General features: G+C 35.2%; 8 protein-coding genes and 1 long non-coding RNA gene across 10 annotated transcripts; 6 read left to right on the forward strand and 3 right to left on the reverse strand.

Annotated features, from left to right (window-relative positions):
- Positions 1-1,308: 1,308 nt before the first annotated feature.
- LOC128557414 (C-type lectin mannose-binding isoform-like) lies at positions 1,309-6,626 on the forward strand. The gene is made up of 5 exons (XM_053544783.1): positions 1,309-1,360; positions 1,604-1,651; positions 2,482-2,664; positions 5,987-6,099; positions 6,534-6,626. The coding sequence occupies exons 1-5, from the start codon at positions 1,309-1,311 to the stop codon at positions 6,624-6,626; spliced, it is 489 nt and encodes a 162-aa protein (XP_053400758.1).
- An 11,068-nt stretch (positions 6,627-17,694) lies between these two features.
- On the forward strand, positions 17,695-18,136 carry LOC128557519 (uncharacterized). The gene is made up of 2 exons (XR_008371205.1): positions 17,695-17,840; positions 17,876-18,136. It is a non-coding gene; the product is annotated as an uncharacterized LOC128557519 (long non-coding RNA).
- Positions 18,137-19,756: 1,620 nt separating this feature from the next.
- On the forward strand, positions 19,757-50,335 carry LOC128557415 (uncharacterized). Its single transcript, XM_053544784.1, has 9 exons — positions 19,757-19,760; positions 20,510-20,632; positions 23,857-24,246; positions 25,701-25,833; positions 26,370-27,528; positions 27,768-27,984; positions 44,509-44,643; positions 44,934-44,991; positions 45,716-50,335. Exons 1-9 carry the CDS (start codon positions 19,757-19,759, stop codon positions 45,960-45,962), a joined length of 2,466 nt encoding a protein of 821 aa, XP_053400759.1. The 3' UTR covers positions 45,963-50,335.
- Positions 31,829-41,196, reverse strand: LOC128557223 (uncharacterized). 2 transcript variants are annotated; one of them, XM_053544366.1, is made up of 3 exons: positions 40,728-41,196; positions 33,128-39,931; positions 31,829-32,332 (listed from the first exon to the last, which is right to left on the reverse strand). In XM_053544366.1, exon 2 carries the CDS (start codon positions 38,504-38,506, stop codon positions 33,752-33,754), a length of 4,755 nt encoding a protein of 1,584 aa, XP_053400341.1. In that variant the 5' UTR covers positions 38,507-39,931; positions 40,728-41,196; the 3' UTR covers positions 31,829-32,332; positions 33,128-33,751. The 2 variants fall into 2 exon arrangements, with proteins under 2 accessions (XP_053400341.1, XP_053400342.1); XM_053544367.1 differs by lacking the exon at positions 40,728-41,196 and having other exon boundaries at positions 33,128-38,352; positions 38,395-40,393.
- Positions 50,336-60,674: 10,339 nt separating the features above from the next.
- LOC128557416 (uncharacterized) lies at positions 60,675-62,375 on the reverse strand. The gene has a single exon (XM_053544785.1). It carries the CDS (start codon positions 62,373-62,375, stop codon positions 60,675-60,677), a length of 1,701 nt encoding a protein of 566 aa, XP_053400760.1.
- Positions 62,375-65,173, reverse strand: LOC123526830 (uncharacterized). The gene has a single exon (XM_045306080.2). The coding sequence runs from the start codon at positions 65,171-65,173 to the stop codon at positions 62,375-62,377; it is 2,799 nt and encodes a 932-aa protein (XP_045162015.2).
- Positions 65,174-75,580: 10,407 nt separating this feature from the next.
- On the forward strand, positions 75,581-85,120 carry LOC123557991 (C-type lectin-like). Its single transcript, XM_053544786.1, has 3 exons — positions 75,581-75,686; positions 76,344-76,523; positions 84,999-85,120. The coding sequence occupies exons 1-3, from the start codon at positions 75,581-75,583 to the stop codon at positions 85,118-85,120; spliced, it is 408 nt and encodes a 135-aa protein (XP_053400761.1).
- A 7,753-nt stretch (positions 85,121-92,873) lies between these two features.
- On the forward strand, positions 92,874-103,185 carry LOC123557989 (uncharacterized). Its single transcript, XM_053544787.1, has 8 exons — positions 92,874-92,992; positions 95,052-95,441; positions 97,121-97,253; positions 97,766-98,924; positions 99,429-99,660; positions 101,126-102,094; positions 102,310-103,100; positions 103,180-103,185. Exons 2-8 carry the CDS (start codon positions 95,054-95,056, stop codon positions 103,183-103,185), a joined length of 3,678 nt encoding a protein of 1,225 aa, XP_053400762.1. The 5' UTR covers positions 92,874-92,992; positions 95,052-95,053.
- Positions 103,171-119,129, forward strand: LOC123557990 (uncharacterized). The gene is made up of 13 exons (XM_053544368.1): positions 103,171-103,664; positions 104,389-104,577; positions 104,839-105,358; positions 105,525-105,641; positions 105,990-106,312; positions 106,781-106,888; positions 107,341-107,497; positions 108,407-108,590; positions 111,544-113,177; positions 114,511-115,442; positions 116,168-116,508; positions 116,848-117,384; positions 117,705-119,129. Exons 1-11 carry the CDS (start codon positions 103,212-103,214, stop codon positions 116,300-116,302), a joined length of 4,752 nt encoding a protein of 1,583 aa, XP_053400343.1. The 5' UTR covers positions 103,171-103,211; the 3' UTR covers positions 116,303-116,508; positions 116,848-117,384; positions 117,705-119,129.
- The last annotated feature ends 25,050 nt before the right edge of the window (positions 119,130-144,179 follow it).

A 144,179-nucleotide genomic window follows, 5' to 3' on the forward strand; every position in this document is an offset into this window, starting at 1 on the left:
TGGTGGTCCATCAAAGATCCTAAAACAAAATAATAATAGCCATTCCGCTTATCCCAGTTAAGAGAACGTGTGTGTGTGTTCGGGTTTAACGTCTTTTTCAACAATTTTTCAGTCATATAAACGACGGTGTCTACTTGTAGCAATGAGCACGATGCCCAACTTTATAGTGCTGCCTCACTGGAATATCACGCCGTAGACACGTGACATGATACCCCACCCAGTCACATTATACTGACACCGGGCTGACCAGTCCTAGCACTACCCTCTTAATGCTGAGCGCCAAGCGAGGAAGCTACTAGTACCATTTTTTACGTCTTTGGTATGACGCGGCCGGGGATCGAACCCAAGACCTCCCGCAATCGAAGCGGACGCTCTACCACTACGCTACCGAGGCGGTAGTTAAGAGAACGTAGTTCCACGGATTGCGAGGTCGTGAGTTTGATCCCCGGGCTAGGCTAAGTTCTACGTTACGATTTGATTAAAAACATTGAGTCTGAATTCAGTCGTCTTCCATCTCTTTTTTATGTGGAGGTTAGCATTTACTTGCGGAAAACGGGTTTGTTTTAGTACAGGACCCAGGAACACTGGTTAGGTTAAACGCTCGCCGTTACATAACAATACAGCGTTAAATATTCTGTACACTTTAGTTTTTCATTATAAGATTTTAAAACAAAATCTGCGAAATAGATCTAGTTTAATGTTAGATCATGGGAAATAAAACCGTAGAGTGATTATAATAAGAAGAATAAATGCCGATCAATTTCATGGTTCGCAAGAATAACCTTTATCGTGGTCATCTTAAAATTATATCCGGGGGAAATTCAAATATTAAATAATTTCATATGCTATGCATGAGATATCATAGAGAGATAGACAGATTTTACAAAGAAAAAACTTACAAACCTGGCCCCGTGTTCACAAAACATTTTCCGGTCTCAGCTTTAATATCAATTTCACTAAAACATCAAGGTTAAATTCCAAATGAGACTGACCATCAATACCGAATAGTCACTTTAATTTAGATATTAACATAAAATTTAGTTTTAAACATGTAGTTTATATATAAATGACAAATAAAGTTTCATTATCAAACTAAGCTGATATTGAAAATGTTTTCTGAACATAGGGCCTGATCCAAGACATGAAACGTTAATCTGTTTAATAAAGAAAAATATGTCGCTATTTTTTACCATTAATAATTTAAAAAATATTATTAATCGTATTATATAACTCAAAACATGTTTTCCTTTATAATTCAAGGCTCAATCATAAATGAAATAGAAAAGAAAGGCTTCGAGTAAGGGCATCATGTGGTGTTCATTGGTTCTGTTTGGAGTTATAATCGGGACCGTTTGTACTGGTAAGTGCTATATATATATATGTTTGGAGTTATAATTGGGACCGTTTGTACAGGTAAGTGCTATATATATATATATATATATATATATATATATATATATATATATATATATATGATCCAAGGTGACAATGGCTGATGAAAATACTGGGAATAATAAATGTTTTCTGTTACGGTCCGAATCCGGTCTACTCAAAATTTATGCAACTTGAATTTTAATTCATCGAGTTTATAAATTTATTTCAGCTGACAGTATTAACACGCTGTTTCTCCATGATTTACCTGATGTAGGACGTACAGACAGACGAAACTATTCTCCTTTTAAAGCTAGTGTCTCTAAGGCCATTGAATAAAAATCCATAACTTCTCGTAATTTTTGCGGGTGTAGTTGCTGGAGATGTTGGAGTTTACTACATTCTGTCTTTGATTTTCTAAAATGATTATTTTTGTCTTGTTTATGTTTGTACGAATTATTTTAGGTGCAATACAAGTTGTTTCGCGGTCGAATTTTAATCGACCAGAAATTTGTAGAAATCGCTAGGGCAAATGCATGGACGATTTACCAACAGCAATGGCGGAGACCTTGAGTTCAAGCAATTCTAAACATATTTCCTGCAAATCCAGCATCGCATGATATATAATGGCCAGTATATGTATATATCAATAAGCCGACCTGCTTAAGAGCATATGAAAGAATTGAGCGTTATGTTTTTATCCCTTTTCTTCATGAGAGATGTGAATAATACGAGAGTTCTCGAGACTGTAAATGTTTCATTCTGTACCAGAAAGCTTATACATTTTTGTATTATCTCGCTAGTTCTTGTAAAATGCACTAATGGAAGTTTTGTTGATGCGAGTTATGGGATCATTGATTTCAACTCATTTAGTATTTGAAGATTGAATACTGCTTAAGCCGGTGCTAGGGGGCGTGGGCAGTGTTGCATTTTCCATTACTGCTCATGAACAGACTCAATCAAACCGAGTCTGCAGTTTTCACTGTTTGCCTTGTTTTCGGTGCTTCCGAGGGATCTACTTTTCAGATTTTATTTATGATTAATTACCAACAAGAGCATGAGAAATTAACCTTTTATTTAAAATATAGCTTATTTGTATTATGTATTCAGGTGCAATTTGTCCACCTTGGTATTCTTCTAATAACGGACGATGTTATCGATACTTCTCTACAAAACGTTCCTGGAACAATGCAAGAGCTTATTGCAGGTCAATGAACAGTGGGGACTTGCTTAGTATCCATACATATTCTCTGAAATATAATGTATGGAGACACACTGAGCAGACTGAAGACGGTAAGCTAGACCAAATTGTACGTTCTAAATAATTTTTGCATGATTATTATTCTAATATCTATATGATACCCGAGAGTATTGGTAGTATGTCCAAACCCTGTATGTTAGTCCATCTCACACACCAATCTTATCCTGTATTTGTAAAAGGTATAGATATTTTACTATTTAGGTACAGAAATAGAAACCAAAATGGAGATTATTCACGTCTGTGTCAAATAGTCACTGGGACCTTCTGAATGAAACATGTTATCTCGGAAAATGTGTGTTGTATGATAATGAGAGACCTTTTTTAAGATTTCATTCATATTTTTGTATTTAAATAGTGTAAAATAAGCTTCCTGCCGATTTCCATACTGTTAGTTAAAAACAACTTCTTTAGTTATATAAATATTGGTGGACAGGTTATTTGTACGCACTTACTATATAAATGAATCGTACTAATAAACCTGGATAATATGGCAGTTGACCTGAATACAATCGACACTGTTTATTGTCCAATACAGGTAAATCCAATAATTGCTTTGCAATAGATCTATGACGGATTATCTTTAAACACCCCTGGACTTATTGGACTCAACTGCCACATTATCTATGAATGGCATTACATCACGCTTTTTTGTTGTCAAGTAACTTCTACGTTTATGAACGAAACTTTCTATGAGTAATTATTCAGATTTCTCCGTACAAATATTCTCGATGAAAATGTTTAGTAAATTCAAATTCCAGAAAATGTAATCTTTGAAATATATGTTTACAAATGCCTGCGTAGTTTTAAACACAATGAATTGTTTTACTTTAATATGCCCGAGAAGCGCTTGCATTCTATATTTTTCTCAGTTACTTATTGTTAAGACTTTCATAAAGAGATCATCAGTCGTAATAAAGAAATTAACACAAGATTTTGAAAAGGCTATAATGCAGCTTGTTCAGTTCTTGGTATGAGATTATAGACATGGAGAAACTGAACAAAATACCTAACATGATCCGAGCCCAAAAACGTCCTTAAATACTTTTATTTGGCATTATTCATTATTCTTGCATAAAAACTATATTTTTCACTGGATCCGCCCATGTATTGACGGGAGAAAAATCGTGTGCAAACAAGGCAGTTCACGTGCTGTTAATACTTGATTTTTGGTTGCGGGTTTATCCCGCTACCAAAGTTAAGTGTATTTCTGACAATCATATAGCATCTTTATTTGATTCCAAATTACATCCAAAGGATGTTCATGTGCATCACAAAGTAGTCCCATTTCATGAACAATGCGGATGAATTATCAATGAACAAGCAGTTCTTATTCAACCTCTATCCATTCACACTGACCATTTAGATTATACTAGATCTATCAAAGATAAGATATTCCAGCCCATCGTTACATCACTGACTTCCAGCTGTCAATTTAGATTAGTTCATGTAAGGTCAGGCAGAGTTAATCTTAGACATTAGGCACATTTGTATTTGATTCTTATACATGTATATTTATAGATTGGCATTTAAACAGAAAATAAATCTAGCAAAACCCGCAACCATCAGACATCTCAAGGCTTTGATTATTTTTGAAATGCTTTCCCAGGGACGTATATGTATTTCTGCGCAGATTGACATCTGGTATCTGCGTCTAGTTTCTTTCATAAAAACCTCTTCTATAAGCATTAAAGATGCAATCTAAACCATAGAATGTTTTACTGTATCAGTACCTAACGCCCCCACAATGTTCGTACTCTTTTCTTACCTTGTTTACTCCCCTTTTAGAACTCTGCGTCAATTCAGATTTTGTAGACAACCGTGAATGTTAAAGAATCGCGTGTTTACCTGTGCGATTCTTTGTTTTTAGGAATCATATTTATGATTTTGGTAAGTATCAGTCAGTATGATTTTATCTAATTTCTCGAAGAATTTATATAACAGCTTGGAAGCTTGACACTACGTTCGTACTACGTTCATCCGTACTCCAACTGTGTCCGTACTCAATATAACTCGAATGTAAAGTTATTATTCTTGAAATTGTGATCGAGTCCACCAAAATGTGAAATGTTTTGAACAGTTATTGGTAATTTTATGTTTGTAATAACGAGAGATAAAAAAATCGCTAAAAAACCTTCAGGATGTGCTTTTGATAGTGTTGTTTATTTCTGGGCCCTGGATACGGATATTTAAAACATGTTTACCGTTTCCAAGAACAACAGGAATGGTTAATAAAAATGTACCGGAATCGTCAAGTCATCACATATGAAAACAATACATAAAGTCGCCGTGTAATGTTTTATGCAAGAATAGCGACAATATACGTTTGTTTTGTGTATTAACATCTGCACACAAAAAAAAAATCACACACAAAAAACGTGTATTATTCCCACACAATAGTTCAGTAAAGTAAATACAGTATCAAAAACACCACTTTACATGAATACTTCGAAAAGTTTATAAAATTAACGAATCTAAAAACATATTGTTCTTTTCCGTGCCATTAATTACATGTTCATTAATAATTGCTGCGGATCGAGGATCTGGGGATTCTATTTGTAAATTTTCCTTAACCAATTGCCTCGTATGATTTATCGTATTTCGTCGCACGCTTCATATTCTTAAAGACAGGAGAAGCTTAAAGTGATGCTTTTTCAATTTTCGGACATGTCTAATTGCCATAGTAACAATTTATATCAATACCTTCCTATTTAGGCTAACAGGCACGACAATTTTATACCCCTGGTGTAATAATTGTTCTTGGTGTCAGAAACCTACGAGGCATGAACGTTTGAACTGTCCGTCCGTTATTCCTGATTATTTATTCTGGAGATATGGCCCTTTTAAGAACCATTACCTCTATTACAACAATATCAGAACGTTTTGTACTGAATTCCTCCCACAGAATCTAGCTTATTCAAACGAAACCTGGTATACATCATAAAATTGAAGTGGACATGCGTGTATATGCAGGACATTCGTCCCCTTTCATTTTTTAGCCTATTGAAATATTACAACTACAGCAAAACATTGTGCACACAATTGTATAGTTTCCATCCAGTTGAAATAAAACATTATATGCATTATAAACATGAAGTGGACATGCGCATATCATCAAGATATTTATTTAATGTCTGATCAGTTTTCTGGAAAAAACAGCAATATTGTGGACTTTATTCACTATTTCATCAAGTACATTAGGTACAATGATGATTTCATTCTTGTTTCTTAAAAAAATGATAATCAAACATCAAAGCGGAAGAGAATAAATTCTTCAGGAAACGTGTTTGAATAATTTATGACATAAAAATAATTAAAAACTAATATGTTAATGGACTGAAATGTTATTTTATCTAGGAGAGTTATGGGTTGGGGCGTATAGCGGATACACATGGTTGGACGGAACAGGAATACCATGGGGCTGGTATTTAGAGGGTGAACCGAATTCTGACAAGGAAAATTGTGTAGAGGTAGGTTAATAGATATAAACAAGAAGCAATGATTGTCTGGTTCAAAGTAACACAATATCGATTTGACTTGTCTGACATTTGAAATTACTTACGCATGTGATGTTTTTCTTTTTTTTTTTTGTTAATTCACCTTTAGTTAACTATTTCTATAAGAAATATTGTTTGTTTATTGTGCTCCCCAGGATGTTCTGCGTTCTGCAAAGTCTTAAAGAGCACGTATTGAATAAAGAACAGGAGATAATAATGTTTACACTCTTGCCGAAAGAGATTTTTGCCCACTCAATAATAGGGATTTTCCCACACATAAATAAATATATGAAAGAATGTGCTTCTGTTTAAAATGTAAGTCATTAGTCTTATCCAGCATTTCTACACTGACGACAATAATGAATTAAATTAATCACAACTCTGGAAATTGACACTGTTCTTCGCAGGTATGGGCTTCTGGAGGTAGCCGTGGAACAGGTCTTAATGACGAAGAGTGTAAATATGAACAGGAGTTTGCGTGTCAGGCCGACGGTCAGTAACAAAGTGTCTGTTATAAAAGTTAGCTTTATCAGAAATGGTGCGAAGTTAATTGGCTTTACATTTTAAAAATCATGTTTAAATGATCTCTCTAAGCATTTTATACAAAATAGTTGTATACTGTACCTTAAATTGGCTAATCATAACGATGGAGTGTGTGCTTGACCATGAGATCACTAAAATGCCGCTTCATAGAGATAACGTAACGCAAGAGGAGATTGTCTAGCGACAATAAAATGAAAATCAACAGCTTTAAACAAAATTGTTCTGGAAGAACAATATCTAGCATTTTGCATATCTCTGAATGACCTCAAAATGTGCGTTTATCGTTTGCATTTCTAGGATGTATCTGTACATAGCTGAAGAAATCTTTATTTATACAGAATGTTTTTCGATTGCAAACTGCATTGTGGGCAGTAGATGTAGTTGGCAAAGTTCTTACTTTAGCAGGGACATATGCGATATATGTGACACAGGATATTATAGTGATGGTCAAGGAAATGGATGTAGAGGTACGTAGCTTAACCTAACTTATAGGACAATTAATCTTCATTGAAATGTTAAACTACAACTTATGTTATTATGCTGTATTCTATTTCGGATAGGAAATATATTGATAGGAATAAATCTAAAATAAGCACTTGTAAATATATCGGAGGATGACTGTTTGTTCGCATCGTTCGCATCGTCTGAAAAAAAAATGTATACAAAGTCTTGCAGTTATGAGTTAGAGAAAAATCCGTTGTTTTTATAAATCTGGTAAATAATTATTGGATAAATAATTATTGGAGCATCGTCTTTTTTTGTTTATGTTAAACTTGGTCTTGTTCATTTTATTTCCGATGCACCTCTGATTAGTCATTATACACCGTTTCAATAATATCCGCCTCGATAGCCTGCCTAGTGGTTAAGCGTCCGCTTCCAGTGCGGGAGGTCGTGGGTCTGATTACCAGCCGCGTCATACCAAAGACGTGAAAAAGTGTTATCAGTAGCTCCCTTGCTTGGCGCTCAGCATTAAAGGGGGACTGCTTCTCTTCTCTCATACCCTCAAGGCGATGTATTCTATCGGCAATGAAGTGTTAAGTGTGGTTTATATAAATTGTAGAACTTGCTTTACAATCGCTTTAAAATAAATATAAACGAATACCAAACAAGTGTATCTAAGTAAAATTGTTTGCAATATTTCTCTTATATTTTCTTTTGTACTGAAAATATACCCCCTTGAATGTTTTCACTTACTATATATTACTTTTATTAATAATCTTTTTCCTGTGGATTTTATTGAGAGTGTGTGCAATGAATTCTTTCTGTTTCTCATAACTCCCTGTGCCACAACAATTTTGAAAATTGTTTTCTCTTTCTGTGTGGGAAATGTTTGTGTGGCATATGGGTTTTACACACAGCTCCACAACCCCTCTTCAGAATTTTACTTCATTTCATTTTCCCAATTGTGGTAACATAGTTTTCTTTCAACTTTTATTACTTTTAATGGTAATTTGTTTCAATGAATTTTCATCACATTTGTGCTTATGTGATTTTCGAGGTCAATCATTTTTATCGTGTTCATTAGGTGAAGAATATGAATTTGCTGGACTGGTTTCAATGTCATTAAATTGTTCCTAAATAATTATTGTAAATGTATTTTCTGCATATAGTACACTTATTACACCAACTATTTAAAAAAAGAATATTTTTTTTTTAAATGCAAAAAGTAAGCTATGTGCACTTCTTTTTTTATGTGTCTATTTTTTGCATTAACAACTTTCAATAACAATATCAAGAAATAAAAGTAAAAACTATACTATGTACACTTAGTACAGTTTTTGCACTTATCAAAATGGTATATGTAGTTAGCGATTTTTCTTATTTTCAAAAAGAATACTTTAAGACGTGAAATTTATGACAAAACTTATTTAGAATAATGAAATGGGATATTTATTAGTCAAAATTGCCAAAAGGTCAATTTTGATAAAAATGTCAGTTAGGTGACTTTTTGCGCCAAGCAGACGACTTGTCTCTGTTAAAACACTCTTACGCTAGAATGACGTCACGTTAACGTGCGGTGACGTCAAAGTTTTTGTTGCGACCAAGAAAGAGTGCTCCTATATTTTATCTACTGTTTTAGATTAAGGTAATATTAGAATCGAAACAATTTATAGCAAAAGAGTGTTTTAACACTATACACTCGGGCGGTAATACGTCATACAAATAATTTCACTCGGACTGCGCCCTCGTGCAGTTATTACGCCCGACGTATAACCGCCCATCGTGCATAAATAGTGTTAAAGCACTCTTTTGCTATAAATTATTTCTTAATTAATTAGCTCAGAGGGTAGAGAGTAGGACTGCCGTTAGGGAAGAAGGAAGTTCGGATACGGAAATAGGAAGTTTTCTTTTTAACAACTTTTATTGGTCCTATATTATGTACGACTATTTTGTCATTCTTTGATATTCAACGGAGTTTTAAATACCTATAAAAAGAAAACTTTTAAATACGATATACATAACATCTTTATTATCCAAATTGAAACAGTGTGAGTTTTGGGTACTTTTTATTAGGTCACCTGAGCCAAAGGCTGCTTGATGTCTGTCCGTCCATCAAAAATTTCTAAAGAAGTCTTCTTCAAAATTACCGTATAGCGGGTTATTTCTGCGGTCAAAATATTCTGCGTTTTGGTCCCAAAAATTGTGAAAGAAATTTCTGCGTGTTTAATTTTTGCGTTTTCACATAAGAGGAAGTGGAATTTCTGCGTTAACGATACCAAGGAGGAAGTAGTTCCCTACATGATTGGACGTCGTGAAAATGATAGCGTATGAAAACAATAAACAAAATGACCGGTAACTGCTGTTATGTAGCTTTGCTTTTAATGAATGCAGTGTAGGATAATGATAACATGTGAATTAAACAAATATAAGTCCAACAGCAATTGTACAAACTATAACTGCAAACAACGGTATATCGGCATAACGGTATAAAGGTTACTAAGGTATAATCGGGAGATGTTCATAAGGGATTTATAAGAACAACTCAAGTGAAACGCAGAAAAACTCCCCCCGTAGAAATAACCCGCTATACGTAACTGGGCAAATTTACATCAAACTTCACAGGCATAATCCTTGGGTGGCCCGTGTTCAGAATTGCGCAAAAATTTAAATCCATTAAAGAACGGTGGCTGCCATGGCAACCGAAAGGAAAATCTTCTTTTCAGAAACTGTTAGCCGGATTTCAAATATATTTTGTAGAAATGATTTCTTGGTGACCCTCTATCAAAATTGCTTAAGCCGTTCAATTTCGGTAAAATACCTGGCTGCCAGGGGCGGGGCTTCTTTTCTCTCAATGGTTATATTGTAATTTTTAAAAGTCTTCTTCAAAACTGCTGGGCAGATTTAATCTAAACTTCACAGAAGTAATTTTTTGGTGGCGCCATTTCAAAATTGCCAAAATAACTAAAATCCATTTAGAACTGTTGTTGCCATGGCTACCGAAAGGAAAATCTTTAAAAATCTCAGAAACTGTTAGTCGGATTTCTAAAATATTCGGTAGAAATGATCTCTAGGTGACATTACTTAAAAACAAGGCAAAATATCAAACAGAGAAAGCCATGTTCCAAAAACGCAGCCTCTCCAAAACGAAACTCACAACACGCAGATGTTTGCACACAAACACACACACGCACGCACGCACGCACGCATACAGAGCAAACACACAAGTATTAAGTCATTCTATTTCGTTAAAACTCCTGGCCGCCAGGGACGGGGCTTATTTTCCCTTTATGAATATATTGTAAATTTCAAAAATCTCTGAAACCTGAAGATATAGAACCTAGATAGATTGATATATGGCATTGTTTAGTGGACCTTTACTAAGGTTTTTCAAGTTATGATCCCAGGGACAACATTGGTCCCGTCCCATGGTCCTTTGCATTTACCTAGAGTTCTATGGAAATAAGTTCTTCTCTGAAAGCAAGGGGCACAGAGCTTAGATAGTTTACATGTGGCGTTGTCTAGCGGTCCTTTACTAAGATTGTTCTAATTACGACCCAGGGTTCATTTAAAGCTCCGCTCCGGGGTCATTTAGTTATATAGGAAAAATACTTAAAGAATTATCTGATCATATTCCCTAGACTGTTTAATTATAATTACCTGATGACCCCAAGTAATTGGTTTCACTTGACTGTGACCTTGACCTACTGACCTACCTTGTTATTTTTAAGCTACAGCCTTGACATTGGATGACATATACAGGTTTGCATACTTAAAACTGACTTTCAGTGACCATTCATGTGACCTACTGACCTACTTCCTTAATATTTTAGCATTAGTTTGACATTTAAAACATGTAGTTCATATTATTTAGGTGGGCGATCCAGAGTCATCATGACCCTCTTGTTTACAGTATACATGTACACGAAGAGTTTTTTTTAAATGCTTTTAATATTTTTACTCACGTCCGTGAATCAAACCTGGTTGGCTATTCATAATATGTTTTGTTTCGATGATATTTTTATAGATTTGATAGAAAAATATCTTTGAAAATACATTTTGAATGCAGCAAAAAACACAGCATATGCTGATTGGTAAAAATACGCCCAACACGGTTTTTTTTATATTATAGATTGTCATTCCGTCTGCTCTGCCCACTGCACTAATCAGTAGTTAATGTAAGCTATTTGTTATGATTCTAATACCATAACTCCATAAATAAAATTTGCTGTGTTTCGTATATGTATATTAAACTAACAATGGCTGTGTTTTGTAGACAACTCGTAAATGGTGCATTAAATGCAGGGGACAAACATGCATTTTATTACTTTTTGTCCATAAATATATTTTTCGGGATAAATGGTACACTAAATTTTTCGTATGATTGTTAAAAGTTTTTTTTGCAGTTATCGTTACTTTGTATACATATTTTCGCTATGTTGTTTTTCGCTGTCTTCCAGAAGGAAACTACTGATAAGAATTTGTTGAGTAATAAGGCAAAAGACAGTGGATGCTATAAAAAACGAAATCAAATAAAAACATCCGTACACGTAAGGAAAATTAATTCCTATGCATAGAAAATATATTGAACGTTTATCCTGCGCACTGACCAATACGTCTATCTACATGTATATTCATTGTTTTCTTCAGATTTGCCTTATTGCGCATATTCTAAAACCTTATTTATAATCATTATTACTTAATACTTTAATTATAATACATAAAAGGTCTTAATGCTTTTGTACCCGCCCACTTAGCCCAATAGGGAGAGCGTCGATCCACGGATCGCGGGGTCATGAGTTCGATCCTTAGATGTTCTCTGTGACGATTTGATAAAAGACATTGTGTCTGAAATCATTCTTTCTCCACCTGATACATATCGGTAAGTTGGCCGTTACACTACTGAAATACTGTTGAAAGACAATGTTTAAACAAACACAAACAAACAGGTAATGCCTTCGTTGAAAATTGGCTGTCTGCCATATTTCTTTTTATTAATTTACAACAAATAATATTCTTGTTATTATCTCATATAATTGCCACACGTTTGAATATTTGGTTAATATAGTAGGAAATATAATTGAATTCATTGTTTTGATTGCCTCCCTTTACGGTTCGGACAATGTGGGTACATTTTTCTAACAGTCCAATTATATGAATTCCCTATTCGTACAGGTACTTTTCCTGTTTAACATAAACTTAAAAGCCTTCTGGCACTTTAAAAAATAGTGTGCTATAAAAGTATGTTTTGTTTTAACGTTAAAACTGCCGAAACGATAATAAAATTATTATTCTTTAATTTTTATGAAAATAGTTTAGATTTAAACTTACGTAAATCGCATTGAAATTACGTATATTTAAGAATGCCTTTCCCATCCGTAGACTAGCGGTTTAGCAGAGTAGTAAGGTCACCCGATTTCGTTAATCTTATGATTTGCAATTACCTAACTGTACATGCATGCAAGTAAATGATCATATTTTAAATTGTCCGGAAAAACGGATGTTGTATTTGATTTCGCGTACGTGCGTCAGTCTGTCCGTCCGACATATTTCGTGTCCGGGGCATAACTAAATAACCATTCAAGGTATTGACTTTAAACTTAACATACAGGTATATGATGTAAAGGATGCATAAACCTGGTCGAAAGGTTTAAATTCAAGGAAAGGAATGAAGCTCAAAGCTCAAATATAATTTAATTACTGCACAAGGTATTGACTTCATTTAGATGTAAACTTACATACATCGCATTTAAATGATTAAATAGGTATCTTTATTATGCAATATTTATATATTTAAACCATTTTGCCATCCATCCGCTAACAAGCGATTTACATGGTCGCCAGATTTATTTACAGTACCCGAAATATACATGCATGCAAGCAGGTGTTGTGATTATTAACTGTTTTAAATCATAATATATGATAGCTATATAATCCAGCACATAACATTGGTTTCGTTTTAATTAATCATCGGATGCGTTACCTTAAATACTAACATAATTTACAGGAAAATATATATCTTTGAAAGTCATCATGATGTAGTTTAATTCAAACATTATAATCTTGAAATTTGTTATTTATGATGTACTCGAGTGACATCAATATTTAAAGTGCCATAATATAAATTATTGGACATGCGATCATAACAAATAAATTCCATTTATTTAAGGTGAATATTTAAACTAAAAAAACTGGTATATTGTACCACATCCACGTCCGCTTATGTCAGTAGGGATACCGCATATCTACGGCTCGCGGAGACGTGAGTACGATCAACGAGCTAGGCGTCTGTTCCCTGTGACGAGTTAACAAAAGACAGTGAGTCTGAAATCATTCGCTCCCCCACCTCTGATTCATGTGGGGAAGTTGGCATTACTTGCGAAGAACAGGTTTGTACTGGTACGGCGTTTCTTTTGTTTAAGCTTATGTACTAGGCTTAAACCGACTAACCTACACATCGTGATGTGAGATTTTAAAAACTCAAACGTTTCCTATATTCACTTTTATGTCGCATGTTTGATGTTCTAACAATGTATTTTCATCGAATTCTGTTGAAAATCGTTGATTCCTAATAAATTTAAAATAAAATCATTCGCCTACTATTTCTGTAAAGGGTTTCCCGGTTAATAAAAAAACAGAATTCCTAATATTATCTATAATGCTGATATAAACACTTACAGTCATCACTATAATTAGTTAAAATCACCTGTTTGAATAAATTCAAACATATTTATTATAAAAAAATAATTTGCTTCCAACACAAGTAATAAAAGAAGTTGTCTCCCCTTAATACAAATTTGCTATTAAGCAGAAGAATGCATTTATGTGAGCAAGACACATGTTTCATTTTGTCATTAGTTTTCGAGACTCAGAGTTTTGTTAGCATTGCTGTGTTCATTAAAATCTATTTAAACTAAAAGAATTGGTGATAATTAGAAATTATATAATTATGTTAGTGCGATGGAGCATGTGACTGCTACATCGTACATGTGAGCGTCCACCCGTCAGACAATATTTCATTGGGAAGAAAAGTCATTGCCGTTTGATCACTCTTATCCGTGCATCTTGTCCGGGCTGTAACTCTGCCATCCATTAAGAGATTTTGAATAACTTGGTATAAATGTTCACCATAATGATAAGACGTGTCATGCGCAAGCCCCAGACCCCTAGCTCCAAGGTCAAGGTCACACTAAGAGGTCAGAGGTTAACAGGGTCTGTTTCGTGTGCGGTCTATCACTGCCATCCATGAAGGGATTTATAAATAACTTGGCATAAATGTTAACCATAATGAGACGATGTGTTATGCGCAAGACCCAGACCCCTAGATCAAAGGTCACCACCCTTATCAAATATACATGTGTATGTTCCTGTAATATTCTCTTTTTTATGCTCTCGAAATTGGGCATATTAATATCGCTCTGTCCGTCCGTGCGCGCGTCCGTGCGTCCGGGTAAATTCTTGTTCGGGCTGTTGCTCTGCTATCCATAAAGGGATTTTAAAATAACTTGGCATAAATGTTTACCAAAATAAGACGATGGACCATGCGCAAAACCTAAACTCTCATCAAGGAATTTTGAAATTGAGACAATTATGGGAACAAGTGTCATGCGCAAGATTCAGAACCCTAGCTCTAAGGTCAAGGACATGGTCTGTTTCTTGTCCGCTTCATAACTCTGCCGTCAATGAAGGGATTTTTAAAATACTTGGCATAAATGTTCCCTATATTCACATGACCTGTCATGCGCAAAACCCAGACCCCTAGCTCCAAGGTCACGGTCATACTTAGAAGTCAAATGTTAACAGGGTCTGTTTCGTATCCGGTTCATAACTCTGCCATTCATCAAGGCATTTTAAAATTACTTGGCATAAATGTTTCCCTAAAATACCACAAAATGCCATGCTCAAGATCTAGACCCCTAGCTCTAAGGTCAAGGTCACACTTAGAGGTCAAAATTTAACATGGTCTGTTATTGTCTGGTCCATAACTCTGCTATCGATAAAGGGATTTTAAAATTACTTGGCATAAATGTTCCCTATATTGACATGGCGTGTCATGCGCAAGATCCAGACCCCTAGCTCTAAGGTCAATGTCACACTTAGAAGTCAAAGGTTAATATGGTCTGTTTCGTGTCCGGCTCATAACTCTACCATTCATCAAGGGACTTGGCATAAATGCTTCCCATAATAAGACAAAGTGTCCTGTGCAAGATCCAGACCCCTAGCTCTAAGGTTAATGTCACACTTAGAGGGTAAAAGTTAATATGGTCTGTTTCTTGTCCGGTCCATAACTCTGCCATCAATAAAGGGATTTCAAAATTACTTCAAGTTGGCATAAATGTTCCCTATATTAACATAACGTGTCATGCTTAAGATAGACCCCTAGCTCCAAGGTCAAGGTCACTCTTAGAAGATATAGGCTAACAGGGCCTGTTCCTTGTCCGGTCAATAACTCTGCCATTCATCAAGGGATCTTAAAATTACTTGGCACAAATGTTCCCTATAATGAGTTGATGGGTCATACACAAGACCCAAGGTCAGAGTTAATTTTGGAGAATATGTTTTGTGTCTGGTCACAAAATGATTCATACCTAAACTATTCTGGCATATTTTGCACAGACAACTGAAGCATTCTTTTGCACATTTCGGGGGCATTTGTCACTAATAGCTACAGCTCTTGTTGTCAAATTAAATCTAATTGTCAGTACAGTCAGCAAGTTTAAAGCAGAATCCATTAGTTCTACCAAGAAACGTGCTCTAATATCTATTTCTGGACATTTTTGCTGAAATAAAAAAAAATATGATAGATAAGGCCATATTTAATGTGAGTACTTAAGCTACAGTTTTCAGACCATGAACATTATATATTTACTATTTGTAAGGCTATGTCACTACCAATAAAGCGGTCCAATGTAAGTATGATGCTGTCCTGTCAATCAAAACTAACCAGTACAACTCGTGATTACCGGTGAATCAAGTTTTTAAATGCAATTTCTACACCTTTCTACAAACAAATAAAAACTGTTCATATAACAATAGTCGAGCTGCTTTTATTTCTGTGGTACTGATTAAATTGGACACTGATCTGTGATAAATCGTTCTATATCGAGGAGAGCTTTAATTTTCAAAATATGTTTGAACCTCGTTCTTTTCGGACGTCTGAAATGCGAGCCGTCAAGGATACTGCGGTACCTCTAATGCCACTGAAAAACTGTTTGTTTTCTTTAAGTTATAGTCCCTACTTAAAACCTTATGCATCCAAGCTTTTGTCTCTGTTCTTGATTCATAACAAAAGATGTATTAAAGACCTCTTATCAACACTGTTTATCGGGCAATGACAGACAATATGTTACATTTATAATTTGACTTTTTTGAAATAACACTTACATTTCACATAAATATTCACCCGATGTAAAAAACAAATAAGTGGCAAGTAATGTTTTAGCGATATACAATATAGGAGATATGTGGGGACTAGCAATTTTCATTTGTCCAAAGAAAATACTATTTTGATATATCAACTAAATTACCCTTTCTACATATAACAGTTTCATCGATTTTTGATGAAATGTGAAGACATGAGAGCACTTTTCCGGGTATTTATTGAACACCCCACACGTTGGCTCATTCATTTTTGACAATTTATGATCAGCACGGTATTGTACATGAAGCGTCAGACAAACAGATTTCAAGCTTGTAATGTTAGCAGAGCCTTTGATGCACATCAAGTGACGGCTTGTTGTATGATTGTATTAAAGCAACATGCATTTGTTGTCAAGGTTTGCACTTTATTATATTTGTGGCAGTTAGGAAAGAATGCAATTTCCCTATGTTTCTGTTTTGATCTGTCATTCTTATATTTGAAGTCAGTATTTTTGGTTTTTATGAAAGCTTTGGGCGAGGCTTTGCCTTCACAGGTTGTGACAAAACATGGGCTTTTTATGCGAGAGGCAAAAAATCAGTTTCGGAAACTTTGACCAGTTTCTTTGATTTCACAGCATCATTCTCAGTTTTTGTTTTTTCGCCTAAAGTTGAGCCTAACTTAGATCATATTGCTACAATAAAGTCTTTCGATTCTTTTCTTTACAACAAAACCTGTCAAGTAGCTGATGTCAATGAGGCTCACATCGCAAAGAGTAGGTCTATATTGTGCATTCCTGCATCGTGTGCTACACCTCTTCAACATACTAAAAAGATTGCAGATCAGGTCTATCTCTTTCCTAAGATTCCAAGTCACGATAATTTAGGCTGACCAGAGGTATCTTTGATAAACTGGAACCTTTCTGGTAGTTCTTGCCCCAAGCACCAGTCTCATGCCTATAGCTTCTCAAGTGCACGTGCAACCTAGAAAACGGCTGCCGAGGAAGATGTTATCTGTTAAAAGTGCTAAAATGCTCTGTACTTCCTTATGCAAGTTAACTTATGGTGTCTACCATCTCGTACTTGTGTGTAATGACACGTGTATCTCACGTACCTTGTTTCAGATACCAGCTCACTTTATTGAGTGATATATATGACAGAATAGTTACAATGTGCTGACCATAAATTTCAAGCAAAATGAATATCTTCAGCCTTAGTCTTCTTTGTTGATCGCGGCCATCATTTTGAATAGGACAAGTATATGTGCGCTGGGAAAAATATTTCATGATGGACCAGTGAATTCTTTACTTGTGGGTGAAACAGGTCTCATAAGCGTAAATACGACTAGCTTCTACTGATTATAAAACATACCGTACGTTTTGTTGTGAATTAACTGTTGTTGTACTTTTAGTAGTTCAACCGCCACCCTTGTTTAAGAGCAACATTTAAAAATCACGTTTTTTTCATCCTCAAGTAATAAGTAAGTAGACTCGCCCAGTTTAATCAATCCAGACGCATACATAGAGCGCTTACTTCACCCGATTTACATTCGGAACATTTTCACGCGTTTCGGGCTTTATCGTATGTTTAACATGGGATTTTTGAACCGTCCAAAGATGTTGGAAATGTTTGTCTCATTGTTTATTTTTTTTAATAAAAATGTTACTGCTTTCATTTTCTACCACTTTTTTCCACCCTTGCCTGAAAAAACAGTAATGAGTTTGTACACTGTTCAGACAATTGTGCTCTGTTGAAATTTAACCAAACACAAGTTTACCTGCATAAACAGAAAGCATGATATGTCACAATGCGCGGATCCAGAATGGGGGGGGGGGGGGGGGGGGGGGGGGGGGGGACCGGGGGTCCGGACCCCCTCTGGAAAATCTTTATAAAAGGAAAGACGACAAGAAGGAAAGAAAATGTTTTTCGAAAAAGGCAACATTAGGACCGCATGTAAAGTATATGCGGCTGCTGCTACATACAACCCCGACATAATTCATATGATTTATCTAAAAGAAACTAAGAATTTTACCTTCAAGAAAGCTTGATTATAAATTATCATTTTTCCCAAATTTAACAGGTTAGTCCATAAAACTGTCCCAGAATGCAAAAAATGAAGTGCTAAATTTCAAAATTTCCAGGGTGGGGGCGGGCAGGGGATCGGACCCCCTCTGAGAAAATTGGCTGTGTCCGTGCATGGTCACTATACCTGTCCAGTACTGGACATTATGGTAAACGCTTCTTTCCTGCACAAATGACAATTTCGCAACTTCTGTCCGGTTTGTACAAATTTCTGGCCGCGATAAACCATTTGACTTGTTACACAGTTAGTATTACATAATCAATAATTATCTGAAGATATTCTGACTGTGTGTGCATAGTTATGAACGTTGTTTTATTTGATCCAACTTATCCGTCCTAATAATCTATTCTTGCATTTCTAAGTCCCAAACCGAAAGGGGCAGTTGTCATATTAGGTGTCGTAGAAACCACAAGTTTATATAGAAACTTAGTTAAAGGACCTGCATATTCTCCAAATAACCTACCAAGGTTACAAGAAGAAGTCTTTGAAATTTGTACTTTTGAAAAAGTTATAGAAGAATCCACCAATTGTGAATGATGGACGAACATACACACGGATGAACAGATGTACAAACGGAGAAATTAGAGTAACATGCATGTTCTCATTTTTTTCCTTCTGTCTGTGTACAATGTTTTTTTCAAGAAACAACCTCTCTTAGTTACAAACTACATATAGTAAAACAAAAAGAAAAAGAAACACTTTAAAATATAAGCAAAAACAAAGGTTTTGCTTTGATAATTTTAAACAGGGTTTTAAAGGCTATATTATAGCCGTTACCACAGAAACAGAAAGTAATTAACAGCATTTGAATTGTTATTCTGTACTTCTGATTCAAATTTAAGATTTATTTTATCCTATTCATTTATATTTTGGTTCATTTTGTGGACGAATGTAAATATAATTACCTTTCAGTATATTGAGCTTTTAAAAATGGCCGTCGTCGTATCGGCCATTTTGACAGATATCAGATGGGTCCCATAAAAATGTATCTTATGATTTGATAAAAATCTGTACCAAATCTGGTGCATGTCCCATTTTCTGAAATATTTTGGTATTAATTTTCCTTTTACGAATTGATTGGACTATAGGTACAGTATTATGGCGTTTTTAAATGTAAGCAAACAAAACCATCACATAAAAAGAAGTTAGTACACTACGTGTACGATGCATTTATTTATTTTTTTTGGTTTAACGGCGAACCAACACAGTATGGGTTATATAGCGCCAAACAGGACTACAAATTTTGATTCCACATCTCATTAACATCGAAATAAAAACATAAGGTATGGAATCAAAATTTACATAACTGCTGGAATCACAGAGTTACTTCAAAACCAAGTGTTAAGACCCTATTAGTCGCCTCTAACGATCATGCAAGGGTAAGACTAGCATGTATAATTCTGTAATTGCAAGGAACTACATTCACGAAGAGTTTTGAAAATACATACGCGAAAAAAGCAACAAAAAGTGTAAAAAGTGTAATAAACAATTAAATAATAGGATATTACTGGGGACGAACTCTGTGTTCTATACAAATGTCGTAGTGTTAACACAAGTTGTCTAATCTGTTTTTGAATTCATAACGTTGTCACTCTGTTTGACATCATAAACACATTGATCAACCTCTATTTATCTTATATTGCAAATGCCAGATTATTCAAGGGACCTACTCCTAAATATAAAACATCGCATGATCATATACGGGCCTGAAACGGATCTCATGACTATTTACTTACAAAACGAAGTTTGAATAAATGTGTTATTTCAGAAAGAAATAATTAACTTTTACAATACAAAGAGAAAATGTTAGTAGTAAGCTTGATATATGCCGCTCAACAGCTTTAACCTTTGGTGCTTAGTGTAGGTTCATCATAAATGCATTGTGCATTGTAAGAAGAATTATTAAGCCGTGGCATTTAAATTGAACAGAAGCAAATGTAGAAACTGTATGTGTCATTGCAGTATGCACAGCTATTGCAAACTGTGCAGAAGAAAATTGTACAAGTCCAACAGATCAGACCTGCATCACATGTGTCAACAATAATGTGTACTTCAAGTTGACGAATAATGCCAGAAGTTGCAACCGTACGTATTTACATATATCACCATGTTTATGGAATAGAAAACTTCACAGGTCGCCCAACACGACAAAAACGAAAATGTTGCAGGCTCGGTTTGATTGAGCCTGTTCATGGACGGTAGTGGAAATGCATGAATTTTGTATGTTGGTTAATTATGGTAAAATGTCGTATAACCGGTCATAACTGTCATTTAGGATACAGTTGGAGATAGGTGTAAGCAGACCATTGGGATGCGTAGAACGCAGATAAACTATATAATATCAGACTCTGTTCAAGAAAGGTAATGGGTGTACAATCCGTATATGTGTGGGTGTACAATCCGTATATGTATGGGTGTACAATCCGTATATGTGTGGGTGTACAATCCGTATATGTATGGGTGTACAATCCGTATATGTGTGGGTGTACAATCCGTATATGTATGGGTGTACAATCCGTATATGTGTGGGTGTACAATCCATATATGTGTGGGTGAACAATCCGTGTATGTGTTTAAGGGATAGCACTTCCAGATTTATTGTACTGGTGAGGTCTTACAACCTTATATTTCATTTTATCATGTTGACATAAAATACAAGTTCAGAGTTTTAAGGCAAACCATAGGTCTTTTCATAGGCGAAAATATTAAATCGTCATTGTGTTTTTCTCGTATACCTTCTAGAAAATTCAAACTTTCAAATAATGGGGTAGCTATAACTATCGAAAAATATCGAGATTACAGATCAGTTATTATTGTAAAGATTTTGTTTTGAGTTCACTTTTTCTAATATTTTCCCTGTTTTGAGATGCATGAATACACCAATATACCCTAGCAACTGTCGTGCCTATAACTTATAATAGTTTCATATATTTTGAAGAAAATAAGACTACACACGTTTCCCTCGATAAAGCTAAACTAAAACTTATCTTTAACATTTAATGAATATTAAATACCGAAATTATTTTCTACATTTACTTATAGATTACAATTGCTATTTTAGGTTATTCGTATTTCCTATGCAAACCTCCATATAACAAATGGTGGTATATGTATTTATGCAAAGATACTACTATTTATTTCTATTGCTCTATTCCTAGTAAAATACTATGTCCCGTTGGTAGTTGCTACTGTCAAAGAAACGGGCTTGCACGCTTATGAATGCAAAATAGCTCTGTAACGATGCACATGTGGAATGGTGTTAGCTGATTTTGACTGAAGGAATTTAATTAAACGGTTGAATTAGCGAAATAAGCTTCCTTCTAAACCTGGTCCAATATCAATTTTCATTGAGTGGGCCAGTAATATTGTCAACATTTCGAGAAATAGTGTCAGCCTCAACGGATCTTCCCATTCATAGCGATGTGGTATTTATTTTGAGTTATACATGCAATAAAAGGTATATAGTATGAGAGGGTTCCTATAACTGTGTTAAGAAGTGCAATGTTTTGTTTGCAGAATTTAAATTAAAAAATCAAATCTGAAATATATGATTAGCATGTGAAATTATAAAACCAAAACATTAACTGTGTCAAAGATTTGTAAGATTTCATTTTAACACGAAAATGTTCAGAAAGACCACACTAAGCCCTTCTGTTTTTCTCTCATAAATGTTAATAAAAAAACAGAGATTTCAACCCAGATTTCAAAAGTAAATACTTCAAACATTTAAAATCTTAATGCTTTATGACTGTCGTGAATAGCAAAATTTTGTGTCAGTTCAAATTTATTTTATCAATACAATTTGATTTAGATTAAGTGAGTGAGTGAGTTACATTTTACGCCAACCGACACAAAAAGGCTATATAGCCGAAAACAAGCGCTTTGAAAACGTAAATTGTAAAGCATCTAAAAAAAAACAATTATGTAAAAATGTATAAACGTATAAAATGTAAAGTAAATAGTAAAGCACGTCTAAAAACATTTATGCAAAAACGTATATAAATGGTTAAAATATTAGTGGCAAACAACAATATTTCAGGGTTTTTAACTTCATATATTAACAGAAAGAACGTCAGTCACATGAGTCATTACAAGTTCATCTGTAAATTTTGAAGAATTGTAACAAATATGTCATTGGGATGTAAATCAAAATGTCTATGTGAAGCATACCTAATAAATATAGACCTTATAAGTAAAATGCGATATTGAGGACTTTGGATATGGTGCCTGCTTTATAATTTTGTCTTTTGACAGTTCCTGTGATACGCAGGCTCCATAACCCCAGATCCCCTTCCTAAATTCCAGTTTGTTTAGTTTTGCCCATTGTTTTCTCGTTTAGGGCAAACCCATTATTTTATCTGGGGACCAAACGCCGCTCTTCGTGGAATTACACGCCTCAACACGTGTATCATTGAAGGTTCCATGTCCACCGCCGTTTGAATACATCTGCGGATTTAGCATGTGTAAATGTTGAGTTTTGCTCAACCCGGGGATAGAGGGCGTGGACGGTAACATGCATTTCCACTACCGTCCATGAACAGGCTCAATCAAACCGAGCCTGCAACATTTTCGTTTCTGTCGTGTTGAGCGACCTGTGAAGTTTCCACTTTTCTCTGTTTTGTTATAGTGCCGTCTCGTCTCCCGCAATCAACACGCATGAGGACATGATTTTACGTATGTGTTGGTACATCTTACATGTGTCTCAAGTATTTGAACATACTCAGTCAAATGAAGTCTGCTTATATTTTGACTTGGTTACGTAATATGCGTCAAAAATCTTAATATAGATTTTATGTTTCAAGTTGCGCCCTGAACTGAAGTTAGAGACCAACATGTGGCAAACTTCATACGCTTGGCATTCAAGTAGTAATTCAATGCAATAGATGCTAGATATCTTGTCGGAATTTTACGATGATAAATGTCAGCTATGAAAACCTAGTTAACAACAAACAACATGTACATTGTATATAGTACAATGACATAAAACATATTTGAACTTAAATAAATTTCTAAGTCGATATAACCAGGAGTCATATGATAGAATGAGCGAATTTTGGAACAGGAGGTAAAAAAGAAATAGTCTTTTATTTGTTATCTTACGAATGATTGAATGTCAATAATAAAACGTTTAGAAACTGTAGATGTTTTGAGGTGGGGATAAATTTCTTATTAAAGGCGTTATCGCTTGTTTCTAATATCATTAATATTTTAGATAGATTGTAATATCTAAACGGTATTGTAATAACCAATCATTGTAGACTGAAAACATTAAATGAAGTTGATGATAGCCTTATGTTACATATTTATAGGCACATGTTCGTCTGATAACCATTATTGCTGGCCTGGGTCGTGCAGTGAAAGTTTAGCGTCAAATTGTGAATGCAGCGCAGGATTTAGAAAGCACTCCACGACAATAAAGACATTGTGCCAGCCGGAAACCAAACCAGAGATTCATAGCTGTCAAACAGTATTCACTGGACCCAATGGAGAGAAAAAAGGGTTAGCCAGTAGTAGGCAGTCTTCGCATTGCCAGTATTTGCAGGACAATTATGGGAATTTTCAGCCGACAACAATCACATTCAATATGTCATCCGAATTTACGATAGATATTTCGGCACTGCCTCGGCCACAATACATCCAAACAGATCTGTTTGGAGTAACAGACACAGCAGTTCTTATATTAAAGCAATCAACCTCAGGTTTGTATACCGAGACGCTATAGAAATGTTACTCTAAGGGATTTTTTTCCGAAATAATACTGATTCGCAAAATACGTGCAAAACGTTGTGATTTTGTTAAGGTGGTGCTCTGACATGTAGAATGACAAATAAAGTCATCGACTTTCTCAGGAGTGACAACACATATTGACCATGAAAGTGCAAGGTTTCATTAGCGTCTCAGTGTGTATGAAACATACAAAGTCATGAGACCACCAGCTTAGCTCAGTAGGGAGAGCGCATATCTACATATCTCGGGGTTGTGAGTTCGAAACCCGGTCGAAGCGTATATTCTCCGAGACGATTATTAAAAGACATTGTTTGTGAAATCATTTGTCTCCCACCATTGATTTAGCCCGCCCGCTTAGCTCAGTAGGTAGAGCGTTGATCTACGGATTGCGGGTCGTGAGCTCGATCCTCGGGCTGGGCGTATGCAAATGTATGACTATTTGATAACCGGCATTGTGTTTGAAATCATTTGTCATCCACCTCTGATTATTATGGGGAAGTTAGCACTTGTGGAGAACAGATTTATACTGGCACAGAATCCAGGAACCCTGGTTAGGTTAACTGCCCGCCGTTACATGACAGAAATACTGCTGAAAAAGGTGTTAAACCCAAAACAAACAAATCATGTAGGGAAGTTGGCAGTTACTTGTGGAGAAAATGTTTATAATGGTACAGAAGCTAGGAACAAGTAAGGTTAACTGACCGCCATAACATAACTGAAATACTGTTTTAAAACGGCTTTAAACCTAAAACCAAACAAGCAAAATAATAATTTAGAATGATTTTCCCTCTTCTTGTTTTTACTGTGATTAACATTTTTATAGGCTTTAATCAGTGACATGTATAGTTGACGAAATATTACAACCAACATTTAGAATGGAAGTAACACTGTTGTTCAGATTTCCTGTAGATTTACACATTGAAACTATGATAGACGATTTGGAGCCAATATATAACTGGCAATTGACTGTTTTGTTGTATTGACAATTGATGATTGTTCCTACTTGATTGTTAAATATAACAAAATGTTTGCTTCTTTTTGTCAGGTGACACCGACACAGTATTGGTTATATGTCGGATTTCCAGCTTTAATGGTGGAGGAAGACCTCAAGGGCCCTCTGTGCATTATTAATCACGAGCGGGCACCTTGGTAGAACCACCAACCTTCCGTATGCCAGCAGGATGGCTTCTTCACATGAAGAATTCAACGGCCCTAGTGAAGCTCGAGCCCACATCGGCGAGGGGCAAGTGATTTGACTGCAGCGACCTTAACCACTCGGCCACGGAGCCCTCACCCCCCACCCACCGTATAACAAAATTGTCATGGACATGTATTTAAAAGCATAACACATTTTAATATATTTACATTTTTCAGTATCATAGTATTATACCATTGATTTGTTAATGTATATTGGTTTCTCTTGAAGGTCAGGAGACTGATATCAGTTCACACGAGATGAAGACTGACACCACATCTAGCAGAAATGCAGAAAGATTGGTTCAAAACGATGGAGTAATATTAGTTAATGACTCAAAATACAATTTGATAAACGGAGATGCGTACGTTTACATGATTATACTTAAAAAGTATTTAATGATAGTCAGTGAGGTATTTACCTCAACCGTTGCTTCATGTCACACCAGCATTTCAGGATATATTGTGACGTGAAGACTTTAAATAACGCTGTAAGCAATGATAAAAATTATCAGATAGGATTGGTGAAAATTCAGTTTTGTACATTAAAATTTATTTTCCGTTCATACACTGTAGGGTCCACATCTTGAATTACATTTCATTGAATATAGTGGTTAAGTTTTACACGTTTAGTACAACAGATGAAGATACATTAACTTTACATGGCATTTTAACATAGGGAAGTTCAAAAATAATTATAGATAGAACCAACCTCCTTTATTTATTTTTCGTAAGAATTATATGGTTTTACAAGGACCGGTAAACAAAATAAACCACTTAAGAAAAAAAAACTGACTGTGTTTTACAAATCTGTGAGTTTCTTGTAGTTATTAGTATATGTATTCAGGACACCAGTTTTCCTTTTATTCCTGTGAATACATTTGTATAGTTCTTTTTTCAGTCTCTGTGTTGAATACAAAGCAAAAGGAGGAGGTTACTTCGAAAGCAAAAATCAGAACAATTCACAAATTGAAATAGTTACATATGATAAAACGGTAACTACGGAAACGAAATGCTACAAATTTGATAATTCTCTTCCTGAACATTGTTCAGAAGGTAATTTCTGCCACAATGAACCATTGCAAATTGAGAGAAAGGTTACACGATCCGGCATTGTCGATATTGCTTTCCAAGGATGGACTGATCCAATACCAAATCAGAGCTTCCCATCTGGGGCATCTGGCATTGAACATTTTGATGTGAGAGTAAGCGAGGTTATCCCAGTGGGTGATCAGTTGAAAGTTGACACTAGTATTTATTACGAAGAAAAGGTGCCTACTTCTTCGACAAAAGACGTCACACTTAATCTAACTACTTATGAGCCTAGACTGTTTTCTGTGCTTTTAGAGGTTAAAGATACAGCTGACAACATACGACAAGCTCGAAGATTTGTCTTATCCGATAGCACATCGATTTTAAAGGTAAGGGAAGATTATCCGTGTATCATTAATTCAGCCTCAAGGGTGACGGGGTATACTTGGCAAACCAACTTCGACAAAGTATGTTTGACATGGAAAGAACATTTCTACAACGACTTTTATTTGCACAACCCCTTACTCAGTCCGATAGAACCGGATCCACACGGATTTATTACAGGCGTATATGAGCATACAGAAGGAATATTATCAATTCATGGTACACCCAATGTCTATGGCATTATAAAATATTTAGTATCATGGAGGCTGGATGATGGTTCAGTTACTAAGGAAACTGAAGTGGTAAATTTTCTCCACCAAAACTATTGTCGGGAGTTTGATCTTAAGGACGGACAGACGTACACGTTTTTCATCAGTCCAGTAGATATTGTTCAAAATACTCTAACTGAAAAAAGAACTGTTCATATTGATACCTCTCCACCTCATATTGATGGAATCGGTCTAATAAAAAACGGTTTCAAGGGGTTTACTGTAAACGACGGAAGAGAGTTGTCGAAAAAGGAAATTTACTTCGAAGCTGTAGATCAACATAGTGGAATCCGTAATGTGGAATGGTGGTTTGGGACGGAGGACACGGGACAGAATATCGTTAGTGGGGTGCTAGGTGTTCAACATATTGAAGGGGTTTGTAAAACTCAAATTATTGAATCGTTTTATAATAATTTTGAGTATGTATTTAACTGAAAACGCATACACTTTATTATATCAATTTAATTACAGAGCTACAATGATATGTATTTTCCCTCATGTTTCAACAGGACACAGGAAGCAAACAGTGTCGTAAAACTTGCATCTTATTATACCATTATTGATAAAATAATAATACATTTCAAAGGAATATATGACAGTTAAACGCATTTCAGGATTGCGAAGACAATACACGGGCATGTTACTGCCCACATATTGGAAAATGTGAAATTCATGCTTACACCATACCACTGAATAAGTTAGTAGCAGCACAAAAGCACTTCGGTGATCACAATCGGAACTACTCTTTCCAGTTAAGGGCAACAAACAACGCACACATTTCGGCGACTGAATGTGTTACAATACTGATAGATTACCCACCATCGGAAGCCGGTAGGTACAAAGAAGTATCACTAAAATGTAAAACATAGTTTTTCTATGGTTGCCTTGGTGAACCTCTCTGGCATTTTGTCGATATTGTTAATTTTTTTGTGAAAAAACAAAGACAAATATCAAACAGGGAATGCCACGCACCAAAAACGCAGCCTCCTCAAAACGAAACCCACAGCACGCAGACGCGTGCACCACACACACACACACACACACACACACACACATACACACACACACACACACACACACACACAAAGCCAACACATAAGGACAAAACGAACAAACAAAGGAACACAGTGGGGCACCGCCTTGGAACGGTCAGTGGCATAAACACCACTGGGGAGCTTAAACCGATTTATGGTGCGCACCCAACCTCACTCTTACCCCCACCATGTTCCAAAGACACGGGACAGTGTAAATAAAAGTAATCCCCTCCATGTGAATCTCTTACACACGTAATGGAAACAAAAAGTTGTTGTTAATTAACGACAAAGCTTTACAAATCCATTCGCTATTACCAAATCCTATCCGTGAAATGCATTATTGTTTGTACTCTAAACATGACGAAGAATCCTGAAGGATATCTTTGTTTCTAGATATTCTTTTCTGAATAACAGATTGGTAGAGTAAATTCTAATTGACTGCAACTATCTTATGAAATAAAACAGTGGAAACTCCACAGGTCACTCATAACAACAAAAACGAAAATGTTGCAGGCTCGGTTTGATTGAGCCTGTTCATGGATGGAGTGGCCTCCGTGGCCGAGTGGTTAAGGTCGCTGACTTCAAATCACTTGCCCCTCATTGATGTGGGTTCGAGCCTCACTCGGGGCGTTGAATTCTTCATGTGAGGAAGCCATCCAGATGGCTTCAGGAAGGCCGGTGGTTCTACCCAGGTGGCCACTCGTGATCAAATAATGCACGGAGGGGCACCTGGGTCTTCCTCCACCATTAAAGCTGGAAAGTCGCCATAAGACCGATTATGTGTCGGTGCGACGTTAAGTAAAAAAAAATGTTCATGGATGGTAGTTGAAATGCATGCTACCGTGCACGCCCTATAGCCACGGGTTTTGAGGAGGCTGCGCTTTTGGTGCGTGGCATTCCCTGTTTGATATTTTTCTTTGTTTTTTTGAGCAGAATTCAACATTTACACAAGTTAAAAGTACAAACAAAAATCAATTAAGAGGTTTGTAATTCCATGACAAACGGCGTATGGTCCCCAGTTATAATAATGGGTTTGCCCTAAATGAGAAACTATGGACAGAACTAAACAAACTGGAATTTAAAAAGGGAATTTGGGGTAATGAAGCCTGCATGTTACATCAGTCGTCATTCGTAAGTATTTTTCTAAGTAGGTGCTTAGATTTTCATTCGACGAGTCGTTGTGTTGAAATATATTGACGGCATAAAAGCACGCCTGATAGTAAAGATAAATCCCTGTAATTTAATTTTATCCGTCCGTCCGGTCATACGAACCAGATTTATATTGTTTCGCCTACAGCCAACATTAATGTCCAGTTTAAGTTCACACTACGATTGGACCTATATAAATGACATTGACTTTCAAAAGACCTTCATCTTTGATATTTAAACCTTAGTAAGCAACATATTAAATCCTTCTGCCGAAATAAACGACCCTGTATAGGTCACACTCAACTCGTTTCTACAACCCCAAACTCAGCAAGACCTACGATTGGACCTATATAAATGACATTGACTTTCATAAGACCTTCGTCTGTAATCTTTAAACCTTAGTAAGCAAAATGTTAAGCCCTTCTGCCGAAGTTAACGACCCTGTATAGTTCACACTCAACTGCTACATCCACAAACTGTCCTATGTAATGCCCTTGACCCTTATATGACCTTCACCTTCAAACCTGAAACCTAGATAAACATCTATAGTCTTACAGTTAACATAAATGACCCAAAATAGTTCATACTCAAGTTCAACAAGCCTTGAGGTTAGACCTACAAACTGTATAAATATTAGGGATGGGAACGAATGTTCGAATATTCGAATATTCGAAAATCTGTCGAATATTCGAATATGAAAATCAAATTCGAATATTCCTAAAATTATTGCATTTTTTTTTTCAAAATAAGTTTCATTGATTTTGGGCAATATGAACAAGACATACAGAATAAAACCATGTCATGTTAGTTTATCACGTATCAAAAGATGTCCAAGAAAATAGCAATGCATAATTGGCAGGGGCCATCGTTACTTATTAACAGTTTGCAACAGGCGTCAATGTGTCAGATGCATGTCAAAAGATGTCCAATTAACAAGAAAATTGAATGCATAATTACCTGGGGTCATCGCTACGGATTAACAGTTTGTATAAGCCGTAAATGTGATATCTTTTTATCTTTTGTTCATTTTTATTGGCGCCTGTTTTATGTAACAAGTTGTATTTTTTTTTTTCGAAAACAATACCAAACTTGTAGATATTGTCGATCTTTTCACAATATTTTGTACGAGGTTTCAGACCATCCGCAGAATCGGTTTTCATCCGCAATCGGCCGTATTCGAATTAAATTTTGAAGTAGTTAATAATAAAATCAAGAAAAACGTATGATTGATGCACAAGTTTATGTTGAAGGCGGTTTAAGTCTGCCTTATTTGCATTTTACACGACGATTTTTACACGCCGATTGAAATTTTTTAAAATGGCGGCGGTAATACAACAGCGCGTCACGTGTTTAAATGGGACGACCTGCTATTTTTAGATAAAATTGCGACGGTCTAAATTATAATCGTTTTGATTTTTTGTATCATTTTGAAGCTAAAACACTGAATTAGTTAAATATGTTCATGATTATACTGACAGAATCGTGAAATAAAACGCTAGGATCGGCGGGTTTCGCTATGTAGGATCGGGTTACCCGAAATAAACATTTTTTTGGCCTTATTTACGATGATCCACGCTTTAAACAAATGAATACGTTGTGTAAATGCCAGTCACTTAATAAGAATTTAAAGCTTCCATTAAAACTAACCGAATATTCGAATATATTCGAATATGGCAAACCGAACATTCGAATATTGATTTCAGTATTCGTTCCCATCCCTAATAAATATAAATAAAAATACAGTGTAAGAATATTTCGAGGAATTGCAGAGTATATTGTATAGGGTACAGTGTCACGTTTCTTATCTGTTGAGGTTTAGTCTTATTCTAAAGCAAAATACCTTTAGTATGACAGTGATAGCAAGTAGGAGACAGTTAAGTCGTAAAAGTATTTCATCAAATTATAACAATAAACGATATTATTAATCATATACATTGTGTTAAAATAAATTATTTTTTAGCCGAGGATTGGGTTAGCAATTACTTTAGATAAACATAGTTCTAGGAATATTTAGAAATTACCAACGAATAGTATAAAATTACAGACTAAAATGTTGTTGAATTTGCTAGATGTATTATTACTTGTTTGTTGCCATAGTTTAGGTAGTTTGTATAAAATATTTGAAAAACAATCACTGCCTTCTAACGTTATGATGCTATACGTATTAATTTTTGTGAGTTTTGATCGGCTTGACTCCTCCCCAGTTTTCATTTGCTAAATTTTCCTTTCTGAGTATTTTTATTTCCACTCAAATACAGGGACTGAATTCATTTTAGGGGAGGGCGCAATGTTAGGCTGTCCGATTGATCTAAACACGATTAGTCGCGTCTGAAATTTGTACATTTATTATTTGATCACATAGAACCAGAAGTTATATGAACGATTTCGACGCGTATAGTTATGCCAGACCTACCTGCTCCAAACTCGAAACTGGCTGAGTGAAATCGCAAGTAGCGACTTCACATGTTATACATATAACAGTCTTCTTATTGTGACAGGAAAGGCCGTACCGGCGACAGTAACCATCAGAACAAATCAACACCCTTTACAATATTTACAAATTTATTTACATAAGATGATTATTAACAATGAATAGATATGAAAAGAAAAAAAAACTGATTAGAAGAAAGAAAAAAAAAGAAAGTTCAGTATCTCTAGATACAAAAGTTCTTATAGTCCATTCTAATCTGACGTGACACAGGTCTTTAATGTAATTGTGAACTTTAAGTAGCACAAACAAAACATATCTCAAAATCCAGTCCCTTTAAACCGTGAATACGTTGATTCCGTATTGGCTCCCTATGGTGGTAGGTGATTGCATCCCTGAGCTGACTTCAGAGGATAACAAAAATCATCGTCTTTGCGGTTTACGGCACAACCATGGGACGAAAGCTCTGCGCTGGGAATATCACATCCAGGCGAGTGAAGACAAGTGAACCTCGGGCATTGTACTTCCGGGTTATGACATCACCAGGAAAATCGTCTGGCGGAAGAAGCTAAAATATATAACATATGGTAAGCACCATAGCAAAACAAATAAGTCAGGGCATAAAACTGCTCCTTTGGGTATACCATACCTCCGTAGGCTCCCATAAATAATACGTGCTACTTATACAAAATATATGTGCTACTAAGTTCAAACGTCACATGATTAAAATACGTCACTTATTACTTCCATTATTACAAAGATTACTTACTTAAAAGACTAAAGTTAAAGTATGAAATGATATGAAAAGTATATGAGGAAACATTATAGATACGGACATGATAAACTGCAGCCATTATTTACAACTACAAATTAACAAAATTCAATGTAAATCAAACGTTATATGATAGTTGGCATCCATATAATATCTAATGCCATACACTAAAACGGACATTGTATGTGTATGCAATAGACTGTCACACAATTTCATATTACAATAATATATTACAAACATGGCACTAGACTTGCCATATAGATTTATACATAACCATACAATGCAGTAATGGCGTTCCATAATTAACAAAATGTTTGACATAAGTTTTTGAAACAAAGTACTTTATAAATATCATGTTACAAATTTCAGTACAAATTTTACATCTTATATAAATGAAACATTTTAGATTCCTCTTTCGAAATAATTTACAAAAGTCTGAAAAATTTAATAAATCATCCTGACATACCGAAACTAGCAAAAATCATATGCCGAAAAGTAAATGTTACAGAATTCTGTAGAATGAACAAAAATTTATCCAAAAAAAATCGTAATGCAAAAAACATACAAAAATCTAACAAATAAATTTCTTACCTCGATCGAGCATAAATTTCTAGCAAGAAAATAATTCAGACATAGATTCGTCTATAATGTCGGAAGGTGGTGTGCGCAAGGCATATCTAGTCCAGTCTATTTAAAGGATAATGTCCCGCCAAATACTAAATTTCATGGGATTCACGGCTAAGCCGTGAGCTATGACTATTGTCATTTTCACGGGATTCACGATATAGCCGGGAAATCTAACTACTTTGGCGCGAATTTAAATTGACAATTTGAGGCCCATTATAGTGGTTTTGGGGATAAAAACATAAATTACTGAAGTTTATAAAATATCAACTTTCTTATTACTGAACAGAATTTAATGAAATTTACATGGAAATTTATGTTATGAAATACAGAAAAATATAAGAGGTATTTCATGCGTGAAATCTGACATTTACCTCAATAACTCAAAAATTTACAAAAAGATGATGCAATACCTGCATTTACAATACAGATAAAATAAGGCCCGTATGTCAATTTGTGACACACGTCCCCCCTTTAAAAGAAAATTTATAATTTTCTTAATTGAAAGCAAAATGACATACTGAAAATAGCAAACACAAAAAGAAAACACACACTGTCACTATCTGTACACCATATAATATAGCCACCTGTCTACACTCTACTCAAATAATCTGCGCCTACATTTTCTCTACCAGGAATTGCTCTAATACTGATCCTATATGGCTGCAATGCCAATGCCCATCTCATCAGCCTGGAGTTGCTAAGTTTCGCTTTATTCAAATAAGTGAGCGGCTGATGATCTGTCTCTAATACAAAGTCTTTACCGAACAAATACCGGTGAAACTTAGCTACTGCCCATACTATCGCTAAACACTCCTTCTCTATCACTGAGTACTTTTGCTCCCTAGGTAGCAATTTTCTACTAGCATACGCTACAGGTAATTTCTCTCCATCACTTTCCTGAAGCAATACTGAGCCTAAACCTAAATCTGAAGCATCTACTCTCAATATAAAAGTCTGATCTAAATCTGGCAACTTCAAAATAGGCGGACCCATTAAGCTAGCCTTCAAAGTCTGAAAAGCCTTTTCTTGACTTTCACCCCACTCTACAAGATTTGGCTGACCCTTTTTCGTCAAATCTGTGAGCGGAACTGCAATGGCGGCAAAATTGGGGATAAACTTTCTGTAAAATCCGACTACACCTAAGAACGAACGTATTGCCTTCTTGGTTTTCGGTCTCTCGGCATCTTGTATAGCCTGTACTTTATTTGGAACTGGTTCAAGGGTCTGAACATCTCCTATCATGTGCCCTAAACATTCTAACTTCTGAAAACCTATAAAACACTTAGTCGGTTTTGCTGTTAACTTAGCCTCTCTTAGTCTGGTTAACAACTCAGTAAGGGCTACTACATGTTCTGGCCATGTGATTGTATACACCAGGATATCATCTATGAAGCTATCTGAGTGCCCTAGGTCCTTCAAAACCTTCCGCATCAGTCTACAAAACGTTGCTGGTGCGTTAACTAATCCAAAGGGCATCTTACGGAACTGGAACAAACCTTTCGGGGTTTCAAAAGCAGTCATGGGTTTTGCCTTTTCAGACAAAGGAACCTGCCAGTAACCTTTGCTCAAGTCTAGTTTAGAAAAATATCTATACTTAGATAGCTTTGAAAACATTTCCTCCATGTTTGGCATAGGTTCAGCATCGAAAACCGTCAGTTTGTTGACCTGACGAAAATCTATACAGAACCTTATACTGTTATCTTTTTTCCTTATGAGGACGATAGGGGAGGAAAATGGAGCATTGGATGGTTCGATTACTCCCAACTCCAACATTTTATCTACTTCCTCTTTCACTACTGGCTGCGAATGAAAAGGAATAGGATAACCCTTTACTCTTATCGGATCTGTAGTTGACAACTGAATATCATGTTCAACTAAGTTAGTATTTCCAGGAATATCTGTCAGTACATCTGAGAAATTTTCTAACAAATCTACTACTTCCTGCTTACATTCTACTGGTAACTCTGGATTTACCTCTACATCTTTGTACGTTTCTGTACCCTGCTTTATAGGACACAAAACTATATCCTTTTCTACTCTACTCAAAAACTCATCACTACTTTCATTCGGATCTAATCGGTCATAATCTCTCTGATCCTCCTCTACAATAGCTGCTCCAACCTTACTTAAAATACCCTTATCTGGTATAGACTTACTATCATCCTTCCTTTCACAGTACTGTTTCAGCATGTTTGCTTGAAACGTTTTCAACTTTCCGTCTACATCTATCCTGTAATCTAGTCTATTTACTACCTCTACTACTACGTAAGGACCCTTCCAATGTAACAACAACTTATTATGTTTCGTAGGTAACAATACAAGTACCTTACTACCTGCCTTAAACCTCCTATCTCTAGCCTTCCTATTGTAATACTTCTTGTATCTAGCACTACTTTTTGCTAACTGTTGCTGAGCTATCTTACACGTATCCTCCAACTTTTCTTGCAAATCCATAACATACTGGTAAGTGGTTTTAACCTCATCATTCTCCGTCTTACCAGCCCATAACTCTCTTAGCACAGTTATCGGTCCACGGATTGTTCTGCCGTAAAGTAACTCAAAGGGAGAAAATCCCAAACTTTCTTGCGGAACTTCACGGTAAGCAAACAACATAGCATTCAAATACCTATCCCAATCTCTAGGTCTCTCACTACACATACGCTTCAACATCTGCTTTAAACTACCGTTAAACTTCTCTACTAAACCATTACACATAGGGTGATACGGTGTTGTAGTTAACTGCCTTAATGACAATAACCTACTAACTTCTGCCATAAGGTCTGACGTAAACTGCGATCCACAATCGGTAAGCATTTCCTCTGGCACTCCTAATCTACTGTACATATCTACTAATGCCTCTGCTACTCTCTCAGTTTCAATACTAGGTAGTGCTATAGCTTCTGGATATCTAGTAGCATAATCTACCATAGTCAAGATGTACCTGTTTTTCCTATCAGTCATAGGTTCGATCGGACCAACGATATCGACGGCAACTCTCTTAAACGGAGTATCAATCAAAGGCATTTTTCCTAACGGAACTTTACTTACTCTACCCTTAGCTATAGTACGTTGACAAATACTACATGACTGACAGTACCTCCTAACCTCTGCCATTACTCCTGGCCAGTAAAATTCGCCTAATACCCTATCACTAGTTTTCCTTATACCTAAATGGCCTGACAGTAACGAATCATGTGCAACTTTCATCACAGTTTCTCTAAGACATTTAGGTACAATCAACTGTCTACTTTTGTCTAAATTCTGGGCGGTATACTCTCTATATAACAATCTATTCCTTATCTCAAACCTAACTGAACCTTTACCTCTACACTGCTTAATCGTACCTTCCTCAGCCTTCTTTCTACACAGATCTAACGTGCTATCTTTCTGTTGCTTTTCTAAGAATTCCTCTCTAGATACATCTAAAATCTGAGACGGAACTTTAAGCTTTACTTGCTTCTTAACTTTGGCTTGCGCCCTAGTTTCTACTGCTGACGCTAAACTACTAAACTGAGGTTCTACAGCTCCCTCTACATTACCAATTATAACATCATTGGTAGGATTATCTACAACCAACGCCTCTACTGTACCCTTGAAATACGGACAATCAATATCTATTCTAGCTACATCTAGCCTATGTTCACTCCCATCTATGTACTTACATCTACGGGTTTTCTCTAAAAACTGACTTGCTTCTACTAAGTCCCGTTTCACTATCACACATGTACAACCTGTATCCCGCATAGCGATTACATCCCTACCATTACAAGTACCGGGTTTTGTAGGACATGTACTTACACTAAGCATACCTAACTCCTCAACATCACTTAGTTCTATAATGCTATTTCCACTCTCTGACCTACTTGACTTACTCCTATCTCTATCTCTATTTCTTCCTCTACCTCTACTCCTAGATCGGTCACGGCCTCTACCTCTATTTCTACTTTCCTTACTATTTCTATTCTCCCCTTTACTACTTTCCTGCTCTACCTCTAACTCTGCTGCTGCATTGGCACTATTACCGCCGTACTTTCCACTCCTACAGTAATATGAGCTATGCCCTATTCGACCACACTTATTACACTTCAGTACACCAAAGGGTTGAAAACTTCTACCTCTATTAGCAACATTGCTACTACCTCTATTACTAGTGCCTACATTACGACTAATAGGATACTGTCTCTGAGGTGTTTCATATGGTTTATAGCTCCGGTCCTTATTGGTTCGATTCACGACATACTTGGGACCTCCACGAGTCTTTGCAAACAAATCTGCATCTTCTGCTACATCCCTAGCTTTAACTAACTTCTTACTACTCAAATTCTGGTATAGTTCTCTATTACATACATCTAAAAATTGGTCCCTAAGAATAAAATCTAACAATCCTTCGTACGTTTTATCTACCTTACTCAATCTAAGCCAACCATCTAAATATCTACTTATTCTGGCTAGAAACATCACAAAGGTCTCATTATCCCGAGGCCTCTCAGTTCTAAACTTTTTCTTATAGCCATCGTCAGTGAGTTCGAACTGACGTAGCAAAGCGGCTTTCAGTTTATCATAATCCTTCCTATCTTCCAACGGAAGCCTATCAAAAACCTCTCTTGCCGTACCCTTTAGAAGGAACGGTAAGTTAAGTGACCATATCTCTTTATCCCAATCCTGCGCAACAGCGTACGTTTCGTACACATTCAAGTACGCATCCATGGAATCAATTTTCTCATCAAAGGGAGACATCTTAACCTTTACCTTTTTCTTACTCATCTTTTCTAAGTCTGTCTTAAACTTATGCTCTGTTTCTAATTTCCTACTTTCTGCTTCCTCCTTCTCTGTTTCTAACTTCCTAGCTAACATTAACTTCTCCTTTTCCATTTCTAACTTATCTAATTCTAACTTACGTTCTAACTCTAACTTTTCCTTCTCAGCCTCTAAGCTACTACGTCGTTCATATTCTATCTTTTCCTTCTGCAACCTAACTTCTAACTCTAATCTTTCCCTATCTGCTTCTAACCTTTCCTTCTCTCTTTCTCTCTCTGTTTCTACTCTTAATCTCTCTGCTTCTAAACTACTTTGTTTTTCATATTCTATCTTTTCTTTCTGCAACCTAGCTTCTAACTCTAATCTATCTTTCTCTGCTTCTAACCTATCTTTCTCTGCCTCTGCTCTTAATTTCTCTGCCTCTAATCTATCTTTCTCTGCCTCTAATCTATCTTTCTCTGCCTCTAATCTACTATGTCTTTCCTCACGTTCCCTAGCCTGCTCTTCCTTAACAAAGTTACGTAACTCCTCTCCTTCATAACCTAACTCTTTTCCTACCTTCGTTAACTCTACTACACTAGTCATGATTACACTACGTTAACACTATATAACACTACAGTACAACAGCTACTATAACAACCTGAGACACTAGTTAAACAATCGTGAGGGAATACTAGACTACACTAGTTTACACTAAGGCTCTAACAGTTACCACTGAAGCCAAAACAAAGTACTATACACTACGTATATACTACACAAAACGTCCTCACTAAAATAATAATACACTAAGTTGCGCAACAGTACTATGTGTCAATCAAGGTTGCATAGGCAACAAGCAACAAAGTACAGTGACAGTAGGCTGCAACAATACCCTAGCCTTATCAAATATCAATCAACTGTAACTAGTGTTAACACTTTAGTGTAACAAATAAAACAAATATAAATCAAAGTGTTTATCCTAAGATAAAGTATAGGTATAACACAACTGTGTAGCACTAAAACTTAAAAGTAGGTAAAAGTATATGCAAGTAAACAATCTTGCTAACACACACAAAGAAAAATACTGTATCTGGTATGTATACAGTACACTAATACAAAATAGGATCACTGGGAGAAGTAGGGCGACGCACAATTAAGAGTGAGTAGGATAACTCTCCTTGTCAAGGGCGATCACTCTCAGCACAGATATATGGTGGCTTAATCATAGAGTGACACAAAATAACCCAAAAGAAAAATAAAAGGAACGAACTCACCCCAGAATCCAAGTGTCGTATGCAACTGTCTATCAGTCTGTGACCACTAAAGCTGGTTAGCTGAAGCAATGGATCTGTCTTGTCTTGTCTGAGGTAAGACGTCACTCTGAAAAATGAATAAAACTATTATATGTGTACCAATAGAACAAAACAAGAGGAATCTTTACAAATTATTGCTGCAGTTAAATGGGTGTTAATAATGTTCGAATAGCTACTGTGTCTGGTCGACCAATCCCACTTCTGACACCATTGTGACAGGAAAGGCCGTACCGGCGACAGTAACCATCAGAACAAATCAACACCCTTTACAATATTTACAAATTTATTTACATAAGATGATTATTAACAATGAATAGATATGAAAAGAAAAAAAAACTGATTAGAAGAAAGAAAAAAAAAAGAAAGTTCAGTATCTCTAGATACAAAAGTTCTTATAGTCCATTCTAATCTGACGTGACACAGGTCTTTAATGTAATTGTGAACTTTAAGTAGCACAAACAAAACATATCTCAAAATCCAGTCCCTTTAAACCGTGAATACGTTGATTCCGTATTGGCTCCCTATGGTGGTAGGTGATTGCATCCCTGAGCTGACTTCAGAGGATAACAAAAATCATCGTCTTTGCGGTTTACGGCACAACCATGGGACGAAAGCTCTGCGCTGGGAATATCACATCCAGGCGAGTGAAGACAAGTGAACCTCGGGCATTGTACTTCCGGGTTATGACATCACCAGGAAAATCGTCTGGCGGAAGAAGCTAAAATATATAACATATGGTAAGCACCATAGCAAAACAAATAAGTCAGGGCATAAAACTGCTCCTTTGGGTATACCATACCTCCGTAGGCTCCCATAAATAATACGTGCTACTTATACAAAATATATGTGCTACTAAGTTCAAACGTCACATGATTAAAATACGTCACTTATTACTTCCATTATTACAAAGATTACTTACTTAAAAGACTAAAGTTAAAGTATGAAATGATATGAAAAGTATATGAGGAAACATTATAGATACGGACATGATAAACTGCAGCCATTATTTACAACTACAAATTAACAAAATTCAATGTAAATCAAACGTTATATGATAGTTGGCATCCATATAATATCTAATGCCATACACTAAAACGGACATTGTATGTGTATGCAATAGACTGTCACACAATTTCATATTACAATAATATATTACAAACATGGCACTAGACTTGCCATATAGATTTTATACATAACCATACAATGCAGTAATGGCGTTCCATAATTAACAAAATGTTTGACATAAGTTTTTGAAACAAAGTACTTTATAAATATCATGTTACAAATTTCAGTACAAATTTTACATCTTATATAAATGAAACATTTTAGATTCCTCTTTCGAAATAATTTACAAAAGTCTGAAAAAATTTAATAAATCATCCTGACATACCGAAACTAGCAAAAATCATATGCCGAAAAGTAAATGTTACAGAATTCTGTAGAATGAACAAAATTTATCCAAAAAAAATCGTAATGCAAAAATCATACAAAAATCTAACAAATAAATTTCTTACCTCGATCGAGCATAAATTTCTAGCAAGAAAATAATTCAGACATAGATTCGTCTATAATGTCGGAAGGTGGTGTGCGCAAGGCATATCTAGTCCAGTCTATTTAAAGGATAATGTCCCGCCAAATACTAAATTTCATGGGATTCACGGCTAAGCCGTGAGCTATGACTATTGTCATTTTCACGGGATTCACGATATAGCCGGGAAATCTAACTACTTTGGCGCGAATTTAAATTGACAATTTGAGGCCCATTATAGTGGTTTTGGGGATAAAAACATAAATTACTGAAGTTTATAAAATATCAACTTTCTTATTACTGAACAGAATTTAATGAAATTTACATGGAAATTTATGTTATGAAATACAGAAAAATATAAGAGGTATTTCATGCGTGAAATCTGACATTTACCTCAATAACTCAAAAATTTACAAAAAGATGATGCAATACCTGCATTTACAATACAGATAAAATAAGGCCCGTATGTCAATTTGTGACACTTATGTTTTATGAGCCTATGTCAGATATTCTTCGAGATTCATATGACACAACTTGTATTCCTGGTCTGACTCACATTCCACAACAAAATCCAGGATGCACAACTTCGCATGCTGAATAATTTCCGTTTCATGATTCTCGGCCATATTGATATCTCCGGAACAACTTAATGCCTTTTTATTCATATTTGTTTACTAAGTCAAAGGCCATAACTCTAGTCTGACTGAGTAATATCTCTAACAGAATTCCTGATGCACAACTTCACATACTGAATACTATTCCCTGTAATTTTTCATTAAACACTTTTTGAGATACCTGCGTCACAAATACAGATCAGCTCACGCGGAAAACCCATTCTACTCGATCAATGGAGGATGGCCAAAACGAGTACCAAGGCTCCGACTCGAAGTTTCTTCGAGTCAGCCATTTTCCGTCAAGGAATTGCGCTATCTAACTCCGAGGATTTATGCGAAGTCAGTCGAAGGAAATCCTCGAAGTGACTCCAGATGAAATCCAATTAGCGGCATACACACCTGTATTGGTTTCGTTTGATTCCGAGTCACTTGACGGAATTCCTTCAAGTGACTCCGAGACTAATAAATAATAACCTATACAAATTTAAATGGGTCTTCGAGTAACTTCGAGGACAGATTTCAGATTAATCGGAGTTGGGTGATTTTATTAAATTACACAGTAATACGCGAATTAACAGTATTTATAAATAAGATTAATACTAAAATATTTATTTTACTTAAAAATAAACCATTTTTTCCTTTTCACTTATGATATTTTATCACTTTTTGAGTGCATACGGCAGTAGTTTTTATCCTATTTAAAATTTCTTCCAAACTGATAAAAGAAATCATTTCTCCTATAATTTTTGTTAATTTATTAAGGTCACTTTTCTTTAACATCCATTATCTTAACATATATCTGGTTTTATATAGTTTCAGATTTAGTCCGTTTTACATCAATTTATTTCTAAATTCAATTTGCACTGTCAGAAACTATTTCAATTTAATATTTAACAAATAACTATTCTTCAACGGCTGTTAATTATTTGAAAGTTTATTTAGTTTTATATAATTCTGAATACTTAACTTTTTTTCTAGCGGGTGTATTATTAAAGTTTATCTAGTTCTAAATTATTCATAATTTAGAGCATTTATTTCAAATTTAATTCGCAAAGTTCGCAAAATTATTTCTATATCAAAATTTAACAAAGCGGTTTTCTTTAACGGCGGTCATTTGGAAGATTGTTTAATCATATAAGAATAATAATTTAGTTCGTTCTACATAAATTTACTAAATTTACTTCTAAATCTTATTCGCATGTATTTCAATATATATTAGAAACAATTTGATCTGTATATGCCCTTTTAAGCGTATTTATGAATAAATCGAGGACAATCACTCTTGAACTTGACTGTATGAGATCCAAATTAAAACCCCTGGTGAACATCTTTCCGTACTGCATAACAATCCTGTGAGGTTTGTTGACCCTGGATCAAACGCTTTTTGAAATATGAACAACACAAATTCAGACAAACGGAAGGAAGGACGGACATACGAACGGACAAGGGCAACTATAAGTGCTCCCACAACCCTCATTTACTTTATTTTTTAAGGGTGGGAGGGAAGGGTGGGGGGGGGGCAGCACAAAAATGTCACGACCTTATTAAGAAGTGGAACAATACGTCACGCAAGTAATGAGGACTAATACCTATGAATGTTAAGAGATGATATATATTTGTCTACATTTCTTCATATACCTACTTTACATTTTCAACTCACACTATGCACATGCTTACTTTATGTTGCTTATGATAAGTTTCGTTCGACTTGATTGAAACTGTGAGTAAACAATGTACAAGTGTATTCATGACATTTGCCGCTTCTTATTGATAATTTCATACTAACTAACTTTCCATTGCATATAAACTGTAGGAGGAGAGAGGTACATTAGTTAAAAATGTAATTGTTATATTTCAAAAAAGGGGCTTAACAACCCTAAAATACCTTTATGGTAATGATGTAAAAAGGAAGCTGTAATATGATATTTATAAAAAGGGCCATAACTTTAAAAAGTAGCCATTTGATATAAAAGTCACGGTAGTATGTGTATGTCTGCTGCATGATTATGACGTATACAATGATTCATTTGAATCTGAAGGAAAAAAGAAAAAAGAAAAGAGGTTTTAAGTCCCAGATTCGTTACGTTTTATTCCATATGCGCTACTGTCTTTTAACTGTTTTTACGTTAGGCGCCGAAAACTATGTACTCCAAGTTCATGTACTTACGCTTGATCACATTACTACGCACAAACACATGTTTTTGTATGAAAAAAGTGTTGAAATTAACATTTAATTCTGCCAATCAATAACCTTATGACAGCAACGATTTCTAAAAATAAAAGTGACAAGTCTGGCTTTTATGTGTATTGCCCTTGTAATGAAATTACGGATTTTTGTTGTAAATACACTTATCCATGTCAAATTAATAATGAAGTGATGATGTCCATATGAAACAAAGGAGAAAATAAAAATTTTCTGAAAATATCGATAAGAACAGGCTTTTCCCTCAAATTTATTTGACAGTTGATTGCTCACAGAAAGCGAATATTTTATTTAGAGAGTTTTGGCCACAAATCTAGACAGACTACTGCTTACATATAGTAGCTGTCGACTTTGAAAAATAAATAAATAAAAAAAAACAGGATCTCTTAAAAAGATTCTTACTGTCTTTTGCCCGGATCTTTAGATGAAGTTGGCAATTAGTTTTGCGAGATATATGTATTACAAGAGAGCTTAATCTTTTTCAATGGGCGTTTCATGCATCAAAGGAATAGTACAATTCAGAAAAAAAAATCGCAAAATGGCTGTAAAAAGCACTAAAATGTCGATATTTTGGCGATAGAATATACTTTAAGCAATATATATTGGTGATTCACTTGTGATAATGTTATATGTTGATCTTAAGAATATTTTGTGAATTTCTGAATGTTTGACTATGGAACTGCTTGGATTTTATATCTAAATAAAAGATTTGTGACTGAACAATGTTTTTGCCTCTTTGCTAGAGATAGGCAGAAGGGCCTGTGGGACTCTATTACCGGTACAATTTTAGTGTTCAGCTTGAACGTTGAAAAACTCGCACTTTAAATGTTTTGCACGAACATACTTTTACTTCAATTATTATGATATTAACATAAGTATTCTTCGGAAAACATTGCTTTTTATGTCTTTTGTAGCATTCAACAATATTAGTGTGAAGTTTACGTTTTCAGATACAACTGAAGACAGTAAAAGCGTTGAAGAGTCATTCCCCACTGTTTGGCTGATATCTGGAGTCGCTCTTGCTATTGTCATAGTTATGACTTTTGTTTTGATTGCATGCAGGAAGAAATTAAGATCGCTAAAAGGTATACTATCCATCCATCCATCCATCCATCCATCCATCCATCTGAAATTAGAGATTACTTTCTAATAGTACAGCCGTGGCTATTACATTTGTATTCAATCTATGAAAAATGTCGTTATTATATTCAAACACGCAGCCTCCTCAAATTATGTATGAATGTGCAGATGGTTTCAGGTGGTTGAATTCCTTTTGCATCATGGTGCTAAACACTATGTATCGTTGTATCAGTGAGGCTCACACTCAAACATGTATTCAAATTGACAATTTGAATATTACAATATTAACTTTCAGATTCACTAGATGAAAGAAACGACAGCAATAACACACAAAGTACACAGTCAAATGAAAGGCACGTATACTTTATCCAATATTACTTATTCTTATTTCTTACCATGTAAGAGATTAGGAAGTTTAAATGTGTATATGTTTCTGTCTTACTGACTGTACACATTACCCAACAACGCAAACATGCTTTTCTTCTTAAAAAATACAATATTCATATTTAAGACAATCAGTCGTCTGTCAAATATGTTTTTGTTCCAGTTCTCATTGATGAACATCAATACTTGTGACACATTGTCATGTAGAGCTGTCTGCAAGAATTAAATGTTCTATTACATTCTTAGCAAATATCAAATCGAACGCTTACTTTCAAAGTAGATTTTCAGTTCGATTAGTCAATATCCAGACCCATAGATTTTACATCCGCGAGATTACTTCGAAAATATGGCACAGCGATTACGTTACTTTCCGTAAAGATCGGGAAATGCCGAAATTACATACGCATACGGAGAATTCGTGTTTTGCTGTTGTCATTTCGGGTCTTCTACTTTAAACTAAAACTGTGCCGTAATGCTGTTAATTTCCATTTGTATGTATCATTTGTTTCGTGATATTATGGTATCTCTACAAATAACCAGTGTCCTGATCTTGGATGTTTTTAGTGACTATTGTTAAGTTTTGAAAGACTGTGTCTTTGATCTGCTGTGGTTGTTGTTAATGTTTTGTATTGTATGATAGTTTCCAAAAGACAATTGTGTGCACTCAATTTTCTACAGTTGTCTCGATTACAGGTCTGATCGGTTCGAGGAAAATGAAATTGAAAGTATTAATCATTACGAGGTATTGCCAAACGGCACAGATCAGGAACATGTATATGATAGACATCGACAAGTTGCGCTATCACACGATATAGATATTGATATTGATGTTGATGAAGAAATACGGGGAAATGATCCGGAAGATAATGTAGACGGCAAAAAGCACCCAATAGGTAGTGGTATAACAACTGAAATTAACAGTGATTATCAAAACGTTTAAAATGACACATACAAAATAATGATTCTCCGTTAATAGATCATCTAATCATAGATAATTGAGAGAAGTAAACCACAGATATCAGCACAATATCTCAGCCAGATTTCGATTCTGTTAACAGCCGAAAATTGTTCTTTCAACGGAATGCTAATATACATATATAATGGTGTGTTTTACCATGTGTTATTAATGAAGCAGATTTATTACTTGTGCTACTTCATGGTATTAGTTTTGTTACACGTAGTATGTAAACATTTCTGGATCCCGTTAGAAATCAGCTGGTGAGGTTTTATGGGTCATCCAAGATTTCAAAAATATTTTCTTGATGCCTCTTTCATCCTTGCGAATAGTTAATTGTTTAAAGTTTGTGTCGTAAAACACTATACCGACTTTGTTAAATATCAACATAAATTATGTCTATGGAAATTGGACGCAATGCTTATATGAGTTAACTTTTAAATTAATATATTAACTTATTGTTTTGATTTGTTTTGGAAATTATGCACGACATCCGCATTGTAATCATTGCGCAACTTTTGCTTTATACCAGTTCTTGAAAGAACAAGTGCATATTTCTCGATGGAAAGCTGATAATCGTTTCTGTAATAATTATATTCATTTAACTTGTAATATGAATCATATTATGTTTCCTTGATAAAGTAAAGATGAAAATGTGTCGATGTTAATTCAGAAATGATAAGTTCCCAAACGTGTTTTATCGTAGAATAACCGAGTTTTGAGCTCTTATGCGTAAGAATATATTACGAAGGCCGTAGGCCTGAGTGATATATTGTTTCGCATAAGAACGAATAGGGGCAAGTAATTTAAAGTCAGCGACCTTAAAACTCGGCCACGGAAGCCCCCGGTGTCATAAGAGATCAGATAAGATAAAATAAGATAAGATAATATTATTAAAGTCTCACTTTGCATGATATACAAACACAGAGAAAAACATCATATATAAAACGACACAGACATTTCTTGTCAGAAATATGAGAGAATATAATCTATTAACAAGTAGCTATAGTGCATTTTATTTGGCCTGGCTGGGTGTGGTTTCGCGATGGTCCACTACATTTTTGTGCAGGGTATGTAGCACATGTAACCAATGTAGCGTTGAATTATAGTCTTTGGTTTACCAAAGATTACGGAATGAAACAATTATATTGCTCTACCTATTTTGCTCGTTTTTTGAGATTACCATTATTTGCATATGTCAGAGATTAACTCCGCCCCGCCAGGTCAAATAAAATGGACTATAAAAAAGTCTTAATGTTTCACTTATATTTACACAAACCTTTATTAGTATGAAACATTTTAAACCTATATATACTATACCACAAAGTAAGCATTTTCTACGTATATATTTAAACATGTAAAATTAACTAATTGTATTAAAGATTTCTCCTTCTACTTGCAAAAAAAGGTTTTGTCACATATAGCAAATTCTGGATTTATCAGCAAGACATCTTTTTTCTCGGTATCATTTTGAATTGTAAAATTATATTGATTCCTGAGACTTCTTACAATAAATTTGTACGAATAACATTGTATAACTTGACCATTGAAATAAAATCTTTTTATCCGTCCTTTACTGAAGAGGTACAATTAATCAGATCATTACCGAAATGGTTATATTGTTGTATGAAGATACAAAAATGTCATCAGATGTTGTCAATATCTGGCAGTAACAAAAATAATACAACGTGGCGGTAGCAAAGCTGTTTAATGCATTATACACCAAGTTTTACTGAATGGTTTGCCTGCTTGTGGTCGATATCGGAAAGATAGTTGCATAATGTTTGCACTTTCTTTTGGCTGACTGAAACTGTTCTTTAATCTTTCATCATGAAACATGGAAACTAAAAAATGTTGTTATCATTGAGATGAACATATATTTTGTTATTGTTATTAAATCAAGGATAACTTATTCCAAACATTGAATGTTTGCACGTGTTTGTTTGTAAAACAGTATGTCGACCTTAATTTCAGAGTTCCAACGTATTTGTTTGATTTTAGTTGAGCTAAGAGAAGAGCTAAAAACAATTTTTATAGCAAGGAAAAATATAAACTATCCAAACTTAGCAAACAATCACCAAGAAAATTTTGGAAATATTTAAATAAATTTCGAAAATCTAAAAATGTGTCTACTGATTTAAATATTGATGACTTTGCAAAGCATTTTTCACGAAGTTCTAATAGCAGGCCTGATGATTTAAATATTGAATCGGAATTTCCAAGTACACGTGATAATGGGTTAGTTGTTGAGCAGCTTGATTGTGTTATCAGTATAGAAGAAATTCACAAAACAATCTCGTTGTTGAAAAGAAACAAAAGTAGTGATTTTGAAAATAATGTGGCTGATATTTTTATCGATGCGAAAATTTTTATATCGCCTTATTTGTGTACCATATTTAATTATATATTCGATAGTGGTAGCTATCCTGATGCATGGACAAAGGGAGTCATTGTGCCAATATTTAAAAAAGGTGATGTAAATGATTGTTCAAATTATAGAGGCATTACCCTTGTGAATGTCATAGCAAACATATTTTCTTTATTACTGAGAAACAGAATTAACAAATGGTGTGAGAATGAACATGTTTTTAACGATTCTCAGTTCGGTTTTCGAGATGGTCACTCTACTTCTGATGCAATTTTTCTGTTACATGCTGTCATTCAAAAGGTTTTATCTAATAATTCCAAGTTATGGTGTATATTTGTAGATTATAAACGTGCTTTTGATACTGTCAGCCGTGAGACATTATGGGAGAAACGTATTAAATCAGGTATAAGTTGCAAGATGATTAGAATGAGTAAGTCAGTATATAACAATGTTCAGTCATGTGTACGTATATCAAGCTCTATGAAAATGTCAGAGATTTTCAATGTCACTATCGGCTTAAAGCAAGGAGAACCCTTGTCACCGTTGACTGAGAATGACTTAGACTTATTGTCAAAATATCTTATTTTATTTGCAGACGATATTGTTTTATTCACCACTGACCCAAAGAGTCTGCAAGCACAAATTGACAGTCTATGGCACTATTCTGTTAAATGGGGCTTAGAAATTAACATTGACAAGACTAAAATCTGTATTTTTGAGAAACGAAAATGCAATCATAACGTAGAATTTTTCATAAATGATAAAAAAGTTGAAATTGTTAACAGTTTTATTTATTTAGGAATTAAATTTACACGTACAGGAACTTTCAGAGATGATGTTAAGCTTCTACATGATCAAGCTCTTAGAGCTTATTTTAATCTTCTGTCCTTATTTGATCGTGTGGATATGGATGTTAAAACAAAATTGTCTTTATTTAATTCAATGGTCCTACCTATTTTACTATATGGCGCAGAAGTTTGGGGTGTCTACAAGTTAAAAGAAATTGACAAGTTACATGTTCGGTTTTGTAAATACCTCCTTGGTGTTAAAAGTCAGACCCCAAATTATGCGGTGTATGGTGAATTAGGGGTACTACCTTTGTCTGTTGTTTGTAAAATAAGAGCAATGAAATTTTGGTTAAAGATCATGAAGAACCCTAATACTGCTTTATATGATATTTATCTTGATCAGTGTAGAACTATTAACGGTATTTGCTGGTCAAATCAAATAAACTCTATTATAGATCACCTTGGTTACACGGATATACGCATGAACTTTGATAATAATGTGAACTATTTCCCGTTGTTGAAAAACAGATTATATGATCAATTCATTCAAGAGTGGAGTGAATCTATAAATGCTATGCCTAAATTGGACAGTTACTGTAAATATAAAACATCATTCTGTTTTGAGGATTATATTGTGAAATTAAAAAATACTGATTTACGAAAATTGTTTACTTGCATGAGATTAAGTTCACATCAGCTTGAAATTGAGATTGGTAGATATAATAATATAGATAGAAGTAACAGACTATGTAAGATTTGTAACCAAAATGTTGTGGAGTCAGAATATCATTTCATTCTTTGTTGTAGTAAATATACTGATATTAGAAAAAAGCACCTTGGTAATACACAATGGCCCACTGTCCAAAAATTTAATAATTTAATGTCTTCAAAAAATGCGAAGGTGCTTGTTAAGCTAGCTAAGTTTATTAAAGAAGCCACGCAATATAGAGTTGATACACTTACTACATAATGTAACGTAGATTATTGTATATGTTTTGTTTGTTTAGATGTTTCCTAACATTTTTGTTTTTCTTCTGTAATTTATATGTTTGTTTATTGTATGCATACACTTTTACTTTTTTGAACTGTATATGTATACATGTATTTGTATCAATTGTTAATATGCCATGTTCCTATTATATTTGTTAATGGCCAAAGGCATGCGTAATGCCGAATTTGCCGAATAAACCTTGAACCTTGAACCTTGATTTTAGTTTAGCGCCATTATTTCCACATTGTTTTACAAATCTAATCTATTTCATCAGGTTTCCTTTGGGTAGCATGCATTCCTGGTACCGACCCTGACTGTTATCCGCGAATAACTGAGAACGTCTCCACTTTAAACGAAAATGGACAAAAAGTATTTCAGAAACATTTTCTTCCGTCAAATTGTCATGAAATTACAATACACTGCATTTGGATTAAAATAATGCATAATTTTAAAACCATCAGCGAAATATGATAAAAGCATTCAGTGTTAATATGAATAACTGTAATAATTACCAGACGAAAATGCCATGTCCATAAGCATGGACGTTTTGTTAATCAATCCTTAGTTTGCTTGTGGTCAATTGGGCGATAACCTACGAATGTGGCTGATATATAGTTTAGATGGACAGCTTCTTTTAAGAGGAAAACATTCATTTTGTGTTCAAAATCATTCACTTTCATAAGATTTTTTTTCAAAACGTAAGGATAAGTAAGTATGCTTTTCAGACCACAATGTACTGTCGCTTGTTTCATTGCTATTTTGATGCATTTTCACTCCTTACATAGGTAAATTGTATCTGTATATAAAACTTACATATTTATCAAATGAATTATTTGTTACATATAGCATATCCAAAGAGAAAATAGCATATATTAATCTGAAATATATACATCATCTGATAGCATTTCATCTGCACCAGCATACCTTAGTAAGTACACTAATTGATCATAACATCTGTAATTAGAAATCTGCAATGCTGTATGACCTGAATACGTTTTAGCGTTAATATTCACTCTCGGCTTGGATAACAGATATTTCATCAAGACATATGCTTAAAATTTTGTACCATTTTCATTGAGGCTTTGTGCATTCATAAACATGTAAATTAATTCCACATAAGAGTATATAATTTTCTTATTTTGTGTCGCTCAACGATCTTGAGTAAAGTTATACAGTGTAACTTGTACATTGTATTGCATATCTTTTGGTATTTTTTTTAACTGTCTTAATGCATAACTTACCAAAATTAATAATAAAGCATCCATTGCATTACATAATTATGGATCTGATAATCACAAATGTGATGAAAATAGTAAAATTAATGTTCCATCAATTGTAAAGTTCAACAAGTTCAGTCACTGCAATACTGGATTGAGATATTTTCAACTAACTTAACATTTTAAGACTTGAGCATTGATTAAAATACACCGCAGTTTTTGGTACATTTTGTACATAATGTTTTATTGTCCATGTATTGTCGCCAAAGCATTTATCATATACGCTACCTTCGTTTGTTAAATTTCTAGGAAGTGAAACAAATATGAAAATGTTATCTTTATAAGGAATTGGAAAGATATAAGTCTACTGAAGTTAAAAAATAAGGTATTGCTATTGCTCATAACAGACAGCATTTATGACATAATTTTAAATTTTGATAAACAGTAGATCTATGTTACGAAAACAAAATCCACATACATTACTGAATGATTGCTGCATGATTTCACAATCAGCAATCGTATTTTTTATTTCCTCCTACAGAAACTGGAGAAATGCCAATACTGATTTTACTAACATGAAATTCTTAAGTAAATTAAATGGCAAAGGAAGAAGAATTAAGATATTGAAACAAGCTAAGTGATGAACGGATACGTTAACGATATTTTAAATTCGCAATGTGTTCTATGCTTTAGGGATGAAAAAGTGATGGAATTAATATCGGATATTGAATCAATAGATGCAAACAATGCCATAAATGTGGACATCTCTTAGATGTACATGCAGTTTTGAATTTTAAATGCATTATTGGTCAAAATCTTACAACACCTTTTACTTTTATAATCTTTCACTTTAGTGAAAAATAACATTTTATCTAGTTAATATAACTATAGTATTGAACGTAAAATGCCTGTATGAGATTAATTCCAAAACCAGATACGTTACTATCAAGCTCTTTTTAATATAGGGCATTGTTTTGAGTATCGTCTATAAATGAAATAAAGTATTTTATCAGTCATATTCTTTTATGTATATATAATGCATGTCTTACTTTTTCATTTCTAGCTAAGCTTATGCTTTCTAAGCTCGCAGGTAAAATAAGTTTGACAGCCTGACATTTCATATAATAACGTAATTTCAGGGATCTTAAACACATGTAGCAGCTTAAACATCATTATATAGTATTATAAATAAAACAGTTCAAGATGTGATATTTGTGCAATACGGGTTCACTCATCGATACATGAGGTATTTAGTAACGTATCTGACACTATCTGAAACAGATATACATCAATATATATGCATAAAAAATGTTAATAATTAAAAATGAAACCACCCATAACCGCTAAATATAAAAATTAATTGTCTCAACGATTAATTTATACAAAGTTTGTCTTAGAGATTTCGATACAAAATCTAAATTTAATATATCTGATTATTGTTAAGAACGTTATAAGTGATGTAAATTGTGCATTTACAGCCATGCATGATGTCTAAGATCTCTCAGTTGGTTAAGGCTGATCGGCAGCTTTGATTACCCTATGTTTTACAGAGTTCTCACAAAGGTCACACTGAGATAATGACAATATGTTTGAGTTGTACTCCCCGTTTTTTAAATATTCATTACATCCCTTCAGTGATTTTATGTTGTTAATTCCATCATTTATGCATTTCTAAAACTCATTCTGCATTTAAAATATCTAAAACGTACCTGTTTATCACGTATCTGCTTTCACCATCAAAAGTCTTCTCTTTTTCCAATTCCATTTACGTAAAGATACAGTATTTCATGTTTGTGAAATGCTTATCAGCATTTCGTCTGTTCTGTGAGAGAAAATAAAAACTATCGATTGCTGATTGTGAAATTATGCATTAATCATTCAATAATGTATGTGGCTTTTGTTATAGTAACATACTGTTTATTAAAATTTAAAATCTCTGATAGTTTATGTGGGGAAGTTGGTAGTTTCTTGCGGGGAACAGGTTTGTACTAGTACATAATCCAGGAACACTGGCTTGGTTAACTGCCGGCCGTTACATGACTGAAATACTGTTAAAAAAAACGGCGTTAACAGCCCCCACCCCACCCCGAAAATAAACCCAATTAAAATCGTATCGTAAATGTTATCTGTAATGGGCACACATTACTATTAAAGATAAGATTTTCACATTTGTTTCACTTCATAGTAATTTAACAGATGAAGGTAACGTATCTGATTAATGCTTTGGCGGCAATTTATTAATGCACAGACAATGAAAATTATGTGCAAATGATGATGAATTTTGGCACGTCATGCACGAAAACAGTTTGAAAAGATACCAAAAGATTCTAAATTAAATACAATGTAAAATAAATTTAGTCAAGATTGTAGAGCGACACAAAATTAGGCAATTTTATCATTCTTACATGGAATCAGTGTAATAAGGTTCATTTACTATCTATAAATGCAAAAAGTCTCCTTGAAAATGGTACAAAATGTCAATCATAGGTCCACAATGATGTAAAAGCAGTAACTAGCTTACATAAACAAGAGCGCCGCCAAGCGGGGCAATATACACCCGAAGGGTTACATCAGAGGATGGAAGCAAAATTGAAAGAACTTGACTGCCCAAAGGAAGGAACAACAAAAAGAAGAAATTCCAAAAAGAAAAATTCGAAGTCCCCAAAAAAAATTCTTACCAGGTAAAGTAATGTCAAAATACATCTAAAAATTGTATATACCATTCATGTTGTATCACAGAAAAGTGGTCTTGGTTTTTCCCTATGGCCAATAATAAAAAAGTTTCAAAATAAACTATTTATAGTAACAAAAAAAGGAAAGTAATTAATAAAAAAAATATTGTAAGAGAACAAAAAAGGGGTCTGCCAAATAAAAACATGAGCACTGCAATGCAGAGCAGTATACACAAAGCAAAGTCATATATGACGTTTGACCCCTAAGTGTGACCTTGACCTTGAAGCGAGTCATCCAAAGCATGCGCTCTGCACGTTATCTCAGTGTGGTGAACATTTGTGCCAAATTTCTTTGAAATCCTTCAAGCAATTCAAGAGTTACAGGGCGGACACAGCAAACACAGCGGACACCTTTCACTCCTAAGTGTGACCTTGACCTTGAAGTTAGTCAACCGGAACAGGCGGTCGCCTCAGTATGGTGAACATTTGTGCCAAGTTTCTTCGAAATCCTTCAAGCAGTTCAAGAGTTACAGAGCGGACACGAAACACATTCATATGATCTTTGAACCCTAAGTGTGACCTTGACCTTGAAGCGAGACGTCCAAAACATGCGCTCTGCACGTCGTCTCAGTGTGGTGAACATTTATGTCAAGTTTCTTTAAAATCTTTATGGGGTTCAAGAGTTACAGAGCGGACACAAAATTGCTAACGGACGGACGGACGGACGGCGGGGGTATAAAAATGAAAATGACACTTTATCTTGAAAAAACTTTTTTTTTTTCCTTTCAGCCGTTATGTGACAAGTCCGAAAATGCTGCTAGATTACCTACTTAGTACTTTTATGTATACCTTTAATGAATTGCAAGACTAAAATACTTAAAAAGACTCATTATTACATAGTAGGCAGTGTAACTAAAAATACAAACTTCAAGTAGGAACTGTCTATTAAGATATATGTGTAGTTAACTGCCTCAAAGTACCTAGACTGAAAAAAAAAATAACTGGAAAAAATGGAGATAACCGCTAAGACTTAAAGGTAGGATTAGGTGGCTATTGACATAGGACCTCATGCAAACTATGCACTATTTAATAGAAAACTATGTAAAGATCAAATAAGTTAATGCCCTGTGGAAAGTGTGACAATTTCTGTGGTAAAATATGTCAACAAACAGACGATATTTTTGAAAAAGTCAAAACCCACAGAATTTAACAAGGCGAAATATGTTGAGAAGGCCATTGCTGGAAAGAGAACCCATATATATGCGTCAAAGTGTGGGAAAAATATCTAGACCTATGAGAAAATCAAAGATATCAATTTCAGACTTGTTAGACGCATGACTGTGTTATCATGCATAGCATTTAACATAGATAGGTTACTTTCCCTGTGCACTGATTTAACATGGACAGGATTAGGATTAACAAACGGTGTTCATTCAACAATTTCACTTTATAAACAGATTGTTTCCCTTGTGTAAAGAAGGATTTGGGTAAGTCTCAGTGTAGTTATATTTTCTGTTCCTTCGGGATCATTGATTTCAACTCATTTACATTTGAAGATTGAATACAGCTTAAGCCGGTGCTAGGGGGCGTGGACAGAGTTGCATATTCCATTACTGCTCATGAACAGACTCAATCAAACCGAGTCTGCAGTTTTCACTGTCCTGGGTGCTTCCGAGGGATCTAGTTTTCAGATTATATTTATATATAGAAGACTGGAATTACTTGCTATATACACCATTTACTAAATTTGTTGGACACAATGTGACGGTACAAGAGGCATGTGGAGGAAGCCAGCCAGACGGAAATAATAGACCTCTTGACTGTCCTCAATAAATCAGCAAACCCGGTAGATGTCAACACGATGTTGATACTCTCCAATGGAAACCGAACCTTCTGATCAAGACAGCAGCATTTTTCAGCCGCAGGATCAGGAACCAATCCTTCCGGATTGGCTCTCGGATGTAGCTGAAACCATACTCAACATGCCTACAACTTTGTCATCTCTCGGGAGATTTAGATCTGTACCGAAGGTTAGTCTGCCAGCCATTGTCACCAATATCTCGCATTTAGTGACTCATCCAGTCGAACCGGCGCTGAATGTCCCAACACCTGTGATCTCCATGGATCTTCAGCCTCATCCACAGTTAGCCATGCACAGTAACAATCTGACTACCACACCAGGATTTTCAACCATAGACACTTCTAGTCTAGGTCCATTAGTATCAGCCATTAGCAGCATGACCTCAGTTATTTCTGAAAAAGTTCCGAGGATGACTTCTTATCCATTACACGCATTACCTTCTACATTGCCAGCACCCACTCAGCAAACAGACGTTTCTGTTATGCCACTCAACTTGCACCAAACTCACATTTGACAGTTGCCTGGATATACCACCAACCTCTTGTTCAGGTTCATTAGTGAGCACAGCAGATCCTTTCAAGCATGTTGTAACTAGTACAACACCACTGGAGACAAAGAAGCCATCATCTATTCTTTCTACACCTTCCTTGGGCACACCTCTCCAAGACGAATCCATCTCTATTCTGTCCAATCTGATGGGATGCGATACCTTGAATGACCCTTTACTAAACTAGGAACCTGAGCATGCAGAGGATGGACCTGGTCCTGAAACAGTAAGACATAGGGAACCAGAGTTGAAGGAAGGGACCAGTGATTAACACAAGAAGACGTTGTAGTGAAAGACAGGACTGGTGAAATCCTCAGAGACATTGAATCAAATGGTCGGGAGATCAGGGCTTTCCACCGTACGCTTCGGGCAGAACTGGAAGGGCTGCAGGTTGTTAGACGAGCAGTGACTGTCATCAATAGACAGCCATCTTATACTAACCCGTACCCTCGTAGTTCTCACCAGACAGGCGGTACCCCCGCCCGGCTAGTGACAGTTGTCCAAAACGCTCCCAAGATAAAAAAAACAGGCAGATCAAAAGCCAGGTGAAGAAGGTGAAACACAAGTAAAATCAATTTCCAGTACATTGACTTTTAGTTAAGTTATGTTGTGTCCTACTAACCAAAGTAACCGTCTCGTCTACTTATATCCAAAGATAGTTTACTCATCTATTCATGATATATGGACACACAGTTTCTGTAGTCGTATAACTGACTTCACATACTTCGCGTTTGGCCGTCGTTTATATGACTGAAAAATTGTTGAAAAAGACGTTAAACCCGAACACACACACACACTTCGCGTTTGGATCGCCTGTCTATGATAGGTCCGCACACGGCCAGTCACTGGTTAGGGCCATGTGGGGATAAGCCGCTCGTCATGACGGTGACGAGTCCACCTGAAGCTTATCGCTCCTAGGAGAGCACTAGGTAGGTAAGGATGGTAAGGATGGTAACATTCTGACAGAGCATCATCAACCTAAGATTTCATAAAATTGGCAGCATTTGCTATCAGACAGTTAATTTAATACTGTGTTGTATTTAAAACGAGGAAAAGTGTTAATGTGCTTTCAGTTGTGATGTGTTAACCGTGAAAGTGACTTTAATTTTGTGTGTTAATAACATTAGCACTAAGTGCAACTTTTACATGTAACAGAAATCTATTGAAAAAGGGGTATCGTAAAAGCTCGTGTATAAGAAGCTACCATGTAAAAGACGTACCTTGATTTCATACTGTTATACGAGTTACTTTTTTTAAATGTCAAGTGTCAAGATAAATGACTAGTAACGTTAAATAATAGTCACATTGATATGTTTGCGTGCTTTGAATCAAACAGTGACTTTCCCTTTTAGCTTTAATTAAATTTAATTAAAGTCTTTACGCATAAAAAAACGCAAAGGACTGTTATATCTTAAAGACTGTGTTTAAGGTATTTTTATTGGCAACAGGAGTTTGCCATATAAAAGGAGGGGGTTGTGATATGCCTCGCATATTTGGACTACGGTATTCATAATTAAGAAATATTTACCCGAGTGTTATTTCACCTTGTTTGAAAATCTCAAGACCTCCGTGGTTTTGTCAAGCATGAGACAAGTCACCATACGTTAAATATGCAGAATTTTTTTTTGCAGGCCAGCCTACACATGAAACACATAGTGTTTGCCATTTATCTTTCTGTATTTTCTTCGTATTTTAGATGTTTTATCCTAATAATCATTTGTTGGTACCGGGTCCTGTCTCATGTTTCCATGAATCTATTTCCTGTTGCAACTATTTTCATGTATAACTCGTGAAATCTGTTGTTCCAATCCTAGTTTGTATGCCTGCATGAAATACTGCCTAGGTAGTTTTGTCTTATTCCATTGTTTTATCGCTTAAGCTCTTAAAAGTTTGTATTGATAAACACATTGTTTCTTGCTAGACGCCATGTTTAATCGGATGTTGTGCAGTGCATTGTGGTATGTAAACTGATGAGTCATCGGAAAAACAATAGTAACCATAGTATGTTAGCCTCTTTATAAAATTTATTACCGTATTTATTGTAATAGTTTCAGTATTGGACATTGTGTTTTTTAAAGGCTTGTTAGCCGCCATTTTTCTTGCATTTAGCGCATTAGTCTTCGACCTAGTTTTGACCGGCCCGTTTTGGGTCGCGTCCAACTTAAGGTCAATTCGGCCTAGATCTGTAAGTTTTGACCTGTTTTGGTAGGGTCAGCCTGTTTTGGTCGTTCCGACCCAGCCTTAGTCTAAAAGCACCAATTTTTGGTCGATCTGGGATTCAGAATTTTGGTTTCAATCTCTACGCAAATTTTCTCAGAAAATACATATTTCTTCTTAAGTAACAATAAACTCAACACAATAGTAGAGAAAAATCAATAAATACAATTTTCTATCACCCTACTCTTGATGACTTAAGACAGAAAAGGAATATTATCAGTTTTCATTAAAGGAACTAAGACTTTTTTAGATAGAGTTTATGAATTTTTATAAACATTTATATATATGCTTATTAGAATTTTACGGTAACAGGCACCATTGTCCTGCACGTGCTGTATTTTTTTTTTTTTTCGGTTTCTGTTTTTTGTTTTTTCGCTATTTAAACAAATTCGTGAACACGGAAGCCTTGGGATAACAATCAAAACAGAATTCTATGTATATCATCAGAACACCTGTGCAAATTAATTATTGTGATGAAATATTGTTACACTGTCGTAGATCTACTTATTTAACAGAAATTATACTTGTTAAACTTTATGCAGAGATTGATTTTATAATTTACTGCTAGTGAATCGACACCCAGTTGTTAGGAATGCTGGAACTGTATATGTAGTCACATAGCTTCCATCAGTCCGTCTGTACATATTATATGAGGCTAGCTACCACTAACTAGAAGAGAACCACACTACCGTATATACTCCAAATGTTTGCAGTACCTTAGTTCCCCAAAAGAGAACCTGGTTACAGACAGGGGCTCTGATAAGTTTAGCTATTGTGTTCTAGAATTCATCGTCTAGTGGACCCCTGGCACGTAACAGTATCACTTAAAACAAATGTTTTAATTACACTTCCATCATCACAAACATCAATAGCATTCATCAATAACAACAAAATAAATTATCACTATCATATACATGCCATTCTTATTTCATTGACAACATTATAATGAAAATATCTTCGTTTCTATCAACATTATCATCAAAACATCCTGTCATTAAAATCATCATCATCGACATAAGCAGCAGCAATAAATATCAAAGTACTGATAGTACAGTGCTCATGGAAGGTGATTTATGTTAGTACGTGTATCTATGAACAGAATCCATTCCAAAATTGGCACAAGCGCAAACAGCGCTTTCATAGTCTAAGAAACCCAATACATAATATAGAATGTGATTCGGCTAACCATTTCATCAATATGATACTTCGCTTTGCTGATATAAACAGCTATGAATTCAAAGCTCCTGTAAAGTGATAAGATGTTTAGTCGATAGTTATTCGCAGTAGATTACTGCGCCATTGGTATACATTCAAAGTATGTTGAACTATTTTTTACTGGGCATGAGTACTTGTAAGTTTGTGATCAAGTCCACGACTGCCTCAAATGTGGTGAAAGAGCTGGCCACATTTTCCAGTCTGTAACGATAATTATGTCAGAGATGGTAAATTATTCCGCATTGAACTACATTATACAGCTGATAGATACGAAATAATTGTGAGACAGCATATTCCTGATCACATTCTGCTCGGTTAAATAGAGAAGTTGATTTTGATAAATCACCTTCCAAAAAATCACAATAAAATCACCATAAAGAAGCCGCATAACGTCATGTCATTCTTTTCCCTCCCTTTCTCAATTTAAAATAAATGGCATTAGCTATCGAAAAGGGAATAAGACTGTATAAAATACACGTTGTGTAAGGTTCGTACCTTTTAATATCACTAACGTTACATATCAATACAAGGGACGTGACGTCATAAACGTTACGTAATGCGGAAGACGTCACGTAAAGAAAGGCGGCAAATGAACGTCAATACTTTACATACTGGGGGCCGCGAAAGTTATAAGGATATGTATAGTTCTTCTGAAAGTCTCTATGTAGCTCTAGTATTCTATATCACTATTCATTTATCGAAAGTTCTCTTTTTGGCACTTAAACAGTCACAGTCACTTAATGAAATAGCACAAATTTCTAAAATTGCAATGTCTCTGTATATTGTTTCTCACGCGAATCTTTCACTGATAACTGGAAAAGTCACTTCATTTCCAATGGATACAATTTCACAATGGGTCTATTCGTAATACCGTTACTCGTTCTTATTTTGGCTGCTCTGGTATATCCGTCATTTCCGTAAATTAGTTCTTGCACGACCGCAAGCTTCCATTGGGAACGGGGAGATTCATCATGAATTTGGACGACATCTCCAACGTTTATCTTCTGCTTGTTGATTCCTGTCGTCTGGTGATGTTCTCGTAAGGCGGTGAGGTACTCGTGGCGCCACCTATCTCTGAAATGGTGTACGACCTTCTGCTGAAGTCTGGCTTGTCGAGATAAGTCAACACCACTGTTAAGGTTAGTATTCGTCGCTGAATCATCTGTAGATTTCTGGTAGGGTAAAGTAGTTAATCTCCGGCCGTAGAGAAGGTGAGCTGGAGTCAGGGGTTCTGGATCTGACGAACCGGATGTTACATATGTGAGTGGCCTGTCATTCATCACGGCTTCTATCTCTGTGACGACTGTCTGTAATGCATCGAAACTGATGTAGGATCGACCCAGTATCTTCTTCAGTGTTGACTTCGTGAGACCAATTAGACGTTCCAGCCAGCCGCCGTACCATGGAGCACGTTTCGGGATGAACTTCCACTGGGTACCTTTCATGCTAAGAGCGTCTTGTACTGTCTGGGATTCGAACAGGCGTTGTATATGGTTGGAGGCTGCAACATATGTGGAGGCGTTGTCTGAAATCATCAGTGTGGGAACGGATCTACGACTGGTGAATCGTCTGAACGCTTGCAGGAAGGCCTCTTCGGAAAGGTTGGGTACAAGTTCCAAGTGTACGGCTCTGGTGGACGCACACGTGAAGAGGCAGATGTATGCTTTGGTCTCGTTGTTGGAATTATCTCGAACGTAGAGAGCTCCGGAGAAATCAACACCAGTTACAGTGAATGGTGGTGCGTCTTCTACTCTGTATTGCGGTAATGGGGGTGGGTCTGGGGCTGAGTATGCCTTCCCTTCTGTTCTACGGCAAACAAGACATCTACGAAGTACTGTACGAACACTCTGACGTATGGAAGGTATCCAATACTTCTGGCGAAGGTAAGTAATAACTGAGTTCTGTCCTGCGTGAAGAAGTCTCTCGTGAGCGTCGGCAACAAGGAGTCGGGTAAGTGGATCTTTGGCCGGTATTAAATATGGAAATTTAGCCTCTTCATCAAGATCTGCATTGTGGATTCTCCCTCCACATCGAAGGAAACCATCTTCATCAAGAAAGAGTCGTAACTGTTTCACAATCGGGAGTCGGGTCTGATTGGGTCTCGAACGAACTGTTCTCAGGTTTGTAATCTCTTCCTGGTAAGTATTATGTTGGCAGCTGTGTAGTAAGACTTTCTCTGCTTTCTGTAGTTCACTAGTTGTCAGTTGATCATGATGTGGGTAGGTTTTCTCTCTGCATTTATTTATGAACCGTAATACATACGCTGTCACTCGTTGAAGCTTCGTGTACTTGCTGAATTTAGTTACGTCAATAACGTTACGTAACTCTGTACGCGATTCTGGTGAATATTGTGGCGGTTGTCTCCCTTGTTCATACTCTAATGAAGCACTCGATACCGTTGTCATCACTGTCGCATCGTTAGTATGCCATGTTGGCCAATATAATGGTTTGGTTATCCAGGAAGGACCATTCATCCAGATCTTGCTGTTGGTAAACTGTATCGCTGATATAGCGCGTGTCATTAAGTCAGCTGGGTTGTCTTGGGTAGGGCAATATTTCCAATTCCGGGAACAGGTAAGTTGTTGAATCTCTTCCATCTAGAAACCAGCTTCCGTGCGTTACGATAATATGCGAGTGTATCCGATTCTTCGGGAAGGCTTGTCAATATGTTGTCAACATACAGGTCTCTCTTAAGGATCTGGCATATCCAGTTGTTGTTGTCTTGGAGATGCTTCAGAATAGTCGCATTAAGTATGAAGGGGGAACAGGTAGCACCAAATAACACTGCCTTGAATCTGTAGGTTTCTAGGGAACTATCTGGGTCGGTAGGGTCACTTAACCACAGGAATCTCGTGTAATCACGATCCTTCTCGTCTAATCTCACGTGTAGAAAAGCTTTTTCGATGTCAGTAGATATGGCGTATTTGTGAAGTCTGAATCGCACCAAAATACTGGTCAAGTTGTTCAATAACGGGGGAGTAGATTCTAAGCAATCATTTAAACTTGGCTGGTTCCGGGATTCTCTGCAGCTACAATCGTACACTATACGAATGGGGGTCGTCGTTGAGTCTTTTCTGATTTCATGGTGGGGAATATAAAGGACATCTTGGGAAGCTATCTCTGAGTCTGGGACCTTTTCTATGAAATCTCTGCGAACTTGTTCTTTTATGATTTCGCCGTACTTATTAAGTAGGTGTGGCTCCTGACGTAGGCGGTGAATCGTTTTCTCTGTGCGTCGTTTCGTTTTGAAGTAATTGGATGGTAAGGGAGGGTGATCTAGTTTCCATGGCAACATGGCGGAATAACGTCCATCTTCGAACTTGATTGCAGTGGTCTGGTAAGTCTGTAGGTATTCTGTACTGGACGGATCCTCTCCTGGTGTAATACCCATGGACTCAAGTTTCCAGAAGCGCTCTAACTCGTGGACATCTGGTGGTGAGGTAAGTACATTCATTATATAACTACTGGGCGTATTTGTAGGTGAACTCGGGAGTGGACTGGATAGGAGGTACCCAATCTTGGAGCTTACTGCGGCAGGTCCATTTCCGCGTACTATTCTGTTCTGTACTATCTTCCAATAGTGGTCTGCGCCTATCAACAGGGAAATTTCGTAGGATTCGTCATCTGTGATTGGGTGGGCTAACTTAAGTCCTCGTAGATAGGGTAAGTCTTTCACATCACGCTGTAGGTTACGTAATGGTACTGCAATGGTTGGTACAACTAGGACCTGGATGGCAATCTTCCTTCCGGAATCTGTTACTAGGTATACGGTGGACGTATCCATGAAGCGTACGTTCTGGTTCGAGTCTCCAAAGGACGTCAGATGAATTATCTCGGGATTTCCACGAGGTAAATGTAGTTCGTCGGCTAATTTTTCTGTAATAAATGAGCGTTGAGCTCCCTCATCAAAAAGAATTGTGGCGTCTACTCGGAACTGTTGGTTGCACACTGGGGCGATGGCTGTCTTCAGTAGTACATTGGAAGGGGACTGCGTCGAAGAATGGAGTATGGCTGTGGCTTGTTGGTTTCTCTGTTGATCTGAGGTTGTTGGGGCTGTAGGGACTGTGGGAGCTGTCGGCTGGGCAGACTTCCGGTCACATATACTGGTGTGGTGTTTCCGTTGGCAACGGCGACATCGAAATTTGGATCGGCACTTTGACACTTGATGACTACCAAGACAGTTAAAACACAATTGTTTATTCTTGACAATGTCAGTACGGGACTGGTAAGTAGTTACCTTAGTACAGTCGATCGGAGAATGCTGTTCACTGCAAAACACACAGGCTTTCTTTTCAGTAGCTGCAGGGTTTCTCATATCCAAACTTCTTGGGGGTCTTTGTTTACCTCTACTTCCGGTGTAAAAAGACGCCGTAACTCGAGGGTTGTCATGCACTTCCGGTATGACGGACTGACCTGCGTCCATGACGGTGATTTCTTTATAGATCGCCTTCCGAAGTTCTGCTAGAGTCCATCCAACGTTTCCGTGTTCTCTTGTTAAATAGTTGCGTACTTCCGCCGGAAGTTTACTGATAATGACTGGAATGAGTAGCGAGCCGTAAGTCTCTTGAAATTGTCCGATTGACTCTAGACCGCGGATGTAGGACTCTAACTGGTCGTAGTAGCTCTGGAGGCTGGGTAACGTGTTGACAGGACGTGGTTGTTCTAATAGGGCTTGCATGTAGGCTTGTATAATCTTATGGACCTGACCGAATCTCTCATGTAATAAGCTGACCGCTCTCTCGTAGTTTGCGTTCGTCAAAGCGAATCCTGCTATAGTATTAGCGGCGGGACCTTCTAACTGGGCTTTTAAGTAATTAAACTTCTGGATATCAGTAAGAGAGGGGTTAGTATGTACTGCTGACTCATAACTGTCCCAAAATGTCTGCCATTGTAATAGATCTCCAGAAAATATCGGAAGCGATAATTTTGGTAATCTATGCGAATGAGAAAAGGTTGAACTTACAGTCTGTTGCGATGTCTGTATAGCGGGAAATACCGGTATCGTCTGCTCAGGTCGCATGATATCTGTCTCTGAAACGAAGCCCTCCGAACGTCTGTATTCCTTGAACATGTTAATCTGGATCTCTAAGTTCAGGTGATATTCGTCGGCCTCTATCATCTCTGTCTCGATCTCCTCTGGTTGAAGTAGCTCTAGAATCTTCTGATCTGACTCTCTCACAAACTCCTGTTTCTTCTGGATGTTGTTCAATATCGTATTGAAGATCGTCGGTGTCGGCTCTTCTTTTGCAGCTTCAATGCGTTGTAAATACTGACGTATAATTCGTCGATGGCCTTCTCTGATTGACTTGTAAGTTTCCATCTCTATGAAATTTGTTTACGGCACCAATATCGAAAAGGGAATAAGACTGTATAAAATACACGTTGTGTAAGGTTCGTACCTTTTAATATCACTAACGTTACATATCAATACAAGGGACGTGACGTCATAAACGTTACGTAATGCGGAAGACGTCACGTAAAGAAAGGCGGCAAATGAACGTCAATACTTTACATTAGCATCATTATCAGTGCTATTAATATCATCAGCTGCATTTTCATCATCAGCATTATAACAAAGCATTGCCAAGGGTAATATCAGCATACTTCTCATAAATACCATCATCAAATAATGCAACAAAAACTATCATCATTATCATCATCATCATCACTATCATCATCATTATTATCAGTCACTGCGCTATTTCCAACAACATTTTCTTTCCATCACTTTCCTTCTTTATGACCTTCATCATGTAATCAATGTATCTTATAGATAAAAAAAACAGCAAGAAAACATATGATTTTGACTCCAATATCTCACTCCAATAGTTCACTCAAAGGTCACTCCAAAATCTCACTCCATGACTCCACTCAAAGACTCCGCTCCAAGACTCCACTCCATGTTTTGTCGTATGCCCTACCAGGCAGTTACCTGAAACCAGTGTTAGGCAGAATATAATATTTTTGACGGTACAAAGGATGTGTTATAAAATACATATTATATGATAAAAAAAAAATCTCAAATCCAGTAAAAAGTGACTACGAAGATATTATTTTAATTAAATGCCAATGACTATGTTCATCCTTTTCTTCTGTAAACAGCATGCCTCGAAGCAGTCTTTTACAACAATCATCACACAGAAACTATGTCAACAAGAACTAAACATGTTTGAATATTTATAAACAGTAGCGTGTTAGGTTGGAAATTAAATAAAACATTGTATAAAAGTGTGTAAATGCACATATTACTTTTGTCCTACTACCGTTACTTAAATAACATGCACTGCTTTTCTAAAACGGTTGCTACTTGAGATTTAATTGTGAAAGCACATACAGATACTATCTTTTTACATTTAGCCAAGTTTTAAAGTTTTCAAGATTGAAAAAAGGTAAATATCTAATTATTAAACAGTTAGGTGAAAAATGAGCACAGCATATATTCAAAAAGATAACCGTAATGTCCAGGCATTATATTTAGATGTTTTAGTACGAGTCTTGTATTAGTGAAGATTGGAGGACGAAATGACCTCTCAATTCACGAGAAATTCTAGATAACAAAATAGTGATATAAATCTATAAATAAATTCTTACTGCTATATGTTCTGATTATGTATATTTATTACAAACTGTGACGTTATATCACTAAATGGCCTCATGATTCCTTTGTACATCGGGTAAAGAAGATGGCTCCTTAGTGTATCAGGTAAAGAAGATGACCCCTTACTGTGTTGGTTAAAGATAATGACGTCTTAGTGTATCGGGTAAAAAAGATGACTCCTTAGTGTATCGGGTATAAAATGACTCCTCAGTTTATCGGGTAAAAAAGATGACTCCTTAGTGTATCGGATAAAGGTAATGACATCTTAGTGTATCGAGTAAAATGTGACTCATTAGTGTATCTGGTAATGAAGATGGCTCCTTAGTATATTAGGTAAAGATAATGTCTCCCTAGCGTATCGGGTAAAAATGACTCCTAAGTTTATCTGGTCAAGAAGATGGGTCCTAAATGTACCGAGTAAAGAAGATCCTTAGTGTATCGTTTAAGGAAGATGGCTCCTTAGTGTATCGTGTAAATAAGATGACTCCTTAGTGTATCGAGTAAAATGACTCCTTAGTTTATCTGATAAAGAAGATGGCTTCTTAGTGTATCGGGTACAGAAGGTGGTCCCATAGTATACCGGGTAAAAAAGATGACATCTTAGTTTATCGAGTCAAAAATGACTTCTTAGTGTATCGGGCAAAGAAGATGGCTTACTTAGTGTATCGGGTAAAGAAGTTGACACCTTAGGGAATCGGGTATAGATAATGACATCTTAGTGTATCGAGTAAAAATTGATTCCATAGTGTACCGGTTAAAGAAAATGGCTCCTTAGTGTATCGGGTAAAGAATATGACCCCTTAATGTACCGGATAAAGATAAGTACATCTTAGTGTATCGAGTAAAACATGACTCATTAGTTTATCGGGTAAAGAAGATGGCTCCTTAGTGTATCCGATAAAGATAATGACATATTAGTGTATCGAGTAAAACAATGACTCCTTAGTTTATCGGGTAACGAAGATGACTCCTTGGTGTATTGGGTAAAGAAGATGACCTCCTTAGTGTATCGGGTAAAGAAAATGACTCCTTAATGTATCGGCTAAAGAAGATGGTTCCTTAGCGTATCGGGTAAAGAAGATGACTCCTTAGTGTATCGGGTAAAGAAGGTGGTTCCTTAGTGTATAGAGTAAACAGCGACTCCTTAGTGTATCGAGTAAACAATGACTCTTTAATGTATCGAGTAAAGATGATTACTCCAGTGTACCGACTAGAAAATGAGATCTGAGAAATATAGATCTACCAGTCCTATGCATGTAATGAAAAATAGAACGAACAGCAATGTTAATTTATCTTCACTTAGATTATGAATTATCTTAAATTTTGTATCAGTTTTAATGTCCATTATGTAGACAATACAAGAAGTTACATATGGCAAACACTTGACCTTTGTCTCTTTGTACATAATGATCATTCGGTTTTAGGTGTTTGTTATGCCCCCTTTCTCTTTCCTCCAAGACCTAAGTGTGCCGTGTTTTTATTTTGTTTCACTTTTTACATGCCTGAAGTAGATTGCGTTGACGTAGGTCGATCATTGTACGTCTATTTGCGAAATGCATGAATAAAATATATCGCCGAAGAGAACTTCATTGAAAAATGAAAAGTGTAGAAAAAAATCTCAAGTAGCGTAAGTAAAACTATTTTAACGTACTTATCTGTCAGTCTGAAAAATGATAAACCAGCGAGTCGAACGGAGACGACGAAATCAGTTATAATATGTTTACGATTGAAACACTCTACAACTTTTCTCACTTGAACTGTAACTTTACACCTAGCTTTTTGTTGTTGTTGTTTTGATTGCTGACACCTTTTGACCGCTTACTAATTAAAACATTTTAAACGACTGTGTGGACTTCACTCCACAGCGAAATAGATTTGAACAAATTTCAGTCGGCTATATTTTATCTTTTTTTTTAAGCGACACAATCTGAACATTATATATATTCACATCTTTTGTAATATCATTGTTTGAAACTGATATTTTAACACAATATATGGATATACGTTTTGATATCAATGATTTAAGGTATGCTTTGCAATTTACATTTTTATACGTTTTCAATATTACTCCTCAATATATGACTCTTTGTTCGCCGTAATATCCAACTCATTTACTCAATTTTTGACAATTTTGACTGGAATTTGGACTCAAAATTTAATGATTACTTTATTTTCATCAAAAAATAATAAAAATAAGAAATGAGCCGCCCCATGAGAAAACCAACATAGTGGGTTTGCGACCAGCATGGATCCAGACCCGTCTGCACATCCGCGCAGTCTGGTCAGGATCCATGCTGTTCGCTATCAATACCTATTGGAATTAGAGATACTCTTTAGCGGATGCGAGGGCTGGTCTGGGTCCATGTTGGTCGCAAACCCACTATGTTGGTTTTCTCATGGCGCGGCTCAAATAGTTTACAAGAAGATCGCGTGGACGCATGGAACGCAGACAAGCAGAATAACAAGACTCGATTTCAAGAGAGGTAATGAAATGTGCAAAACGCCTCACGCCAGCTAGCACCAGCTAAAGCGGAATTCCATTATAGTAAAACTGAATGTACTCCTCCATCACAGTGAATAAATAAATTGAAACTATAAGATCACAGAGCCAAATAATTTTCATATTAACTCGGTTAAACGAGCAACATGTATGTACTTTTATCATTAAAAATCAAAATCTACATCTCTATATTCTTGAAAATGATGTTCATCTGGTTTATAAAATCAACATTTATGAGCATTTTTCGACTTTATAGTTATAAATGAATTATAACTTTGCGTTACTGGATAATTTTAATATTTTGATTTGTTACTAAAAATAAGTTGGTCAAAATTAATCCTTAATTAAAAACAGCGCTGTCAGTAATATGTTTGGTACTGGCAATATAGCGAATGGCGAGTAAGCTGTTTAGTGCAGTTGCAGTTGTACAAATGTGGTTGCGCGTTGATATAGCTGGACACGTAAGCACATTCAACCAATGAGAAGATTCCTATTTGTATACAGATAAAAATATGCTTGCCTTTAAACACGAGAATTAAAAATGGTAATACTACTACATAAAGAATTAAGGAGTTTTAAAATTCTGATTTTTCCTGATTTGGTATACCAATGTCATAAACCTGAGATCCGACTACAAGTTTTTAATATATTACAAAGATATTTTATATTTACCGTGGTTATTATGCTAATCACCTATACGCCAATTTTCTAACATCAAAATTTACGGGGAAAAAAGAGGAAAACGTGGTTTAAAGAATTAAAGAAGTCATTACAAAGAGCATACGGGTACAATAACTCAGCAAAGGATTTATAACTTGTATTTGAATAAACAACCCGTTTCTCCTTGTTTAAATTTACCGCATGTTACAAAGTTATCAATATGATACTATCTACAATATTGACTGCACATTTTTAAATTATGTTTATATTCTTTTTTTTTTTGTATTTTCAAAAGAATTTCAGATTTCATTATTGTCACTGATTACTTCTTATCGTTATTTGCATAAACACGCAAACCTGATATTTAACTGCTCTCACATTTATCCGCCTTGCTGAATTGGATTTCAGGGAATTTGATTCTTTAATAGTTTATATCACTTAAGCATCGGCTTGTTTCGCATGTATACAAATAAAAAGTGTTTGCCATTTACGTTGATAATAATTGGAAAATGACTTTGATAAGTATATCTGTAACGAGAATATTATAATTATTCATGGAAAATTAGTTTTTCCGAGTGCTTGTTACATTCAACAGAAACACGAATTTAAGATCTATGCGTGTAAACATTGTTGTGTGCTATCATTTCGAATAGATAAATGCTACATTGTGAATTAAAGAAGGATATGTCTGCTTGAAGGTAGAGTCAAACACACTTTATAAACAAATATGAATATATTATTGGCAGATATATTTACTGCTTTTGCATATTTTGTCAGCATTACCGGTGTCTGTCTTTATTGACTGCATCTGTAATATCTATTGAATATAAAAATGTGAAGTGAAATATATGTTACGTTAAATATTTGCTTAGAAATGCTTAGATATAATCAGGCATATTAATCAAGATCAAAATAATGACATGAAATAAAGTTTAAACCACATATATCTTTATACACAAAAGAACTATTTTCTCGCAAGATACAGCGTCTGTAAACAAACAATAAAAACAGGAATAAACAAATTTAACACTAAAAAACGAGTCCGGAAAACTCCGGTAATGGCTTTGCGACCTAACATTTAATAGTATATAATCTAATTTTATAGATGGATGAGTCCATGATAATAATTTATAACTGTTAATTCTTAAGCTGGGTAATAATTTTTACAGATTCTTCTTACTGTCATAGGATTAATGAAATAAGTGTAAAAATCATACAAACTAAAGTCCCGAGAGAAAGAAAATAGACGATATAAAGACAAAAGAAAGAGAAATATATATTACAATGCAATAACCATAAAACCATAAACCATATCAGTTGTAGTAAGTGGGGTAACAACTTTTTATGACCCAGCTTGAAACAAGACTGACCGGACATTGCTTACCACAAGGCAATATTGTAATACACAATGGATTAAACATTTGATACTTGTTGAATAGTTTTATTTCAAACGAAAAAATGTAATTGTGTGCTATCACGGAACAAAAATACACAATGAATAAAAAGATAAGGCGATTGATTAAAAACTTCATTTAAAACAGGTATTAAATTATACGAAATGAACAGACAAAATAGATAAGGAGTCTTACATTTAAACTTTATGGTATGGATTTTTTTTTCCTTAAAATTTGATCTTCCATTAATCACATAGCCTTGATGAATATGCTGGAAGATAAAAACAGAGTCTTACATATTTTGTTATCTTAAAATAAAACGTGATGCATAAAATGTTATTAAAATATTAGCATGGTATAGTTCAATATTTCGCTCTCTTTAAAACGGAATCGCTTATCCCGTCGTACGTTCCACAAGGCCGTCGCCTCGGGAACCCCGGTTGGGTGACTCCTGGAGGGGAACCGTTACCCCACTGCTCGGACTGTCTCTGACTTGAAAGATCCGCGATCGCGCCGTGTGGCGGTCGCCCGTGCGGGTCGATGATGCTGCGGCCTGGGTTGGCCGGTCCCGTTTTGATCAGGATTGGAATCGAAGTCTGGTGGCCGGGTGAGAGGCTAGGCATGTGCAATCTCACATCATGTTTATTTTTCAGAAATGTGGAGAAAAACCATGTTAATTAAGACAGAGTATCCCGCCATACCTTAGGGTGTCCTCAAAGCAATCGTATGTCGATTGTTACCAATATTAAAGCTGGGCCGTGAGAAAACCGTTCTTTTTTAAAAACTTGTACGCAAACTAAGCGTGAGCATATCTATATCAGTATTTGTATATCCATGCATTCCCACAGAAACCAGTTCAATAGAAAAAATCTTGAAGTTTAAAGTTTTATTAGGAAAGTTAAAGCTTAAAAAAATGAATGCCTCAATAATTTTTTTCGGAATTTACTGTTTTAACGGCGGCTGTTCAACGTTTATATTGATACGGCATTAAAACAAAATTCAACAATTAAGCCATTGAGGTCGAGGTCACAAACATATCCTAAGGGCTTCTGCAGACGTTAATACACAAAACAAACGTGTATTGTCGCTATTCTTGCATAAAAAACGGCGGCTGTTCAACGTTTATATTGATACGGCATTAAAACAAAATTCAACAATTAAGCCATTGAGGTCGAGGTCACAAACATATCCTAAGGGCTTCTGCAGACGTTAATACACAAAACAAACGTGTATTGTCGCTATTCTTGCATAAAAAACACTACACGACGACTTTATGTATTGATTTCATATGTGATTAGTTGACGATTCCGGTACATTTTTTATTTACCATTCTGTTGTTCTTGGAAACGGTAAACTTGTTTTCAATATCCGTATCCAGGGCCAGATATAAACAACACTATCAAAAGCACATCCTGAAGGTTTTTAAACGATTTTTTTTATCTACAGTTAATACAAATATAAAATTACCAATAATTGTTCATAGCACTTCACGATTTGGTGGTGTCGAGCACAATTTCAAGAATAATAACTTTACATTCGAGTTATATTGAGTACGGACACAGTTTGAGTACGGATGAGTACGAACGTAGTGTCAAGCTTCGAAGCTGTTTATATAAATTCTTCGAGAAATTAGATAAAAACACACCGGCTGATACTGACCAAAATCATAAATATGATTCCTAAAAACAAAGAATCGCACTGGTTACACATGATTCTTTAACATTCACGGTTGTCTACAATATCTGAATCGACGCCGAGTTCTAAAAAGGGAGTAAACAAGGGAAGAAACGAGTACGAACATTGTTGTGGGCAGCGCATTTGTCGTTAGTTACTGATACAGCAAAACATTCTATGGTTTAGATTGCATCTTTTATGCTTCAAGAAGAGGTTTTCATTAACGAAACAAGACGCAGATACCAGATATCAATCTGCGCAGAAATACATTATACGTCCCTGGGAAAGCATTTCAAAAATAAAAATCGGGTATTAACAGCACGTGAATTGCCTTGTTTGCACACGATTTTTCTCCCGTTTATATATGGACGGATCCAGTGAAAAAAGTAGTTTTTATGCAAGAATGTACATAAAGGTAGTGTTTACAAATAAAGTTGATTCAATACGATATATATGGGGTACCCCCCCCCCCCCCCCCCCACACACACACCCCAAGAGCAAAGTAGTAAATATATGCTAATTAACTTTAGCAATACAAAAACATGTACCGCTTTAATAGCCGTGTTAGTACAGGTAAGTATGAGCATTGCAGGCCTTGTATTTTGTAAGGTATGGATTCGATATCCGTCAGTGGCAATTTTGTTACTTAGTATTTTAATCTATATAAATTTTCATCTTTAACATAGAGCTATATGGAATTTTATGAAAATCTGTTGCGTATTTGTATTTTTTATTTCAAGTAAGTACAAAATATTTGTATATGATGCACAATCTATGTGTTCAAATCAAATAAGTTTTAATTTTATGTAATTCTTGGTTAGAAAACTGTATTGTGGACTCTGATTCCAGGAATCCATGGACACAGCTGGCGCAACTTAACGCTAATAAAAGCTTATACCTGGTATTTTGCATTAAAATGAAAATTATTGTGCATAGCAATAAAAAAAGAAAAATAATATAATTTATTAGAAAGTATATTAATGAAAAAGTTTTTAAAAATGAATTGACCGAATATTGAAGCGCAACCGCCTATATGACAAGCCGCCAAGCAACAACTACATTTTATTTAGTTATGGAAGAAAGTGAATATAATCTAAATAAGGCAAAGCAAATCCTGCTGATTTCCATAATTGGCAGAGGAGTCTATAAATTGAAATCTCAAACGTAAAACGAAACTTGGCCGGAATATTTGCTTAAAACCTAGGGTACATTTGTATCTGTGTCACTTGTAAAAAAAGAGGTCATAAGGTCAAATAATTGAAAATCTAATTAATGATCCATCTGATTACCAAAATGAAATGGTCAACATGTTTGTCTCTATGAAATCAAGGCAAAATTAGATACTAGATTATTTTGGGTAAGAACTAAGTCAGGTGTGCGACGCGCTCTTAGCTTTTTACGAGAGACATGTTTACGCTGTTAGTGTAAGGTAGGACAGTAGTAAATATATTAGCTACATGTTCTACATAAAATAAACAATCTTCTGAAAGCTGTTACACATTGCAAGACCAGTTTTAAAAATTAATTATTATTCCTTATGTTCATAAGTGACCTATAAACCACAAAAGAAAAACATAAGAAAAGTAAGAGATGTTTCGTCTGATCGGTCAACACTGGAACGTCTTCCAAGCTGACAGCTAAAACGTGGATATGAAATCATATATAATACTAAGTAACTTTTGTTTATACTTCTACAGATGCAAATACTCTTTTTGAAAGTAATACCAAAATGACAAGTATGAGTCAACAATGAAACAAAAACAGAAAGCTGATTACGTAAGACATGGGAATGCCACTAACTGGGGGAAAATTGAGGATATTATCCTATCATCCATTTAGAACTAGTATACCTATAAGAGTACCTGGCCTTTTGTAATACCTGTCAATTTCATTTCTAGTACCATTTACTTTATGGCATGAACAAAATAAGGTCAGATTCTGAATATTGAATAAAGTCATTCTATGTTTTTAGACAAAAAATACCAGTACATGTATATGATTTACATACCTTCTTATACATCGTTATTGAGCCCGGCCGGGGCAGTGAGTTCGATCCCCTGGCAGGGCATATGTTCTCCGTGACAATTTGATAAAAGTCAGTGTGACCACCTCCACCTCTGATTCATATAGGCAAGTTGGCAGTTACTTGCGCGGAACGGGATTGTACTGGTACAGAATCCAGGAGCACTGATTAGGTTAACTGCCTGCCGTAAATGATTAAAATACTGTTGAAAAACAGCGTTAAACCCAAAGCAAACAAACAAATATAGGTTGTTCTATTTAACAGCGATGAATAAATTACCTTATTTACTCATTTATTGAAATGGTAACTTAAGACGTACTTGAGCAAAGTGTAAATCAAAGCCAAGTGATGTAGTAAATATTCCTAAAATATACGACAACTAATAAGCCAGTCTGTCGTAAAGACTACTCTCTCCTTATCTCCGTTTCTACAATATTTCATTTATTGGATTTACATTTTATTAAACGTAGACAAGGCAGTCACGATGTTTCTCGTTGTTTTTTTTTTTCTCTTTTTCTTTTTTGGTTGTAGAACATTCTATCGTTCTTAGTAATTGTGTTTCATATATAATATATATATAAGCATGTTGGATTATGTACATCTTAGCAATTTAAGCATGAAACATTAATCTTTGTTTGTTTAATAATTTTAAAGAAAAATCTGTCGCTATTTCTTTGCCATAGATAATAATATTATTAATCATAATATATAACTTAAAAAATATGTTCCTTTATAATTCAAGGCTCAATAATAAATGAAATAAAAAAGAAAGGCTTCGAGTAACGGCATCATGTGGTGTTCATTGGTTCTGTTTGGAGTTATAATTGGGATCGTTTATACTTGTAAGTGTTACATATATATTTTTAGCCAAGATAACAATGGCTGATGAACAATCTGAGGATAATAAATGGTTTCTGTTACAGTCCGAATCCGGTCTTATCCAAATGTATGCAACTTGTATTCTAATGCCTCGAGTTTATAAACGTAGGCAGACAGTATAAACACGCTGTTTCTCCATGATGTACTTAATGTAGGGCAGACAAACGCAAATATTCTTCTTTTAAAGCTAGGTGTCTTTTCGTAATTGTTGCGGGTAAACTGGCTTTATGTGTTGGAGTTGGCTATACTTTATCTTTGAGTAACCCCTTCCAGTATTCGGTAAAACTTAAAGATCAGCCCAGAAATTACACATTTTACTAAAAGGATTGTTTTTGTCTTTTTTATGTGTTTGTATTATTATATAATAAGGATTTTGGTTGTTTGGCGGTCGGAACGACCAGAAAACCTGTAGGGCAGATGCGTGAAAGATTTACCGACAGTAATGGAGGAAGACCGGAGACCTTGAATTTAAGCATGATATATAACGAACAATATATGTATATATCAATAAGCCGACATGCATAAACATATGTAATTTTCTCCTTCTCTTCATGAGAGATTTGAATAATACGAGAGTTCTCGAGACAATAATTTTATTTCTTTCTGATCTTAGACCGAAAAGCTTATACTTTCTTGCCAGTTCTTGTAAAATGTACTAACTGAACTTTTGTTGATGTGAATTATAATTAATTACCAACAACAGCATGAGAGATAAAACTTTTATTCAATACATAATATAGCTGATTTGTATTATGTATTCAGGTGCAATTTGCCCATCTTCGTATTATTCTTCTAATGGACGATGTTATAGATACTTCTCTACTAAACGTTCCTGGGGAGATGCAAGAGCTCAATGCAGGTCAATGTACAGTGGAGACTTGCTTAGTGTCACATCTTCTCTGAAATATAATGTATGGTATCACACTGAACAGACTGAAGACGGTAAGCTATATGAAATTGTTCGTTCTTAATAATTTTTGCATGGTTATTACTCTAATATCTCTATGATACCCGAGGGTATTGGTGGTATGCCCTATCCTTGTATGTTAGTCCATCTTGCACACCAATTTTATCCTATAACTGTAAAAGTTATAGATATTTTACAGTAAAGTAAATACAGTATTAAAATCACTTATAAGAATACTTCGAAAAGTTTATGAAATAAACAAATCTAAAAACATGATGTTCCAATCCACGCCATTACACACGTGTTCATTAATAATTGCTGTCGATCATGGGGGTTTCTATTGGTAAAGGACCATGTATGATAAAGCACAGTTTTAGCCCCTCAATTTCGAGGAAAATTAAAGTAAAAATACAACTGAACGATATGAATTATTTGCACTCTTGCATTTTTTGAAAGAAAAATGTATCAGTTTTGCATTATAAGTCATGATTCATGGTCTAGTTTCATGTCATCAACACAGATATTGTACATTTTTAGACATTTTCATGCCATTTATCACAAAAGTACGACACGAGCGCAGGGGAGAACAATTTTAGACTTTGAACAAATACGGTATTTTGTCGGAACATTTTACTCTAGAAATAGCCATATAAAGGGACGAAACTCTTGATTTACTTGAAGAGCTTGGCGTAAAGGTAAATAAAAACATGTTGTAACGTCATACGGAAGTGATTTCGTTTGCTTGAACTATAGATTTTTCGCAAATTACAGGATAATTAGACCTTTTGACAGTACTTGCATAGCATTCTGAGGCATCGCCACAGTGGCGGCCATTTTACTCAAAAAAGTTTACATACAAATTTTCATAAAAAAAGATGACTAAGTGGTAACGATAATGTCAATAATTTTATCATAATTATGTTCTAAATATTGTATGTTCTAAATATCAATTTGAACATATACCAGTAAAAGAATGTTCATTTCACTACCTGTAGTATGCCTTTATTCGATATTTTTCTCTGGCCAAAATGGCAAAATTTTACAATTTTACAGAAGTCAAACTCCATATATATTCAATATAATTTATGTCAAAAATAATTACAGCCAATTCTAAAGCATACCGTGAAGATCTAATTCTTAGGAAATCATTTTGAAAATGTTACCGAGAGTCTGAATCAAACACCATCAGTTTATCCAATTTGTTTTATCAGTTTACACATAATTTACATATAAGGTGATGTTCATTGAAAAACTGTCTTATCTCACGATTTAATCGAGAGAGTTAGTATAATGTTGCGATAAACAATCGATGTGTACCAGTTTACCCGGCTAGCTGTTGTCAGTAATGCATGTACAAACAACATTTTAAATTAAATTTACGTGGGATTGTCTTTTTGCGCAATAACCAGGAACAATTTCGACAAAAACTCTTTACGATTTTTTATTCTATACCTATTTTATCTATCCATCCGCAAACATTCATTTGAAACACGTGACCGTACAATATATTTCGGTATTTGGATGCACGTGCGTACAAAAATCCTGTATTTTCTGTATTTGGACGCACGCGCGTACAAAAATCCTGTATTTTCTGTATTTGGACGGTTCAACAGTCCTATGTTACACATACGATAAAGATCGAAACGCGTGAAAATGTTCCGAATGTAAATCGGATGAAGTAGGCGCTCTATGTACAGAGTTTGATTATGCGTCTTGAAATCTGGATTTAATTTGATTTTTTGTTGTTTACAACACACAAAAACGATTCAAGGGATAACAATGCTATCTGATTTAGATATTATAACGTTCGTTAATAATAAAAAAACTTAAAAATACAGTGAAAAGGATCATCAGATGTTGGAATATTTGAAACGTCGCTTAAAGAAGCCGTTCCGGACGAAACCTAGAAATTGGTATCAGCCCTGACTGTCTGAATAGCTACCTCAGCAGTTTTTATTTAACGGTTAAGAAACAAAATGGAGAAGATTATGAATGGCAACGGACGGGCGGTCAGCATCCAAAACATGTCTGCTCTATATTTCAGTTTTCGTCGGATCTTCACCAAACTTGCTGACAATGTTTGTGGGCATTATATCTCGGTCAATTTCGATAACCAGCCGAATTGTACCAGGCACATTTTGATTATAGTCCTTGAATTACTCGAAAAACGGGAATTTAGCCTTGTCCGCTCTTTTAAGTCGAACAGTTTTCATCCGATCTTCACCAAACTTGCTGACAATGTTTGTGTGCATAATATCTCAGCCAAGTGTTATTACCAACCAAATTGCCAAATGGCTGTTGTAGGGAGGTTGCACCATATACTTTTTTAATGATGATACGCAGAAAAAACAACATTCAATGAATTACGTATATTACGTATGGAGTGAAATAAATATAGAATAAAAAGGTTATTTTAGGTCTAACATTGTTCTGTATATTATATATTTGCACTCATACCAAGCTGGGAAAAACTAGAAAAGGCAGGAATACAGTATTCAGTGAAACATTTTTAATCTAAACTATTATTATAGTAAGATAAAATAGATATAGAATGAAAAGGTATCAGCCCTCATGTGCTTCTATGTTGATGATAAATCTAACAATTGTTAAGGTTTTAGTGCAATTTGCAAGAGAAAAATATTCGGCCTGAATATATGAACTGCTACTGAGTTGTGACTGTGGCGATGTCTTAAGAAGTTGTCATTATTATATACCTATAATCCTCGAGTTATTTAATTGCTGTTTGCCCGTCATACAATATTATTACTTAATAAGTCGGTGGAAATCTTTCGTCAAACTCGTCCAAGAAAATGATGTCATCATCTTCAGTAATTGCCTCATTCTAGAAGAGTATATTCACAATTTGCGATTCTGTAACATGGTAAATTTAAAAAAATAATTTACAGCAATTAACACTATTTATGCACGATGTGCGGTTGTCGGGCGTAATAATTTAACGAGGGTATTATTTGAACCGATTGTATAAGTAGTCTTAAAATACGGTTTTGCTATAAATTATTTCGATTTGAATATGCCCTTAATAAAAAAACATTAGATACAATATAGTAGCGCTCTTTCTTTGGCGCAACAAAAACCGGTACTTACTTTACACAAGGAATGAACTTGTAATATATGTATAATATATTTCGGGCGTAACAGTCTAAACAAAAATAAATAATATCATAAATAATCAAGTTGTGTCAGCAACAATTACAAATTAGACTTTTAATGATTATTTAACTAGGTTACTCCCAAAAACCTCTTCTAACTTTTTGTATCAGGAAATAAGATATTAAGATATTTTACGATTGCAATGCCTCAAGAGCCAATGCGTGATTTAAAAGTTCCTTGTTCCGTTCAAGGGAAAACTATCATCCCTATTGACCTTAAATGATATTTAAGATTCAGTATAAGCAATAAACAAATGAGTTTCTCAAGATATTTTTCACATATCGAGAACAATTCACTAAAGTTGGATGTCTTCTTTTGAAAAATTCGTGGTAACGGCTTTTAAACACAATGCATCTCGAGTGATGGCGTCCTATCCCTATTTAAAATGTCCGTACGGACTAATTGTCTTAAACAATGACAAAAATAGTACAACAAGGAAGACAAGTGTAGTATTCTAAGAAGAAGAAACTTAAATAATAATTAAATAATTATACCTAAAAATAAGTTAAAATACTTTTGCGTTGGGATGGGAATAAACATTTTAGCACAATCTTTTAGACATCATAATTATCGATTATAGATTATCGAAATCCTGAATAATAGATTAAAAATCAATACAATCCTGGTGGGATTTAATGTATGTCATTAGCATCAAGGCCAGATATCCAGTTAGAAAAGCCTTTCAGCATAAAACAAAAATTCAAAACGCATGTATATATGAAACTTAATCTGATCTTAATTGATCTCATATTGTTTATATGTTAAATATTTCATAGTAAATTATTGAGTTAAAATGTATAATAGGCAGAAAAAAAATATATTTGGTACCTTGTTAATAATATTGTAAAGTTTTACTGTCTTATTTTTCATTTTATAAAACTAAACGGTATGTTTAATTATGTCTATTTTGAAAAGTTAAAATTGTTATGTAACATCTTGTTGTAATCCTCGGATTTGTGTTTTTAGCGAATTTGGGCTAAAGTAACATGAACTCCTTTCACATATTTGGCAAGTCCCGTTCTAACCGCTCATACAAACTATTTTCCGATACTATCTATCTTCCGATATTGACCAACTCTTTACAGGGACGTAGACACGTTCGTTCGCGTCAAGCCAAAAATAAGTGTTAGTAGACAATAATAGAAAATCGAGCCAAACAAAATGGAAAGGAGCATTTGTTAGTGATTAAGAAAAATAAAAACAGGGATGAAATGCAAGATTATGGCGAAGTATGTTCAATGTTGCAAACAGTGGCATTGAACTGCTCAAGGTTTGGAAGGAAGAGAATGTCAGATGGAAGATTATGCCACAGGCCTATAGTCCTGGGGTAAAAATAATATTCAAGGCAGTCAGTGGTTGCAGAGAGATTAATCTGAAAGACAGCTAATGTTAATGGCTTTATTGCCTTGTTTAGGGGATGAGATAATCTTCCATGGACAATGCATCCAGTTGATTTGAGAGTTTACACATTAGAGAGAGTCGGGTGTTAATGCGCCGGAGATCTTGCCTGCGCCATTTTAGAGTGTGTATCATGTCAGTGACAATGGAGTTGTGGCCAAAGTCAGACAAAGCCCAATGTGCTGACTGCCCGTCTTTGGGCCGCTTCTATTTTGGTCTATTTGGGTTTGTGTGCTTGGAGACAAGACTTCGGAACTATATTGCAGCTGTGGTCTGACGAGGGTCTGATATACCATTGAGTTTGATTTGCTTTTTTGGATGACCTATTTATATGTAGGTCCCACGAGATATCGTGTGAGATATCCACGACATTGTATAAATAAAAGAGGGATCAATATGCTAACACATAGAATTAACACTTCTCCCTATGTTTCAGCTGTAAAGAGATAGTAGCATTTCAGTATGTGTCTGCATCTTTCCGAGTCCGCACCTTGGTTTTGATACACTTTCTCTTGATGGATTTGTTTCAAATATAAAATACTTATTCCTCATCATCACCTACAGCATATGACACAAGGGTCATAACTCCCACACCAATGTTTTATGAATTACATGTATACCTATTTTACTTTGAATTTCATGTTCAACTTTTGATGCACTTTCACTCTTTCTCAGTTATTAATAAATGAATTTGATTTACAAGTACATAACTCTAGCAGCAATATTGCATTAATTATGCCTCCCTTATTCATAGAATTTAAGGGTAATTTCGAGGCGTTTTTACTATATCTCTTTTATTACAGAGAGCTTTTGATTCGAACTTAAAGTAGTTGTTCCATATCATAACTCACATCATATGACACAAGGGCTATAATCTAGCGCCAGCAATTAATGAATTATCTCTCCTTTTTATTTAATATTTCGGGTTAAAATTGTGTTGCATTTTCACTCTGCCTCAATTATTACTAAATGGATTTGATTCAAACTTAAAGTTGTTGTTCCACATCATCACCCACATCATATGACACAAGGTGTATCACTCTTACACCAATATTTCATGTATTATGCCCATAATATGTGTTTAGAACTATGCTTATTTATTGTTTTGATACTCTTTATCTCTCTTATTATTTAATACTTTTAACACAGACTTAAACTATTGTTCAATATCTTAATCCAAACTGGAGTTATTAAACTCTCCTGTGACAGCTCAAGCTTCCTCAGATGTGCCCAGTTTAAATATCCAGCTTCAAATAGTTGAGCGCGCTGTCTCCTGTGACAGCTCTTGTTGATGTCTTTTCGATTACTTTCTTGTGTCCACCGAGAGGCATATTTAGTGTTTGAAGTATTGTGTACGCTACTCGTATAGTTTCCACCTAATTAAAATGAAACTTGGTATGCATTATGAAAATGCAGTTTAGTTTTGTGTCTGAATATTAGTTTTAGCTTATCAGCTTACAAGAGCATGTAGTGTAAGGATCAGTGGGTGTCAGTCCGTATTTTGTTTTTAAAAAACACCATTCTGTCAAAAACACTACGCCAATTTCAACTAAAGTTTACAGGAATGTTCCTTGTGTGGTTTCTACTGAGATTCCTTGAAATCATGCTCAATTCTGGTTCCTGTTGCAACCGAAAGGAATTAACTCAGGAACCAAAGGCTTCATTTAAAAAAATTTTTACAGAAATGTTCCTTTGGTGACTCTCTGCCGACTTTAGATCATTTTGGTCCTATAACAAGTTTAGGGCTGGTTTTCCTTCATGTCTTTATGGAAGAGTTTTCAAATTTTATCCCTTATCATCTCAAATTGCTGGTTCGATTTCAAAATAATTTGACAGTGTTCCTTGACCATGTACCCAATTCCTTTAAGCCAAGTTGGTTTGTTAAAAAGCGTGGCTGCTTAAGAATGGTCCTAGTTTTCTGTGTATGACTAAGGACAATTTTAATACCGTCCCGTCTGTTTTTTTTTTTTTTGTTTTTGTTTTTTTTTTTTAACTTTTTTAAATTGTCTCTCTTAGTACCATATGTTATTCCCCACACATACACCATACCTGTCCATATATATTTAGTGGAAATTTTTACAACCATCTTGTCAGAGAAGGGTTTCGCCCTATATCAAAAATTGTCAAGTAAGCAGTGTATATCAGGTGAGAATATTGTCCTCTTGTTTTTTTTATTTTAACTCCACAGAGTCCATATGACACCAACACATTTGTCTTACTATAGTTTACCTATAGAAGTTTCCTTTTAATATCTCAAACCAAACCTGAGGAATTGAGGAGAAATAATGGATGCTTTTAAAAAATCGATGCATAAAACATCAATCTGTGTTACCATGGTAACAAGTAATTAAATTTGTAGCATTGACAAGTTCTAAACTTACAAAATAAGATAAACTAGATATAAAACAATAAACATTTCTTGATGTGTTTTAAGGGTTATCTCCCTTTATAATTTTTTTTATTCAAGTATTATAATGTGTATTAAATGCCAAAATGAATTGCACACTGTATTAGTAATGAATTATTAGGTAATTTAAGTAAATAATAACTTCAGTATGACACTTTTGAAGCATACCCACTCATAAACCAAATATTCATGTATATACTATAAATAAATCAGTATTTTTGTTTTAAAGATACTGACTTTATTCAGATATTTGGCAACTAAATCTGGGAAACAGATATATCTTATAATATAATGATGCATTTAAAAACAAAATTAGATCGGGGGCCCAAAACACCTCTTATCATACATGGTCCTTTTCATTAACCCATCGCCTCGAATGTTCCATAGTAATTCGTCGCACGCTTCAAATTCAAAAAGATATGAGAAGCTGGAAGTGATACTAGTGATGCTATTTAAATTTGCGGACAATATGAAGTTTTACCTACTTGCTATAGTAAAACATTATCCCAATACCGTCTCTTTTATGCAAAAAGGCACGACAGTTTTATTCCCCCCACCCCCGTGTCAAAGTCAAAGACCCAGGAGGCATATAGCATTTGAGCTGTACGTCTGTCACACTTTCTAGTGTTCTCAGCCGCCTTCGCACATTTGAATCCAGTTCAAATGAAACTTGATTTACATCATCAACATGAATTGGACATATGCATATTTTCGGGACTTTCTTGTGCGATTATAATTTGTGTTGAGTAATGTCCCTTTTTAAACATAGCCTTATTACAAATACATATGTACCTTGTGTACTCAACTCTAGATCCATTTTAACGAAACGTGGAATACGTCATCAGTTTGTAGTTGACATGCGCATATTGTCCAGTTATTTGTGTTATGTTACAATTACACATGTACCTTGTGTTCTCAGAGCTTCCTAGAATTTGCGTCCAATTAAGATGAAACTCAGTATACGTCATCAACATGAAATGACATGCCCCTTATTGACGGGGCTTTTATGCCTGACTATTTGTTTTAGAGTCATGACCCTTTTCAAAACTTTGAACTATTACAACTACATCAGAACGTTGTGTACTGAATATTCCTCCTACAGAGTCAATCTTATCCAAACGAAACTTTGTATACATCATGAAATTGATGCCCTTTGATTTATTTTAGAGTTATGACCTGATGGACTTTGAAATATTACAACTACAGCAGAACATTTTATACTCAATTGTATAGTTTCCATTCAGTTAAAATGAAATTTGTAAGCGTTATAAACATGAAGTGGACATGCGCATATCATGAAGATCTTCTTGTCTGATTATATTTTCTGGAATTGCGGCTATGTTGTGGACTTAATTCATTAATTATTTCATCAAACACTTTAGTTAAAATGACGACATTCTTGTTTCTTAATACAATGAATATTAGCCATCAAAACGGGAGAAATTAGATTCTTCGGGGAACTTGTTTGAATGATATATGACATAGAAATAATTAAAACTAATATATTAATGGACTAAAGTGTTATTTTATCTAGGAGAGTTGTTGGTTGGGGCAAATAGCGGATACACATGGTTGGACGGAACAGGAATACCATGGAGCTGGTATTTAGAGGGTGAACCGAATTCTGACAATGAAAATTGTGTAGAGGTAGGTTAATAGATATAAACTAGAAGCAGTGACGGTCTGGCTCAAAGTAGCACAAAATTTTTTGACTGGATCTGACCTTTGAAATTACTTACGCATCTGATTGGGTTTTTTTGTTGCTTCTCTAAAGATATTTACCTTAACTATTTCTATATCGCATTAGGCCATTGTTTTGCCAAACCCTTATTGTGCTGCTCACGATGTTCAGCATTCTGCAAAGGCTTAAAGAACATGTATTAAAAGTTTTTGATTTGCAAACGAACAGGAGATAATAAAGTTTAGGGAATTTTGTCCGCTTAATAATTGCGACATAAATAAATATATGGCAGACTGTGCATCTCTTTAAGACGTAAGTCATTAGTCTTATCGGACATCTCTACACTGACGACAACAATATAATTGACACTGTTCGTCGCAGGTATGGGCGTCTGGAGGTAGCCGTGGAACAGGTCTGAATGACGAAGAGTGTAAATATGAACAGGAGTATGCGTGTCAGGCCGACGGTCAGTAAAAAGTGTCTATTATTAAAGTTAGCTTTGTCAATCATAGTGCGAAGTTAATTGGCTTTGCATTTAAAAAATACATGTTCAAATGATCTGTCTAAGCATGTTATACCAATAGATGTATATTGTACCTTAATTGTGCTAATTTTAACGATAAAGTGTGTGTCTGACCATGATATCACTAAAATGCCGATTACAGAGATAACGTAACGCAAGAGGAGATTGTCTAGCGAGAATAAAATGAACATCAACAGCTTTAAACAAAATTGTTCTGGAAGATCAATATCTAGAATTTGCATATCCCTGAATGACCACAAAATGTACGTTTATCGTTTGCTTTTCTAGGATGTAACTGCTTTTAACTAGTGCTTATTGAAGAAATCTTTATTCATACAGAATGCTACTCGATTGCAAACTGTATTGAGGGCAGTAGATGTAGTTGGCAAAGTTCTTACTTTAGCAGGGATGTATGCGATGTATGTGATTCAGGCTATTACAGTGGTGGTCAAGGAAATGGATGTAAAGGTAGGTAGCCTAACCTTATTTACAGGACAATTTTCTTTTCAATGAAATGTTAAACTTTTTTCTTTATGCTGTATCATATTTCGGATAGGAAATATAGGGATAGGAAAAGATCTAAACTAAGCACCTGTAAATATATTCGAGGATGACTGTTCGCACCGTCTGAACAAAAAGTATGCAAATTCCTGCACTTATGAGTTTGAGAAAAAATCCGTGGTTTTGATCAATATAGTGATTAATTATTGGATTATTGTCACTCAGTGAACTTTTTAATCCTGCATGTTAAACTTGTTATTGTCCATTTATCTATTTATTTCCGATGTACCTCTGAATAATTATACAATTATAGTCCGTTTAAATGATATCTAATAACCTCCTCAATTGGAGGTCGTGGGTTTGATCCGTTATGCCAAATTTGAAAGACGTAAAAAAAACATCGCACTCATGAAGCTTTACCTTATAAGTATGTTGAAGCTTGAAACGGAGTTCGAATGAAGTTATAATATCGGTAAGATAGAAATAAATAAAACTTAATTCATACTGATGTTGTTTACGACTTTTTTAATCGAATGAATTACAATTTATTCATTAGTTCAGAAGGTAGAATGTAGGATTACCGTTAGGAAAGAAGGAAGTTCAAATACGGAAGTAGGAAGATTTCTTTTTAACAACTTCCTTTAGTTCTATATTTTGTACGACTATTTTGTCATTCTTTTAAATCAAACGGAGTTTTAAATACGTATAAAAAGGAAACATTCAAATACAATATATATATACAGTTTTGATAATATAAATTGAAACAGGGCTTATGCCGAGCTTGATGTCAGTTGTCCGTCATGCGTCTTCCGTCATGCGTCCGTCAACAATTTCTAAAAACAAATCTTCTTCAAAACTACTGGGCATATTTACACCACACTTCACAGGAATGATGCTTAGGTGGTCCCCGTTCAGAATTGCCCTTAGAATTATAACCCAGTCAGAACTGTGGTTGCCATGGCAACCGAAAAGAAAGTCTAGATTTCTCAAATATGTTGTACAAAAGATATTTAGGTGACTTTCTATCAAAATTACTTAATAAAATATGTAAGAAGATCCTTTGGAAGCAAGGAATGCAACCTAGAAGAATAATACAGACTTCGAGTCTGTTCATGAGAGGTAATGGAATGTGCAACACCTCTCACGCCTCCCTAGCACCTGCTTAAGCGGAACTCTTATACACATATGTTGAATGGATTCCATGATCCTATAGGACCAGAAAATCTTACAACATTAGCCATTCTGTTTCGTTAAGGGGACGGTGCTTATTTTATTCAATGACCATAATGTAAATTTAAAATAATTTACTTCAAAAGAAATGGGTAGATTTACATCAAACTTCACACAAATGATCCTTTGGTGGCACCCTTTCAAAAGTGCATGAAGAATTAAAATCCATTCCGAACTATGGATACCATGGATATCGAAAGGAAAATCATATATTTTATAGAAATGATCTCCAGGTGTTTTGGTGTTCTCCGTGACAATTTATTTATTTATTTTGTTGGGATAAAGTCGCACCGACACAATCATATGTGATAAGACGAGTTTCCAGCTTTGATGGTTGGGGAAGACCCCAGATGCCCCTCCGTGCATTATATCATCACAAGCGGGCACTTGGGTAGAACCACCGACTTTCCGTAAGTCAGCAGGACGGCTTTCTCACATAAAGAATTCAACGCCACATGACGATTTGATAAAATATTGTGTCTAAAATCGTTCGACCTTAACCCCTGATTTATGTGAGGAAGTTGGCTATTACTTGCGGAGAACAGGTTTGTACTGGTACAGAATCCATGAACACTGGTTAGGTTACACTACCACCGAAAGACTGTTAAAAACCGGCGTTAACCCAAAACAAACAAACAAATTATGCATTTGTTGAAAATGTGGCTGCCTTATTTATTTTTATTAATTTACAATATACATATACATGTATATTATTCTTGTTGTTATCTCATATAATTACCATACGTTTGAATATTTGGTTAGCATAGTAGGAAGTATTATTGAATTGATTGTTTTGGTTGCCTCCCTTTATGATTCGGACTTTTTGGGTGCATTTGATATGCTAGACGTGGTCTTTTTCTACCAGTCCAGTTATATGAATTCCCTATTTAGATTGAACGTTTTCAACACAAACTTAAAAGCTTTCTGGTACTTTAAAGGATAGTATGCTATAAAAGAATGTTTTGTCGACACGTTAAACCTGTTGAAACGATAGGTATTCTTTATTTTTTATGAAAAAAAAGTTTAGATTTAAGCTTACATAAATCGCTTTGAAATTACGTATATTTAAAAATGACTTTGTAATCCGCAGGCAGGCAGTTTAGCAGGGTAACAAGGCCACTTAAATTCATTCTATCGTATGATTTGTAACTAAATAAGTGTACATGCACGAACGCACGTAAATGATCATAGTTTTATATGTCCTGAAAAACGGACGTTGTATTTGATGACGCGTATGTGCGTCAGTCTGTCCGTCCGTCATAGTTCGTGTCCGGAGCATAACTAAACTACCATTCAAGGTACATGTATAAGATTTAAAGGATGCATAAACTTGGTGGTTAAAAGGTTTAAGTTCAAAGTAGCAAATAGAGCTCAAAGCTCAAAGCGGTCCCTCGTATTTCGTTTTGTAACTTAATTACTACACAAGGTTTAGACTTTATTTAGATGTATCGCATTTAAATGATTAAAACTATATATCTTTATAATCCAATATTTATATATTTAATAAACCATTAGGCCATCTATCCGCGAACGACTGATTTACATGATCACAAGATTTATTTACAATAGCCGAGAAACACATGCATGCAAGTAGGTTATATGATTATAAATTGTTGGCTATAATTCATCATATTAAATTGGTTTTGTTTTGCTTAATCATTGGATATAGTACTAATATAATCTACAGGAAACAGTAAATCTTACAGATTTTTGAAAACCATCCTGATGTAGTTTGGTTTAAACATGCTTACCTTGCAATTTATCATTTATGTTGTAATCTGGTCCGATAAATAATTTAAGGGTCATTATATAAATTATTCGTTATAAATAAATTCTATTTATCTAGGGTGAATACTTTTTCTTAAAAACTAGTCCAACGACCAGCCTGTCTGCTTAACTTAGAAACGATAGAGCATATCGTGAAGTCTGAGTACGATCCACGAAAGAGGCGTTTGCTCTCCCTGACGATTTGATAAAATACATTATGTTTGAAGTCATTCGTCCTCCAGTGAGAAAGTTGACAGTTACTTGCAAAGATCAGGTTCGATCTTCTCAGATGGTTCAGCACGACTTTTATGTCGTGTTATTGGTACTGTTTAGATTCTCAACATGACCATTTCGGCCTGGGTGGTTCCAATACTCCCGCTTTCATAGTCTTGGGTATTGTATAATCACCCCTTGGATATGGTGCCTGCTTTTTAATTTTGTCTTTTGACAGTTCCTGTGATACGCAGGTTCCATAACCTCAGATCCCCTTCCTAAATTCCAGTTTGTTTAGTTCTGCCCATTGTTTTCTCGTTTGGGGCAAACCCATTATTTTATCTGGGGACCAAACGCCGCTCTTCATGGAATTACACGCCTCAACATGTGTATCATTGAAAGTTCCATGTTCACCGCCGTTTGAATCTCTAAATTGCTTTTTGTACTTTTAGCATGTGTAAATGTTGAGTTCTGCTCAACCCGGGGCTAGAAGGCGTGGACGGTAGCATGCATTTCCACTACCGTCCATGAATAGGCTCAATCAAACCGAGCCTGCAACATTTTCGTTTTTGTCGTGTTGAGCGACCTGTGAAGTTTCCACTTTTTTTCTATTGAATTAGTACGGCATTAACATCCCCTCCTTCTCCCAATAAAAAGCAAACAAACAAAAACAACATCAAACAACCAAGAAATAGCTAATGGAATTTATGCTACACTTGGCGAAATTATTTCGACAATGTCATTTCAACTTATTTCAAGTTATTATATTTGTAAACTAGAGGAAAGCACAAAAAACCCTTAGAAAAGATTTCATGTATGTGCTTTTTCTTTCATTGTTTTGTTTGGAAAATAATAATCTTTTAGAAAATTGTTTAAAGCTTATGTACTAGACTTAAAAGTAAAGACACGGTATTTATTTTATTTGTCGTTTTTTAGCTCACATGAGCGAAAGGCTCATGGTGCGCTTTTGTGACCGCTAAATGTCCGACGTGCTTCGTGAGTGAGTGGGTTGGGTTTTACGGCGAATCGACACAAAATGGTCATATATCGCCAGTAAGAAGCCACATTGTAAACGCCAACTGTAAAGCATAAACATTTAATATGAAAAAATGTAAAACATACCTAAAAACATCCATGTAAAAATGTAAAGCACACTGCATAATGTAAAGCATATCTAAAATCAGTTATGTCAAAATGTATATACTATGTGCTAAAATATCAGCTTCAAACATAATAATATTGCTGAAGATGTAAATAAAAATATGAAATGTTAGATTTTGTGACAAATTCCTATCTGCTTAAAACGATAAAATATTTCCGACTGAAACGTTTTCAAATAACTCTTTTTAATGTTTGAACGTCATAATATGTACCGCGTTGTGTAGCAAAGTCCACACACTCGATAAAATAAATATAATAGTTAGTGGCGTTTGACATGCTACACATTCGAGTTGTTTTCTTCGTTCAAAAGAGGTCGTGCTTTCGTGTGTCATGTGTCCGTCAACATTTTCTTCTTCTTGAAAACGGCAGAATTATACCAAACTTCACAGGAATGATCCTTGGGTAGTCCCCTTACACAAAATTGTTGAAAGCATTTCATTCCAAGCAGTTCCCTGGTTGCCATGGCAACCGAAAGAAATTTTTTTTAAAAATCTTCTTTTCTAAAACCGCATTGCATAGAGCCTTGATATTTAGCAAGTGACATTATGTTATGATCCTCTGTTAAGATTTTTCAAATTGTGACTCTGGGGTGAAAAGACGCCCCGCGTCTGAGGTTACAAATTTTAAATAGACTTACAAAGGAAAAAAAAAATAAAAATCTTCTTGTCTAAAACCACAAGGCCTATGCCTTTGATATTTTGTATGTACCGTTGCCTTGTGGTCCTCTACCAAAATGGTTCAAATGATGACTCTGGGATGAAAAGAGGCATGCCCCGGGGGTCTCAAGTTTTACATAGACTTATATAGGATAAAAACTTAAAAAATCTTCTTGTCTGAAGCTTTAAAATTGATATTTGGTCAGTTGCCTTTCATAGTGTTTCTCTACCAAAATTGTTCAAATTATGTCCCTTGTGTGAAAAGAGGCCCTGCCTTGGGGGTACAAAGTTTATCATAAACTTAAATATCTTCTTGTCTGAAAGTTCAAGGCCTTTGATATTTGGTATGTAGCATTGCCTAGTGGATCTCTTACAAATTTGTTCAAATTATGCCACTGAGATGAAAAGATGCCCGGCCCTAGGGTCACTTGTTATAATTATGAGTTACACAAAAAATGATACTTCAAAAATTATCAGATCATATTTCAATGACTGTTTGATTATAATTACCTGTTGACCCCAAGCGATTAGGTGTCATTGATCATTGACTGTGACCTTGACCTATTGACTTACTTTCTTGTTTTTCAAGATACAGCCTTGAAATTGTGATGTCATGTACAGTTTTGCACACCGATTTTAAAACTGACTTTCATTTACCATGAATGTAACCAACTGACCTACCTTCTTAATACTTTAGCATCAGTTTGCCTTTTGAAATATGTGACTCATATAACTCAGGTGGGCAATCTATGGTTATCATGACACTCTTTTTTTCTGAAATGTTATTTAATTTAATGATTTAGAAATTCGCTGCGCTTGACTTAATCGTGTTAATGCCTATAATTCTGAAATTGCAAGGAACTACACACGCAAAGTAAGCAAGTAAAAGTGTAAAATAAATAATAATTAAGTACTAGATTATCTAGTATATTACCGGGGACAAACACTATGTGTTCCATACAAAGTTCTTACATGTGTAACGCAAAATGTCTTGTCTGTGTTTGAATTCAAAGCATTGTCACTCACATTGACGATATCATAACCATATTGATCATTCGTCTATTTATCCTGTTTTTCAAGTGGCACTTTATTCAATGGACCTATTCCTAAACATAAAATATTGCTTGATCAATGGATCCGAGACTTTTTACTTACAAAACGAAGTTAGAATATATCTGTTATTTCTGAAGGAATTAGTTAACGCTTACATTACAAAGAGGAAATATTAGTATAAATATAATCTGAAAAGTAGATCCCTCGGAAGCACCGAGAACAATGCAAACAGTGAAAACAGCAGACTCGGTTTGATTGAGTCTGTTCATGAGCAGTAATGGAAAATGCAACACTGCCCGCGCCCCCTAGCACCGGCTTAAGCAGTATTCAATTTTCAAATCTAAATGAGTTGAAATCAATGATCCCGAAGGACCAGAAAATATAACAACACTGAGATGAAGTCGAGGCGACTTTTTACGGCCGCCACACAGCACTTAACACCCGCTGTTGTGAAGTAAATATAATCTGAAAAGTAGAGTTTGATATATGGTGGTCAATAGGTTGAACGTTTGGTACTTAAACTTTTCATTTAGTGTAGGTTCATCATAAATGCAACGTGTGTTGTAAGAATGTCATTTAAATTAAACAGAAACAGACTGAGAAATTGTTTGTCATTGCAGTCTGTACAGCTATTGCAAACTGCAAAGAAGAAACGTGTACAAGTTCAACAGATCAGACCTGCATCACATGTGTCGACAATAACGTGTACTTTAAGTTGACGAATAATGCCAGAAGTTGCGACCGTACGTATTTACATACAACACCTTGTTTATGCAAGTTTTGTATGTTGGTAATTATGGTAAAATGTCGTTTAACCGGTCATAAGTGTTATTTAGGGCACAATCGGAGATAGGAAAAAAGTATGTAAGCAGATCATTAGAAGAAAGCAGATAAACTATATAATATCAGACTCTGTTCAAGAAAGGTAATGAGTGTACAATCCGTATATGTGTGGGTGTACAATCCGTGTATGTGTTTAAGGGATAGCACTTCCAGATTTATTGTACCGGTGAGTTTTTATAACCTTTAATTTCATTTGGTCATGTTGACATAGAATAGCCTTTTATGTTGCAAAAACTAATTCTAGGTATCTGTTTCCTTTCGTGGGTCAGTAATATTGCCAAAATTTCGAGTAATAGTATCAGCCTCGGCAGACCTTTTCATATTGACAATAGTTTCTTCCCATTCATAGCAATGTGACATTTAGTATATTTTGTACATGTCATATGAGGTATATAGTATGAGAGAGTTCCTATAACATGTGTTAAGAAGTGCAATGATTTGTTTGCAGAAATTACAATGAAAACTGAATCTAAAATATATGATCAACGTGAGAAATTATCGAACCGAAACTGTTACATTTAATTGTATGTATCAGATATTTGCATGTCTTCATTTTAACACAAAAATGTTCAGGACCACTCAACCCAGATTTCAAAATCAATAACTTCAAATATTTAAAATCTTAATGTTTTATGACTGTTGTCGTAAATAGCAATATTAAACAATTTTGTGTCAGTTCAAATTTATTTCATCAATACAGTTTGATTAAAGTTAGTATTTTTAACTTCGTATCATGATAGAAAGAACGCAAGAAACATAAATCATTACAAGTTCATCTGTAAATTTTGTAGATCTGTAACTAATATGCTATTGTGATGTAAATCAAAATGTCCGCTCTATGCCCTTAAGTTTTTCTCTCATAAATTTTAATGAAAGCAGAAATTTCTAAAAGCAACAACTTCAAGCATTTTAAATTTTAATGCTTTATAACTGTTTCTTAAATAGCAGTGTCAAACAATTTTTTTGTCATTTAAAATTTATTTCATCAATTTATTTTGATTTAAACTTTAAGTGTGTTTAACTTCTTATCGTAACAGAAAGAACGCAGGTCACATAAATCTTACCAAATTTTAAGATCTGTATCTAATACATCATTGTGATGTTAGTCAACCTGTTTATGTGAGACATACTTAGCAAATGTAGAATTTATCGATAAGATGCGATATTGAGGACTTAATGTAGTGCGCAGGATGAAAACAGAATTTTACGTAACAGTATTGGGACATCCTACATGTGTCTCAAAGATCTGAACACACTCAGTCAAATTAAGTCAAATTAAGTGTGCTTATATTTTGTCTTGCTTACCTAATGTGCTTCCAAAAAAATCTTAATGTAGATTGCGTCTTGAATTGAGGTTAAGAGACCAACATGCGGCAAAATTCGTACGCTTTGTATTGAAGAAATTCAATGCAACAGATGTTAACTATTTTGTCCAATTTTTGATAAATGTCAGCTGTAAAGAATTAGTTAACAACAAACAACATGTATTTAGTAGAATGACATATAAATAAAATCATATTCAAATTTAGATAAATTTCTAAGTAGATATAATCTGGAGTCATATGATAAAATGAGCGAATCTTTGAACAGGAGTTAAAATGAAATAGTGTTTTTTTTTGTTACTTTACAAATGATTGAATGCAAATAATAAATGAAACTGTAGATGTTTCTAAGCGGGGATACATTTCTTATTAAAGGCGTTATCGCTTGTTTCCAGTATTATCAATATTTTGAAAAAAAATCGGTATTGTAATAACTAAATATCGTGGATAGTTCATTAGAAATACATTAAGTTGTCAGGTAGTTAATACGTTTCGATAAATTAAACTATTTCATTCCAATTTACACAGTACAGCCATTTAGTTGCTTACCTATGTCTCCAAAGTGTTTTGCTTAATTTATCAAAACAAAACAACAACATTAAATTACGCTTATGATAGCCGTTTTGCATATTTATAGGCATGTGTTCGTCTGATAACCATTATTGCTGGCCTGGGTCATGTAGTGAAAGTTTAGCGTCAAACTGTGAGTGCAGTGCAGGATTTAGAAAGCACGCAACGGCAATAGAGACATTGTGCCAGCCGGAAACCAAACCAGAGATTCATAGCTGCCATACAGTATTCATTGGACCCAACGGGGAGAAAAAACGGTTAGCCAGCAATACGCAGTCTTCGCATTGCCAGTATTTGCAGGACACTTTTGGGAATTTCCAGCCGACAACAATTACATTTAATACGACATCCGAATATACGATAGATATTTCTGCACTGCCTCGGCCACGATACATCCAAACGGAACTTTTTGGAGTTACAGACACATCAGTACTTATACCAAAGCAATCATCCTCAGGTTTGTATACTGTAACGCGAAAGAAACGTTACTCTTTGGGATTTTTCCAAAAGAATACTGATTCTTGATATGTCACTGGGGACTTTTATGTAATATGGGTTCTGTATGAGGAAGTCTGTAAATATATGTATGATATATCTATTATAATACAATGATAATCTATCTATCTATCTATCTATCTATCAGATAATGGCGAACAACAATAACAAAGGTTCATGTAAAACTTTACACCCGGTTTCTCAATAAAAGCATACTACAAATGCATTATAAAACAATATATGACTTAACTAAAACATAACATATATTCTGTGTATTAAATAATAGATAGAACGTACCTGTAAATATATGTATAATATATTTATTATAATACAGTGATAATCTATCTATCTATCTAACAGATAATGGCGGACAACAATAACAAAGGGGTTCACGGAAAGGGTTATCTATTTTAGTTTGGTACGGCATCCGTCAGTAGATTATTGTATTGGAATGTATAGGTCATAGAGGAGAATGCATATTAAAATATTGGAATATAATATATAATTTACACTGATACTGAAGACCTTAGACCATTCTTATTTTATGACCTATGACAGATATACGTGCGAAATGTTGTGACTTTTTAAAGTGGTTCTGACATGTAGAATGACAAGTAATATAATCGATTTTTTCAGGAGTGACTAAACATACTGACCATGAAAGTGCAATGTTCACCAATGTCTCACTGTATATGAAACATACAAAATAACTAACCCACCCGCTTAGCTCAATAGTGAGTGCGCATATCTACGGATCGCGGGGTCGTGAGTTCGATCCCCGTGCGAGGCGTATGTTCTCCGTGACGATTTGATAAAAGACATTGTGTATGAAATCATTTATCCTCCACCTCTGATTCAGGTAGGGAAGTTTGCAGTTATTTAGAACGAAGAACAGGTTTGAACTGGTACAAAATCTAGGAATACTGGTTAGGTTAACCCCCCTACCGTATCAAAGTATACTGAAATACTGTTGAAAAAACTTTCTTTCAGTCCTCATTTTTTCTGTGATAAACACTTTTAAGTCTTTTATTCAGCGACAAGTTTGATTGACGTAACATTACAACCAACAGGTACTTATACTCAAACGAAAATTGCTGTCGAGCTGCTCAGTTTGAAACTATGACAAAACGAATTACTTTTTACTGTTTTTTTTCTGTCTGAAACATAAGTAATCATTTTATTTTGCTGGGTTTAACGTTACACTGGCACAGTTATATAGCGGCTTCCCAGCTTTGAAAGTGAAGGAAGATCCAGGTGCCCCTCCATGCATTATTTCATCACGAGCGGGAACCTGGATAGAACCACCGATATAAGCAATCTGGATGGCTTCCTCATATGAAGAATTCAACGCCCCTAGTGAGGCTTTAACCAACATCAATGAGGGGCAAGTGTTTCGAAGTCAGCAACCTTAACTACACGGCCACGGGTGCCCCTGTATGTAACGAAATACATTTGTGCTCCTTTCTCTTACCCATTGAATTTTGTAGCCGATATAAAATAAACAAATAATTGTTTTGTTTCATCGACAATCGATGGTTGCTTCTACTTGTTTGTTACCATATAACAAAGTATTCATGGTTATATACACATTTTTCAGTATCATACAATTTGTTTGTTAATGTATCTTGGTTTCTCTTGAAGGTCAGGAGACAGTTATTGGTTCATATCAGATGAAAACTGACACCACATCTAGCAGACAGGCAGAGAGGGTGGTTCATAACGATGTAGTATTATTAGTTGATGACTCAAAATACAATTTGATAAATGGAGATGCGTACGTTTACAAATACCTATTTATTGATATATGTCAGTGAAGTTTTTCACTCAGCCGTTTAGTTTGCGTTTTATGTCACATTAACATCTCAGGATATATTGCGAAGAGAAAGCTTTGAATCAAATGTTTTACGCAATGGTGTAAGAGTATCAAGTCATCCGATATAATGGATGAAAATTCATTTTACTTCAGAAGAATTTATGTTTTCTTTATATACTTTAGGGTCCACATCTTAAAACTATAGTAATAAAATAATTTTCATTGAATTTAATTGTTTAACTTTACTTGACATTTTAACGTAGGGAAGTGTAAGAATGGTTGTAGATAGAATCAACTTCCCATATCAATTGTTCGTTAGAAGTGTTTAATAGTTTAAAAAGCATCGATTAACAAAATAACCCCCACTTCCACCCTAAAAAAGCTCACAGTCTAACGCAATTCTTGTAGTTATTAGTATTGGTATTCCGTTTTCAATTCAGTGCTGTAAATACATTTGTACTGTCCTTTTTCAGTCTCTGTGTCCAATACAAAGCACAAGGGGGAGGCTACTTCGAAAGCACAAATCTGTACAATCCACAAATTGAAACAGTTACATATGATAAAACGGTAACTACGGAAACGAAATGCTACAGATTTGATAATGCTCCTCCTGAACATTGTTCACAAGGCAATTTCTGCCAAAATGAACCTTTGCAAACTGAGGTACAGATTACACGATCAGGCATTGTCGATATTGCATTCCAAGGATGGTCTGATCCAGTACCAAGTCAGAAATTTCCGTCCCAGGCCTCTGGCATTGAACATTTTGAAGTGAGAATAAGCGAGGTTATCCCGGCGGGCGATCAGTTGAAAGTTGACACTAGCATTTATTACGAAGAAATGGTGCCTTCTTCTTCGACAAAAGACGTCACACTTAACCTAACTACTTCTGCACCTAGACTGTTCTCTGTGCTTTTAGAGGTTAAAGATATAGCTGACAACATACGACAAGCTCGAAGATTTGTCTTATCAGATAGCACTTCGATTTTAAAAGTATGGGAAGATTTTCCGTTTTCCATTAATTCAGCCTCAAGGGAGACAGAGTATACTTGGCAAACCAACTTCGATAAAGTATGTCTGACATGGAAAGAGCATTTCTACAACGACTTTTATTTGCACAACCCCTTACCCAGTCCGATAGAACCGGATCCACACGGATTAATTACAGGCGTATATGAGCATACAGAAGGAATATTATCCGTTCACGGTACACCGAACGTTCATGGCATTATAAAATATTTAGTATCATGGAGGCTGAATGAGGGCCCAGTTACTAAGGAAATTGCGGTTGAAAATTTTCTCTATCAAAACTTTTGTCGGGAGTTTGATCTTAAGGACGGACAGACGTACACGTTTTTCATCAGTCCAGTAGATATTGTTCAAAATACTCTAACTGAAAATAGAACGGTTCATATTGATACATCTCCGCCTCATATTGATGGAATCGGTCTAATAAAAGACGGTTACAAAGGGCTTACTATACACGACGAAAGAGACTTGTCGAAGATGGAACTTTACTTTGAAGCTCTTGATCCACATAGTGGGATCCGTAATGTGGAATGGTGGTTTGGGACAGAGGACACGGGACAAAATCTTGATAGTGGGGTGCTAGGTGTTCAACGTATTGAAGGGGTTTGTAAAAACTCAAATTACTGAAATTGTAGTATGATAATTTTAAGTCTGTATTTAACTGAAAATGCATATTGTCTTAATACATCAGTTAAAGGACAGAGCCACTTTGATATGCGTCTTCACAGACCTGGTTGTTTTGTTACACTGTGCATACGTAACTCGTTACATGAACCTAATATAGATATTTGGTACACATTCTCAAAAGCGCTCAACATTGATTGATCAAAAGCCTTAGGGGAAAAGGACATCACACAGTGTTACTTTCTAAACGTTGGTCAATAAAAGTAACTCAAACGTATAATAACAAACCATATAAGAAATGCTGTTGAGTTACTTTAGCATAGCTTTATATTTACATTTCATTATTTAATGTAACATTTTGCAGAGATCATTTGCAAATAATTATAGAAGCAAAAGTGCCGTGAAACTTGTACATTTTTAGAACAAAATTATTAAAAGAACAATACATTTCAAAGGAATTTATGACAGTAAAACGCATTTTAGGATTGCGAAGACAATGCCCAGACATGTTACTGCCCAGATGTTGGAAACTGTGAAAATCATGCCTACATCATACCACTGAATAAGCTAGTAGTAGCTCACAAGCATCTTGGTGACCACAATCGGAACTACTTTTTCCAGTTAAAGGCAACAAACAACGCACGCATTTCGGCGACTGAATATGTTACAATACTGGTAGATTACTCACCACCGGAAGTCGGTGTAATTCATGAGGGTAGGTAAAATGAAACATCATCGAAATGTAAAACATAATTCTTCTGTGTTCACGTCACATCATTTGTGTTTCAAATAAAACAGGAAGCTTATTGACTTACACAAACGGAAGGAAAATTAAGTTCAATTGGAGAATCGCACTGTATCTTCGTCGGTACTTTCAGTTGTAAACAGAAATATAGCTTCCTTTCCGTTCCGCCTTCAACCTGGCATAACCAAGGTATACCATGATTTCCTTGGTAAACCGCGCAGGCATTTCGTCTATATTGTTAATTCGTTGGCTTAAATTTTAAGAGTTTTGTTAATTTGTTAATGAACGGCAAATCTTGCAAACCGATTTGCTATGACCAGTCAAAATCGTCCATGAAAAGCGTCACTGTGTGTTATCTAAACTTCACAAAGATTCCTTGGGGATATATTTTGTTTCTTGATACACTTTTCTGAATAACAGATTGATAGAGTAAATCTTTATTGACCGCAACTATTTCATGGATCTATTATTCGTAAATATTTTTTCCAAGTATTCGCTCGATTTTCATTTGACGGTTCGTTGTTTTGAAAAAAAAAAATTGATTGCTTAAAACCACCTACCATAGTTAAGATAAAATCCTGTAATTTGATTTTTTTTCCGTCCGTACGAACAAGATTTTTATCGTTTCACCTGCAGCATATATTAATGTTCAGATTCAGTTCAAACTAACATTCAACAATCCTTGTGACAGGGCCCACCAACTGACCTATATATAAATTATCTTGACCCTTATGTGGCCTCAGCTGCAAACCTGAAACTTAAATAAAAATATCTTTAGTACTACAGCCAACATAAATTACCTAACATAGTTTATACTCACGCTCAACAAACCTTGAGGTAAGACCTACTAGCTGAATTATATATGAATGACCTTGTCCCTCATATGACCTTTACCTTCAAACATAAATTCTTATTAAATATATTAGTCCTATAGCCAACGTAAGTGATTTAGTTCTTACTCAAACTCAGCACACCTTGTGGCAAGACCTACAACTGACCTATATATTGATCGTCTTATCATCTTTTTTAAATATAGAACATCAAAACCAAACATATTTGGTCTTACACCAAGGGGAATGATTTTGCGTTTTGAAAACTAAGCTCCCTGTGAAATATTGTGTTAAATACAAATTTAAGATCGCTTTCCCCGGTATGACCTTTTCCAAAATTATGATATTGACTGTTATTTTTGTTAACAAAACCAAATTATTGGATGTTCACTATTAAAACGAGTCTGACTGCTCGCAAAGAATAAAACAGACTTATCAGAGTTTCATCTCGGTACTATATCAAGTTTCTGACGAATACGAATGTCCGTGTTAAACTATGTATATTGTAAACACACCGACTGTGACGATGCTATTATCTTAAGATTTAAATTCAATGACAGTTTTAAAATAAAATAACTTTTACCCTCCTTCTCTAAATTATTCAGGTTCGATGGATGGAAAAGATATTGACTATACAAGTGAAGATACTATTGCTGTTCATTGGTATGGATTTGTCGATCATGAAAGTGGAATAAAAATGTATCGAATTGGATTCGCAAATCGTTGCCTACTTAGGGACGAATTGTACGATTATAAAAACATAACGGATATTATAGAACACGCAGAAGTTGGTTCCTTAGAAAACAATGTACGGATTGCCGTAGACTTTACAGGAAAAATGTTTGTGTCTATTATAGCATTCAACAATGCGATTGACTCTTCCGATTCAGTTTGTTCTGATGGTATAACTCGTGACATTGATCCCCCAAAGTTTTATAATCTATCCGTTGAACATTTGTCTGTACCTGTTGCATTCCTCTGTCTTGACGAGAAAATTTGGATTCTGAACTCAGGTTTGTCTTTATATCCCCTTCCAACTGACAATATATGTGGTATTCGGTGTTCGGTCAGCGACAGCCTATTGTCTTTTATTCATTCTCTTCCTAAAGAGAAAGCTTTCTACACAGAAACCGAAGAAGTGTGTGATAAGATAACAAGATACTCCAATAACACGATTCTATATCTTCCGAACGATTACATAATACTTAGTTGGGACATCGATAGCGGAAGTCAAATAGATAATTTCTATGTCGGAATTGGACTCGATCCAAGCGAGTCCAACAGTCCTCAATTGATACCATATACATCCACTGTTGGAAAAACGCACTTCAAACATCGGCATGAAGGCTTAAGCTCAGAGGAAATATTTTACGTTTTTGTTAAAGCGGTCAGTAAATCTGCGTTGGAAGAAGTTATTACGATAGGCCCAGTGCTTGTTGACTCCACACCACCACTTTATTTGAGGAAACCAAGTGTACACATTTTTGCTGACAACATCATGATAAGCTGGGAAGAGAGTACATTTTATGATTTGGAACAAAACGAACAGATTAATCGAATAGAAGACACATTTGGTAATTTTCAGTTTCTCATTGTAACTTGTTTCTTAGTTTTCAACTACTCTCCTGGAGTAAAACTATATACATTTAAAAAACAAGGCAGACATATATATCTACCACATATATATTTTAGTGCCATATTCATCAGATATGATATTGTAATGCATAAACTAATTATCACGTTTGCAGTAATAGCGACTATAACATAGAAGTATTCGTTTTCTTTTCAGGGTATAAAGAAATAATAATAAGTAACCGTCTAGTATGGAACCTGATGACAAATAATTCGTGTGGTAACAACGATTGTTGCTGTATAAAGTTTCCTCTGGAAAAGCTACAGATGAAGGATACCGACCCTGGTCTAGAATTCTACGCGACATTGTACGTGTATAATAACGCCGGTCACTTTACAGAATTAAGCACGGACGTTTTCAAAATACCGAGTCGCTATCCACCAGGCCATGCTATTATTTTTGACGTTGATCCGAACCTAATGGAAGTAAATGACGATATTGATGCTCACTTTTCCTCGGGAACTCTTTGTACATATTGGACAGGGTTTAAACACCATGAAAAAATAAAGTTTGAGGTAGGAATTGGTTCAACCGACATGGTAGCTGATATCGTGCCTTTTCAGATACATAATGGAACAATGATGCCATTCTGTATAAATTCTACAAATATCCATGTTAATCGAAAGTATCATATTCTAGTAAAAGCCGAATGTTCAGGTGGAAGTACTGTATCGGCATCAGATGGGGTGTATATTTTAGACACAGTTGAAAATCTGCTATCACAAATAAGCGTTTATCCTGGATTTGACTGTGCTTCAGAGTCTCCGATCGAAGAATTGCATCTATTAATCGTATCACAATCAAGCAGCCACGTGAAGTTCGATACAAAGTTTGAAATTGGTGGCATGTTCAGCATCTTTATTAGTACCGATAACGGACCATTATCCACTGTTACACTGACTTCAGATGACGCTATCATTCTTCCTGAATTCAAAGGTAAAGGAAAAGTATCCTTTACAACATCGAATGAGCGTCCGTCCTTCTCTTTGAATACTGGAGAAGAACGTACATATGTCACTTTGAAAGTTGTGAGATGCCCAAGTACCGAGGTTTTATTCATGAAGAAACATATAGCTGCCCACTGGACATCCAGTATAGATTCCAATATTTCGTCTGTCTGGTACGAGGTGGGGATAGTTAGAAATAACAGTAAAAATGGTATGGTTAGTGAGCTTGAACGTGAAAGTGGCAAGATACATGTATTTCAAAATATGAAATTGTATCCTTCTGTTGCTTACAAATTTGCTGTAAAACTCTGTACAAAACAAAATTGTCTCAGTGCAGTTTACTCAGACATCTTCTATATAGAGGCGGATCAACCAATTGGAAATATTGAAATTGCCGAACTAGATCAGTCCTTCAACAAAACATGTTTCGACATCAAAATGACCTGGATGAACTTTACAACAGAGAGTAAAATATTGTTTTATCAATGGAGCATAAGTAAAGACATGGAAGCAGCACACATCGTCACATCGTGGAAAACAGTTCAACCGATTGATGAAAATATGGTCAGTTTATGAATATATAGTTTTGCAATATTTGAGCATATCATCATAAATTGTTTACCCAATGTTAAAATGTAAATAGGGGTGTATTTCACCGAGTTTTTAAAGGTCGCCGACTTTTAATTATTTGCCCCTTGAAACCTTTGTAGGATGTAGAATTGTTTCATGTGTGGAAGCCGTCCAGCTAGCTTACGGAAGGTAGGTGGTTCTACCCAGGAACCCGCTTGTGCCGGTAGCGGAATCTTGGATCTTCCTCCATCATCTATCATATTTCATATAATCGTATTGGTGTGATATTAATTCCAAAAACAAAAGAGATGTAGACCAGTGTTCGTTATATTTTGTTATTCGCGGACACCCAGCGATGCGATTTCCTGTTCTTCACTAATCAAGGTCCGCCCGCTTAGCTCAATAGGGAGAGCGTAAATCTACGGATCGCGGGGCGTATGTTCTCGAAAAAGATTTGATAAAATACATTGTGTCTGAAATCTTTCGCCCTCCACCTTCGATTCATGCGGGGAAATTGGCACTTACTTGCGGAGAACAGGTTTGTACTGGTACAGAATCCAGGAACACTGGTTAGGTTAACTGCCCGCCGTTACATAACTAAAATACTGTTGAAAAACGGCGATACACCCAAAAACAAAACAAACAAATCAATATCCAAATTCAAATAGTATTATTAATTATAATAGCCATCAGCAGCATTTATTGTTTATATTTGCAGATACACGAGTGTCTCTATGTGCAGCCTCACGCTTACTCTCATTTATTTGGCTGTGTCAAAGCATATTCCTTAGCTGGCAGTAGGTCAATGGCATGTACGGCTTTTGTCGTACGGAATCGTTGGACAGCCTATAAATATGTTGTTTATGATTTGAATTCGTCTGCTGATACATGGAACTTCGTTTTAAGTGTAAGATATTAAATATTTTTTAGACATTGACTGACAAATAATACTTATAAAGTAATTTTATCAAAAGTTTTTAGGAAGTGCAGTATGTTTTGATTAGCAGTTAATGATAACAGAGACTATGTTACGTTCTTTCAATTTATTTTGAATTGCATATACTTAGAAATTAAAGACACTTTCTATTATAAGAAAACGAAAGAGGGGCTCTTTTTTCTTTCTTTTTTTTTTCAATAACTCAGTTTTAATAGATATACACTTTTCCAGATGGTGCATAGTTCAGACATTAGTGACACTGCACGCAGTACTCTTCATGACATTGATATAGATATCACACCGGCAGAATGGACAGTTGCAGGTGCCGTAATGGGTACTTACGGCAGAAATGTTACTTGGTATCTTATGACCTCAAAACACGTGCCAACACATTGCTCTCACAACGAAGAATGTTATTATTCCACTGTTACAGACACTGGCTATGCGGAATTTCCAACGAATACAATCAAAACGAACGAACTTTATTACATTTGCGCTTACTCTAACGATACACTCCTGCATTTGGAAGACTACATGGTGTCTCTAGATGAATTTTCATCATGTAGTAATGGTTTCATCAAAGACAATACGCCTCCTATGAATCCAAAAATGGTGGTTCGTGTCTCAAACCAAAACGGTTACATTACAGACACGTCAAGACTGATTATACACTGGGATGTCTTTGCTGATAATATTAATGCCAGTGTATTTGGCTACCCAGAGAATATTCGTGCATATAGTTATGCCATAGGTAAGGAACTTCTCGAAATATTATGTTACTGTAGTGCTGTACATTTTGTTTGTATCAAGCATTAACTAAAAATAGAACAGCTATATAAACGGTTTGGTAAATCTACCCTTACCTTCTACCTTTTGTATTGTAATGAATCATAAAGCATGTACTTGTGTTTTAACAGGTAGTAGTAAGGGAGAAGACGACATTAAACAATTTTCAGAAGTCGGACATTCTACTGTTGTTGTTGCTCAAGATGTGAATATAAGAGACGGTTTTCCATTATACGTAACGGTGAAAGGTAAATAAATATGTTTTACATTTGTTTGCGTATCTTTAGAATAATAATAATAGTAATAAATGATATATTTTGGAGTTTGTAAGAATTCTTTTTTCAAGCAGTGGAATAAATAAGTATATAAGTTAAGAGTGCAGAAGTGTGATACATAACTTTTCCCTAAGTAAACTGTTACTTAACATTTTTATCGAGTTTGCGAACTTATCCATTTCGAAACAATGACATTTAGTTTTAAATAATAATAATAATAATAATGATAGTATTATTATTATTAAACCAGATTTATATAGCGCCCTATATGCATCAATTAGTTATGAAATAGTAAAAGTGGAAAGTCTGTTTAAATTGCAGCATTTGATTACGTCGGTCTTGAAGGTGTAGCGTTTTCAACAAAGTTTATTGTTGATACAACTCCACCGGTACCAGGGCGCATTCTCATAGAGCCTGAGATGTCCGACATAAACACTGTCACTTTTATAGACCGTGCGGATCTCTTCCTACATTTGACCGAGTATACAGACGATGAAAGTGGACTTGCTTATTTCGAGATTGGTGTTGGAACTCATTTTTTTCTTAATAACATTATGTCATTAACCAAATACGATACGAATGCGGTGCATCTAAAACTCGGCGGCAGTGTATTTGATGGATGCACATACTTTGTAAACGTAAAGGTAACAAAAATATTGTATCTGCAGATAATTGTTCTACACTTCTTTTGTTTTATTCAGTTGTCGTAATATTTCATTTTTCATGGTGTTTCTTCGGTAATTATTCCTTAGTATTAACACACTGGAGTTATAATAAGTTTTTAACCGATACAAATGCCCTGAGTGATGTTGCACATTTCATAACCCTCAAGAGCACTCAATCAAACCTAATCTGCTATTATTATGCTTGGTTGATATTTAAACTGTATTGATCTAATGATCCGTAAACATATTTACGGCAAAAAAGCAGTAAACAAACATATTAAGAAAATCATTAAACATAAGCTTTCATATCGATAGAACACAGATGTTTCCTTATATGTATATGATTTCAGCATTGGCATTTGCTTTACTATTGATCCGAAAGAAAGTGTTGATAATGTTGTTAGATTTGAATTAAAATTCATAATTAAAATTTACACGTATCTTCAGGCTGTCAATAATGCAGGACTTTCAAGTACTTTTGTAACTGGGAAAATAGTAATAGACCGATCCGCACCAACAGGTGGCCATGTGATTGACGGGGATTCTTCGAAACAGGTAATTTCTATTACAACGGTTCAACTTTTTCTATTCTAGCTAAATAAGGTACGCAAGCTAGGCATTGAAATCCGTAATTCCCATAAAAATGCTTGAATAGCATATACTTCTTTTTTAATGGGGAGAGGCAGACTACTGTCGGCCGCTCAACTCCGGAGTTCGAGCGCAACTTAGGTCGCGACTAATCTTCATATGATACCAGTACTGGATTTTTTAGGACGCGGATTCAAAAGTGGTTTAAATAACCTTGAAGCTTTCCCGAAAGTCAAGCTAAAGTAACATAGTATTAACTAGTATACACTAAGTACTAGCGGCGCTGAACACGATTATAAGTATTAGTCAAACTGTGTATTATTTTGTACATTTCATGTATTATATGCTGATTATTCTAGAATCTAATTAAAGTTGTTTAAAACTTTCCTACACTTATTTGACGATATTTTATTTAATAGGTAGACGAGGATTTCATCAATGATATCTTTAATATTGGAGCACAATGGAGAGGATTCGTGGAACCTCACACTGGAATTCACCACTATCGGTGTGGGTTTGGTACAAAGCCATACGTGGATGACATTTGTAGTTTTATCGATGTCGGTTTGAGGGAAAGTAAGTCGCAGCAATATCTAAATGATTATTCTGGAATCATTAATAGTTTCTGGAGTAATAAGTGTCTGGATTTCGAGGTTGTTCTACTCTACGAAATTGAATCTCCCACTCCATCCCCTAAAACTCGTTTTTCATCCATCTTTTCTCAAAATATTTAAATTCCCTTACAAAGTAGGTAAAAATGACAAATATTCTTACAATTTAATAGATAGAGAATAATAGGTTAGTGCCGTAGATGAGAAAGTTTATCTGGCGAGGTGGAGGAGGTTATCGGATGAGCCGAAGGCGAACCTGATAACGTCCGGAGCCGAGCCAGATAAACTTTCTCCGTCTTAGGCACTAACCTATTATTCTATTTATCTTGTCATTACTTCATTTTCCGATATTTGGCAATTTATTTTACAGAAATAAGTGTGAGACAACCGTTTTAATGACGTCATATTTGTAATGACGTCACTTATATAATGACGTAATCACCGACACAGTTACAATTAAAAATCGCAATAACTTCTTCGTTTTTGAATAAAAACTCATTATCTGACCACTCATTTTCTTAGTTCGGACATTTCCAACACAATGGTGATGGTTTCAATGCAAAATTTCTTATGACAACAATATCAATCATAAGGTCACATGATCAACTGACCGTATATCACTGGTCACGTGTCAACTGACGGTATATCAAAAAAGATATACGGGACCCTGATATCGGGTCGAAAATACTGCAAGTAACAGGATAAAACTTATTACCCGTCTTGCACAAGATATGTGATCACTCTATGAACAGACATTGAACTCCATGATCCAAAGGCGCCAGCTATAACTCTGAGGAATTCGTAATAATGTACATATCAATAGAAAAATTAACAAATTGTAGTATTGTAGTATCCCTTTTATCTCGCATGCTAGATATAACATGGACCGGTCCATTCGTTTCTGGTCAGACGTACTACACTACTGTAGAAGCCTGTAATCACGCTGGGCAGTGCCGTTCAATGTCTTCAGACGGCGTAACACAGGACAACTCACCTCCTATTCCAGGAGTGGTAAGAATTGGATCAGAAGATTTTCATCACAAATATTATGCACATACGTAAGTAACTGTGTTTAACAAAAATATAAATTAATGAGTATGAATACATGCACGTATATTACGGCAACGATATAATATACGAAAACATGTGTATTTGTGTGTTCGCAGACACTAATTATTATTATACCAGATTTTTATAGACCCTTTTTATTATAAACATGTTCAAAGGCGCTTTTTTATAAAGGCTTTTTTATTATAAACATGTTCAAAGGCGCTGTTTGTGGTGTGCACGTCTGCGTGCTGTGGATTTCGTTTTGGAGAGGCTGTGTCTTTGGTGCGTGGCATTCCCTATTTGACATTTGTTTTTGTTTTTTCACATAGAAATACAGCTATATAAAAAAACAGCTACGAAAGAATGAAATAGGCGGACGACGTCAACTTTGGTTTCCGCTCAATAACTTGAGTTAGGAGTGACTTATACCAACGAAACTTAGTAATACCTGTACAGGTAGTTTTCGTAGAGATGGAGTTCGAGATTGCATACACTAGGTTACTATGGTCCCTGTGGCTGAAATTAGTTTGCAATAATATATTGGAATCAATCTTTGCCTATAGGTAGCTTATAGAAAAACCAAGTTTGGCATTGTATATGGGATTAGTACGGTCAGGTTCAATGTCAGCATAAATTATTTAATCTGCATACTTATAAAATTCCACCATGTCGCAGTGGTATAGAGCGTTGGGTCAAAGCTACTTTAATTGTTATGGAACGGATGGGACATGGTTCAAATACCATTGTGTACCTAACTTATTTTTGCAATAAAATTGGTTCACAGTCAATGTCACAGTTACCAGAGACTGTTTCCTGTGATCATCAAAAAGGTTATTTCTAGTTTATAACTTTAGAACTAACTGACTGATGTACTGTTGCAAACTTGATGTATACCAAGCTTATATCAAGAACTGAATTTGGATGTGAGTTTTTGTGATCGCTCGATGTCCAGCGTCCGCCGTCTGTCTGTCTGTCGTGTGTCGTCATTTAGCTTGTGTATGCGAAAGAGGCTGTATTTTTCAACTGATCTTCATGAAATATGGTCAAAATGATGACATTGATGAAATCTATGCCAAATTTGAAAATGGGTCATCTGGGGTTCGCCGTAAAATCTAACTCACTCACTCACTCTGGGGTCAAAAACTAGGTCACTAGGTTAAACCAAAGAAAACCCTTGTGTATGCGATAGAGGCTGTATTTTTCATTTGATCTTCGTGAATTTTAGTCAGAATGCTTACCTTGATGAAATCTAGGCCAAGTTTGAAAATGGGTCATCTGGGTCAAATACTAGGTCATAAGGTCAAATCAAAGGAAAACGTTGTGTATGCGATAGAGGCTGTATTTTTCAATTGATCTTCATGAATTTTGGTCAGAACAATTGCCTTAATAAAATCTAGGTCAAGTTTGAATATGAATTATCTAGGATAAAAAACTAGGTCATTAGTTCAAATCAAAGAAAAACATTGTGTATGCGATAGAGGCTGTATTTTTCAACTGATCTTCATGAAATTTTGTCAGAATGATAATCTTGATGAATTCTATATCAAGTTTGAAAATAGGTCATCTGGGGTAATAAACTAGGTTACTAGGTCAAATCAAAGAAAAACCTTGTGTATGCGATAGAGGCTGTATTTTTCAACTGATCTTCGTGAAATTTGGTCAGAACAATTACCTTGATAAAGTCTAGGCAAAAGTTTGAATATGGGTCAGCCTGGGTTAAAAACTAGGTCACTAGGTCAAATCAAAGAAACACCTTGTGTATGCAATAGGGGCTGCATTTTATATCGGATTTTCATGAAATTTAATCAGAATATTTGCTTTGATGAAATCTAGATTGAGTTTGAATATGGGTCATCTAGGGTCAAAAACTTTGTCACCCGGTCAAATTAAAGAACAACCCTGTGTACGCAATAGGGGCTGCATTTTACACTGGATATTCATAAAATTTAGTCAGAATGATTGCCTTGATGAATTCTAGGCCAAGTTTGAATATGGGTCATCTGTGGTCAGAAACTAGGTCACTAGATCAAATCAATGAAAAACCTTGTGAATGCGATAGAGACTTTCGTCAATTGATTTTCATGAAATTTGGTCAGAATGATAGCCTTGATGCAGTTATGGTCAAGTTCGAATATTGGTCATCTGGGGTCAAAAATTAGGTCGCTAGGACAAATCAAAGAACAATTTGTGTATGTGATAGAGGCTGTAATTTTCAGTTGAGGTTTATGAAATGTTGTCAGAATAATTGCCTTGATCAAATCTAGGTCAAGTTTGAATGTAGGTCATCTTGGCTCACAAACTAAGTCACTAGGTCAAATGGAAGAAAATGGTTGCTTACACTTAAGAGACCATATTTTTGGTCCAGTCTTAATGAAAATTGGTCAGAATATTTGTTTCTATGAAATTACTAGGTCAAACATGTTTACACTGTTATGGTGTGTTTCTCAGGTGAGCGACCTAGGGTCATCTTGGCCCTCTTGATTTTTGTGCGGTAGTGGTGATGTGTGTGTTGGGGGTTGGGTTGAGGGGGGTGGGGGGGGGTCACTGCTTCTAAAAATAAAAAAAATGGATTATGGTCTGTATCTTTAGTTTGTGTCAGCAAACTTTGTGTTAAGGTATCTTTTATCAAAGAATCAAATATCAAATATTGCAATGATACATACGTTTTTCTTATATCTATACTTGTGAATGGCATGAGTGGATACTGTCAAATATGTATAACAAAAAAATTACCCTTTTTGAAACAAAACATGTAGGCGTGATGCAAAGTTTGAAAACCTGTTTTATTTTTGTGGATTTTTCACGATTCTCGAATACATTAAACCCTTAATATGATTGTTGTCATATCAACTAAATAAAAAGGTTCTATACTGTTAATTACATACATTCAGTAATTTATAATTTATTTATTATTCATTATATTGAAAGTAAATTCAAGAACATATATCTACTATATTTCAGTAACTGGCTCCATGTTCACTGGGTGGGTTTTGAAGATCCACAGTCGCGAATTGATCATTATGAAGTTTTTGTTGGAACTTCGATAGGAGAATGTAATATCATGCAGAAGTTTAATACTGGGCTGAAAACAAATATCATTAAAACAGAACTTCATTTGCCAGTAAAGACAAACCTTTATGCAACCGTAACGGCTTATAATAAAATTGGAATGAACGTTTCCTACACATCAGACTCATTCCAAATTGATGACAGATCACCAGTAGTTGAACAAATACCTCGTTTTATCAACCCTTTAACATTTGACGAAGAGCCAGTTGTTCAGTGGGAAAAGTCAATCTTAAAAATGTCATGGTTGTTCAAAGATCAAGAAAGCCCGATTATAAATCATAGAATTTCACTCTACACGCACCACGAGGGTCATACTCCTGTCGAATATATATATGTAGGATCGCAAAATAATTTTACAATAAATCTCGCGCATAAAGAATGGTTGCACAATGGTGATATTTATTATGTTAAGGTCACTTCTTGCAATGCCGCAAGTCTTTGCAGTGCGTCACAGTCGGCTGATTTACTTATAGATACAACTCCACCCCATGTCGGGGGTTTCAAACAACCTTTAAAGTGGACTAATTATAAAGACGCCCTGAATGGAACTGACACAAATTTAACTCTGACATGGTATGGATTTCATGATCAAGAATCACATATCAAAAGCTTTTACATAACGGTTAGTAGGTCTTATAGCGGACAGGAATTAACTGGGGGAACCTTTACTTTCAACACCGAAAATATAACAAATGAATATACATGTGAGGTACCTCTTGTTGAGAATATTTTTCAAGATGAACTATTAATTCTGTCAATTTGGGCCGAAAACCAAGCTGGGCTCATGAGTTCTGTCGCCCGTATTTCAGTGTATGTTTTATCTGAAACGACGAATAATGACGAAAGTTTAAAACATGGAGCTCTTGAAATCGAGAAACATTCTTGTGATATTCATTTCTGTAATAATGACTGCACATGTGCAGTATTCGGTCAACCATGCATTTACTTCGAGTCCAGTTTAATTTGCAATGAAATCAATTCATCAGTTGTGAATTCTCTTGGATACCCAACTGTTGACGTGCGATTTGGGTACACATTTGAACAGAATCAAACTGTTACAGCGTCATCGTCATGTTTGTCTGGAACCTGGAAATCCGTAAATAGTCTACATAATGCTATAGAACGGTATGAATGGAGTATTGGACTGGCAGGTCAGCCTATCGGGGAGGGAATATTTGATCTGAGAGCAGAGCAACCATGGAATGATGTTGGAATTCGAGAGGAAATAACACATTGCTTACCAGTAAATCGGAGTTTAATACATTCAGAAAGTTATATTCTTTATATACGTGCATGGTATAGTCATGACGAATATGCAACGTTCACGTCCAGACCAATTATGATAGACCAGTCTGCGCCGGCTGTAACAAGAGGGAAATTTATTAAAGATTCAGATGTTTCATGCATCCTAGATTACGATTTCATAGATTGGACACAAAATATCACAGCCTGCTGGTCAGGGGTATTTAGTGAACAACAAGGAAGTATCACCCATTACACCGTTGCCCTTGGAACACTACCAAATGGTAATTTCTCATATTCATCAAATAGAATATCATCTCCTCAATTACTGATATGTTGAAATTCTGTATGGATAATAAATTGATATATGGTTCCTATACATTAACAAAACAAATCATGTTCTTAGACCTTCTGTTGTTTAAAATATTATTCTTCTTCAGCATTTTCTTCACAAGTGATAAGAAAATATTTAAAAGTTATACTCAGTGTACGATTTTGAAAATTCCCGTTTGGTAAAGAGTCTAGAGGCGTTCCCTACTTGAAGATACTTAATTGTATTTACTTGCTTTAATATAAATTAGATCTAATAAATATGTTATGGCTTCTTTAAGAAATGAAAGATGATCTCGTGTGCTGAAGAAGCCATCCAGACACGCTTATGCATGAATTATGTTTCTTTTTAAAGATCCTGATAAATTGCATGCAAACTTGTGAGCAAGGATCACTATATGCAAAACTGAATTTTACAAAATTAAAAAATAAAGTAGGGAATAGACTGGAGCATCCATGAAATACACAGACATGATCTGCTACTAATAATACCTACCAAATTTGATCAACATCTTGTAAAACTTTGCCCAGAGAATAAATGAAAATACTAAGAACAAGCTTATCACTGTACCACATTGATTTATGATCCGTCTAGTAAATGAATACATCAAAGCTTTAAATGATGTAAAAATACTGAATAAAATTATTTTGGGCAAACAGAAAACTTTTTTAAAACAAAAACCTGGGTGTGTTTGAATAATTATGCAGTTAAAAGTAAGTCATGAAAAAGTTGCGAAATATCTCAAAACAGTTATTGTTTTATTATTGTAATTTTAAGGCAAACAAATATCATTCTTTTAACAAGTAATCTTTGAACGAGTTTGAGTACTTTCTTTCTAATGTACAAATCTATATTTTAAAATATCTTTAACAATAGCAAGTTAGATTTTTAATATTTAAGATTTGCAATGAGTTACCTATATGATAACATGTACAATGTATGTTCATAAGCACCCGGAAACAAGTTACTATACTTACTTATGGTTTTCTCATTTCAATTTAGGAAATAATGGCAATTCCATAAATTGTTTCCCGAACGGGTAGTTTTCCTTACAGATTTTGCTGTTGGTACAGTTTCTAGCACTTCCTCTTTTTACTTGTAGTGAATGTTGTAACAGAGACAAGAATAATAGAAATGATGTATTTTTAAACAGTGTGGACTAGTTTGCAACTTCTGTTTACCCCAATTCAATGGCTACCTGTTTTCAAATATTGTTAAGTAATTTTGATTATCTGTAACAGCTAAAATACTGCAAATAAAAATCTTTGCGCAATATTTTTCTGCAGCTGATGACGTTTTTCCCAAAACAGATGTTGGTCTAGCTAGTGATATCACACTACGGAAAATGTCTTTCACACATGGGACAAAATACTTCTTCACAATTACAGCCTATAACACCGCTGGACTCAGTACTAGTCTCGCATCTGATGGTTTCTTAGTTGATACAGACGACCCAATAGAAGGCATTGTTTATAACACTATTCATATGCAAAACAAAGAATTCCAGTCTTCAGATTCTAGTATAAGTATATCTTGGACTGGTTTTACTGATCACTTTTCTGGAATATATCGGTACCAAGTCGCTATTAGTGACACCGATAACAAAGAAGCTTTCGAAAATCTTATTTTCGCACCTGTTGGCCTTAACACTTTTCATACGTTTAACAATATTGATTTAGAACAAAACAAAACTTACTACGGAGTCGTCAAGGCATCAGATGCCGCTGGCCACTTAAGTAACGTGGCTGCTTCACCTGGTACAACGATAGATGGAACTAAACCTACTGGCATCAAATGCAATGATTTTAGATACAATCAGAATGGCACATTTGTATTCAACGGATCAGGGGACTCCACGGCTGAGTTGATGGTCAACGTTTCAAAGAATGACTTGATTCGTGTTTCTATGAGAGTTGATAGTGCCGATGTTCATGCAAAAATGATTATAGGAGTTGGGGTCGAAACTACCTATCTCGGTGGGCTGCGCCTTCACAATGGACAGATAGAATTTAAGTACAAATTCTTTGCGCAGGACTCACCAGAAACAAAGATTACCTTCAGAGTTGCATCGAAAGAAGATTCAAGACTGACCGTTTTCGTGTATCGATGTAAAACCTTTGAGGCTGATGATCAAAATGCAGTTTCCGTCACGCAAACGGGACTTAGTGTCTTGAACATAGACATGTCTGTATTTGACAAGGAAAGTAACATATGCTCGGTATGTACTATTCGGTCTTCGTTATTGGTAGCAATGCAGGCTTAAACTAAAACACATGGCTTAACGCCATTCATCCAGAAATAAATTCTAACGTGATAATGTAATTTTAAGTATGATAGCGGGACACGGGGACTAAGTATATACGAAAGAACTTCATTTAGTGCTATAAAATTAATGGGATTTGCCAGCTACCTTTGTGCGTTTCGGGATAACTTTTATTTACAGTGTCTTATGACATTGTAACATTGTGGGGGTAAGAGTGAGGTTAGGTGCACCATAAACCGGTTTAAGCTCCCAAGTTGTGGTTTTGCTACTGACCGTTCTAAGGCGGTGCCCCACTGTGTTCCTGTGTTTGTTTCTTTTGTCCTTGTATGTTTGTTTTGTGTGTGTGGTGTGCGAGTGTTGTTTGTGTGTATCTTTGGGGAGGCTGCGATTTTGGAACGTGGCTTTCCCTGTCGGATATTCTTCATTGTTTTAATGCTGAGCATTGAAAAACAAACGTAATTCAATAAATAAATAAATAAATTAGATAATGTAAAAGAATATTTACTTAAGTGTTAAAACAGCGTACATATTCTTATTTAAGGATTAAACACTATACTTTGCTTGTCTCCAAAATAATATATCCGTATCGCAGAAGCGATCTCAACAAACTTTCTCATGCTTCACTCGCATATATAAATTGTACCTTAGTTTGATCAAAATGCAGTTATCATATCTTTCAGCTTCGGCTAGGCGTTGGAACGACTCCTGAAGGGTTTCAAGTGCAGTCTTTAACAACATTTCACCAAAACATCAATCATGCAATCGTTACAGCAAACATTGATCATGGGAGTCCAATTCATGACTGGAATTGCTGAAAACTGTGCTGGCCTTGGATTAATATTTGAAGCTGGACCCATTATAATGGACCATACTGCACCTTTCATTAATGATGTACATACGTCGATCAAAGTGCACTCCTTTCCCAGTTTGAATACCACATCGGAACATTATTTTTCTATTGAAACTTCATGGCAAGCAAAAGACTTCGAAAGCGGTGTTAAATATTGTTTTTGTGCCATAGGTGAGTAGCATTTCTTACAAAGAATTTCATTGCACATACAAGTAAGAGCACTTGTCAGTCTTTCGGTTTTATTTTTGAAGTTCGAAAATTCATTTATTTATAGAACTGTAATGTTATGTAAAATATAGCAACAAAACACAAAGGTACCATTTTTGTTTGAATTTTAAGTCAATTGCTAACGAAATTCCAAACTTCTCGGAACTTTGAACATTCTATGATTGATAAAAATCATTTTAAGTGAACAATTCAAGCTTTTTTTGATAATTGAATGAAACTGAAATTAGCAGCGAAAACGTGATGGTACATAACTGAATTAAACTACAAACGTCTTTCTTTCAGAAACTCATCCTGGAGTTCAAGATGTTAAACCGTTTTGGATTGCAAACTCTCAGTCTTTCTGCCTTTCCGGATACTTGAAACTTGCAGATGTTTTAACAGTCATTGTCGAAGTCAAATGTGTGAACAACGTGGAGCTGACATCACTTCACACTACCAATCCACAAGCTATAACATTTGATCCTCCGAGCACTAAACGGGGACATGTGTATATTTTGCCGTCAGACAGTGATAACATTGCATTAAACACTAATCTAAAGACATTCTTACAGACGAGCAAAAGCACTGTCAAAATTGGCTGGTCCGGCTTTGAAGATGTATCTTATTTTAGTTTGTATGAATACCGTTTACTAATGAGTGGAAAACAGGTATTTTCCTGGCAGAAAGTGTCCACACGGGATGTTATTACCGTGTATGGTCTGAATCTTGATGCAAGAAGTAGCTATACTGCCGAGGTAAAAGCGACGAACAAATACGGTTTGACTAGCGAAATTATTGCAGCAAAGGTTACAGTTCTTGAAGAAAAACCAAGGCTATCTGGTTTGTATTTTGCATATTTTTTACTCTTGTTTTACCAAATGCGCTTGTTCATAAATGTACACTTTCACTCTGCTATTTACGACCGCTTTTCATATACTGCACGAAGTTGTAATATACATGAATTTTATTATTTATGCTGCAGTTCACAGATGCTAGATTGTGTGTGCACTAAACTTATGACAAAGAAGGAAACATGTTTTTCTTAATTAATTTTAAAAGTTGGTTAAACACTTTTTATGTTAGAAATCTGCCCTGTATTTTTAAAAAAAAATAACACATACTTTTATATTAAATACCATACTTTTATCTCTATTATCCAGGAAAGTCCATATCTGTCAGCAAACAAGGGAATCAGATGACACTAAATTGGAGCCAGGTGTTTACCACATTCGAAGGGATTCCTGTTTCGTATTCGCTGGTTATAGGTACTAAGAAGGGATTCACGGATATCGTCGATATCGTAGACGTTACAGCAAGTACGACAACTGTCACAGTGCCAAGGTCGACATTGGTTACACCGAATCCGACTCACCTTTTCATTACAATTGCATGTTCGTTTCCATTCGGGTTTGTCGAATTGTATGAAAAGACATACACAATTTAAGATTTGTTTTCTTATTAAATTGTCTCCCTTCTGTGCGTATTTGAAGATGATATATGTTAAAATCTTTATGCTAACATTTATAATTATTATGGAGTGTTTAAAATGTTAAGTCATGAATTGTATTGGGAAATGATTCACAAATCGACATAAACTTGGACACAAATTTTGAAAACATGATTCAAAATTGAGTATAAAAATATTTGTTAAGCTTTTTTAGTTAAGTTTTTATCATCATTGCATTTTTCTAGAAACTGCCTTTAAATATAATTTGACACATTCTGGTGTAGTGCCCTTATATATTAAACAGAAATGTACAGGAATATGATGTGGTTCATTGTAACTTCTAATATAACATTTATTCTGACAGAAGTATAAAAATAAACGGACAATAGATAAACCTTGGTATATCTAGCCTAAATTCTGTCTATGAAGAGCTGATGTAGTGATAGGTAATGTGACATTGTGAACCAGAGGCAAAGGTGCCTTAAATTAACATTGCTATCGTAATTGTATGTACCAGGGTCGATGAATAAATACGTAGACTCTTTAACTTCAAAACTAGTCAATAAAGACGTCTTTAGTTTATTTCATTTTTAAACGTACTGTCACTGCAGCCAGCGTCAGCGACGTTTTCATAACGTCAACTCTCTTTACATTTCTTTCATAATGTAATGATGTTTTTAAAACTATTGAAAATATACTGATCTGTGAGTAAAACTCAGTACATCATTTATAGAATAAGAATATTCAGTTTCAACAAGATATAACCATCGGTTATTTATCTGCAGCATGTAGATATTGGTAATATCACTTGAAAATGTTTTTTTATACAGAAATTCAATGGCTGGTTGTGTTTTACTAAGAGCATGTACTAATAAATGTTTTGCTGAGATATATAGATGTTTTGTGACGTCATTTGTATTCAAGACCACGTAATATTTTCCTAGACAAAAGGTTATTTGTCTTAAAATTGTCTTTTAGATTTATGGAGACATCACTCAAACATTATAAAACATATTCGCGATACGGTTTTGACTGTTTTTGCAGAAAGTAACTTTATATACAGTTATGGCTGTTTTAGATTTAAGACGTCAAAACGTCGACTGGGTCGCTAAAGCGTTGCTATGGGTTATGTGATGTGATTGTATTTCGATAATTACAGTTGCAAGCGGATGGTGATCAAGTTGTAGAGCTATACTACGTATTTATTTAACAACTCTTGTAGACCTGTACGCAAACACAGTTCTTGAAACATACTTCTTAAAGCTTGAAGATTGTGTATTAGTTATATTAATCAGATGTTTTCTGCAATCGTTCATTATGACTATAATTTTAACAAACCTATCTAATTATTTCAGTACACAAACGTGTGTTTGTAGTGTTCACTTTGTACGTATTAAACTCTTGCACAATTTATATATTGTCACTGTAAATTCAAAGGTGTCTATCGAGACAAAGTGCTTCGAATTCTGTACAAACGTCTGAGATGTCATAATTAAAGAATACTGCTGTTAGATTGCAATGAAGCTTAGATCTGTTTTTCTTTTTGTAAAACGTGAAAACAGTTATAAGCTATTTGCAGATGGAATGCTTGTAAGTGCTCAGTATTACGTTCTTTTACTCTAGTATACAGCTGTGTAGGTTACGCTTATTTTGTTTACAATGTGCTCATTTGCTTCTGTACATTTGACCATTAAGTAGTTTGTTTTGTATCTTTATTACTCCAGCAGAAAGTATTAGATTGCAAGAGAATGAATCAGCATATTTTTTTCTCCGTTATGAATTATTAACAAATATCTGAGACAGTTTTGCGTCAATGAATATATAGTTTTGTTTTATCAACCATTTGATACATGTAAAGTATAGTGTAGTGAACCATTAAATGTGATAACAAATGTAGTATAAGATTAAGTGCCGTTATAAATTCTGGTCATTTTGAAATTATAATAGTGTTCCGCTTAGGCCGGTGCTAGCGGGCGTGAGTGACGTTGCACATTTCATTACCTTTCATGAACAGACTCAGTCAAACCGATTCTGCTTGGTTTTATTCTATGGTTCGAAAGGACCATTATTCACCAGTGTTATATTATTCAACCGAAGAGAAGCTGGACATATCAACTGCTTTTCATATTCAACCTCTAACTAATGAACGTAAATTCGAGTTTTGATAATTGTGTGTGTAATAATACAACAACATTTTTCAAACTTAATCTCTTTATCTTGTGTGCTTAATTAATTTACCATCGTATTTATGAAATCCTTAACGCTTTGATTTCTTAATATGTGTTTAAATTCATGCTTGTATTTGTTTGCTGTAGTAACTGTGAACAAATATTTTGTATTTCTGTTTCATATATATGAGGTATCATATTGATTTCGTGCTATTCAAAATTATCTAACGTTCATGTTTTACTTAGGCATACACAGGGAACTGCATTGTCAGTGTCAGATCTGCAGGCATTCTTTAGTTCAACATACTTTAGTAATTTTCATCTGCTAAATAAATTTTACTAGTAGGCTATATCAGTAATGCTTCTGCCATTTAACATCACAAAAAGGAGACAAACTCAGAACCAAATAGTAAGTATAGCATAATTTAATACTAAATTCAAAAACCCATACTAAATATTGATAGAAGAAATATTTTGTTTAAATGAGATGGTAAGTGTAATTAGATTTTGAATTTAAAGTCTGAGACAGTTGTCAATGCATCTCGATTTGAGTTTGTGTTATTAAATAAAATCTGGAAAGTAGATCCCTCGAAAGCACCGAGAACAAGGCAAATAGTGAAAATTGCAGACTCGGTTTGATTGAGTCTGTTCATGGGCAGTAATGGAAAAAGCAACACTGCCCACGCCCCCTAGCACCGGCTTAAGCAGTATTCAATCTTCAAATCTAAATGAGTTGAAATCAATGATCCTGAAGGACCAGAAAATATAACAACACTGAGATGAAGTCGGGGCGACTTTTTACGGCCGCCACACAGCACTTAACACCTTAGCACTTAAAGTCATGTAAATGTGAATATTTTGGTTCGATCGTATACAAATAGCATATGAAAGTTCTTCTTTCTATGTATTGTGATACTAAGATTTACTTAGGCAGATACAGGGGAAGTGCATTGTCAGTGTCAGATCTGTAGGCATTGTTTAGTTCAACTACTTCAGTCCACGGAGGCCCCCTGTTCATTTGCTAATAAATTGTACTAGTAGACTATTGCAGTTATGATTCTGCTATTTACGACACAAAATCGGAACCAAATAGTAAGCATAGCATAATTTAATACTAAATCTAAAAAAAAAAAATTAGTAAATATAAATAGAATATATATTTTGTCTGAAGTTCTAAAATGGGGTTTTAGTGTAATCAGTTTTAACATTAAAGTAGAGACAGTTGTTAATGCATCTCGATTTGCGTTTGTATGATTCCATTTATGAAAATATGTTTTGTAAACAGTTCAACAGTTTTTTATGCAGGAAAGGAAAAGTCGGCTAATAGATGTATGGATGTAGCTCTTCTGCCTATGTATTATAATGCCGAGTTTATTGTTGTTTTCAGTATAAATTAAGCTATAACTTCTGCACTTTGTTCACGTATCTATATTCAAGCACCTGAATAAAATGTTTGTTTTTGATTTTATGGTTTAATTTTATTTTCGATGATTTTATTCTTCAATGATAATTAAGAAGGACATTAACCTGAATTAATCATGGATTCCTGTGTCGACAAGTGTACAACTACCTCATAACGAAACACATCTAGGTTGACACACCTTAAACATGATATATGAGCGTAATGTGTTCGTTAGCGTCATCTATTGTGCCCAATGATTTTTGCCGATAACAACTTTCACCTGGCAATTTCTGGGTTGTGGTTCTTTTTTCGGGGTGGGGGGGGGGGGGGGGAATCGTAATATTTTATGACTCATTAAATTTATTGGAAGAATAACCCTAGAATTCAACATTCAGAATATGAATACGACTTAATATTGCAAATATTTGTGTCGACTTAAAATCTTTAAAACATCTTTGCGCACACATAAGCAGGAACAAATAACAGTCGGACACCGCCTAAGGACGGCCTGCGGTCAGAATTATGGTGGGTACAATAGCTTACTCATTGTAAAAGGAGAGAGGCAGCAAATGCAACGAAGTATAAATGCAAGGGAAAGTGATGGGACTCGGCGATAGGGGTAATGGGGGTAGAGAAGATAAAGAGGAAAGAAACGCTAACAACAAACAAAAAAAAAAGAGAAGAAATTCCTAACAGGAAAAGCCACGTTCCAAAAACGCAGCCTCCCTAAAGGCACACACGAAAAACACTCGCACCACACACACACACACACAAAATAAACACACAAGGACAAAACAAACAAATACAGGAACACAGTGGGGCACCGCCTTGGAAGGTCAATGGCAAAACCACCACTGGGGAGTTTAAACCGGTTTATAGTGCACCTTACCTCACTTTTACCCCCCACCATGTTCCAAAGTCACAAGACAGTGTAAATAAAAGTTATCCCAGCCAGTTGAAACCCTAACATACGTAAAGGCAAAAAAGGCATGCAATGTAATAAACAAGAAATCCAACAGGGAAAGCCACGTTCCAAAAACGCAGCCTCCCCAAAGGCAACATACACAACGGAAAGGACGAGACGGACCGAAAACAAGTTGAAAATAGGGGCACGTCTATTGGAACTGTCAGTAACCTATAAATTAAAAGGAAACTGGAGGTATAAACGCGTTTAGGGCATTTCAACCTCGCATTTACCCTATATCCAACAGGTTAGATAAGACAGACTGCGTAAGAAAAAAAATCACTCCCCGCTGAGAAAGGCTCTAACATTAGTGACAAACTACTAGATCATATAAGGTAAAACATAAAAATAGGGTCAATCTAAAGTATAGTTACATTAATGTACTACAGTCTATGCGGAGAGTCATGTCTACAAATCATCTACAAAACTGTCTAAATTATAATGACTATTCACCGGAGTTAGTAACGTAATGCCTTATTGCGAATATCGTTAGATCATCTCGCTCAAATTTTCAATTTTTTTTTCAACTGCCATTTTTTTCGTACTTCATTTCAAGAAAAACCTCCAATTTAATGAAAATTCACAGGAATGGCCGCTCTTCATGGAATTACACGCCTCAGCACGTGTATCATTGAACGTTCCATGTTCACCGCCGATTGAATACATCTGCGGATGTCTCTAAATTGCTTTTTGTACTTTTAGCATGTGTAAATGTTGAGTTCTGCTCAACCCGGGGCTAGAGGGCGTGGACGGTAGCACGCATTTCCAATACCGTCCATGAACAGGCTCAATCAAACCGAGCCTGCAACATTTTCGTTTTTGTCGTGTTGAGCGACCTGTAAAGTTTCCTCTTTTCTCTATTTTATTATCACAGCAGCGTTGTTTGTGCCGTACGGCGGCCGTAAAATGTCTCCCCGTATATTCAATCACGGCTGTTATATTTCGATCTTCTCAGATCGTTCAGCACGACTTTTATGTCGTGTTATTGATACTGTTTAGATTCTCAACATGACCATTTCGGCCTGGGTGGTTCCAATACTCCCGCTTTCAAAGCCTTGGGTATTGTATAATCACCCGTTGGATATGGTGCCTGCTGTGTAATTTTGTCTTTTGACAGTTCCTGTGATATGCAGGCTCTATAACCTCAGATCCCCTTCCTAAATTCCAGTTTGTTTAGTTCTGCCCATTGTTTTCTCGTTTGAGGCAAACCCTTTACTTTATCTGGGGACCAAACGCCGCTCTTAATGGAATTACACGCCTCAACACGTGTATCATTGAAGGTTCCATGTTCACCGCCGTTTGAATACATCTGCGGATGTCTTTAAATTGCTTTTTGTACTTTTAGCATGTGTAAATGTTGAGTTCTGCTCAACCCGGGGCTAGAGGGCGTGGACGGTAGCACGCATTTCCACTACCGTCCATGAACAGGCTCATTCAAACCGAGCCTGCAACATTTTCGTTTTTGTCGTGTTGAGCGGCCTGTGAAGTTTCCACTTTTCTCTATTTGCATATCTTAAGCACGTCCCGTTCGGATTTTTTATGAACGTTTTGCCTATTAAAGAGCGCATTTAATCAAATTTGTCCGGAATAATAGGAAAGAGAGTATGATGGATGATTTGTGCCATTACGTCATTTCGCCCCGTGAAAACACGAGATTTATGAAATATACATTGCGGGGACACGGAGCGACAACTCTCTGACCAGCCAGGGTGCAGGACGAAAACATGCAAATTATCGGGGCACAAGGCGTAAAGTCGAGATTTTACAACTCAAACGGCGGGGTCGCGCGGCAAGAAGTCGTGGTGAATCACTATTTTGTGACATTCTAATTTCGTTAACGGGTATCAAAATGTAATTAATGGGTGCCCTTAAACCACAGATGATATCACACGTTCATTTTGTTAAAAAAGACTATATCGTTTTAATGCTTTGATTAAATGAATTAAAAATCGCACTATAACATTATCGTCACATTATGTATGAATTAAAGATATCCATACATCGATTTTAGGATGTCATAGAATAAAACATATTTTGATGTATCCTTTAATGATTTATTGATACTTAATTGTTAGATGCCAATGGTCTATCGTTCTCATAAGTTTATACATCATCTTTTTATTTAATTTCACTATCTGGGTCATTGATTTTCAGCAACTGCATAATCTAAAATACTTACTTGACAAATAGTATTTCACCTCGTTTCAATCAACATAAATTACGAAATACTGAAAATAACATTTAAAGAAAATAGCTCGAGTGATAGCAAACTAAATAGATTTGTTTTATTTACTTCCTTTTTTTTATTTCGATGAATTTCATATCGCGTTTCTTCGTAGTATTAAGGATCTACATGTACCCGTGAATTAAACAGGACTACATTTGTCGATAAATATGTACGTATACAAATATATTTGTTTTATTTACTTCCTCTTTCTTATTTCGATGAATTTCATAGCGCGCTTTTCGTAGAATTAAGGATTTACATGTACTCGTGAACTGAACTGGACTTAGTGCCGATAAACATGTACGTATACAAATAACGTATTTATACTTTATTACACGTTTTAATCTTATAATATTTTTATTAGCTTTTTTGGTGATCTCTGATAATGTTTAGCTTCTTTAAAAATGATCTTGCCATCAAAATAAAGGCTCTAGGAAAAGGGCTTGGAATCGGGAATGGCGAAACTCTATATTTATTTTTATAGGCAGACGATATTGTGTTAATTGTTGAAAATGCAAATGGTTTAAAAAAAATAAGAAAAACATGTTAAATATGCTTTCTGAATAAACAATAGCTGATCAGTTGCAAGTAAATACGTCTAGTAAAAGTAATATTTATAGATTATTAGCTTTGTATCGGGAAATATGCACGAGTTCTTTAGCGGAAATATTGCGCGACTTTAGGAGCGCAATATTCTTCCGCTGAAGAACAAGTGCATATTTCCCGATGCAAAGATAATAACCTTTTTATTACATACGCATCTACACGTATAAATATTATGTAAATATCATAAATATGTTCAATAGCCTGAATAGGATTGACAATACTGAACAAAATAGAAAAAAACAGTGCAACAACACACACTGAATTGCGTCACACACCCGATATGAAATTCAGGCGTTAGTGTATGGAAAAATATTGACGTTTCCGATACCAGTGTAATTTAACGGGGAATAGAAACGAGTATGTAATAATGTCTATTTTAGACCTCACAGTATGCCTACAACCCATATATGCCTGTATGCCTCTTTCTTGGTGTTTCGAAATTCACGTCGTCGGCTGCAGTATCTGGGGAAATGGGACGAGAACCAACATCAGTGAAACAAATAGGTGTAGTGTCTTATTAATGGTTAAGATTATGCACGGATATATAGAGTTAATCGCAAAGTATCTATGTACTGTTTTGATGAATCTGGATATAAATGTAAATAAAATCTAGAAAGTAAAAATTGGTGCTACATACTTTAAGGATGTAAAATGTGAAGAATTTTATTCCACTGTATTAGTAACGTCCAAAACAACTACGATTAACAAACTTACAGCTTAAAGTATTATTCAATCTGTTGGAAAATGGTAAACTATACAATTAGTGTCAGCAGAAGAGGTGAAAATAAACCTAGAACTAACAAAATACTTAAAACTGAAACTGAATGCTACTTCCAATTAATTCTTTTACGATTTCACAGGTCAGCACTAGCTAAATTTAGATATATTGTAGCACCCATAAGAACAGAGGCATCTACATATACACGAAAATATATATATGCCCAGTTTGCACGGATAAAGTTGAGAATTATGAACTCTGAGTTATTCGATGACCTCCGCAATGAGCTATATCTGATGGCTACTGAAGTATTAACATGTCAGAAAAATAAAAGTTTATTTTATCTTTACGTGTAGGCAATTTGTTCGTTATACTGCTAACACCTGCTTTTAGATCCTTCGAAGAAGTAATGATTCTATCTCTATATAAATATGTTTTCTGTGTAATATACCCATTTTTAAAAAGCGTATAACATAACAAAGTGTTAATCAGTTCGTATCGTATCTGATGTCAAGAAAATGAGTCTTAACTTCTATGGTCTTTATTTAATTCTCATAGCTTTAGATATTTTAAAACTGAAATACATGAAGTAATTTCTAACAAGAGTTATTAAGCTCCTCCTACCAGTGGAATGACTAACACTGTTGCTACATGTGTATGTCTTACATCTTGATTTGTATATATTATTATTATCATTATTATTATTATTATTATACCAGATTTATATAGTATTTTTATGATAAACACGTTCAAATGCGCTTTACATATAGCAAACGCAGCCACACATGTATAATATGTCTTATGATTTTAAAAGTCTTAAAGTTTATTACTGTGCTCAAATGGCATTTAGGACATTTTGGTGTAACTGAAATTTGTATGGTTTTGATTAATTTGATATGGTTAATACATAAATTAGTATTGCAAATCAGCTCAAGTAACTTGCATATTTCCAGGGGTAACTGGTCTATGTGTTGCAACAATGACTTTTATATATCAAAATGTTTGCCAGAGTCTGTAGTTTTTAGAACTGCAACTCCTATGGTTCGATCTGGACGCAAAGTCTGAAAAATCCAAGATAGCCGCCAAGATGGCCGCCAAAACAGAAAATTTTAAGGAATTTTGATACGCATTACTTTCCCTTTCCACGGTTGAGTTCAAAAGGCATATACAGTCTAATATGGAAGCAGTTATACTACAAATGCAATATAAATGTACTTTGTTTCTATTTTTGTTGTTTTTAATCTCTTTTTTTTTCACCTAAAATACGCTAAATTTAGCTCAAAATTAAGAGTTGGGGTTAGCATTTTCATGTGTAAGCTTAGCAAGAACGCACACAACTGTTAATTTCAAGCCATAATGTTCGTTCACAGTATGAATATTAAGATCTAAATCCTTTAAATGATCTACCAGTTTGTTTCCATGATGTTGTAGGGCTTTACAGTAGGAGGTGGCGGGGAGGTGGGGGGTGGGGGGGGGGGGGGGGGGGGGTGTAAATTGCTTTTCAGCTGCACCTTGCATAGCGTTAGTTTTAGAGCAGTTATCACGTTATATTTCCAAATGAAAAAAGGAAAAAGTATCTGATTTATGAATTTACTCAGTATCATCATAAGCAGTAACATAAGGTATTTAACTTAACAAATCAAAAATCCAATATAGTAACAAAAAGAAGTATTTACTAAATTCAGAACCCTTCAGTACATATATACAATATTTCTATAACTATCATTCAAGGCAGATATAGTGCTAAAATACTTAGAAATAGCATATCAATAGCAGATGATAAACACTAACAATAGTCAATATATCCTTTTACATAAGTATTGTGTATCATGAAATGCATCTTAATGTATTCTTATTTTCAAGTAAGACAGCTACTATATTTCATATAATCTTTAGAAAGTGTACACATGTATACATTTTAAAGAAATAATTATTGTATATATACAATACTTAATACATACTGATCCAATATTTTTACGAATGTAAAAGTTTTGTAATAGTTGTTGTTGTTTTCTTTTTATTGTATAAACATTGGCGTAACAACAGGAACGGTTCTTTCGGTGTGACTGCATGCGCAATCTGACGTCATTTAAAAAAAAAATAATGACATTTCAAAACTAGACACCAGAACATCTAAAAGAGCAATAAATTAAGCTAACACTTAATTTCTCATGGTAACGATTATGTTTGTTTGTTTTGGGTTTAACGCCGTTTTTCAACAGTATTTCAGTCATGTAACGGCGAGCAGTTAACCTAACCAGTGTTCCTGGATTCATTCTGTACCAGTACAAACCTGTTCTCCGCAAGTAACTGCCAACTTCCCCACATGAATCAGAGGTGGAGGACTAATGATTTCAGACACAATGTCTTTTATCAAATAGTCACGGAGAACATACGCCCCGCCCGAGGATCGAACTCACGACTCCGCGATCCGTAGACCAACGCTCTTACCTACTGAGCTAAGCGGGTGGGCCATGGTAATGATTAAAATGGTAACGATTAAAATGGAATCGAAGCAACTGCATGCTTTTTTTCTGAAATAAGTGATATATTAGATAAAAAGCAGGAACTGTAATTTTATCACAATGTGAATTACAACTGAATATTGATGGGCTTTTTGGCTGTTCTATTTAGATATCGAAAGGCTCGATATCCTGGCATTTATTTTTATTTTCTGGTACTCATGGAATAGCAATTAATGTATTTTTGTAGCAAGCTAAGAACTGAATGCTATTTTTTTGCGTTTATACGGGTAAAAACCACATTTGGACGTTTTGCAAATCATCTACGAATCGCTAGTGCAATTCATGCATTTGCATAGGTCCTAATGTGTTTTTTTTACCGGAATAAACGCACACAAGTAGCATTTAGTTATTAAATAAATGCCAGTACATTCCACTATGTATTGTTTTGTTGATTCAATTTTATATTGCGTAAAACATCGTGCCTGTTTAAAGGCATACACAGTTTTTATTAATTGTAATTATTACTTTTTATTCATCATCCGAATTGTCATTGTCCACGACAAAGACCGATGCAAGTGTATACATGTTCATGCACAACATGTCCCCCGAGTTAGTGTTGCCGGTGCAACAACATGCCACTGTGCATGGCTGTTTGTTTTGAAAGCACATGCATGTTTCGCTGCATATTTCACAACTACAGACGAGGTCATTCAACAGTTCTGGCGCAGCTGCTGCCTGATTCATCATTTTAGGCTTTATCCCGTTCTCGTCTACTTCGTATCGAAATTCTGTAAGTGGTGGAAGATGATGCTGTGCTGTAGTGGCGTGACGCCATATCCACAACTGGATCACACATCGCTGCAGGTGAAGACAGAGACTGTCAGCTGTTGGGGGAATGTTCCTTGGGTGAACAGAACTCTGGGCTTTGACGCACCTTAACTGATGCAGGGTTTGCGTATCGTTGCCGCCATACAGACTGATAACAAACTTAGTGCACGCAGTCCGCTGGAGATCAGTAAGCAGTAGTCTTCAACAATGTGGCACAGTGATTGTTACTGTGACGCTCTCTCTGTCATCATTTTAAATGCTCTTCGCTTACCCTTTCCGAAGAGTCCGCTTGTGGTGTCACATCCTGTGATGCAGTATACTGGTAGCAGGATATTTAATTGTTCCTCAGTCAGTTTGCCGATCAACTGGTGAATTGGAATGAATCGTCTACCATCCGTGTGCACAGTTACTCTTCCTGTTGACATAAATAGGTGTGCAGCGCCAGTATAAAGGTAATGATGTAGCAAGAGTACAAGTAAATCCGTGTCGGGAGAGTGAACTACTAAACAAGTTGATCCCCTATTCGCCTCGTACTTGGCGTGAAGTATCATGACCGTGTCTGCTTCTTCTTGGTTAGTGTCAAGTTCCAGCTGATTAGAACACCTGTCTGTGGTGACTGTAACGCAATTGTTACTTTTCCCACCATTTAGCACAAGTTCTTCCTGTTGTTTTAGTTCACTGCACGCATGCTCTGCCATGTATCCAATATAGAAATGTACAAGTCTCTCCTTATTTTCCCCGCTGCGTAAAAACATCTTCCAGTCCTTTGGTACTTTCAGCTCACCTCGGACATCGATAATTTTACAGCAACTTATGCTACTGTCTCCTCTACTTTTTCGTGTCTCTGTTTTCAAACTATTTTCGCTGTATTTGTCGAAAATGATATGAATTTTTGTAACTTTTGGCGAAATATCACGAGCTTTATTGATTATGTACGACTGGAACTTAGCTGCCATGTCAGCGAATGTTTCCTGCTCACTAAGAACAGGTAGTATCTGAACGATAGCCATGCCATCGAATATGACCACTTCTGGGTTCTCCGTCATTTCCAGTTTGTTTGGCAACAGTTCCTCCAACTTTGTCATGAAGTCCGACTTCTTTGTTTTGATCATGTGTCCTTCATCACTGAACATACTTAACGGTACCGTTGTATTTTCAAATGCAAATACACGTTCAGATGGCACTTTTTATATGCATTTATAGCCAATAACCGTTGAAACATTGTTGCCCCATTAAGGACTTCTGCCTTTGGTTTTCTCGGTGTTTTTTCCTTTAAGTCTGACATTGTTTTCGCATTACTTCTTTGCATTGGGCTAAATATGTTTTTCTCAGGAGGATCTGAACCATCACATTTTGCGATAAGTCGTTCAGATACAAACGATTCAAACATCTTATAGCCTCTCTCTAGACATTGTGTCATCGACTGTTGAACGTCCTCTGTAGCATGAACCCCTGTGGCAAAATTCACAAGCTTTTCAGGTGCGGCGTTAAGATCAAATGGGTCTATGTAATTGTTTTCAAACAGGTTTGCCATTTTCGCTACAGTTTTCTCATAGTTTTCTCGTTTTGCTTTTGTGTCACTGTGGTGTTTGGTGTTTCCATCATCATTTCTGTTGTCTATGCTTTCATGGAATGCCATGGAATATCGAGATGCTAGAGGTCGTGCCTGAAACCAACGGGCAAGTGCATTTTCTTTCAGTGTCAGGCCGATGATTCCACCTGAGCCCTTTAATGCCTTATTCTGAGTTACCTCAAGGGTGTAGTCTAACCACACATTGTTAAATTTGCCAGATGACAGTTTAGCTGTAAACAACCCTTCAAGAAACCCTTCTTTCACTTCTGTCGGTAGTCTGTTCATAGTGATATACTGAATTGCCATATACTTAGCATAAGTTGTGCGATTCGACGCAAACAATAAAGGCACGAGCTGTAGTTTAGCGTATTGGTGCACTGTCCAGTTTGGAGACCTTGTAGATTTCAGGAAAAGTTTCATAGGTGTTGATACTCTTGACAAGTAATCGTCCCATACCCGGAACGTTGGTGATACTTTCCGTCCCTCTTCTCGGAACTCGTCGAGGAGTGGAAGCACAAGAATCGCGATGGCTTCGCAGTAGCTCTCCTTTTCGGAGGGTGGATACAAATCCTCATTCATGCATCTGAGTCTTGACAACATTGATTTGACATCTTGGTGGACATCTTTGTTGTTGTTCATGCACCAGTTCTGAAAGTTGATCAATAAGCGGCTGTATAAAACCTCGTCAATCAACTTGAAGGCTGCCAATGCACGGTCAAAATCCTTGCCTGTCAGTATAATGGCCGCTGTAGCTGAGGCATATGTTCCAGCATCAGTTAGAAGATTCTTCAAACCTGCTTCTCCATATAAAAAGCTAACTCCGGCGAAGACAGACATGAGAAGATGCATCCTACCTTCGACAGGGATAACACCTTTCAGAGAATCGACTTGACTCCATACGATTTCAAGAGCTTTTGTTAACAGGCCCATGTCAAAAACGACAGGAATATGACTTGCATGCCCTCTTTCGCCCGTAGAAGTGTTGTGTACACTGTGCTGTAGTCTGTAGGTTTGGCCATGATGATTGGGTTGTAGGAAATGGTAGAAACTTGTTGCTGGTCTTGACTGACTGAATTAGCAGAAAATATGCTCCAATTTGGAACTTTATTATCTTCTGCTAAGTCGTCACAAAAGGCAGAACACCGTCCCAGTGAGTACAGCAATTCAATAAGTCTAGCTTTCTTGACAGTACTTGGTTCTGATGGATTTATCTCGTCTAGTGTGACAGGGCTTTCGAAGACAGGAGTTGGCCTTTGACTCGGCTTCTTGTAAGGTGTGATGCTACATAGACTACCACCAGGTAGGGACTTTCTGTCAAATGTTCTGCTGGTTGACTTTTCTAGTCGTAGACTTGGTATGCTTTCAACACTGGTACTAGATACAAGAATGCTGGTCATAGCATGTGTTGTTCTTTTCCCATCCACCGTTCTCTCGTTATGGTTCCAGTTATCTGCCACTGCAACAACAAGTTTCCCTCCTCTCTGTTTAGAAATAATGTTATCTGGCACAATTCCTCCAGATTGAGTGACCTTTTGTGAGTCGATGGCTTTCTAGGCTGCTGATGTTAGAAACATTCGGAGATCTGGATATGTTATTGTGTAACCAAGTGCAGACATGTCTTCAATTATACGGCGACTGTTAAATTCTTGGTAAAGATGGACACCTAATCCAAGATGCTTTGGCGATGGCGTGGATGTAAGTAGAGTCATTATGTCACTGGAAATTGCTAAACATTTTCTGTTTGTGGTTTCTGATGCAGCATTGAAACATTTTTTGTCTGACAGCCAACATATAGCTTTATAAAGCAAGGGCTCGCAAAAATCTACTTGGGCAGACAAGTTCATCTCATCAGGTGAATAGTATTCAGCACTGTAGTTATCAAGCCTGGAATGATGGTCGATTATTCTTTTTCGTAATATTCCAATCGCTTTATGCACGAGTGTTTCGTCTGAGTCTGGCTCTGTTTCAGTGATGTTATATGAGCATTCAGTATTTTCTTCAGTAGCTTGTTCCAACTGTTTCGCTTCGCTAATGACATCATTTATTGATTTAGTACACGAACACACTAGATCAGATTTTCCAGGATTGTGAATAAAGGCTATCTCGGGCCATATATCACTAAGAAGCTTCTTTAAATAAGAACTCTTATAACTGTGTGGCGTTTCACATCCCTCGTCTGTGGCTAATTGAATGAAACGTTCTTTTAACGTAGACAAGTAAAACACCTTATTTTGGACTACAATAGACTGCTTATACTCTTGTTTCAGTTTCTCTGCTGCCCGTTTGTACATCTTATTATATTTGTCAGATGCACTAGGTACATTTTTGGGTGGAGTACGACCATCAGTTCGTGCATAACTCAGGTACGTTGCAAGGCAGCCTTTTCTCCTATGATAACGTGCTCCAACTGCAACTAGATCACCATTTGTAACACTACTTAAACGATTAATAATTGTTGTGTTATTTATCTCAAGAGCTGTTTTTAATACTTTGTGATATATGGTGTTATGGTCAGTAGAAATAGAACTTTCTACGTAAGACCAACTTCGCGTATAGCCTTTTGATGAAGATTTACAGTTAGGGTCACACGTACAAGAACAAATAAAGCATTGTTTTGTCCAGTCAAAATTATCACTACTGGTGGTGTTTCATTGTTTTCCTTGTTTGCCATATTCAAAATCCAGCATAAATCGAGCCAGCGGGTCTGAAATGAAATATTATTGATTTGAGTTTTATGTACATTGTACTTGTGTGGATAATCCAGAAGTTTGTGAATAATATAAAAAATCTTCATTTTGAAATATCAGGAAACGCTAATAAAGTCTGTAAACAGATCCTTTGAAAGCAAAGAATGCAACCAAGAAGAATAATAGCAGACTCGGTTTGATTAATTTTGTTCATGAGAACATGTTTACTCAAGAACATGTTTACATTACGTATTAGGAATTATAGTAGGCTGAATTTAAAAATATTTTTGTTTCCGGGTAGGTAGTTAGTTAGGTAGGAAGGTACATTTCTGTCATGTAAACTGTAATAATTTACACAGAGAAACAAAGTTAATATCGATATTTCACATTTGTTTGTATAGGCCAACATAAAGTTTTCTTTGTTCCCCCTCTCGCAACCAGTAGTGTCTTTATAAAGGATTGGTAGTTAGGTGAATTACTTTTATTTACTTATCAATACATTTATTAAGGAAACATTTTAATTTAAAAAAAAAAACATTTGCAACATAATGTGTGTACAAAGTCAGTCTTTGGTTCATACCATTAGGCAAACATTTGACCAGGCATGTCCTAAGGAATTGAAATATGCTGATGTCAAATTAAGTGACATAAACTGTTCATTTATGTTTGATAAAATTTAAGATCTCACACCAAATTATAATTGTTATTACATGTATGTAGCTATCCGTTCCTGCTCTCTTCTGGGCAAGTGGATTGAACTGCTACTAAGGTCGTGACATCAGCTCCAGTCTGTTGACAAAAAAAAACAACATATTTGTGTCTGTTATGTATCAAATGAAAGATGCAACTTTTTACAATATTCTCTGGCCAGTCCTTGAGTCAAATTAGTGAACTACAGGACATATCTGGCAGACCTACATTCCTTTTTCCAATAATGTTTGCATAACACAAATACAACAAATGAAAAAAGATGTAAAAATAAGTATTTAAAGTACTACTTTGAGAGAATATACCTTTATGAACAGGCAAGTAAGTTTCTTCATCTTTGTCTCCTGTCTTGACTGGTAGGTCCAGTAATGTACATCAACAGTTCTGCAATAATAGTTTGTGCTATTTTTACACAATATCTTCATTCATTTATTTTATTTTCCTAGCAGTATTAAAATGCTATCTTTAAAATCACTATGCGCTGATATTCATTTGCTTACTTAGGTTTCTGCTGTAATGCATTTTCTTCTAAAATTTTATTTTCATGTTACTGCAAAATTCATTCAAAATTATATATCTGAAGTAATGTACAAAATAGTGTATACGCTATATACCTTCATATCTAAAATTTGTTGGATGTTAAGAATCATCATGTACAACTTGGTAAGTGACTGGTTCTTAGAGTGGCTTTCAAAACTGTTGATCACAACAGATCCACTTATTCTACTCATAGTGACATATCTTGAAAATGTTGCACGATTCTCTGAAAACAAAGTTAAAAACCATCTATAGTAAATACCCGATTTATTGAGTATTTAAAACAAACATCCTTAAAAGGGCATATACCCGGTTACTAGTTCACTTCCGATTACTACTCAACTTTGCTTGGAAAAGGATCGTGGGGGGTATGCAAAATAAGCAAAAATGAGTTTAGCTATATAAATACCACCGCAGTCCTGACTATTTTCTTAGATTTAACATTGGTAAGTTTTTTTTATATAAATTAAACAGCCCTAGTTGTATTAAATTCATAAATTGTAAAAAGTGTACTTTTGTTTACATACCAGTGGCTAAATTATTAGCAAAGTAATCTTCTGGAGACACTAATTAAGTGACAGAACATTAAGAAAAACACTTTCTTGGTTTTATTAAAATATACCTACCATAATAATTACTTTTCCTCAGTAGTGGTAACTGTTTAAAGAGTATAAACTTCAGTAACCTTCAAGACTTGCAGACAACTTTTCATGGCTGAATTACATCAAAGGGGAGTAACTGTGCAAATGCTAAACCTACACATTTGATTACCAGTAGTAGATTAGTCTATTACCAAACAAGTAAATTTTTTAACTTAACGTGATACTAATATAAGAAGTTACAATCTGAAAAAGCAACACATTGTTGTAAATGAAATTCACTTTTTGTAAAATATAATGATCATTTTATGCTTGATGTAACCTTTTATAAAAACAAACTTACCTTCAATTCAGTCATCTTTTAATATTAGTCACAATATTGGATACTCCTTGCACAAACTGTACCTTGCTGTCATAAAATATTTATATAGATCTATCTATTGTAAGAGTCACCAAGATAAAATGTACACCGGTATAATTGAAAATAACGTAATATGAGATTCAGCTGGAAGGCAATTATTTTCCTCCACCCACTTCGTATGCACATAATGCATCATGAAATTCCATTAAATATCAATAACTATGCATGTACATAAATGTCCATACATTGTACATTACTTTCAAATGAAAATAACATATGTTTGCCTGTTCTTTTTAAATACAAACATGAAAATGCTAACCCCAACCCCTATTTTCAAGCTTAATTTAGCATATTTTATGTGAAAAAAGTAATAAAAACGAAAAAAAAAAAAAAAATAAAAAGAAAGTACACTTGTATCGCATGAGAAATATCAATTCTTACTTATAAGGTGATGTATATATTTTAAAACTCAAAATAGGCAAGCGAAATTAGCTTATATGAATATTCTCTAAATGATTTATTTTGGCGGCCATCTTGGATTTCTCAACTTTTGCATCCAGGTCAAACCAAAGGAATAGTAGTTCCAGAAACTACAGACTCTGACAAACATTTTGGTATATAAAACTTTCTGTTGCAACACGTAGACCAGTTCGGTGCTCCAAACCTCTATAGATTTGCAGCACTATGTAATTCAATACCCGAATGACAATGTGCTGTATTTTATGTAATTTATCCATGTTATATTTTGCTGAATATGTACATTAATGAGACTATAATAGATATTTTTAACGATTATCGCAATTTGTGTAGTTGCACGTTCTTTCATCGCTTAATTCATATTAAGGAAGATGCATGTCATCTGTGTTGTCGCATGAACTGAAAAGTGAAAATATTGGCTCCATCATTATGCCCTCTTCTAGTGTATTGTTATACTCTGTTGTCAAAGATGACTGACCTCGAAACTCAAAATGGTTTCTGCTCAAGAGCTAAAGAACACTTTAGTCAAATTTCATACAAGATATGCCTGTGGTCTGTTGATGATCTCAACTAATCTAAATTTGGGGTCAGTAGGTTAAAGGTAAATGTGACAGTGACCTTGACACTAAAATGTGTTCCCACACAACTAATAACAACTTCTTGGCATAAAGTCGTTTATCGTCATAGAATAATTGTCTGTAGTCAGTAGATGGCACCTATTTTTTGTGACTGGGTAGGTCAAAATTCAAAGGTAGAGTGACATGGAGACTAAAACAGTTCGGCTCAGTACTTCAAGAACATATTGGCCTATAGTCATGAAACCTCAAATTAAACATAAGTTTCAAATATCACCGAGATTGTTCATCATAGCTACACATAGATTTATGCATCTGTATCGACGCGTGCAGGACATATTTTAACAAACAAAATTGAATGGACCAGGAAATTGTTCCGTGATCTTCATCAGATATGAACCTAATTATAATAACAATGAGATAGTTTATTTACTTTTTCTAACACATAAAAGCGAACATGTGCTTTCGTAAACTTCAAAAGCCTTAGTAACTGATACAAACGTGTTCAATAATTCTAAGAGGTTTACTTTTTTTTGTATGGTTTCATAAATGCATACAATTTCATCTAACATAAATAAAGTTTTGTTTGCAAAAACTCTATTTCACGATGACAGTGACGAGTTGTAATGCACCTCTGTTACTGATAAGTTTGCCATATCTTATCTTTCTATATATCTGTAAAGACGAAATAACTATGAAATATTTCAAACTACTTTATACGAAGTTAGTTCCCTTTGAATTTTCAAAATATGTAAAAATCCTAAGGCATTGACTAAACCCTGACATTTAGCACCAATGTATAGAGAGCTCTACGAAATATAAACTTATAAAAGTTTTTCTTGTCCCTAAATTACCACTTTTTAAAAGTACGATGTTTCTTTTCGAAAGAGAATTGCTTTATATCCAACAATCCATAATTGTATTAAGACGTTTTATTTACAGTTCATATTTTATTATAAAAGTTGCAATTTTCATACTGAAACATATACTTCCTTTCCAGGGGATACTAAAAAGAATCTGCACAAATCAATGCATTTGCAAAGAGGAATACACCGTGGCGTACTGGTTAATTAAATCCATACTGAAAGAAAGACAATGCAGCATCATACCGGAAACATGTACCAACGGTTTGTAAAGGTACGTGAGAAATCACCAGTATGTTTGTAATCTGCATACTGTATTCATATATGCTACATCTGTTTATCTAAGTTTTAATGACTGTATAATATAGTATCATCAAGACAAATGTATTTTCATTTATCCTATGAGCCTTGCCCTGCTAAATTTCTATAATGAACATGGCCATCTTTCCATTTGAACAGTACCATTTTTACAAAAACGATACTGACTAAAACGGAAACTGCAGGCTGATCATGATCTACACAGGTCGCAAAGGCAGACTGAATTGTGTCAAGCATGATAAGAACAGAACAGAATAGAACAGAATTTGTTTATACTTGTTAAAAATGATGCTTTTAAGTGCATATAAATTGTATCTTTCTGCAACACCCATCACACCTCCAAGCGTATAGTGAAGCGTAACTCTTTTACAAACTGACATTGCCTAGACACAATGATCATAACGGATTAGAAATAATAACAAAATTCTGAGTAAAAGGGACAAATCACACTTGGAATAGTTTTTGAAATTTGGAAAAACTAAAATATTAACATGGAAGTCAGTTTGTTCAAGAGAAATAATGAAATGTGCGGCGCTCCCACACTAGATAGTTCCAGCTTAAGCGGGCCATAATCATAAAACATTCATGAATTCCCTCCATAAAATCTAAAATTACATGTATTAAGCACAATAAATAGGGGATAATTTGACAACTCAAAAGATCGAGTCGTGATTTTTGCGTGACACTTAGACCAGGTTTTATTAAATCTCCTTACTTAGAAAGTTCTAGATAAAACGGGCGACAGAAAACGTATAAATGTAAACATATCCATTACAGTACCTTACATACACAGATCATTTCTATCCTGAAGAAACGCTCCTGGTTGTCAACCTAATGGAAAAACGAAAAACAATAAAAGAAAATTAAGTACATTTCCGTAGTTTCAATATTCTGCACTTCTCGCTGATCTATTGCCTTTTACTACCAGAAACATAAAAAATGCAAGCTCCATATATAAGATGCACCTTATTGTCCTATTGATATGATATGAACCACTGACGGAAACTAGAAACGACATTGTTTGGGCATTTGTAATTTACCAAAAAATGTTCAAAATGCACATAACAATAACCTATTTTAACATTCAGATTTTCACTTGTTGTTTATTAAAAGTATGTATACCAATTGTATCTTTGAAATATTCTTTTCAGAGAAATGAAAGATCAATATATATAAGATGATCTTTCATGTGCCGCAAAAGAAGTTATTTCAACACCACGGCTCGTAACGGGAAACACAAAAGGATCGTGAGAAAAAAAGACAGCAAAGGGTTTAGCAGTCAGTAATTTACTCTAATTTTAGTTGCTGATTTCTGTCAGATAGAAAAATATTTTTAACGTAAATGAAGCCTGATACGCCATATATCCATGCTGCTTCATATACAAGCCACGTGAATGTATGCCATTTAAGGTATTTTGTGCGCAACATTGTACAAATATAATGTACTTTGAAACTTGAGTTACTATTACGTTAAAATGTGAAATTGGATCACCCAAATTTATTTCTCATCTTCTTAGTCATCTCTGAACCTTAGTAAATCTGGAAATTAAGTAAAGGAATATTAAAATTCATATGAAAATTGCATTCGTGTTTGGTCATGTTATGTTCGATCTATTCTTTTTGCACGACATGTTACCTGTTGGAACGTTAGGTAACAGTTGGGACGACCATCATACGTGATACGACAAGAAGAAATGCTCATTTCAATATCAAATGGAATTATACTCATTCTTGTGAAAGTATCTTAATATGTTTCAGTGAATAATTTTAAACGTGTGGAACCAAATATAAAGTGATACATTTGCTTCCCTGAATTGGATTATAATACGGATATTTAGCCGCAGAGGTAGGTTACAATTGTTTGTTAGAATAAAATATCATATTGTCAGATATTTCTTTCATTTAATTTTACATATCTATGTTGGTATATTATACAAATAGTCTTAACTATTGTATGTGGTATAAACAAATGAGTGACTATGGGCATCTGTTTTAAGAAATTAGATATGCGGGTTTCAAAGCTCTTAACTAGTTTCTATTTTAAGAACTACATGAAACATATACACGTGTTAGGAGCAAAATAACGAGGTAACTCTTCATAGCCATAACAATAAGAGTGCAAAATTTGCTTCCCCTCAACCGTCAACAAACATCCTGTTTTGTGTGAGATACATATTTAAAGTTTTGTAGAACGCAAAATATATCTTTGTTATGGATGCAATGAACAGCGTTTATATATTTATACATGTAGTTTCCTTTATTTAGTAAATAAAGTGACAATACATCATAACGGCAACCGCTATAACCAGTACATCTGCTCTTGCAAATATCTTGCGAGTTGCCAAAATGATCTCCGGTTATTGATCGGATAACGATTTCATTAAAGAGAAGCCGTGCCCTTGACCTTTAATGCATTGACTCCAAATAAATAGGGGTCATGAACAGATCGTACAAATCACAAATAAATTCCAGTGAAGTTTTGTAGCTGCAACCAATGCGTTGTCTTGTTATTGATAGCAAACCGTTTTTAATTCACGGTCATTACCTTGACCTTACAATATTTAAAGTGAAACTGAGGGTTATATGCAATCTCCCTTTGAAGATTAAAATGTGCATGTCAAGCATTCTCAAGTCACTAATGAGAAACAATTTACAGTAACAAATATCACATGACCTACTGACCCTTAAACAGTAGTCTTTGACCGCAGTTAATCCTTTTCGCGTCCGATGACTCAAGCTATAACCGTTTTCTGTCTCGAGGTCACTGTTACATTTAACGTTGACAAATGATCCCAAAACAGTAGGGTTTATTACTGACCATGCGTAATCGTACTATGAATATTGAACGAGGCAGTCTCCAAGTCACTGTGACCTATATAATCTTTCGACAGATCACAACGTAATGTACTGACCACAGGCAAAGGTCCTGAGAAGATTTCCTATTTGTCGATGATATTGCGACTTCTTTGAAATATATTCTGGATTTCCATTAAAGGGAATTCCTATAGTTTTTTATGCGCATCTTTCTGCGCAGCCGACACTATCTATGGAAAATTGAAGTGATGTGAACATTTTTTTGAAACATGTTGCAGACAATCTAATAATATGAGGAACTTGAATAAAATAACATTTTTGATAAGTTTTATCAGTAATCAAATGTTGATACTGGTTAATGTTGTATTGACATTTATTCTATACCTATTTTATCTATCCAATCGCGAACGTTCATTTGCAACACGTGACCGTACAACATATTACAGTATTTTGATGCACGTGCGTACAAAAATCCTGTATTTTCTGTATTTGGACGCACGCGCGTACAAAAAATCCTGTATTTTCTGTATTTGGACGGTTCAACAGTCCCATGTTAAACATACGATAAAGCCCGAAACGCGTGAAAATGTTCCGAATGTAAATCGGATGAAGTAGGCGCTATATGTACAGAGTTTGATTATGCGTCTTGAAATCTGGATTTAATTTGAGGTGTTTTTTTTTTTTGTTTACAACACACAAAAACGATTCAAGGGATAACAATGCTCTTTGATTTAGATATGAAAAAGTTCGTTAATAATCAAAAACTTAAAAATACTGTAAAAAGGATCATCAGATGTTGGAATATTTGAAAAGTCGATAAAAGAAGCCGTTCCGGACGAAACCTAGAGATTGGTTTCAGCCCTGACTGTCTGAATAGCTACCTCAGCAGTTTTTATTTAACGGTTAAGAAACAAAATGGAGAAGATTATGAATGGCAGAGGATGGGCGGTCAGCATCCAAAACATGTCTGCTCTATAATTCAGTTTTCGTCGGATCTTCACCAAACTTGCCGACAATGTGACAATGTTTGTGGGCATTACATCTCGGCCAATTTCGATAACCAGCCAAATTGTACCAGGCACTCTTTGATTATAGTCCTTGAATTACTCGAAAAATGGGGAATTTAGCCTTGTCCACTCTTTTAAGTCGAACAGCTTTCATCCGATCTTCACCAAACTTGCTGACAATGTTTGTTGGCATAATATCTCAGCCAAGTATTATTGCCACCCAAATCGCCAAATGGCTGTTGTAGGGAGGTTGCACCATATACTTTTTTAATGATGATACGCAGAAAAAACAACATTCAATGAATTAAGTATATTACTTATGAAGTGAAATAAATATAGAATAAAAAGGTTATTTAAGGTCTAACATTGTTCTGTATAATATATATTTGCACTCATACCAAGCTGGGAAAAACTAGAAAAGGCAGGAATACAATATTCATTGAAACATTTTAATTTAAACTATTATCATAGTAAGATAAAATAGATATAGAATAAAAAGGTTATTTAACATTGTACTGTACAATACGAGATATATTTGGACTCGTACCCAGCTGAGAAAACCATATTGAACTCGCCTAGCGGCTCGTCCAATATGGTTTTCTCAGCTGGGTACTCGTCCAAATATATCTCCGTATTGTACAGAACAATGTTAAATAACCTAATAGTATCATGCCTGACATGTATCTTGCCATTTTTGTGGCTGTGTTTTGGCAGCGCATTTTAGCACAAAGACAGTGTTGTTCATATAATGTTAGACAACTGATTTTGTATTGATAAGACAATATCTCCTTTCAGATTATTTAGTATTCAATTATGGACAGAATTAAGAATTTTTAAAACATTTTTTAACTTCTAGCAGATATACATGTACATGTCATCAATTTGGTCAGGTTCGCGTCATTTTTCGTCCGAACAGGTGTTGTATTCAAAGGGTCTTAACATAAAATTGAGCCTGGTGACCCATACATTTTTAGCCATTTTTATGTTACAATACACTTATTTATACACAAGAAAAAACAGGAAAAAATCTATGAAACAGTTTTGTCAAAATTAAAAAAATATATTCTTCACTATGGATATTTTTCATTGAAAAAAGTTCACAAAAGTGAATATGAAACCAGATTTTTTTTTATTTGTACCCATTATTGTAAGGATATAGTTTTACAAATATGACTTGGATATCAAATAAGTATATAATAAAATCTGTTAAAAGAATGAACCTTATTGTGCTGTCTTGGTGCATATTTTGGTTGGTATTTATAAAAAAGCAGAAAATTATGAAAATGTTGAAAAATCGCTGGCAATTTCAGCAACAGTGGGTGTGTTCAAAATAAATTTTCACAAAAACAAGCCTGGTGACCCATTGTTTTTATTTGTTCATTGTTTACAGCACACATTTTCCTATCATATATGTGAATTTGGAAAAAAAAAGTCTATGAAAGGAAAAAAACTATAGGAATTCTCTTTAACATTATCTAATTTGCATAATTATAAATAATATACAATTACATTATCTCGATAGTTACAGGAAGCGAGTGAATCATTTAATGTATTATACAAACGTTGAGTTCTGCTCAACCCGGGGCTAGAGGACGTTTGCGATGGCATTTATTTCCCCAACTCAACTGTCCTTGCAAAGGCTCAATTAAACCTATCCTGCTAAAAATATTTGCAACTTTATGTTCAATTGTTTTAATTGTTTATCATGAACGTAATAAAATGAGAAACATCAGATGAACAACAATGGTGCAAAACTTTTCGATTATTTGATGAAAATAATATAAATCATACGTAGAGACTTTTGAGACAAAGTCTTCTTTTATTTTGTGAACAAGAGAATAGTGTAATTATTTATGTGAATGCTGTAGTCAGATGTACACAAACTGCGCCGTTGCATTTACAAATTGCAATGTAATTTAGTAGTAAGAGTAACTGACCCAAAATAGATACAAAATCTTGCATTACTGACAACATATCAAGTATGATCAAGTTACCAGTCATACTTACAGGATTTATGACGAATCGTTTATCTTGATTTCTCGACTGTTGAAAGACAAAAAAAAAAAAGCAACAGAAAAGTATTAAACAAAACATAAAAGAATATCTTACCAAACATCTAAATTATGGTAGTATCTGATCAGAAGTACTAAATGGTTGTATAGAGTACAAAAGGAAATGCGATTCAAGCATTCTCTTGGCTAAATGCCGTTTTACTAGTTATTTATAGGAACGTAATTTGACACTGTAGTTACGCGAACAGGAATATTTAATATTTGACTGCAGTTTGCTAT

The sequence above is a fragment of the Mercenaria mercenaria genome, chromosome 5 (assembly GCF_021730395.1).
Source record: "Mercenaria mercenaria strain notata chromosome 5, MADL_Memer_1, whole genome shotgun sequence".
NCBI lineage: Eukaryota > Metazoa > Mollusca > Bivalvia > Venerida > Veneridae > Mercenaria > Mercenaria mercenaria.

Bases quoted from the DNA above. Each gene is read 5' to 3' on its own strand.
- LOC128557223 (XM_053544366.1), bottom strand. From the start codon at position 38,506: ATGACTAGTGTAGTAGAGTTAACGAAGGTAGGAAAAGAGTTAGGTTAT.
- LOC128557415 (XM_053544784.1), top strand. The intron at 27,529-27,767 runs GTTTGTAAAACT...AACGCATTTCAG, and splicing joins GTGTTCAACATATTGAAGGG to GATTGCGAAGACAATACACG. The intron at 27,985-44,508 runs GTAGGTACAAAG...TTACGTTTTCAG, and splicing joins TTACCCACCATCGGAAGCCG to ATACAACTGAAGACAGTAAA.
- LOC123526830 (XM_045306080.2), bottom strand. From the start codon at position 65,173: ATGGAAACTTACAAGTCAATCAGAGAAGGCCATCGACGAATTATACGT.
- LOC123557989 (XM_053544787.1), top strand. From the start codon at position 95,054: ATGTGTTCGTCTGATAACCATTATTGCTGGCCTGGGTCATGTAGTGAA. The intron at 99,661-101,125 runs GTAGGTAAAATG...TAAATTATTCAG, and splicing joins AGTCGGTGTAATTCATGAGG to GTTCGATGGATGGAAAAGAT. The intron at 102,095-102,309 runs GTAATTTTCAGT...TTTTCTTTTCAG, and splicing joins TCGAATAGAAGACACATTTG to GGTATAAAGAAATAATAATA.
- LOC128557414 (XM_053544783.1), top strand. From the start codon at position 1,309: ATGTGGTGTTCATTGGTTCTGTTTGGAGTTATAATCGGGACCGTTTGT. The intron at 1,361-1,603 runs GTAAGTGCTATA...AATTTATTTCAG, and splicing joins AATCGGGACCGTTTGTACTG to CTGACAGTATTAACACGCTG. The intron at 2,665-5,986 runs GTAAGCTAGACC...TATTTTATCTAG, and splicing joins CACTGAGCAGACTGAAGACG to GAGAGTTATGGGTTGGGGCG.
- LOC128557416 (XM_053544785.1), bottom strand. From the start codon at position 62,375: ATGACACGCGCTATATCAGCGATACAGTTTACCAACAGCAAGATCTGG.
- LOC123557990 (XM_053544368.1), top strand. From the start codon at position 103,212: ATGAAGAAACATATAGCTGCCCACTGGACATCCAGTATAGATTCCAAT. The intron at 105,642-105,989 runs GTAAATAAATAT...TTTAAATTGCAG, and splicing joins ATTATACGTAACGGTGAAAG to CATTTGATTACGTCGGTCTT. The intron at 113,178-114,510 runs GTAATTTCTCAT...ATTTTTCTGCAG, and splicing joins CCTTGGAACACTACCAAATG to CTGATGACGTTTTTCCCAAA.
- LOC123557991 (XM_053544786.1), top strand. From the start codon at position 75,581: ATGGCTGATGAACAATCTGAGGATAATAAATGGTTTCTGTTACAGTCC. The intron at 75,687-76,343 runs GTAGGCAGACAG...TTATGTATTCAG, and splicing joins AATGCCTCGAGTTTATAAAC to GTGCAATTTGCCCATCTTCG. The intron at 76,524-84,998 runs GTAAGCTATATG...TATTTTATCTAG, and splicing joins CACTGAACAGACTGAAGACG to GAGAGTTGTTGGTTGGGGCA.